Source organism: Asterias rubens, chromosome 2 (assembly GCF_902459465.1).
Source record: "Asterias rubens chromosome 2, eAstRub1.3, whole genome shotgun sequence".
Classification (NCBI taxonomy): Eukaryota; Metazoa; Echinodermata; class Asteroidea; order Forcipulatida; family Asteriidae; genus Asterias; species Asterias rubens.
The window spans coordinates 1,926,683-2,070,861 of record NC_047063.1 but is presented as its reverse complement, the minus strand read 5'-3'; the positions used below and the strand labels follow the sequence as shown (position 1 = coordinate 2,070,861).

At 38.3% G+C, this 144,179-nt stretch overlaps 6 protein-coding genes across 16 annotated transcripts in view; 4 read left to right on the top strand and 2 right to left on the bottom strand.

Annotated features, from left to right (window-relative positions):
- Positions 1-6,362, bottom strand: part of LOC117306720 (alpha-N-acetylgalactosaminide alpha-2,6-sialyltransferase 2-like) — a 21,297-nt gene extending 14,935 nt beyond the window's left edge. For 2 of the 3 annotated variants that reach the window (XM_033791198.1, XM_033791212.1), the window contains exons 1-2: positions 5,625-6,362; positions 3,760-4,021 (exon numbers count right to left, since the gene is read on the bottom strand). In XM_033791198.1, the coding sequence (XP_033647089.1) occupies positions 3,760-3,953 (194 nt within the window). In that variant the 5' untranslated portion in view covers positions 3,954-4,021; positions 5,625-6,362. The remainder of the gene's footprint in view (positions 1-3,759; positions 4,022-5,624) is intronic. The other variant, XM_033791205.1, reaches the window with a different exon arrangement.
- Positions 6,363-24,379: 18,017 nt separating this feature from the next.
- LOC117306844 (N-acetylglucosamine-6-sulfatase-like) lies at positions 24,380-37,940 on the top strand. Of its 7 annotated transcripts, none has more exons than XM_033791389.1 (14): positions 24,380-24,508; positions 25,510-25,685; positions 26,362-26,421; positions 29,363-29,566; positions 30,123-30,188; positions 30,498-30,596; positions 30,996-31,166; positions 31,910-31,992; positions 32,396-32,514; positions 32,666-32,868; positions 33,375-33,488; positions 34,049-34,162; positions 35,395-35,505; positions 35,988-37,940. In XM_033791389.1, exons 2-14 carry the CDS (start codon positions 25,560-25,562, stop codon positions 36,165-36,167), a joined length of 1,650 nt encoding a protein of 549 aa, XP_033647280.1. In that variant the 5' UTR covers positions 24,380-24,508; positions 25,510-25,559; the 3' UTR covers positions 36,168-37,940. The 7 variants fall into 7 exon arrangements, with proteins under 7 accessions (XP_033647280.1, XP_033647281.1, XP_033647283.1 ...); XM_033791390.1 differs by having other exon boundaries at positions 24,390-24,537; XM_033791392.1 differs by lacking the exon at positions 24,380-24,508 and adding an exon at positions 24,548-24,734.
- A 2,321-nt stretch (positions 37,941-40,261) lies between these two features.
- On the top strand, positions 40,262-46,283 carry LOC117303135 (kelch domain-containing protein 10-like). The gene is made up of 8 exons (XM_033787240.1): positions 40,262-40,332; positions 40,932-41,077; positions 41,878-41,962; positions 43,233-43,387; positions 43,814-44,077; positions 44,761-44,875; positions 45,351-45,490; positions 45,808-46,283. The coding sequence occupies exons 1-8, from the start codon at positions 40,275-40,277 to the stop codon at positions 46,024-46,026; spliced, it is 1,182 nt and encodes a 393-aa protein (XP_033643131.1). The 5' UTR covers positions 40,262-40,274; the 3' UTR covers positions 46,027-46,283.
- A 1,777-nt stretch (positions 46,284-48,060) lies between these two features.
- Positions 48,061-56,387, top strand: LOC117307437 (kelch domain-containing protein 10-like). Of its 2 annotated transcripts, none has more exons than XM_033792187.1 (7): positions 48,061-48,313; positions 51,509-51,672; positions 52,476-52,721; positions 53,059-53,331; positions 53,883-53,997; positions 54,915-55,054; positions 55,215-56,387. In XM_033792187.1, exons 1-7 carry the CDS (start codon positions 48,124-48,126, stop codon positions 55,422-55,424), a joined length of 1,338 nt encoding a protein of 445 aa, XP_033648078.1. In that variant the 5' UTR covers positions 48,061-48,123; the 3' UTR covers positions 55,425-56,387. The 2 variants fall into 2 exon arrangements, with proteins under 2 accessions (XP_033648078.1, XP_033648079.1); XM_033792188.1 differs by lacking the exon at positions 48,061-48,313 and adding an exon at positions 48,539-48,649.
- Positions 56,388-61,370: 4,983 nt separating this feature from the next.
- Positions 61,371-64,665, top strand: LOC117307322 (solute carrier family 10 member 6-like). Its single transcript, XM_033792044.1, has 3 exons — positions 61,371-61,938; positions 63,291-63,495; positions 63,981-64,665. Exons 1-3 carry the CDS (start codon positions 61,550-61,552, stop codon positions 64,512-64,514), a joined length of 1,128 nt encoding a protein of 375 aa, XP_033647935.1. The 5' UTR covers positions 61,371-61,549; the 3' UTR covers positions 64,515-64,665.
- A 4,863-nt stretch (positions 64,666-69,528) lies between these two features.
- LOC117306773 (serine/threonine-protein kinase WNK-like) lies at positions 69,529-140,956 on the bottom strand. 2 transcript variants are annotated; one of them, XM_033791273.1, is made up of 16 exons: positions 139,356-140,956; positions 127,349-127,524; positions 126,724-126,944; positions 125,664-125,821; positions 124,875-124,963; positions 113,979-114,189; positions 111,794-111,920; positions 107,846-108,183; positions 103,288-103,464; positions 89,991-90,182; positions 84,107-84,249; positions 82,994-83,231; positions 82,104-82,418; positions 78,883-81,363; positions 76,967-77,043; positions 69,529-75,440 (listed from the first exon to the last, which is right to left on the bottom strand). In XM_033791273.1, exons 1-16 carry the CDS (start codon positions 140,154-140,156, stop codon positions 74,402-74,404), a joined length of 6,783 nt encoding a protein of 2,260 aa, XP_033647164.1. In that variant the 5' UTR covers positions 140,157-140,956; the 3' UTR covers positions 69,529-74,401. The 2 variants fall into 2 exon arrangements, with proteins under 2 accessions (XP_033647164.1, XP_033647165.1); XM_033791274.1 differs by having other exon boundaries at positions 89,991-90,179.
- Positions 140,957-144,179: the final 3,223 nt, after the last annotated feature.

Sequence of the window (144,179 nt, the reverse complement as noted above, 5' to 3'; positions counted from 1 at the left end):
GATATTTACGACACTCAAAGAAATGTTTTGAACCAAATTTTTTGCTGATTGCAGTGAGGTCTTTTTTTAGTCTATTAAAGGAACATTACAGAATTAGTTTTGCAAGCAAAAGAATTGTTGGCAGTGTAAGCACTCTATGCAATCCACATAAACATAAACTGACAAACCTGTATTAGTTTGAGATCGATCGGCCATCTAGGTCATGAAAGAATAGTGAAAAACTGATTACAAATTTTGCATTGCATCGATGCTAAAACAATAATGAATAAAACGCTCAGTGAGCGATAAACTCAAAACAGGAAATTAGCTTATTTATTTCTCATCAAATATGAAATTTCAGACAGAAATATTTCAGGGGATGTTTTTCTACTATCATCATCATTAGACCGTGTAAGTTTTATGTAAATCTGTGATCTTCACAATTTTGCTTTCTTACCAATTCTGTATCGTTCCTTTAAAGAACACAAGATGACCAGACTTGTCCAGTCCTCAGTTTACTGGCCCGAGGCTAAAATCACTGGCCTAAGGGCTACTGTTCAGAGTAAATTTAAACAGAACTAAACATTTTTTTATGTGCTATGAAAATCTATCAATCAGGGAGCAATTTTATAGAACTGCTTTTCATTTAGTCAAAAAAAATTTCGCTTTACCTCCAACTTTCTGCTAAGCAAAAATAAGCATGATACCAGTCACCATTTGTTCAAGTGATGAACATTTTCGCTACTAGCCTTATTCTTAGCTACTTTTTGTGCTTAAAGGCAGTGGACACTTTTGGTAATCACTCAAAATAATTGTTAGCATAAAAACTTATTGGCAACAAGCAACAAGCTGATAGTACAAAACATTGTGAGAAACAGCTCCCTCTGACGTAACATAGTTTTCGACAATGAAGTTATTTTTTCACAAATTTGATTTTGAGACCTCAAAATTAGATTTTGAGTTTCCGAAATCAAGCATCTGAAAGCACACAACTTCGTGTGACAAGGGTGTTCACTCCCTGAAAACCTCAGGGAAATCCATGACATCTCCATCTTTCAGCATCAACTTGACACACCTGTTCACACTTGCTTTCCCCAACACTTGAGAATTTTCCCTCTTTCCATCGTGATCGACGCCTTTGAATGGTTTTTCACCAGATTTAGCGCGCCTATACAAATGCTGTGTTATTATAATTATTATTTCTTCCATTATCTCGCAGCTTCTTTGACCAAGTGAGTTCAAATTTTCACAGGTTTGTTATTTTGTGCATATGTTGAGATACACCAAGTGAGAAGACTGATCTTTGACAATTGCCAAAGGTATCCAGTGTCTTTCAAAGCAGCCAGTGATTTTAGCATCTGGCCAGTATTTAACTGAAGATCTGACAAGACTAGCAGTAATGTATGTTTTAAAATAATAATATCTCACTGTTCAACAAAATAATGTTGTTGAGAGAGGTTTGCAGTATCACCATGTGGAAATATTTTTTAAAGTAGTGTTGGTTCTGAAAAGAAACAGTGTTGAGTAGTGTTGGTTCTAAAAGTTTGTTCTCCTGCAGATGATCAGAGCATTAATTAATTACCAGTTCTTTTCAGAACCAACACTACTCAAAAAGAGATTTCAACATGGTGTTACCGCAAACCTCTCTCGCTTATACTTCCACCATGCAAAGTTTAAAATCCCACATAAATTAATCTGACTTTAAGTCTGATAAATTCTTTCAATTCTGTTAACCAGCAAAGTACTTATACTATGATGAGATAATATCTTCTCTCAGCTTTTGTTCAAACATAAAACAGTTTATCATAGTCAAACTTTGTAGCGTTTTTTTCTCTCATTTGAATGGTCTTGTAAAACAAGGAACCCTAAAATGGGCAATGCCTGCTGGTACCATTGTGTACTGTACTATATATAAACTGCACCAATAAAGTATCTAAACACTTACAAATGGTAAGATTTATCGGAACCTGAAATAGTATACAAAAAATTAATTGTTCGTTTCTATTCACCGTTAATTTCTGCACATTTTGACACATCTTGTGTTGCGCTACGATGTTGTTTGGTGGATTTATGGACACTTGAGTGGCTTAAGGTCGAATTTCAAAAGTTGCAAAAACCCCTATTCACCCCAATTCCAGAAGAGCATCACACTCGAACAAAATCAAGACAAAAGACACAAACTCGTTTCGTTTATATGACCATGAAATTAATTGCCGTATATTTAACTTTAAAACTGCTGATATCCTGTCCCCCGTTCTTGTTGTGTCCTCCATCACACTGTCCTTAACGCCAAGAAGTCGTCTTCTCATACTCTCAATGAGACCTCTGATCTGTCCCTGGTCAATCCCCTGCCATTTACCGATCAGGATGCGTCGCAATCCCTTAAGAGTGGTGTCAGGCTTAATGGACTTGTTCACTTTCTTCTGCTGCAGAAGTCACCCTCGGACGGCCACTCCTTGGCAGGTCGTCCACATTTCCCTGGTGACGTTGTTACCTGATGAGCTGCAGCTTGCATCGACGTACCGGCTTCTATCAAACCAACGATCCGTCCTCTTTCCTGTTTGGTCATTTGAGCCATCTTATCTTGAAACACCTTTCCTTGCTTACCATTGTTGTATGCCTCCCATCTTTGACCCCTTTGCTTGGTTACTGACAACTATTGCTGATGTTCATCGCAAATGATTTATCCAACACGCGACCAAAAAAATCATTTATAAAAGGCGGGCAAAAGAAACACTGATCTTACTCGTCACAATACAACGATTTAGCTTGAATAGGGGCTTTTGCAACTTTTGAAATTCGACCTTAAGCCACTCAAATGCCCGTAAATCCAACACAAGATGTGTCAAAATGTGCAGAAATTAACGGTGACTCGAAATGAATAATTATTTTTTGGCATACTATTTCAGGTTCCGCCGATATATCTGACCATTTGTAAGTGTTAAGATACTTTATTGGCGCAGTTTATTAAATCATTGTGCCTACTGTATTCATTGAAGAGAGCTCTTACCACTCCTCACAGCCAAACTTCACACATTGGTCTAAACAGTGAAATTACAATTCGATTTAAAAAAATCAAAGACAATTAATTTATTAAGCTTGTGGTAGTAACATTTTACTGCCATGCTCCGAGGCTCCATGGTAAAACAAAAATTGTGGGATTCACTCATTTTCAAATTTAGGTGGTCCTGACCACATTGCATATGGGCACACTATACGTATGCAATATTGTGAAATCATTCGCAAATATGTGCACAGGCATCTGGAATGTTATTCAGTTTAATTCAATTCATTAAAAAATGGTTATTAAAACATGATTGCAGTTAAAAAAACGATTTTGCATATCGAAATGTAAGCAATGATACTCTTTCCCATCGCCAGTCCTTAAAAAAAAAACGTCCATGTTTTGTTTGATTATGGACCGAGGACTATGGCCTAAACTGATAAAAATATGCTTTCCATGGGATCAGGAATACCATATCACAGTCATCGGAGTCCAACAGTGTGGGTGTTTGCTAGTGTGAGGAATGATCTTAGCATATCACTCATGGGATCAGGCGTACCACTATAATCAACATCCAACAACAGTTTGGGTGTTGGTTTACTGTGAAATTTTGTTAGAGAGAGAGTCTTAAACACATGGAGATAGGTTTAATTTACTCCCGAAATGAGACAACAGTAACACTGTACAAATACATGTAGACCTTAGCAAACATCACAAATTTAGGCAAAACTTAGAAGGGAAAAAAAAAATGGTGCCGCTGGGCTGATAGTGCTTACCATGCGGCTTTACTTGACCCTGGTTTCACTATGGCACCAGTGGTAGACATGCCTCTGAAATACATGAGACTGGTTCCGACTACCAGGCAAATCAGAAGTATCTTAAGCTTCCGGGAACGTAGTAGATGTTGCATTTGGGAACTTGCCAGAAGGGTCCTAGTCCTCCTAGGAGCCACATGGATGGTGTGTTTCATAGTAACATCATTCTGGAACAGGAACGCTTTGAGTTGATGTGTTTTTATAGAGTCAGTGGAGTAACCTGCTGGCAAAGGAAACATAAAGGGCAATTTGAATGTTCATAGCTCACCTACACCATGTAGTGTGTTTTTTACATAGACCAGCCATATATGAAGGACAACTTCAATGATCAAAGCTCCAATACGCCTTCTGGTGTTTAGTGGTTTCCCTAGAGACTGCAAACATTATTGAACAGCAGTCTAGGTACTCCACTACATAGTCCAGGAGAGCTGGACATGAACCTTAACATTGAGTACAACTAACATTTTTTTGCTTTTAAGAATCTAATGCATGCCCAGCTGGCAGGGTTGAGCTTTTTTTTGTCAAGAAAACATGTGAAGAGTTTTGTCGTTATCATATAAAACACATTGATGAGCGTTTGTACACAAACATATGGGAAAATTGATTTTTTGCAATAACAAAAAATGCTCAACCCTACCAGCTGGGCATGCATTGGATTTGCATACTAGACACCTCGAAGAACATACTTCTGCAAAAAAACTCTTAGTTGTACTCAATGTCACGCTTTACCTAAATAAACAAACAAACAAACTGAGGTCAATTGTAGTCCCCATTCAGTAAATTTTTCTTTATTCAAACCTAAACTAAGTTTGTGTTGTTGTTTACATTGTGTGGACCAGCAGTCCAAAGGGCAACTTGAATACGTTCAAATCTCACTTACAAATATGCCCTACTTATTTTCTTTTTTTTACACCCAGATCAGTGGTCTGAAAACTTTTAAACCGGATACATTGATAAGTTAATTGCATCATAATGAAAATAGGGGAAAATACCATAATTTTTAATGATAGACTATATATAGCCAATCTTTGTTCCTGAAAAGTTTGAGCAATTCTGACAAGATTTGACATTTCACAACTCGTTCCAATTTTTATGGATCATTGATGTAGACCACAATGTACAGAAAACAACCGAGAGAATGAACAAAACTCACTTTTAAATCTAAAAGTTTAAAGAAGGTCATCAGTAGGCCTCGGTGGACTAGTGTTGTAGTCGCGACTATTGATTCTTTAGTGGAGTCAAAACTACCATTTTTCAACTTACTTGATTCATCGTGCCTGTTTGGTGAACCAATTGTGTCGCTAGTACCACTATCCACTCTAACCCCTAAACACATTTAATCATACATCAGTGACACAATCCTTTCAGCTTGAATTTTTTACTGTTACATTGCGACTGCAGCAAACATTGCTTCAGTGCATCCTGATAATTAAAAATTAGTTGCGACTAGTGTCGTAGTCGGGACTATCTGAGGCGCGACTAGCAAATTTCACTATAAGTCGCCCAGGCCTTGTCATCAGTAGCGACTGAAAACCAGTTTATTGTGTTTTAGATCATAATTTTGAACAGGAGCGAGAGATGATAGCAGAATGAAACCGCATAGTTCTAGGAGTAAGTCAGACTCAGTCAGAGACTGACCTTTTTAGAGAAGATGAAGAAATCGGCAATTTAAATTATAATCTTTACCAGACTAATCCAAATGTGAGTTAAAAAAAAATACAGTTCAACTAAAATTGAAAGTGCTCGTAGCCTATTTGTAAACGTAACTTTATTTAATGTGGAATAAAATTGTGTAGGTCCATGCTTACTAGTGCTACTTTACTTACCACCAATTCACTTCCTTTTGTTGGTGAAGATCAGAAACGGCAATATTCCTTGCAACCATGGGATAGGCCATCCCCTTGATGAGGAGATTTTGAAGGGAAGTTTAAAAATATAAAGACCATTGATCATCATCAAATACAAGTTACCACCAACTAGACATTTTGACGAGCCTAGGCAGAACTTGTGTACCTGCTGTAGACTCGAGGAATGAGCAACGTTTGCTATTTTACTTCCTTCATCTTGTCCTTGCCATACGACGTTGTCTGATTCTGAAGAAATTCCTGAAGTCACACCATCATAACCATGGTCTTGGAAGTAGAATTCACACACAGCTGACTGTTAAATCATGGCCTCCCTTTTCTGCAAGTTTTGCTAACATGTACAAGCACTAGTTCTTCTTGTCAAAAGTCTTTATTTACATCCAAATTTATGGATCGTGGACGAAAGGTTTACGTTAGGGTTAAGGCGGCCGCCCGTTGGCGTTGACCCTTCTGCTGATTGCTAGCTCTATCTACGGATTAGATGCTTGATGGTCCAGGCAAATGAATCCATCGGTTGTTTTCAATAACATGAATATAAATAATTGATTACTAACTCAACTGTGTGTTGACATAGTGTATACTTTTATCAGCGATGAAGATAGATCACAATGTTGTTGTAACTGCTAATCTCTTTGGATGCGTTTTGTCGATGTTGTAACACCATACAGTATACACTGATATGATATACAGCCCAGACGAACTCACACAAACACACAGTAAAGTGTACACACGATCTAGTGGTTCAATAACGGTCATTATGAAGCCCGCCCTCTACTGGCAGTGTGATTTTGTCCTAATGAAAGAATGATAATAATCCACTCAGCTCCCACATCATCAAACACAAAAACTTGATAAGAATAGAAAAATATTGCTTAGCAGAACTAGATATCAGCGAAAACTAGATGAAGCCTACATTATTGTGACTGGTGGCACACTCAATTTTTTCTCAACATGGAAATTTGCTCATGACTGTTTTCTGGTGCTATAAAAAAAGTTAACAGCTTCGTGAAATTGGGCACTTAAAGCCTGTAAGCACAAAAACTTGATAGGCACAGAAAAGTGTTGCTTAAAAGAAACAATTTACCAGCCAAAATTACGTTAAGTTTACATTGTTATGACTGGTGCCCCTTCAAATTTTGCTTAGTAAAGAAATTTGTCCGGCAACTATTATGCCCTGGGCCCAATTTCATAAAGACTGTGAAGCACAAAAACTGAGTGAGCGACAAGTATTGCTTACCAGAACCAGGTGTGACTTTTTCCCCATCCCTGATTTTGCAAAGAAATTTTCTAAGCAGTATTTCTGCTTAAACAGCTACCTGAACGGAATGTTTTCAACGGAAACGGTATTTTAACTTGATTATAATGCACTTGTTCACCATTTTAATGTAATTTTGATATATGTGTACACTTCTGAATTTTTCGTAATTATCGATTAAAAATTCAGGCCCCAACCTAAAGGTTTTGAAAAACTAAAAACACTTTTGCCGTTGACGGCGCGCGTCAAAGGACAATGCCGCTGACTTCATTTGTGGGAGTTTTCTTTGTTATACCTCCACGCTGCAAAAAAGTGGTTTTACAATTGGAGCTCCAACTATGACGTTTTGAGAGTGATAGTAACGGAGCTTTTCGCAAATCTCTCAAAAAAGCTCTGGATATTTAAAAAGGGTATTCGAAATACTATTAAAAATCTATTTATAATCATATGACTCAATTTCCTAATTCATTGAAAACATTTTAAGTGACTTTTTCGTTCAAGCAGTTCTTTAACAGCTTTTTGAACTAAATTGGGCCCCTGTGGCTACTTTCTTCACAGTAAATGCTATTTTGGTAGTTTATTTATTTAAAAGTATACACAAAAATGTTTTTTTTTTAAATTCCAAGTGACTTCTTAACATGACCACTATTTAGAATTATTTGGTTCATTAGTGATAGTTATGCAGTTAATTATTAATTTCCTTATGTATGATTAGTTTACCATTTATGGACGTGGAACACTGGAAACCCCATCCTGACTTTGTCCCAAAAGTAGCAAAGGACCAATGATAGTACCACACTATCCAATTATAGTTTTGTAAATAAATATGATCAAAATTTCCCAATAGCTATTACATCTAAGATAATTCTTTACATGCCCATGCAGGTTTTGTCTAAGATTGTTTGAATCGGTTAATTACCCAGTAATTGACATATTTATCTAAGTTTATTATCTAAGTTTTTAGTTATTTACTACATCATCCAATATTTAACTCCTGTGAAAAGGAACATGGAGAAATTTGACCCCCGGAACATTGCACTTTGGAGAAATAAATTCATTTGTTATGGGACCATTAATTGGCCTTTTCTGGCGCTTACTTCACTTACTTTTATTTAATATTTCATTACAGTGTATATCACAATCTAGCTACATGTAAAGAACTATTCGGGATCTACCTGAATACGAAAACTAAACACCCTGTAGGAAAAATGAGAACTTGTGTTGGCCAAATGCTTTTCTATCTGCTGCAAACCTGATGATTGGTCTTGCAACCCCAATACATATATCTAATTTTGTTTTTGAAGTATCATGGCGAAAATTAATTAAAAATATGCTTATACCACAACCAAGAGCATTCAACTTAATCTCCCAAGGTGGACTGTAGGCGGAAGTGGGTTGATAAGTTTTGCAAAGATAAATTGTGGCGAAGTGATGATTGCTTCCGCCAAACTTTTAGCCACTCATTTGCGAGACCAATCCCTAATATTGGTCAATTGTCAACCTTCAGTTGAAAACAAACTTTTAATAAAATTTAACTTCCATCATAGTAAATATTAGTTGTGTATAACGGTGTTATCTATACCAGAACTGCATGCCAAAAAGGCAAGTAATTTTAGCATTGGACCTCTATAAACACATGTCCAGACAAGTTCAGCCGTCAATTTCACCAAACTCATCCTAACTTAGGATTAATCCTAGGACTTAAAACAAGTTAAAATTTGTATCCTTATACGTTAGGACACATTGAACCCATCCTAGTTAGGACGGGTCTCCCGTGACCCGTCCTAACTCGAGATGGGATTAATCCTAGCGTTGCACCATTGTGGTTTATTTCCCACCGTTTTCTTTAATAGTCTACAAGGCTGGAAAGATGTTTGTACGTGTATAAATAGCTATGAAAAAATGTTCACAAGCTTGCTGACAGTATTAAGACATACTTTTTCTTGCTTCAGCCACCATGAAAATCCTGTATCAACTTTCAAGGAAGATTCTTGTTCTTTTAGAACTTGTCCAGTTTTATATTCTACTACCGAGGAAAAGTAGATACACACATGGTGTTACCGCAAACCAAGTAAATATTGATACCTTACCATGCAATGCCTCAAATCCATTATGCCTGTTTATGTTGTTTTCTTGTAACATTTGCCAAAAAAGTATTAATAATTGTAACAGAAAAACAGCTTTTCTGACTTGTTTCAAATATGTTTAGTTCAGACATGCCCACAAAAATACTGCATGAAAGTCAAGAAATGGATACTTGCTTGTTTGTACATGGTATTCATAACTCTCGGCCAATGAAGTCTTACTTTTATCTCAGTGAGGCACTGTTTTTGCTGTTATTAAAGGGGTCTATAATAACGGAATCAAAGTGTGGTGAAGAGGTTTTCAACTAGTGGTTTAAACCCGCCGAGTCTGGTTCTTGATAATTTTGTTGAAGTAAATTATCAAGAACCAGGCCTCAGTGGGTTTAAACCACTAGTTGAAAACCGGTTCAACACACTTTGATTTCCATTCATAAATACCTTTTCGGTCAAAAAGCATCAACACTTTTTATCAAAAAGTAAAATAAATGCAAAAATTATAGTTATTCAATGATTTCTTTCAACACAACACCCATCCAGCTATGAAATGGTAAGGCCCTCGGGTAAACAACTCCTTATAAGGAGATTGCTGTGTGCGTCGCGCGTATCGCGTGATGTGGCACAATTGTCCCGGCCGCGTTGCTCTCGACCAATAAGAATGAAGAGACTGTCTTATAAGCACATGTGCAAGCTCGCGTGTCACGCCCATGTTTCAACACTTGTTACTGGTCATTATCAAAGGTTTAAAGAATACCGGACACTTCGACACCTCGCAAAGTCGGCACCTGCAAAGTCGGCACCTTGCAAACTCGGCACCTTGCACACTCGGCACCCACTCGGCACCAAGAATGCCGGCACCATACAAACTCAAGGTGCCGAGGTTGTGGGTGCCGAGTTTGCAAGGTGCCGTGTTTGCAGGTGCCGAGTTTGCAAGGTGCCGAGTTTGCAGGTGCCGAGTTTGCAAGGTGCCGAAGTGACCTGTACCCGGTTTAAACACCCCCACGTGGCGCGCTCTCCACCAATAGGAATAGTGAAACTGTCTTAGGTATTTATGAATGAATGTTTTAAACCTGAATGCCTCCAAGGATGTTGTATATTCTCCGAACCTGCAGACCAAGGTTCGCTCCCAAACCGTATAGTTTTATCCTGAAGAAAATACCATAAGGTCTGTTTTAACATCATAATAGAAAAAAGAATTGTCCATAAAAATCGGTCAGCTGTCTTTTCAAAGGTTTAGGGTAATAAGTACTCAAAAAATTAATAACCATAAAAACTTACTTAAAAACTATTTTGAGAAAGGATTTCTTTCCATGAAAATTGTTCACCCCAAAACATTTGAATGTGAGAGACAATTCATCATGAGTCGTTTCTCAGATTTCTGAATATTCGTTTTAGCTCCTGAATGCTGCAACTAAGAGAATGTGGTTGATACTTTCTCTCACACCAAGCTAAAGTGGAGCGATTTGATGTTAATGTGAAAATACCTTGGCATTTGTTTTGCTTTTGTCTCAGCAGGTAACTATGTATTCAGCTGAAACTTACATAATGTGACTTTAAATGTATCTTTCTTTGTAATTACGTGGCTATACAAATCAGCATTATGTTCACAACAAAACATTATGAACCTACCTTGAATTTCAACTTTCTATGAATCCATTCAATGGTTGAAATAAACAGATGTGTATTTTGGGGATCAAATTAATTTGGAATCGGCAATAATTGAAGCGAAAATACATAAATATTTTGTAGAAGAGTACATCCTGAAAAAGTGCATTACTGTACAAATCAGATATAGGTTTTCTCGGTCAATTTCGGAAAATGAGCAGCCAATTTAACCACCAGCTTATTCTATTTGGCACGAAATTGAATGCTACTGAAAAGGGTCATTCGATTTCGTTTTAAGACTAGTCAAATGTACTTTTACGTTATTCGATTTAACAAAATAATCATTCAATTTAACAATTGATCAAAGCAGCATTCAAATTCACAGACGCTTCTTGAGGCGTGTGTGTCACGAAAAAGAATGACGATATGCTAAATTGAACAGAGTGCTAAAGGAATTTGACTCGACTTAAAACGAAATTGAACGGCCGAATTCTGAATTTGAAATGCAGTAACAACTGGAGAGGCAAAACAGTTTTAATTCGAACGCATGAAAATGAAATTGACTGCTCATTTGCCGAATTTGATCGAGAAAACCTATATTAAAACTAATCTGTGGAAATAGTATAAATTAGTTTATATTTTCTCTGACATAGTTTTTTATTTGAAAGCTTAAACTGGTAAAGCCTCAAGTTTTCACTAGTGAGCCTTTGCCATGATGAGTAACAACAAAAGCATAACTAAGTCCCAACCCTAATTGATGTTTGCCCCCCCCCATCTCATTTTAAATCTTGGCTTTCAACATTTAAAATAATTTACATGCTACATTTGGTTAAGCTTTAATGTTTTATTCATAAATACCTCAGACAGTTTCGCTATTCCTATTGGTGGAGAACGTGTCACGCGGGGGTGTTTAAACGGTTGATAATAACTAGATGGAGTTTGACCGGTTGTTTTTTAATACTATACACACTAGTCTTGGTGCAAGACGTTTCTTACTACAGGCATTGTTGGTGAGTTGGACACGCTGTAAGTGAAAGGAAAACGAGAAATGTCTTGCACCAAGACTAACTGCACACACGAATGCATATCCGAAAACTGTTGAAAAGTGCACACATGACATAGCTCAAGGACATTTATGAATGGGAATAAAAGAGAAGTGACTTGTTCTTAAACTGATGTTTAAAACCTTGCAGTGTCGTGGCCATGTAATTGATCGCACGTCCACAACCCGGCCGGTTTTAATGGCTGTTTAAGAACTCATCGCTACCATTTTGTTCCCAAAGTTTCAATGTTCTTGAAAGTTTTTCTCCACTTAATACAGAGACGATGTACTTTTTCACATTTGTCACAAAACTGACATCAGTGCGATAAATTTGATGCCCATTTATATCATGCTTATTTTGATTGCAGCCATATAAATAATCAAAGGTGACATGAGGCACACTTGCCCCCCCCCCTAAACTTATAAACAGTTCCTAATACTTCATGCGAGTGCGAAGCGAATTTGACGTACAACCCTCCTTTCGCAGCGATATTCGCAAGTGAGTTGAGCAAAGTTGAACTGCTGCGAATTATTCGTTGCAAATTTGTGACATCTTACCTCTTCTTCAGTTGACTAAGCATCATAACAGCATCTAAAGTCACATCAGCCCTGAATATGCAAAACCTTGTCACATATCCTCCGATTTCCTAATTACAAACAACAACAGAGAAACTAATAAATTTTTCAACAAACTACACTTCAATTAAATGGATGATGGGCTGTAGTTGCCAGTGGCAGCAAAGCCTACCCCTCACTCACCACCAAAACACAAGAGGTTTTATTCTCCACACCCTTAAAGGCAGTGGACACTATTGGTAATTACTCAAAATAATTATTAGCATAAAACCTTTCTTGGTTACGAGTAATGGGGAGAGGTTGATGGTATAAAACATTGTGAGAAACGGCTCCCTCTGAAGTGCCATAGTTTTTGAGAAAGACGTAATTTTCCACGAATTTGATCTTGAGACCTTAGATTTAGAACTTGAGGTCTCGAAATCAACCATCTGAACGCACACAACTTCGTGTGACAAGGGTGGGTTTTTTCTTTCATTATTATCTCGCAAGTTCGATGACCGATTGAGCTCAAATTTTCATAGGTTTGTTATTTTATGCATATGTTGAGATACAACAACTGTGAAGGCTAGTCTTTGACAATTACCAATAGTGTCCACTGCCTTTAAAAACACACTCCTCTAATTATAAAGGTGACTTATAAAGCCAGTGTTACAGACAAGAAAACATTGATCAACACAAATTATCTTAGATATGTAAAGCAAAAAGACCTTTTTTATTATGTTTTCTTTCCCTAAGTTGCAATAAATTTGGCACCACTATTACACAACTTTATTTGAACAAATCCTTTTGCATGGATGAAGTAAACTCATCCTTACTTTCTGAGATTCAGATGTGAATATTCTTTGAGAAATGATGTTTGGAAGTCCTTCATTTCGGCTCTTCCTGCTGGGCTCTTTGCAATACGGGGGAAGTTCCTTTTGGGAGGTATTAGTAGTTTTTACATAATATTCTCACCTGGGGATACTTCCTGTGGACTCTTCCAGTGGACTCTTCCTGGGGATTCTTCCTGGGGATTCTTCCTGTGGGCTCTTCCAGTGGACTCTTCCTGGGGATTCTTCCTGGGGATACTTCCTGTGGACTCTTCCAGTGGACTCTTCCTGGGGATTCTTCCTGGGGATTCTTCCTGTGGGCTCTTCCAGTGGACTCTTCCTGGGGATTCTTCCTGGGGATACTTCCTGTGGACTCTTCCAGTGGACTCTTCCTGGGGATTCTTCCTGGGGATACTTCCTGTGGACTCTTCCAGTGGACTCTTCCTGGGGATTCTTCCTGGGGATTCTTCCTGTGGGCTCTTCCAGTGGACTCTTCCTGTGGGCTCTTCCAGTGGCTTTTCCTGGGGGCAGTTCCTCGGTGCGATTCCTGCTTGCTCTTTCTTGGGGCACTTCCTGTGGGAGTTCCTGTGGGTTATTGAAGAGAGAAAGGGCATCTGTCTACTACTGTTTAAAACGTCTTTGCAGATGTATTATTTTACATACTGGTACATCCTTTTTGCATCATTAGCATAACAATGTTTGCATAGGTCCTAAAACCTGTTGAAAATGTTAATAGCATTGATTACACCTGGAAATTGTCCCCCCAAAAAACGATTTTGTTAATTTTTGAGAATTTTGACACACCTGTCACTTTATCAAATTGGTAACAGTATGTGAATTATGCAAAACTGTTTTCCAAACATAATTATCTATCCTAATAACCTTTTTAGGAACATAAATCTTTTTCCCCTGTTTCATACAATTTGATTTATTTGTTTAAACAAACTGAAACAGAACCATCGAGGTTGGTTGTTTTAAGTGTGGTGTGCTAACTTTCAATTCTGTTGTGTATCGAAGTAATACTTGCCCAAGCGTTATGAGAAAATCTTTAAGCATAGAAAACAGTAGCATGTACATGTATAACAAGGAAGAAAGTTTATAACCAATTTGATAATTGTGCAAAAAATTCTGGTCTACAAGTCTTGCAGTCACCTGGACTTTCCACCCAAACTCAAGCTGTGTAGAACACAGTGCGATACCTCTTACCAGTTCAGGCCCCGAGTTCACTTCTTGAGGGAACTACTTGAGGTGGTTCCTGGGGGCACTTCTTTGGGGCACTTCCTGGGGACTCTTCTTGGGAGCACTACCAGAGAGCACTTTCCGGGAGCTCTTCCTAGGGGCACTTGGTGGCTCTCCCTTGGGGCTCGTCTTTGGGCTCTTCCTTGGGGCTCTTCCTGGGGGCACTCCCTGTGAGTTAAGATTGGCCTATACTGCTGTTTAAAGTCTGTGTGCAGATTTGACGAAACCATATGATTCTTTAGGCATCTTTGACATCAATACTTCCCCAGAGCATTTTCAAAGACTCTCATTTATGCCAGCACTATTTATTTCAAAGGATGTACTAAAGTGGGGAATCATAATTTGTCACCTGTTAAAGCAAAATGACAATCTATTGATTTTACAAAACTATTCAGAATTTGTATAAATTACGATTTGCAAAATGTTGAGGAATTTTGACGCACATGTCATCTCATGAAAGTGTAACAACAATATGTGAATTATGCGAAAATGTATTGGAAGCTTAATTCATCTTCAGGAAAAAACTATTCCACAAGTTTCCTACAATTTGTCAGTTTGATTTCAAAAACATTGATATAAAAAAAAGCTTTAAAAAAACTACTGTGGAAGTAGTAGTTTGTGCCAACATTTTGTTCAAGTTTGATAAACTGACCCTTAACTACCATCTTGCAGCAAAGAAGTTGCCATCTCCTGACTCCTCTGTTTTGGGGCCACTTCAGTTCAGCCTCCAAAGAGACTTGACCAAGCCAGGCCTTGCATCATCCTCTTCTGAGGGTGCTCTTCTCTTTGAAGTTGTGCTCATTGAACCTACTGTGGAAAAAAGAAAATACCTGAACCTTTCGAGGTCAGACTTTATACCATCTGCTACTTCAAATGACATCAAATGAAGTCAAAAAGATGAAGAAGTGTCTTGGTCACAAAGACATTGATCTACTGGAAAAGAAGAGGGTAGGGGAACCCTCGCAAGGCCATGTGTTAGTACCCTATCCTTCTTCTCACCTTCAGAAAAAACAAATAGGGGAGGACTGTCCGGCCCCCGAGATCCTAGAGATGAAGCTGCAGTGAGAGAAAAAGACTGAAAATATTAGCACTTCATCTTTTAATGATTTGGGGTTGAACAAAGACAAAACTTCCAAAGTGGGATTTGGACAATGGATTAACGTGCCGGCCCTCTACCAGCTGAGTTCTAGCCCAATGTTGGCATCAGTCTCCACTTTAGTTTTGCCTCAAAAAAGTCTAGAAGCATCTTGCATCAGCGAAAACAAATCTGTTGAGGAAGAAGAAAAGAGTTGACCAAGTCCCACCAGATCAGATGTTAGTATCTTTTAACTTACATCTTACCTCAAATTAAGACCAGGTGACAACAAGAATGTCTTGCATCCAAGAAAAGAATCTGTATTGAGAGAAAAAGAGTTGACCAAGTCCCACCAGGTCAGATGTTAGTACCTAAGCATTTCTTATAGCTTACCAGTTAAGTCCAGATGACTAACAAGAATGTCTTGCATCCGAGAAATGAATCTGTATTGAGAAAAGAAAAAAAAGAGTTGACCAAGTCCCGCCAAGTCAGGTGTAAGAACCCTCTCCTTATATCTTACCAGTTAAGTCCAGATGACAACAAGAATGTCTTCCACAACTAAGAATCTGTATTGAGAAAAAATGAAGAGTTGACCAAGTCCCACCAGGTCAGATGTTAGTACCCTCACCTTATATCTTACCAGTTAAGTCCAGATGACAACAAGAATGTCTTCTGCAACTAAGAAATGGATCTGTATTGAGAGAAAAGAGTTGACCAAGTCCCACCAGGTCAGATGTTAGTACCCTCACCTTATATCTTACCAGTTAACGGTCCAGATGACAACAAGAATGTCTTGCATCCGAGAAATGAATCTGTATTGAGAAAAGAAAAAAAAGAGTTGACCAAGTCCCGCCCAGTCAGGTGTAAGAACCCTCTCCTTATATCTTACCAGTTAAGTCCAGATGACAACAAGAATGTCTTCCACAACTAAGAAATGAATCTGTATTGAGAGAAAAGAGTTGACCAAGTCCCACCAGGTCAGATGTTAGTACCCTCACCTTATATCTTACCAGTTAAGTCCAGATGACAACAAGAACGTCTTGCATCCGAGAAATGAATCTGTATTGAGAAAAAAAGAAGAGTTGACCAAGTCCCACCAGGTCAGATGTTAGTACCCTCACCTTATATCTTACCAGTTATGTCCAGATGACAACAAGAACGTCTTGCATCCAATAAAAGAACCTGTTGAGAGAAAAGAGTTGACCCAGTCCGACCAGGTCAGTTGTTAGAACTTAACAATTAACTTACACTTAGGCCTATACTAGTCTTACCTGAAACTCAAGTCCAGATGATCATGAAGTTTCTTGCATTCAAGAGATAAATCTGTGTTGACCGGAAAATCCTGACCAAGTCTCATCAGCGTGCATATGGAGTTGAACGTTTCATTTACTTAACAACACTGGGCAACAGAGGGCGCCATCACTTTCCCGTCATTTGACTGCTGCGCAAATGTGTGCGTGTGTATTAAATCACGCACTAGAGATTGTGCGCCGGGGTGACGTGAGACCAGGCGTGTGCATGACAAACTTACCACAGAATTCTGTGGTAAGCAGAGCCATATAATTGGACCCAAGATAGAAGCATAAGGATTGGAACGAATTAACATTCTCAAAACATACATGTTAAGTTAGTCATCAGAATGCTTTACTTTCCCCATGGTCTAACTGTTTATTGTTGTCTGCATCAGCATAGCCCAACTTAGCACCAGATGTACAATACCCTTCATAATATGATTAGGTCTATTATATAAAGTATTTAAGTTTGTCCTTTTGTAATATTTTCAATTGCCAATATATTACTAATAATTTAACACCACTAATTATGTCTTTAAAATGCTGTTCCTATCACCTTTATAATGATTATGCAGTTCATCATCATTTTACTGTCAACACAGGTCAAACCTCACCTGATTTACAACATTTTTAACTTGTTTGGATTTCAGAAAACCATTGCATGGGAATTTGATATTTTACTTCTACAATAACCTGCCCACACAAGCTCTTGAAATCAACATTCCATTCCTGATAGGGGTGTGTCTTTACCTAATTTTACCATTTTCTGCTCCTTAAAATCACAAAAGTTTTTCAGCCAACATTTAGCTCTTTTTAGCACAGGTTGGAATTTACCTGATTTACAGTTTTTCGTTTTATTTTACTTCTCTCTGAGACTGGATACTACTTTCTCATTTGGTGCTTGATATGTGGCTTGCGTACCCTGCACCTCCCATTTAATCTTCATTACAGAACTTTCTTATTTTGGGTGGGGGTTCACTTCCACACAAGAGGAGAATACTCTTGTATGGGATTTTTGTTTATATATAATCTGTTCATTTGTTTAATTCTTACAATAACCTGCACACCTCAGCAGAGGCCCTTCAATTCAACCATTCATTGCTGACACAGGTGGGACTTTACCTGATTCACATTTTTTTTGTATGGATACTGAATATCATTTTATACTTTGCAATTACACATAAGACATTAGTCAACACTTGAATGTCAACCCCGTAATTTAAAAATGTAAAATGGTACCGGTATTCCAATTTCACCCTACTTTTCCCTGCACTGTTCCAATGTTTCATCGATCCATAAACAGGCATTACATGCTCCATAATTACAATCAACATGGACTCTCCTGGTTAATACATTCTTCGATTTAATTTCTATATCAATTCCTAAATCTTCTTGCAGAGAAGCCTTTTCATCATTCGACCTTTCATTGTCAGGCAAAATGTGACTTTATATACCTGGTTTACAAATGTTTTACTTTGCTCAAATTATTAGCCATTTGACTTATCCCTTGACATTGGATTTCATTTCCTTGTTAATAACAAGCAGACCTTAAGCCAACATTTAACTGTCAACACACAGGCAGAACTTTACCTGATTTACAAATGTTATTTTGTTCCGATTTAAGCACACTCTAACATACACCACAGAAGCCCTATCAACCTTTAAAGTCACCTGGAAATAGATTTTTTTTTCTTTCAAACATAAGAGTATATGCTTACGAACAATAAAATAATTTTTTTAGTAATTTTTTGTCACGATTTATATGTTTAAAAAATATATAAAGTTGTTTGGGGGCTGACTCCGCCTACCCCTTTTGTGACGTCAATCGAGGCAGACTTTGCCTGCAATGCGTATAGTAAACACACGTGCAAAGTACATGTACGTTCAAGTCGTGAGTTGGTACATTTCAAAAAGTGTTTTTCTGCATTTAGCAGCTATACACCTGGTCGGCATTGCCGGGAAAAAAAATAAAAAATTTGTTTAACGTACAAACTCACGACTTGGTCCAAACATGTACTTTGCAATTGTGTTTACTCTACGCATTACAGGCAAAGTCTGCCCTTAATTGATGCCACGAACAGCACCCTCTCGGGTCGGGGTCTACTCTTAAATTTGTAAATAATATAAGAACTGATTTTTTAAAACCTTAGTTAACTGTTTATTCACATTCCACTCATCAAAACACATATATCAGTGACAAAAGCTTTATTTTGAAAAAATACCACTTCCAGGTGACTTTAACTCTCAAAACATGTGGCAATTTATTTGATTTACAAATTTTATATTAATTTTTGTTAACTTTCTTTTAAGTGAGACACATCCCTTAAACCAGGATCAACTGTCAAACAGATTTACACCATTCATATTTTAATCAAAAACTATATTACCATTGTTCCTATTACGAAGGACTTATTACAGAAAAAAAGAATAACAATGTATGTTGACACTTAGTCCGAAAATTCAAACTAATTGTACTATATATTTGTATAAAATAAAATTCCCCTTGTTGTACACACAACTTTGATCACCGACATTTCACTGTCAGCACAGGCAAGACTTCACCTGGTTTACAATTTTTTTTAAACAATTTGTGTTTATTATTTTTTTTAATATTGAAAGTAATTACCAAATGACTGATTTAGACTGATAATTAAAAGGTGCCCAGAAAAGAAAATAAGTTCAAATTTGCAATTTTTTGTTAAAGTAATAAATAAGACAAACACGCACATCATTTAATAAACTTCATTTCATGGGTGTGGGTGAGGGGGGACCACAAAGAAATTGCCCAAAGTGCATAAAACAATTCTTCATCCACTGCACGAAGCTCAATTCCATTATCAATTAGAAATTTCAACTTTGAAGCTAACGCGTTCAGAGAGAGACAAAGCAAAAACTTTTGAACAATGTCTTTAAACATCTTTGAGAAGATCATTTCATGGCCAGCATCCAAAAACGAGTCATTATTTTACCTTTGTACCCAATATGAGCTTCCAAACTTACTTGCTCCAAAAATTTTGTTGCAAAAGGAAACAAAAATAAATTATTGTGTTTTAATAACATCCTTAAATGACATGCAGCTGTCCAACACAAACGTTAAATTAATGTGTCTTTTATTATCTGGCACTCATGCACTGCTTTGCTTCTCTTATTATTCAAGAATGTTAACAGATGATTTGTATAAATAGCTTGTGCCTTTAATTAGTATTGTTGAAAAAATGTGTTTTTGATAAATGTCATGAAATGTTTGTGTGACAAACATCATTAATTTGTATAACTTATTTGTTAATTTTTTAATTGCCAATGTTTGTTGTTCATACACAACATCCCTTTGTTCCCATGTGAAATTAAAGACCTCTTCAAGATTATATGCCTGGTCTCATAAAACACAATTTGAAGACATCCTGATTTGGCTCCTTTGGCGCAAAATGTCACATTAGAGATTTGAAGACAAGTCTATGCACCAACAAAGCAGAAGAATGTGAGCTGAGAATGAACCGAAGAAACTCGAGTTAAAGAAGATCAGCCTATAGATGAAACAAATCTCAGCTAATGATGAAGAAGTTGACACATGAAGGTTCAACTTGTCTGAAGGAGAGTCTGCCAAGTGATTAGCTTGTTAAAGTTTGAAGCAAGTAAACGGAGGAGATGGGAGCTACTGTTGAGCAGGAGGAATAGAAGAAGATGCTGGAGAAAGCCTCACAATGAAGAAAGTTTGTTGTGTATTCCATCCTTTTGAAGTTCCCATTTTTTAGAAACAGAGGGACTCTTTCTAATAAATCAGTGCTACTAATATGCACCCATCCCAGGAGTTTAATCTCAATGCAATGGACTGTTGAAGGAGAAGGATTGAAGGAGACATCATTTGCTGAAGAGAAGATTCTAAAATATATGCAGAGATTTTTCACGAGAATGCCACATAGAAAACATGTTGTCTGAAGTAGAATCTGCCATTCAATTGGTGTGTTTGAGTTATACGCTAAACAATGCTTGGAGAAACCAGGTACTGAAGATAGATTTTTGATGGAGATCTCATAAGAATATACTCATCAGTCTTGTTTTCTCAAGTAGAATCAATCCACCGAATACAAATGACATATACCTATTTTTGAAGATGAAGAGGAACAAGTGAGACATTGATTTGAAGAAGATCGCCTATAGATGAAATAGATCTCAGATGCTGACGAAGAAGTTGACACATAAAGCTAAACTTGTCTGAAGAAGAGTCCACGTTTGAAGCACATAAACAAAGGAGATGGGAGCTTCTGTTGAGCAGGATGAATAGAAGAAGATCTTGGAGCAAGCCTCACAATAAAAAGATTTGTTGTGTATATTCCATCCGTGTTAGTTTTCCACTTTTAAGCAACAGTGCTACTCAATGCACCAAAGAGTTTAAAATGTATGCAACAGACATCAACCCATATCTGTGCTTTGAATAATACACAACAAAGAAGTAATTTTCTCTAAAATGAATGCCTTAATCACAGTAGTGGACAAACACTTAAGATTTGAGCTGTGGACATCCAATGAGATCATTATTATGAAGAAAAAAAACCACAACTTTAAATAACTTATCAGACCGAAAGATAATATCTCCAAGTATTCAGTGAGATTGTTTCTATGTTGGCCTATGTAAGGTAACGATCCTGCTGAACTCCATTAAAGTTTTTATTGTTTGAATTTTCAATTGTGGTCTTTCTGGCAGTCAAATCATCACAATTTGCTCTAATTTTTATACATCATTTTGAAATGTCATTTGATGTTCAATCCTACTCAATAAACCCCTTGAATAAAACAGTAATATACTCATGAAGTAAACGTAATTGTAAAACATGGAAATACGCTGGTGCATTATAACAATAATTGTCATTAAGCTAGCTGTAAGCCTTGCTCCAATGTCTTGATCCTATAGTATGTTTAGTGTTCCAGTTATCTTAAAACATCCACCCCCCCCCCCCCTAATCTCAGGGGTATTGACAATGACAGGCCATGAAATGATACTTTTCTATTCAATAGGAAATTTTGCTCCACAGTGACACTTCACATTGCCAATTGACAGCCTTTCATACCAAGATTTTAATCCAATACCTATTGTCAGAAGATTATATCTGGGCCCAACGCAAAGCCAAGAAGATCACAATAGCAGGCAATAGGTCAACCTATTTACCACAAGTTGAGTTTTGCAAAGGCAAAGCACATTCCAAGCTCTTTGATATGTTTGGGAAATTCACTACATACATTACATAACTACCAAAGGTAAGAAAATGCGAACAGGTGGCCGGTAAGTGCATTTAAGCAGTCCGAAATACTGCTCAAGCAAGTTATTAGGACTTGTTGCATGACTTGTAGTTTTGTATTTGTAACTGACACATTTTGTGAACTAAACTTTCAGTCTTGAAAGGTATGTTTTCAGTGAAACACGCAAGGAAAAGCAAATTACATATTTTTCGAATTCATTGTTGAAGGAGGACAGTGACAATGTGTTGACTATTTATAACTCAATTACATTTATAGGCCTATTTAATTGACCAAAGAATGTTCACGATTTTATTTGTAATGTGTAGTGTATAATTTTAATATTATGTCAATGTTTTAAAATTGTTTTCTAGGACTGTTAGGAATGTTGTTGTTAGGTCGGGTGAGCTCAACAGTGCTCAAGGGCTAAATGAAACTGTGAAAGTAAAAGCAGCGCCCAGCAACAATGTTTGCACTGCGCGGTTTAGCAAAGACAAAACTTTTCAATTCTACATAAATATATTTTAGATATTTTACTCACGAATTAATTGGCATGATTGACGACCTCTTAAGGGCGGGCTCTTTGCGGCCTCCAACCGTCTCAGTCATAGGACAAAGATGCCATGTTCAGTTCACACAAAGTCAAGAGTTTTATCAGAACACAAGTTAAATGTCATGCGAGATACGGGGGATGGACCGTGGACGTCGGTGCGCTGCGGGTCTCCTCCACACACAGTCACGGCAGTCTTGTCCGTGGTGATGCCGGTGCCTTTCAGGGGTAAGCCCTTTCAGCATGTAAGAGATGCTCCATCGAAACTTTATCATTTTCGGCAGCAAAGTGTCTTGAGTCACAAAAATAAAAGTTTCCAGTTGTGCCGAGTTGAATAACAGAATTCCAGAAGACATTTCAAGGTACACAATGCGTTTCTAAACTGTTAATTTAGTTTTGGTTGGACCAGAACTCGTACAAGACTTTCCTCCTTGAAATCCGGCTAGTTTGTGACGTAAGCGCCAAGTTTGGTCAAATGTGGCATCCTCGATGTTGTCTGCGCTGGTGGCGTAGGTAAAAGTTTAAAAGAAAAGATAAAAAGTAATGTATTGATATTCATCCGCGTTCCACCCAAAAACATCTGCCTGAAACTAAGTAAAATTTGTGCACTTATTTATTAATAGTTACTTAAAATATTAATACAAAATACTTGATTAACCATTTTCAACGTATAATGTGACATTTAATGAGTCCCGTTGCCCTATTTTAATGCGGTTTTCTGAAAGAAGTTATGAGTATATCTGTAGAATTTGATTGGTCGAAACTTGTAACGGATTAATTAACCTAAATCAAAGGGGCTATTAGCAGACGATAATCTCATCACTGCAGCGAACAGGTTGACGACAGGAACAAAATGCTATGCTTTCAGTCAGATTTTTTCTTATGTAAGTTTTTTAGGGGGGATTTAACCGTAGATAAAGGATTTAACAAGATATTTTCCCATTCAATTTTTAAATTGCTTTTGTTATAGACTTGAAACTTTAACAGCTTTAAATCCACCATAATAAAATTGTACATTAAAAGCTAATGAAATATTACTTTCGGGCTCCGGACTCCATAATAATGTTCATCAGCAACCAAACAATGTATGTTACGTCGCTGCAAGTTTATTCACTGGTTCCATTCATGCCATTAGGGCCCACCAGTGTCACACAAGCGCCTGCTGTGTGTGGCGTGTATAATTATTTAACGGTGCCCTTGAACAGCGCCCGCTATGGTCTGACTGTGGGTTAGTTTACTTAACGGTGTGTTTAAATAGCGCCCTCTAACATTTGCTTGAAATTATTACTGTTTCATATAGGCCCTTTTAGAATTTACGGCTTCGGCTTTGGATTCGGCTTCAGGCTCCGTCCACTAGCCTGAAGCCCTGATAGCGTATGCACAGCAACAACCGTGGGGCCAAGCTAGCCTGAGCCGAATCCAAAGCCGAAGCCTAAAAGGACTCTGAAAAAAGAAAAAAAAAGTAAACATCTAGCTTTTCCTTCCGCCATGGTAAATCTCAAGAGTCAGTTTTCAAAAGGCTGATTATATTTTTTTTTCACGGCATGATGGCATAATTAAAGTATTTTATTTATCTGTTTGATTGGTGAACTTCATTCAAAATATGGTGGGAGCATGCAATCCGGAGCCGCATGCATGATAAGCAGAATATTGCGTTGGAAAACACATGAGAAACGTGTGAACAGAAACGATTCTCAGATTTAAACTTTTGGGGAAACTAAACGACCCATTCGCCATGATTCGTTGGTCATGTTCTTCATGCGGAAGCAAAATGAGAACATTCATAACATACAAGTAAGTTTAAATTTGACATCTGAATTCTTAAAAACTCGTCATGCCCTGCTAATAGCGCACGCGCTTTGTCACATGACAAAGTCACATGACAAAGTCACCTGACCAGTCTAGCACCGCAGACGTAGACTTGTGCAGTCCATCTAGCATAAGCAGGGGAGGCGTAGAGTCGCGCTCGAACGATTTTATAGTCTGATCTACACACAGCACTCTACGGCGGCACCATTGCAGTTGTTTTCACACAAGAGTAAAACTTGTACAGTAGGCTATAAAGATAGGAAGTGCAATCGCAGTGGAGGTAGGCTCAGCTCAAATCACAGTACACACGTATGTGGAATCAATTAGTCAATTAAATGACTTGAAATTCTTCAGAGATCTATCAAACATGCAAGCTTTTGCTCTTGCGATGGATTAGAAAATGGCGATTTTTTGCATCCCTTGTTGTCGGTTGTGGAAGTTCGAAAAAGGTTTTGTAACAAATCGACACGACGAACATTTAATTTAACTCTCAACCATCAACATAGGTAATAATTGTACATTTGTGTCATATAAGTGATCAGTTTTCCAAGGTACGTTTGTTCTTGTTGTTGTCCATCCCTGCTGTTTAATCATGAGGAAGAAATCCAACCAACTACCTCGTCGTCCATGTTTTATTAATCATGGTCATCTTGTTACGTAATAATTAACAGCTTTATCTAACTCGCCACACAGTCGAGTCAGTCAGTCACACCATGGTCACACTCTTCCTTGCTCTATGATGCACCACACACACACACGCAGACAAGCACAGAATGAATCACAGATGTGTGTAGCCATAAATATTGGATACCTCCATGTTTCGAATTACTCCTATATCTGAGTGGATTTGACCAATTTTATGGGGCTAAGATTGGGTAAGATTAAGAAAGAATAGATGTGTGCAGCTGGATTTGTTTGCTTCCTCCAATGCAATGGCACAAACTTCAATGATTTTACTTTACAAAACAATGGGAAAGAGTTTGGTTGGTCAAATTTTCTCTTTTTCACTATTATTGGAAAGTTTCCGTATGGCGCCACCACTTTTTCATTTGATATATATGAAATAATATAGTGTCTAATTTACCTTCAATGAGATCCCATTTTGTAAAAATAAATGTAATGTAAAGGTTATTCTTATTAACTTATAAATCATTGAGGCAAATAGATGAAAGACGCTGTGGCATGTGAGAAGGAAATGGGAATACTGGTTTTACCTCTTCCTTCCTTAATGAACTATTATTATTATTTATAAAGTAAAAACGTGTGATTAATCATCCTCAGGTATTGTTGGTTTTCAACTGAGAGCTTTCAACGACCCTTACTGCTACATCATGGGTTTCATTGAGCGTGCACTCATCTGGGTTTCTCTTCTGACGTTAGTTTGTGGATTGACTGGAAAGAAACCTAATATCGTATTTATCCTGACGGATGATCAAGACGTAACAATGGGTGGAATGGTATGTGAACCTTCAACTCCCTACCCCCCCCCCCCACCACAACTCTGAGAAGATGTTTGTGAAACATTTAATTCAGGTTGGCTTAGCAGAGCTGCCAATTCGTCCTGATTCTGCAGAGTTTCCTGAAAATAAACCAATAATATGTCCAATGTTTTGATAAATACATTTGAAAATCTCTCTGATTATAATGGAAACTGTTTCCCTTTAATGTTGAATGTAATTCTAAATATATCCCTGATTGTTGAACAAAATCTCCCTGATTCTGATTGATTGCAAGATGTAAATGTTGGCAGCTCTGACTCAGTAGTTTTATCCTGCCTTTATACCTCTATGGTATGATCCTGCAATAGAGCCATACATAAAGCTTTTCAGCCCCTACTCGACTGCAGTGGTAAATTCTTCTACCACATCTAAAAACTGAGGTTTCTTCATCATCTAATCTGCACAGGTATCTTCAGGCAGTAACGGGTCACCGTGATAGCCCCTTTTGTGGGTTCTTTCATTCAGAAAGATATAATAATAAAAGCTAACATCATTGAACAATCTTAGACAGTGACAGATCGAGATTTGTGATGACCTCGTTCACAAGTGACTTGCTTGGTTTCTAAGTGATTAACTTTAAGTATAGTGCAGTTTGAGACAGATGCAAAGTTTCATTCTTAATTTTGTTTTCCAGACCCCGTTGGTGAATACAGTCAGTCTCATTGGCAAGCAAGGAATGACATTTAACAACATGGTGAGTCTTTAGGCCTAACCAGCTCAGACCTGGGCCCAATTTCGTGCTGGTCGAAGTGACCGTGGTGGCTGAACACTTTCAAAACAGAAAAGATTTTTCAGCAAAATAGGTTCCGATTTTGGTACAAATGGAAATAGAAGCTTATAATAAAAACGATTATATTTTCTGAGTAGTTTTTACAAACTTTTCTTGAGGAAAATTAGGTTGAAAATCTTTTCGTTTTCTTGAGACAGAAATCCTGAATAAAAATAGAAGTAAGTCGTTTTAGCCAGAAATCTTGCAAACAAAATTAAGATAATAAATATACAAATTTGACATCGTAGGAAAGGTCATTTCATATGCTACAAATTGCATGCACAAAGTTTTTCCAAAAAATAATGTCTTCCCACAGAAATTCAAGATTGAAAACAGTACACACTGCAAATTGCGTTATATATTTTTTAGTGTGAAAAAATACGGTACACAGCATTGTAACCTTTGTCAACAATGCGGTATCCGGTTCGGCGCTTGCAATAAACAATGTGGTATTGAAAGGGTTAAGCGTAAACCTATTTCACCAGCGGTTGCTAGCTTAAGCACATAAACAAACTGCGCGCGCAACATTTTAGATCGTTTGCTCAAGCGAAAAAGAAGAAGGTGCTGACAAAATGGCGGGCGAAATAAATGCGGAGTGCACTCGAGTGGCGATAAAAAAAATTCATCACCTTCTGTGTCTGATATGTATTATTTGTAAAGGTTCAAAGTGCCCCTCGAAAGGTTTACACACTAACTTGAAAGTAAACAAGAAGATAATACATTGTACAGCATGATTCTGAAGCATTTTAGACACTCGTTTATTCGTTACACCTACCATACAAACGCACGTACAATCACCGCTGTGCCGGCACAATAACATCGTTTGCAATGAGTGTTGCACTATGCGCTGTGTGAATAGGGTGCTTAAGCAAAACAGAGGCTTTAAGGACCCTTTTTGTTTGCTTACCTATGTAAGCAAAAAACCTTTCTTAGCAAGGGTATGAAATGAAAAATTTGCTAGGTGCGCCCGTTAAGCACAAAATCGACCGTTACGGGATGCAGCTCTTTGAAACTGGGCCCGGCGCTTAAACAGGGTGCTTAAGCAATGGGGCTTTAACAGAGCTGCCAACTCTTCCGGATTTTGCGGAAGACTCCCGTATTTGACGGCAATCTTCCGTCATCCCGCAAGCAGTCAAAATCTCCCGGATCCCCAACCTGTTAATGAAAAAATAATAAAATTGACGAATTTCCTAGCCCTCCGCCGTGGCCCGTGTGTGTATGACGTTTGCGCGCGTGCATATTTAATTGTTAAAAGTTGTTGTAACCGTAGTTTCGTCTTCTGCGCATCCATACATGTGCACGCACTGATCAACCTCGCCACCATGGGTAGCGCGCTATATCGATACCTCTCGTCACTAACCCCTGGAATAGATGATTGCACTTACAGTAGCGTATACTCGTGTGGGATCGTTACGACGCACTGCCCACGATCGAGCAAATGACGCTGCTACATCGTACACCACTGGGAACGTGGTTGGGAATGTAAAGCAAAATGGCGCCGCCCAGCAGAGCAACTGGTAAGTCGGTGAAGAAAATTAAATACGCTCAAAAATACAAAGAAGACTACCACAAAGAATGGCCTTGTATAAAGAAATCATCAAAGGATGAAAACCATGCCTTTTGCACTACGTGCAATTCAGAGGTATCTGTGAAATACGGCGGACGAAACGACATATTGAGACACATAGATTCCGACAAACATTGCAGTAGTGCAACAGCACGATCCAACACGCTAGGCATTGCAGATTTTTTAGAAAATCGGGCTCTGATGACATCAATATAATAAAGGCGGAAACTTTATTCACAGGGTTTATAATTGAACATAACTTAAACGTTGCATCTTCTGACCATGCTGGTCCTCTTTTTAGACGAATGTTACCCGACAGTGCTTCAAAACTAGAAACATGTGCAAAACATTTAAAACATAAACAGCAATATTCTTTAGTAATATTTCAAATGTATATGTCTGTACATGAATATTGGTTTTTATGTCTGCAAAAATCGTCGTGACGCGTGCTGAGATTGAGTCTTTCTGACTTAAAAATAAAATCTTCCTGATTTTCAAAAACCAATGTTGGCAGCTCTGCTTTAAGGACCCTTTTTGCATGCTTGCCTCGCCGTTTTAAGCAAAAAACCTTGCTTAAGCAAGGCTATGAAATGAAAAACTTGCTAGGTGCACCCGTTAAGCACAAAATCGACCGTTAAGCAGCTCTATGAAATTGGGCCCTGGATTTTTATCTTTGAAAGGGCAAGGCCGTTTTCATTTTGTCAAAGACTGGGGCATCATAGGCCATGGCCTCTATGCCATATATGTTGTTCCGGTATTTTCAACTTTTGTATGTTTTTACGACATTTTTGTTCCCAACTCATCAGATAACTTATGACATAATACTAACAGGCATGCATTGACCAAAATATCTGTCTTATATCATTCTGGAGCCATCTTTGGTTGTTTTCTTGTGAACAATCTTAGTATAATTTTGCACTTCATCAAAAGGTGCCAGACCTAATGTCCTTCGAGCTGTGTTGGCCTTTTTATTGTTTATAAACATGTTCTATAGGCAGCCTTGAGTTGCACAAAAGTGTGATAACCGGATTGGCACAGATGTTGCTTTACAAAAAGACCTTCACACCTTTGTTTTTTCTTTGGAGTGGCAACTTATAATTTGTCAGTGATTTTTACTAATCTGATCAAATTTTATAAATCAATATACATTATTGTTGTTTTTTTGCTGTGGCAAAACTCGCACTTGTGACCTTTGCTAAAGAGATGTATCCTTTCATTACATTATATTCTGAACCGTTTAACGTTGTACAGAGCAAAGCTTTAAAAACACTAATTTCAATGCTAATCCTTTCTCTACAGTTTACAACCAGCCCTTTGTGTTGTCCAAGTCGATCCAGTATTCTAACAGGGAACTACGTTCACAACCACAACGCAGTGAATAACTCCATATCTGGCAACTGTAACAGCAAGGCGTGGCAGGATGGTCCAGAAAAGAAGACCATTGCAACGTACCTTAAAGCTATGGGATATTCAACATTCTTTGCAGGGAAATATCTCAATCAGGTAAGTTGATAAGGTAACATCATACCTCAAGAAACTTTAGAGTTAGAGTGTCGCGGTTGAGTGGTTAAGAATTCAAATTCCGAATTCAAGTTCTGATGCTAAGTCACCGGAGTGTGGGTTCAAATCCCGGTCGTGACACTTGTGTCGTTGAGCAAGATACTTTACTATAATTGCTTCTCTTCACCCAGGGGTATAAATGGGTACCTGCGAGGGTAGAGGTTGATATTGTGAATGAAAAAGCCATCGGCAGCTTGGGGCTGTATACTCCCTATTGGGAGCTGAGAAAGATTAAGAGAGATGTTATTGGCCAAATGACCAGGGGACTAATGTAAAGCGCATTGATACGGTTTATTGTGAAATGCCCTATATACAAAAAATAATAATAATCAACAAACTGTCACGGTATTTTTACAAGAATGTCAAGTCCATCACTTTTAGTGAGGTGACAGCAGGTACCAACTGGATCTTGCCAAAGCATTTGTGACTGGAGACCCTCACAAATCTAAGAAGCTGTTACTTTCTGATTCCTGTTTTTCATGTTTTTATTGATTTGTAGTACGGAGTCACTAAAGTTGGGGGAGTTGCACATGTACCGCCCGGCTGGGATGAGTGGAATGGCCTGGTGAGTAGGCATTCAATTTAATTTGTATTCTTATTTCCACATTTTTAGTCTTGTTATTAGTTGGCCTAATTTTTAGTCTTATTATTAGCTGATTGAGTTAGCTCAGTGCGCTACATATTTGGCAGCACAGGCTGTATACTCCCCAGGATGCCGGGATGGTTTAATGAATGAATTAAATGGCCCTGTGACCAGGGGTACTAATGTTGGAAGCGCTTAGAGACAACTCTCGGGTGTAAATAAGCGATTATTTTTTATTATTATTATTAAAGGTTAGGTGATTATAATTTGTTTCTCTTTTTTGTCGACTAGGTGAAGAACTCTGTGTATTACAACTACACTCTGTCAGTGAACGGTAAAGCTGAAGAACACGGTGACGATTACACCAAGGACTACTTGACAGATCTCATTGTAAGTTTCTATCTCATCGTAGTCTCAGATAAAAACATTTTTCACATTTTTCTTCAGATTCCCAGAGGAAATTATAATTTTCAAGTTGAACTGAAACATATCTTGACAAAATAGGGAGAACACCAACATGGGGCTAGATAGCTCAGTTGGTAGAGTGCCGGCACGGTAATCTGGAGGTTGTTAGTTCAAATCAAGGAGTCGATTTCACAAACATGGTACTCTGTAGGAGTTATTAAAAAACTTAAGGCTAGTCCTAAGTTAGGATGTGTAACTTGTCCTAAAGACAAGACTAGTCTCAACTCTTTGTGAAATCCACCCCTGCTCTAGTAACTTTGTCTTTGTTCAACTACAAATCATCAAAAACATTTTGTGTAAATGCTTCCTTGATTGTTTCAACAGAACAGGCGTTCAAATGAGTTTTTGAAGAAGCAGAGTGAGACGACCCCGCCCTTCTTTGCTATGGTGTCCACACCGGCCGCCCACGCCCCTTTCGACTCCGCTCCTCAATATGAACAGAACTTCACAAAAAATTCCGCCCCGAGAGGACCAACTTTTAATGTTGCTGGAAAGGTCAGAATAGACAAAGAAAATAGTTAAACTAAACTATGTAGTTATTAATGATATCAAGTAATAATCAAAATAAAACTGACAACTAATATGCAAACTATTACTTCACTGCCAAAGAAAAGGTGTAGAAAATTTGAATCGGAGAAGCGTTATGCAGTAGTGGTTCTCAGCTTGAAGTAGTCATAGAAGAGAAACAAATATGGAACTCAAGTACTGAGTACCAACAATACTACAATACTTTATGCTACTTTTAGCTGGTAACCCTATTCTGCTAAGCAAGATTGTTTCAGTTGTTTGTAAATGACCTTGCTATGGCTATCTGATTTCTGATTTGATTTGCATAGACCCAAACCAGAAGTTAGCCATCCATGGGACTACGTAAGATTTTCCTATTGTCAAATATCACACTCGGGCCCAATTTCATAAAACATATAAGCAGCCGTTTTGTGTTTACCGAGCGTCCCTTAGTAGGATTTTTATTTCACAAAGCTGTTTCGCATATAAGCAAGGGTAAAAGCTCGCTAACCCATGGTAAGCACACGAGTGACAGAACACTGCTATTCCATGGTGAACATGCATGCGCGTCAAGAATTTTTCTGCTTAAGAAATCGTGGTGAAATATGTTAATGGTTATGCAAATTTTTCTGCTACAGTAAGCACACAAATTTGCCGGTTAACAGCTTTATGAAATTAGGCCCTGATAGTCAAAACTGCATTAACTAATTTTAAGTTTGATTATCCCCCAGGACAAACATTGGCTGATTAGGCATGCACCCAACCCAATGTCTAAAATCTCTATCAGTACACTCGATGATGTCTTCAGAAAAAGGTTAGTTGAATATTTACCCTTGAAATTGACATGTAACAAAGATTACGTCTCGTGTCCCTAAAAAAAAATTACTTCGCTGTGCAAATCTTTGAAAAAGTGGCCATCTATGTTATCTAGTGAGTAACTATCGTCCTTTGAAGGTTTGTCTGTCTTGTCTTGTATGGCATTCCCAAATCAAGCAAACGTTTACCAAAATTGCCTCCAATGCACTCTTTCTGCCCTATTCCTACCATTATATAATAGTGTATTCTGTTTTGAAATGGAATTGTGAAATGGAAATAAATGTTGTTGAATTGAATTGAAATTGAGGGATCAACTTAAGGGGGACACAACTCTTTATTTCAGTTTTTATTCATAGATTCAAATGTGTTTTTTAAGAGTATATTCTTTTTGTAATTGTAAGATGGAGGACACTTCTCTCTGTGGATGACATGGTGAAGAGTATTGTAGCCACACTGACGACTCAGAAGATCATAGATTCAACCTACATCATCTTCTCATCGGATAATGGATATCATCTAGGTGAGAATTAATAGAAAGAGTCACCCAACTTGAAAGAGTTGCTGATGTGTGTGTTTTCACAACGGATTTGCAAGGTTGGATCACACTGCTCTTTATGGAGCCTGCAATTATTTTCCTGCTGTATTATAACCTTGTTTTCCATACGTTTCAGGTCAGTTCTCGCTTCCAATGGACAAACGCCAACTGTATGAGTTTGACATCAGAGTACCTCTTCTCATTCGTGGTCCTAATATCAAACCAGGCTCTGTTACCGACAGCCCTGCGCTTAACATTGATATCATGCCAACGATCATACAGTTAGCTGGTGACCCAGCCCCTGAAGATGTTGATGGGCTTTCACTGGTACCTATTTTGGTGAGTATTGATAAAGTCTTGTCTGTAGATAATAATTAGAGTAATAATAATAGCGGATTCTTATATAGTGCGCATATCTGTCACTTAGTGACGCTAACACTTTAACAAACAGTATTTCCTGCAAGGTATGTGGGCCTACTTTTGAGTTATAAGATCTATATACTCATTTTACATAGGGTGCTGTGCCGCATTAAGCTGCCAATCAAACAAGGAACATCGTGACGAACCCCTTCTCTTCGTCAATAAGTGCACTGGGTTACACATGCGTTACACAGCACACGTGACCTATGTGATGTCCGAAGGACGAAGCATCATGGTTAAGTGTCATGCTTAAGGACACAGGTTTCAGCACTGTGACTTGAACCCACACTCTGCTGATCAGAAACACCAGAGCTTGATTACTTTTAACCGCTAGACTGCGACACGCCATTATCTCAACCGTCATATCAGCCACTTAAAAAGAAGAAGAAATGATTAAAAGTTTGATAAACTGTTCTCCTTTACAGATCCCGAACACGACTAATGTAGTTGAGCTGACAAATCGTGATACTCTCATCGAACACAGCGGAGAATATTATCCAAATGGTTATCCTGGTTGTCCTAAAACGGAGTTCCTCACGGTATTTGATATTTGTTGTTGTTGTTGAGTGTTTGATTAGTAATAATAATTTGAGAGGCTACTCATCCTTTAAACTTGCAAGAGCTGAATTGTAAAGGGCGCCTTTGGCAGCCAGCCACATCAACCAACCAGCCACATCAACCAATTATGGCCACAGAGCACAGCCAGACATCAAAAGTTTTTTGATTTTTCCCAAGGGAGAAAAACCCAGTTGTCTAGTAAAAACTGATAGGGGCTAGTAAACACCACCTCTCAACTTGCTCTGTGGGCTTCTTAAATCTGTGCAACCTAGTTGTATAAAATGCTGTGTGAACAGTACATTTTTAAATGTGTTAATTTTTTTTTGAGTGTTTGAGTGTAATTTTAATTGCGTATTATACTGGTTGTGGTTGCTACCATTAATGCATCAGAGTGATACATGACAGTACATGTTTAAAATCAGGGCTGCTAAAACTTGCTGGGAGCAAGTTAAATCCAGTAGTTTAATTATAGCCTGGATGGCTACTTAGCAAAAAAAGAACTATGCAAGAAGAATTTAACGTTTCTCCAACACTCTGACAGGGGGAATGTCGGAGTAAAATACTGGTACTGCCCGCTAGGGATTTCTTGGTTGAACACGAAGGAGAGTGGTTACCAAAGGGTGATTTTGGTTGTAAAAATACCAACTTCTGTACAGTAAGTGTCTCTGTGCGCAAATCTCATAAACAGGCTAAGCTGCTTTGTCTGTTGCCATTAACATCGCTTTTTATACCTTAACATTCACTGTATACTAAAAAGCCATGATTTTAGTTGAACTTCACACCCATTATCCACGCTTCTACAAACAGTTTTCAAAACTTAACATGCTTTAAAAAAAAATATATTCACTTAACAACTTGGCGTGATGTTAGTTCACAACGTATAAGGAAAACCATGCCCTTTCGTGTGGATCATTATATTTTATTTTTAAAACGTCTTTCATAACAAAAGGGTTTCAAATGCTTTTCATAGATCAACTCGCCCGATCCAAGGCATTGTGTCCCTTTAACTTCCTTTACTGATTTGATTGTCTTGCTCTCATTTATTCATATTTCTGTTTTTAATTCATGTATCCATGGCTGTGCTGCTGCTCGTTACGCTTTGCTTCAATCCATCAGAACTGCGTACCAGACTGCGTCTGTGAGGACAGTAAAAATAACACATATTCATGTGTACGCTCCATTAGCCCAGGCATCAGCACAATGTACTGTGAAATTAGTGACAGCGAGGTATTTATATTGTTTGGCATTTTTGTTCTGCTTACATTTTTTCATGTGGTGGACATTGAACCATCTTGATTTGGGAACTAAATAACAGGCCCCCCCCCCCCCAAAAAAAAAAAAAAACACCCCAAAACATTACAATCTGGTGAAATAAGGAGCAATGTAAGAGGGGTAAAGACATGTTTTTTAGGGGGGTAATCAAATATCTTAAGTCCGATTTATCAAAACTGTTAATGGCAAAGGAAGGAAAATACAGATCAAAGGTAGTGTAGTTTGTTTTAAAACAAAAGAAGATATTGAAATAATGGGCAAACTGCATTCAAACCAAGTATTCTGTTAAGTACTCGTTTTCAGTGTGTTGAGAGAGGGGCGAAGAAAAAGGTGTGGGGCATTACCCCTGCCGCTACTTCTCAAAAGATTAAATCTAGCCTTTGCAAGTTTTGCCACCAATCTTACCAGAGACCAACAGATTGACACATATTGAAGGATTCCAGAAAGAGCTTCATTTGTTAAACAGAAACTTTCATTACAAACCTGTTCAAATTTCAACTCAAGGTGTAGAAAAAAATGTCTCCCATCATGAGAAAGTGCGAGCAGTCTTTCCTTATTTGTACTTTGTTGACTACTTTGTTTATTTCATTGTATATTTATGATGGAACAATACAGCAATGCTCACCAAACTGCGTTTGTGAAGATTGTCAGAACAACACATATGGCTGTTTACGAAGCATGAACATTAAGACCGACTATGTGTACTGTGAATTCAGCGACCATGAGGTATAACACTATCTTAGTAATATTGTTATTAAAATATTACGGTTTTCAGCACCAACCCAACTCATTAAGAGATTACCTCTTCTATAAGTTATCACACAAGCATGAGTGGAATACAGAAAAATATAGCGCTTCTGTGTCCCATATCCAACAAGGCCGAAGATTTTCAGAACCAACCCAACTCATTAAGAGTTGGATATGGGACGCAGACGCGCTATATTTTCTGTATTTCCACGAGCGCGTGTGTGATAACGTATTTATCTTCAAGCAAACTTGGCGCGTGACATAGAACACACAATACGCATGGTAGTGATATTAGCCGTGCAATATAGGTTTTTATCACCACTCCATTCTGCGAATCTGATTGGAGGATTAGCGCGCCCTTGAAGATAAATGGTGTTATCGCAAACCTTTCTATATCGTATTTCCACCATGCAAAGTTTCAAATCCTACGTAATAATAATAATGATATTCTTCCCCAACAGTCGTTCCAGGAGTACTACGATCTAGTCAAGGATCCACATCAGTTAACAAACACAATCAAATCTATACCACCAACTAAGCTAGCAGATATGCACAAACGCCTTATCCTCTTGCAACTGTGCAAGGGCAGCAACTGTCGTAAACTACTCCCCCCTGATGATGCCCCGCCCCAAAAGGGGTAGATTAGAGGTCAGCGAGCGTACAGCAGGGACCTTGGAAGGTCAGAGGTCAAGAAAAAAATGTACTTTATATAATTGGCTCATACTAACTTAATTACCAGCTGTTTATTTCACCAAACTTTTCCGAACTTAGGATTAATCTTAGAACGAGTTAAGTTCCATTCATAAATGCTACGGCCACATTGAACCTATCCTAAGTTAGGATGAGTTACTCACCAGTCCTAACGGGATATGTAGGATTAATCCTAGCGTTTCGTGGAATCGGCTGCTGTACTCCCCCGCCCACAAGTTGTGGGTTACATCACCAAAAAAGTATAGTCTGACATTTGATTAAGAAGTAAATCGGTACATTGTTAGTGTAATAGGTTTGTATGTTTTGGACGCCATCAGAAAGCTGTTTTGTTTACTCGAGAAATTAATAATCCTATGATTATAAAATATCACTGAGGCTAAACCTCACTAAACCTCAAGACTCATCTATGACTCAAAAGCTGTTTTACCCAAAAATGTATTCCCTAAGCAAAAATTTGTCAGGTACCAGAGTTATGACATGCTTGCTTTGCACAGATTGTTTCAATGCTTAGCTTTTTAAACCCAACGAGTTTAGATTTCAAAAAATGCTCTCTTGAAGCTGTTAAACAGAAAATTTATTTGCTACAGTAATAACAAAATATTTGAATACCAATCACAACAACCTAAACCTTGTGATATGTCAATGGTAACTTATTTGCTTCGTACTTTGTTTTACTGAGAATTGTTTCCACCGTGTCTAGATTTTGCAAAATGTCAAAATTTATCTTATCTTCTTAAAGCTGTTAAAATTTATTTCCTTCAGTAAAAAAAATGGTTTGAATACCAATCACAACAACCTAAACCTTGTGTTATTTTAACTGGTAACTTATATTTGCTTTGTATTTTTTGTTTGTTGAGCTTTTTTAACCCACCGAGTCTAGATTTTGCAAAATGACAAAATTAGTTTTATCCTCCTGAGGCTTTTAAACAGAAAGTTTATTTCCTACAGTAAAAAAATGATTTGAATACCAACCACAACAATCTAAATCTTGTGATATTTCAACTGCCAACCAATTTTTTCACAGGTTTTCGTGCTAATTTTGTTTTTATCCTACAGGCTTTATGAAATTAAGTTCTATAATTGAGCTAAGTCTGTTGGTCACTCTAAAATGAACAAAAAAGTATTTGTGTTATTGATAACCCTAACCAAGACGTAGGTCAGGTTATTTGTGAAAGTTGAAGCGGACCAAAAAGATAAGTCAAATTTCTTCCATGAAAATATCAAATAATTTCATACTTTTTGACAAAGACATGTCATAATTTTTTTTGGTTAAATTAAATTGTCTTCAAAGAAAAGGATGAGTCAAAACAAAATTCAACATTTTTTAGGTGTTCAGAGCTCGAAAAATTTCATGTTTCTGTTTGTATTTTTTTTTTTATTGGCAGGCACTTAAAACAAATTTTGAGTTTACTTTTTGGCTCTTTGTGTCAAATATTTGAAGATTGTTATCAAAACTTTTGTTTGCCTAATGTGTCCAAATGGTTTTTTTGATTCTTTGAACTGAATTTTTTGGGGGGGATTTGGCATTTTTTGGGGGGTCACCTGTTCTATTTTATTTCTTCTAATATATTCATCTAAGATATTTATATACAAAAATATAAAAAGCATTGTATTTTGGGTAAAAGTTTTAAATCAGAGCCATTACTATTGTCTATGCAAAGAGTTATACAAGGGTGTATTAAATATGCTGCTATTTTTCTTTACTGAAGTTTGTCTGACTTTGTTTAAACGAAGAGCATTCTAGTTTTACAAAACCTAAGTGAAAATGCTTACAAAAGTTCAGGCTGCAACTTCATGGCTCTGGTTAATAAATGAAAATAGGCAGTTATTATGTTGTGCTTAAAGGGAAGGTACATGTTTGGTAATTGTCAAAGACCAGTCTTCTCACTTGGTGTATTCCAACATAAGCATAAAATAACAAGCCTGTGAAAATTTGAGTTAAATTGGTCATCAAAGTTGCGAGAAAATGATGAGAGAAAAAAACACCCTTGTTGGGCAAGTTTGTGTGCTTTCAGATAGGAATAAAAGACTTCTGGCTAGAAGTCTTTTATTATTTTAGTGACAAATTGCCTCTTTCTCAAAATCTTTACTATTTCAGAGGGAGTCGTTTCCCACAATGTTGTATACTATCAACAGCTCTCCAATGCTTGTTACCAAGTCAGATTTTAAGTTCATATTTGTTTTGAGTAATCACAAACTTGTACCTTCCCTTTAATAAATTTTGAAGATATCTCAAAGCACCTATTTATTTTTTCTACAAGGTATGCCTGTTTTTTGTTTTGTTGATAAAAGAACATTCATTTAATGAATAAACTAAAAATAAAAACAAACTATGCTTTATGTGAGACTCAGCATGCATAATCAATCAAACCACAGTCTTCTTTGATTGTTGATCATTTTATATATTGTGGAAAGCTCTTGTAACTATTTTAAAACATCATTTTCCCCCTCTGTGTCTTTTTAATAGAATACAAGTATTTCTAATTTGATTTAGAGGACTTGATTTGGGGAATTTAAAAAAATGTACATTTATATTTTGCTTTATATTCAGTTACTAATATTGATTCTTAGCAAGTTGTATTAAGAAAACTATGATACTTTTAGATGTATTTCAGGCCTTATTCTGACTACATGTATTTAAACATTTCAGCTTTTGGAGCCTTCAATTATTAACTATTTCTAGTACACAAGCTTTTGTTTTTATTTTTATTTTTAAATTTAATTTAGCATTATTCAATGGCTTATCACCATTGTACCTAGGTCAGTAGAAGATATTTACTGTAGCATATTCAAACAAATATATCAGAACAAGTGGCTATGGCTGTATTAGCTTTGGGAAATTCTAACAAATCCGTATTTGCGTGACTCAACATGCTGCAGCTAGTTTCTTCTACTGACCAGGGGCCAATTTTCATAAAGCTATTAAGCAGAAATTCTGCTTAGCAAATTTATTAGCGAGGCAAGAAATGACTGGGGTACCAGTCGCAGCAATGGAAGCCGTATGGTTTTCAGGCTGGTAACCCTTTTTCCTAAGCAAACGTTTTTTGTGCTTTTAGGCTTTATGAAATCGTACCCAGGGCCCAGTTAAGCACAGAAATCTTGCTTAGCAGAAACTTAGGTACCATCAGCCAAAATTCCACCAAGTTTAAATTATTGCAACAAGTACCCCACTCAATTTTGGCTCAGCAAAGAAATGTTAACAGCATTATGAAATTGGTCCCAGGACCCATTTTCATAGAGTTGCTTAAACTGACAATGTTCTGCTTAGCAAAAGGAAGTAGGATGTCACAAATGATAGGCGCCTACATGTGAAATTACATTTTTGCTGGTAACCATAGCAACAGCCAATGTTTTATTTCAATTTTCAGTAGTTTGAGAGAAGTGCAATTCTGAGATGGACACAGTTATTGGTAGCAAATTATGAAAGCAACCGTTAACGCTGTTATTGATCATAACAAAAATTATAAAGATAATAATAAAAAAGTATTATTGTAATTATTTTGTTTGGGGCAGCTTTTGTGCCTGTGTTTTTTTTATATGTTGGTTATTTATTAAAGGTTTTTGATACACAGAAAATTGGGAAAAGGAATTATATATTTGTTTTTAAAATGATAAGTTTGTGAATTCAAGTCAGTAAAGCTTATGGATCTTTCAAAGAGTAATAATGGGCAGAACAAATAAAGGCAAGTGCCATTTGTTAAAATAGTAAATGGAAAAAAAAAAAAAATGTGTGTGCTTCTTCATTACCATACATACTTGTATTTTTGAAGAAAAAAAAGATGTTACTTTTATTTTCCAAACTCCTTTCTGGTACAACATGAGCTCGTTTGCTAATAGTTGTGAAGAAAGTTAGCAGACGACACTAAAATGTGGCGAACGTGCCGTAAATACTGCTTGCCTAACTACTTCAGTGAAACATACTGTGATTGGTTCGATTCTATCAAAGTTATTTTCATTGACCAATGACGAGCAGTGATGGGGAAGCTGCAAAATGTGTTAATGATAAATATTCCAAGATGGCAGCCCCCACAGATAGGATGGATGTCGGGCAGTTTGTTTGTATCAAGCCCAACAAATCAAGATCTGATTCCAATGGTAAGGAAATATATCTGATTTACAAACTGAACGGAATTGAACAACGAAAGTGTGAAAGTGTGAGCTCGATTTGTTCCTTAGTTTGGCCGTTTTGTTTTTCCCTGCTCACGATCAGATGATGATGATGTTGAAGTTGAACTTTGAAGATTGAATGGTTGTTTGTTGTTGTTGTTCTGATCTGAGATCTGAGTGAGCAGTGAGTGTACTGTGTAATCTGTTGATGTTGTGTTGTTAATGTTCGCTAGTTGTACAGTGTCAGTGTTGGTTCTTGTTTTGCTTCTCTCTGGTCTGGATTAGTTAGTCAGGGCGTATATTTTGTTTAAAATTCCAAAGGCGAATTATAAATACAACTCAACTTACAAGATTGCTATTATTTATTTAATATTTATTGGGACAAAATTAATTCATTAAAAATGATTAATTTGCAACTTGGAATTGGAGGAACATCAACAACACTTTAGAAAAATAAGCAAACAAATGATTAATAATTGATCAAGCCAATCAATGTTGCTGGTGTTGCTTGTAATGTGCAATTATTTTGTACAAATTCTCAACACCTTCATTTGCAATGTGACTCTTTCTTTCTTTGAATTGGATAGCTGAGCCTTTTGCCAGGAGTGGTCATTGTTGTGCAACAGATCGAATCAACATGTTTGTTTTCGGTGGCTACCATCCGGAGTTTGTAACTACTCTAACTCAACCAGTCTACAAGGAAATTACTCTTTGTAATGAAGTATTCAGGGAGGTATAAAAGTTTTTAAATTTTTGAACAACAACGCCAACGGTAGTTTTTTTTTTTTTCACAGAGCTCGGGGAAAGTAGGCCTCTACTGAGTATGCAGAGCTACTATTCTAACAGTAACACTCATTGGTCATGGGTAAAACCCAAACATCATATCCCAGATGCAAATTTCCATCTATGTTAGGCCTAATTATCTTTTGAAATTTAGCAAAGAAAAAGTTCATTTTTTAAGTTTATCAGAAATTTCTTTTCCTTTAAAAAAGAAGAAACGATACTATGGTTTCTTGATATTTCTAGTTATACTTTACTTGTGCTTGACTGCTCAGATGTTTTTAAGTGATTGAAAAACTGGCCCTTCAGATCTACTCTGGTTGAAGTTTAAAGTACACAGGCATAGAAAAAAATAAACATTACTTAATATTAAATGTACTTGATAGGGCTTTTAATTGTCCTAGTTGAAAGACATCTTGTTGTGTACATGTGTGACTTAAACAACTCTGCATTGAATTGAACTTGTTAAAGTTCACTAATAAATCATTAATAATAATAATCAATTTTTATGCAGCGCTTTATCACAGCCCAAAGGGTGTCTCATGCTTCCAAAAATATTGCCCCTGGTCACTGGGTCTTAAATCAAACCTTAAACCATCTTAGCTCCCTGTGGAGTATACAGCCTGTGCAACAAATATGCGCTAGTCAGCTAAATCAATCACAAGCACCATCTCTGCCCTCACAGGTCAAAATAGGCAATTGGTTAAGTCATTCATACACTTGAAAATGTTTTGCCCAATATTTTCTTTTCAGATGTTGTGTTTTAATCTTTACACGGAAACGTGGCATGAAGTGAGGACATTTGGAGAAGCACCCTGGGAAGCAGCTTCCATGTCAAGTAAGACGTCAAAGGGAATTAAGTATTACAATAGATGTTGATAGTATTTTGACAAACAATTTTTATCTCCTCATGATGACTAGAGCAAGCTAGTTGAAACATTGAGAATAACTCACTCTGAGGTAGTGAGTTTAATAATTATCCACTGTGAGGTAACTAATAGTAGATGTAGTAGTCCCTCCCGATTTTCTATCTTTTGCCCAGGTAGTTTTTAAAAAGCAGGACAGTTCTTTTCAGAATGGAGAAGGCTTACAAATTCCGAAAATCCACTCAGCAGTAATAGAGTATAAAGCAAGACAGTTCACTAAAGAACACAATCTACCTGGCAAGCAGATACACACATGATGTTACTGCAAACAAATATATAATCAATTTAGAAGTACATTGGGGGGCGGAGGCATAAATGCACGCATGCTGATCCTTATGGTGTTATTGCAGTTGTTCTCTCGACCCATTCCCCACCATCCCCTACCCTCACAGCCAATCCTATCATCGCACTTGACCCTACCCTTGCAACAGACCCCCATATTACCAAACAAAGTCCTTATTATACACCCATCCCGCTTTTCCGGACCAGTCTACCCTCAAAAAGCCAACAAATGAAGTGTAGCACAGCCTGTGCAGACTACATAAAGGAATATCGGGGGCGAATTTATATATCAACTGAAATAATAATAATAATAATAATAAGACATGTTATCACTCATATTCACCCTGCTGGGTGTTCAAGGTGCAGTAAAACCATTAAAAAAATATATATAAAAAAACAACACAAAGATAAACAGACACAACAAAATTAATCCTTGAAAACCTGTGACATGAGATAAGTTTTGAGAAGAGACTTGAATTTTGCGGTACAAACACAAGATCGAAGATTAAGTGGTAGAGAGTTCCAGATGCGTGGCGCTGCTGAAGAAATGAGCGCAGTTTCTACATCGTTTAAAAACCTAGACATCCACTGTTATTCAGTTTGGAAAAGTTTTACTTGCATCCAATGTGAAGTAATAATAATATTATTGAACATTTCTAGTGCGCCATGTCTGTCAAGGATGACGCTCCTGGCGCAAAAAAAGTACCCTTTTTAACACTCAAAGACAACCAAAAGCCCAAAGCTATGATTTCTGAAATAGATAGGTTTTGAGTTGTATTATAGATTGAGAACAGGCATCTGCTTGTTTAAGTTGAAGTGGGACACTGTTCCAAAGAGTTCAAATCAAATCTACTGGTAATAATGTTTGCAATGTCTCTTCTACCCATCTGTATACTGCAGTGCTACTGCATGGCCAAACGCTTTTTATGTTCGGTGGAACCAGCTACCCGTGGGGTGAGACGAGTAACTCCGATGTTATAGCCTTCAAGTTGAAAGACAAAACATGGTCCACCTTGGCGTGCAAGGGTCAACGCCCTCCAGGAAAATATGGGCAGGTCAGTTTGGGGTCACTTTTTGGTCTATTCACTGACTGTTCTTCAGATCCAGAGTGCAGTCTTTTTTCAAGGAAACTATTACTATAGGCGGTAATGTTTCTCATAGTTTCAAGATCCACAAGTTAAAGATTTACTGGTTGACTGTTCAGTATTATCTGCTATGATACGATAGATAAACTCTGCCAGCCTGCAATATGAAATTAGCACTGGACCAGAGGCCAGTGATTTAAGCATCGCGCCAAAAAACTGATGACCGTACACATCTTGTGTTTTTGAATATGACATGATGTGGGCAATTGCATAGATAAATTTGTTCTACTGTGCACATTTCATAATAGTCAGTAATCTTACTGACAAATGTTTATGGACAGTGGGTAAGGGTTTTTAAAATCCTGATGTTAAGAGTGACTTTCTTTCTCTCGGCAGGCAATGGTTTTAAGACATGGTTGTTTGTACCTCTATGGAGGTTGCCGGCAGATCTCCAGTGATGACTACTTGTTTGATTCTGATGTTCACTGTCTGGATGCCAGGAGCCAGACTTGGTCTCTCCTATCGGACCAGACCACACAGGATGACCCTGAAGCGCCCTCTAGGGGCATGTATAGACATGGCTTGGCATGGCACAACAACAAATTATACGTTATTGGAAGCAGCTGGACGGAATTGCATTCATTAAAATATCAAGACAAGGTAACGTTCATTTTGACATTTCTCTCTTTCTAAAATAAAATATTATTTTTACAGCAGTGTATCCACCTAACAAGTGGGGGCTTATTAGGTGTGATAAGGCACCCCAAGGCTCAGTTCTAGGCCTTCAACGGTTAGTCATTTATAAATCTTAAGTCTTGCACACTATTGAGAGTAGCTAGAGTGAGAGGCTAAAATCAAACTACTTCAGCTATGCCTATGGCCATTGGCGGCAACAACAGTGTCGACAAATTTGACTTGTCAACATGCCAGCCAACCAATACTATCAATTATGACACAGCCTTAGACTCTGCTCTTGATATGTATCTATTACTCCAACAAAAGTACGATGCATCTGAACTAGTGTCCACGAGCTCATGTTAATGAAATGTATTTGTTAATCAAATGTATTAGACAACAAGGTCAAGCCATGTCAAAACCACCAATTACATTGTAGCAGTGCAAAGCAATAAAGTAATTGCAAGTTTGGCCACTTAAAAAGAATTTATACAGCTCCAAATGTGTTGAACATAAGTTGCAGCATTGTAAAAAACAAATTACTTTGTAGCGGTGCAAAGCAATGACCTACTTGCAAGTTTGACCACATGGAAGGAATTTCTACAGCTCCTTTTTCAGCGAAAATGTCTTTTCTGAAATACCATGACCTTCTATTCACTTTATCCTAGATTCATGTTTACAGTTTGGAGACCAATTTGTGGAGTACAGAGATGACAAAACCGTGCTTGGTTGATCGCTTTCCACTGAGGAGAAAGTACCACAGTTGTGTACAGTGGAAGAACGGTGAGCGCCAAGAAAAACTCTTGTTTCCTTTATTTTATGGTGCAAAAGTTGTATTCAAATTACAAACATTTTCCATAGTACAAAAAGCTGGTAAATTACCATGCTGATAAAATGAAAATAAGATTATATAAATTACCTTTTTGAAAATTTGTTGGGCAACATTTATTAAAAAACAGCAATTTTGCAGAAAAAGCAGAAATTAAAAGTCTGTTAAGGACTGCTCTGTAAGCAGAAATAAAATCTCTGCTAATGGTTGATCTTTAAGCAGAAATAGAAACTGTGCTATGAGTTGCTCTACTGTAAGCAGAAATAGTGACAGTTAGCACACATAGAAACTGCTAAACAGTAAGCAGAAAACGTCTGTATTTAAGCTTGATGTTATAAGCTTGTCTGCTTATTGCTCATTTACACGTATCAAAGTTTACATGATCTTGTGAACTAATACTGACTAATTTTGACTTGTTAACATTTACAGAGGTTTACATTTGTGGAGGTCACAACCACAGAAAGGTGTTTGGAGATGTTTGGAAGTTAGAACTACCCTCTTTGCAATGGAGCAAGATACCAGCATTAATGCCGGTTCCTGCTTACTTTCATACAGCCGCAATAACCCCAGTAAGTATAATATCTAATAGTTGTTAATGTGAGGGCTACACTAAACTGATTTGGGCCACAACCCAAATCAACTATCACTAGGGGCACCTTGCCACCTTGAAAAGGGTTTATACCCCATGACAATTCATAAGGATGTAGGCATATGTATCATCCACAATAGGAGCCTGGTTGGTAGAGCAGAATATGCTACCTTCTCAACTTTTTACAACGTCATTATGGTCAAGTGTCTTGCTCAAGGGCACAAGTGTCATGACCAGGAATCAAACCCACAATGCTCGTTATTGCCATTTTTATTTTTCATTTTGATTTCAAACCAGTCGAAGTGCATGTACATCTTCGGTGGTGTAACCTGTTTGGAGGATAGAAACAGAACTAATGGACTCTACAGAATCTGGTTGACTATCCCGCCACTCCTCGACATGGCACTAAGGAAAGTCGTGTCATTGTTACCCAATCTGAACTCTGAGAATATCGCCAAATTGCAAGATCTTGGGATACCTCGGAGCGTCTTGGACAGATTGAAGCACATTGAGTGATGGAATCGAATGTGACTATCTTTAGCGGAGTGTTGTTGTTGTTGGTGTCCTGAGTCTAGGGTTCAAATGTTGTCATTAAACTAAAGAGGTGCCAGACTATTTACCCTTTTAGCCGCAGTGTGGTTCCACTCAATTCATCTGGAGAAAGATAGGATGGGCGCCCAGTGATATCTAAGCCATGGGTAAGATGATGCATTATCGTAAAAGAAATCAAGTGAAGCAACAGCTTTGCACCCCCCCCCCCCCAATCACACAAATACACACAGCACTGTTCTGTGTTGTTGCAATCACCCTGTGGACTGTCCGGTGTTCTTTGCACTTAATGAAAATCTTATTCTTCAATGTTGTAAGAAACACTTTAAAAAACACTGTGTGGGTGTGTGTTCATGTATGTCCACATAGTGTTTCATGTCTAGACTGTTTTGGACAATTGCCTTTTTTTTGGACTGAAATTGCAAGTAACAATATAATAATATATATCAAAGTCTTATAGCGCATGTATCTACCATCATGGTACTCATGGTGCTTAGTATATATATAAAGAAAGATAGGTTATTGAGGTTATGAATTTCTGGGACATCATTATGTAGCACCTTTACTTAACGGTTTACAAGGTGCTACTGCACATTCAGCAGCCACAGCCAGGAACACAGGGGCGAACCCCTTCTCTATTCGATAAGTGCACCGGGTTCTTTTACATGCGTTACACAACACATGGGACCAACGGCTTTACATCCTATCCGAAAGCTGAAGCAACAGTTAAGTGTCTTGCGTAAGGACACAAGTGCATCAGGAAAACACTACTTATGGTACTAATGGTAAACTCACAGGGTCAATTAAAAATCAGGTATAGGAATGTTGCTAGTATGTTGTCTGTGTACTGCCATACTTTTGTAATAATGTACATTCAAATGTATATAAATATGTATTGTTAAAGGGAAGAGATATGTTTGGTTTACTATAGTAACGCATAGCATAGCTGCTCATTTGGACACATGGCCTTAAAGGAACATGTTGCCTTGGATCGGACGAGTTGGTCTTTAAAACGCGTTTACAACCGTTTGTTACAAAATGCATATGGTTAGAAAGATGTTTTAAAAGTAGAATACAATGATCCACACACATTTGCCTCGAAATTGCATGGTTTTCCTTTTACTTTGCTAACTAACACAGTCGGCCAATGATGGGAGTCAAAAATTTGACTCCCATAAATGGCCGACCGTGTTTGTCGACGAGATAAAAGGAAAACCACGCAATTTCGAAAGATACTTGTGTGGATCATATATTCTACTTTTAATATATCTTTCAAACCATATGCATTTTATAACAAACGGTTACAAACGCTTTACAAAGACCAACTCGACCGATCCAAGGCAACGTGTTCCTTTAATGTTAACATAATACATTGGCTTAAAGAAAAGGTATACGTTTAGGTCATCATTCTTAAAATCCAATAAGAACTGTTACACTTAAGAAGAAAACACTAGCTTACGACAATACAATCTTTTTTGAGAAGTAATGTGGTTTAATACATAGTTAGCAGTTTTCTGCCCCAACATTTTAATCAGAGGTCAGTATCGTTTCTCAGATTGTGTATGATTCCTAATAGCGATTAATCTTCCTGCGTGGACATTATTTGCTCCAGATTTCCGGCAACATCCCAAATATGCATCCACCTTTGGAAATGAAGTGTTCACCTGATAATTTAAAACGTCAACATTATTAAGGATTAAAACAATGTGAACTTTGCCTTCAAGTGGAGAAAATAAACTTTTTGAAATGAATGAGAATAATTTTGTTGAAGTAAACTTATTTATATCTGAATGAAATCTTGGTTATTATTTAACTCTTTCCATCGAGACTAAGGAAACCCCTAATATTGAACCCATAATTGAACCAAAAAAAAATCAAAATTCTAGAGTGAATGGTTAATTTTCCTTTTAATAAAAAAAGCTGTGAGACTTTTAAGTATTACCACCTCCATGGTATTACTCAATATGCACTTTGCACTGTACCTATGCTATTCTATGAGAGAATAAAAGCAAGGTGTGTTTTCAAAAATTAGTGGACCATTTAAACAGCGCCCTCTATTGGCGGATGATTAACGAGACGACGACTAATCAAGTTTTGTGGTGGAAATTGAGAAGAATGGCTACTCCAACGACGTTTTTGTCGGGAAAGATGTACCCTTTTCAAGTTGATCGTGATGAAACTCCTCAACCAAAACGTGAAGATATTAATATAGGAAAATTTGTTGGTATCTCACCAAGAAAACGTCACAAAATAGGTAATGTTTTAAGTGAGTGTGTAATTGTATGATGAGCTTCAGTTGTGTTTGGTCTTTAGTTAGTTGTTAACGTACGTTACATACGGAGAAATGCCACGGGCATGATGACAGAGTGCGGGGTTCATTCGTAACCTTTGATTTGATGGAAACGTGAATACGTGTACACAACTGCCCCCGCGCACTAGCCACAAATAACAGAAACTCTCAACTCAAGGAAGCTAGCGCCATACGGAAAGTTATCCGCATGCACGGTTGAACGGGAATCCCCAATTTTCGGGGGACGGGAGTTGGGATTTCCCCCATCACCGTGCAACCGTAACCCCATGGATTGTGGAGGTAGAAATAGATAGATGCAACACCAACTGAAACACGTTATTGCTACACTACAGTACAGCGTTGATAACAATTCCAATTTTGTAGACCTATTTTATTACATTTAACATGGTTTATATTGATATGATGATAAATAAAGGTAACCTATCTAAATCAAATGATGTTATTTATATCATGGATGGAGGTAGATCATTAAAATTTTCAATCAAATTTTTACTTAGAAGTTAGGGCCAGGGGGAGGCATTAGTGTCTTTTTTGGGGTAGCAAGCAAAGCACTTTTCTAGAACTGTAAGATTCGTTCCGCTATCATCTCCTTTAGTATTATTACGAATACGATAGCGGAAGTTCTAGGAGTCGCAAAGCACTACTATCTATAGTGAAAACGAACCAAAGTAAATTTCTTGTCATTGTGCAATGTCCTATTCATCAACCAAGAATTGTGTTGTGCAATTTTATCCGTGATGTAATTGTAATTGTTGGCGCACTCAATCACTATGGCATGGGAATGTTCTGTAAGGTGTATGCTACTTTACTCATTCATTGTTCCAGTAGTTTCTTTTTTTACCGAAATCCGTCACATGGTGACTCATCACAAAAACTCTTGGTTGCTCATTTATGATGGTATGCCACATAGTTGTGGTAATCCTCGGATGGTCTGCAACCTTTCAGGAGAATAGGGTTATTGTTTTCTTATGGAGCTGGCCAACTAATGTAATTGCCTGTAAGAAGGATAAAGTTTTTGTAATTGAATTAAATTGAATTGGATGATTATTGTGTACTTAGTAGGATGCCTGATCCAATTTAAATAATAAAGCAGTCCTCAGTCTAAAAGCCATTGGACCCTTTCGGTACAGAAAAAAATATTAAAGTTCACAGATTTACAAAGAACTTACAGGGTTTACAGAAGGTAGTGGGGAAAGACTTCTCTTGAAATATTATTCCATGAAATGCTTTACTTTTTGAGAAAACAGTAAAACAATATCAATTCTCGATAGCGAGAATTACGGATTTATTTTAAACACATGTCATGACACAGTGAAACGCGCGGATACAAGGGTGGGTTTTCCCGTTATTTTCTCCCGACTCCGATGACCGATTGAGCCTTAATTTTCACAGGTTTGTTATTTGTTATAGACGTTGTGATACACGAAGTGTGGGCCTTGGACAAAAGGGTTTACCGAAAGGGTTCCAATGGCTTTTTTACGGAAATTAATGTGCAACTTATAAGAATAAAACTATGTAATATATTGATTCTGAAAGTACAAATGACTGCAGGACTTCGACTTGTAGCTCAAACGTTTTACTAGACCAGAACTTGTTTTACAAGACAACAAATCAAAACGGAGGGAAAACTGGAAATAACCTTGGGCGATATCACGATATTATCGAATATCGCAATATTAATTTGGAAACAATTTTGATATCGGATGGATGTGGTTTTAATCGAAACATCGATATATATCGCGATATATCGCGATATCGATTAAATATCGCGATGTATTTGCTAGCTGAGACATCTTGCACCCCATAGGTTTGGACTAAAACCAGAAGAATAGGTCATTAGAACACCTCTCTTATGCTATGACTGTCTCTTCTACAACTTTCACTTGGAGTTTGAAGACTGATGATGTCAAATTTAATTAATTGCGATTATAACGAATATCGCGATATAATGTCGGCAATATATCGTGAATAAAATAAATCGATATCGCCCAAGCTTAACTGGAAAGATGATTTTATTTTTATTTTTTATTATTAAAAGATATTTATCAGACGGAAAATCAACATTTGAACTTATTTTTTTGTTTTGTTCAAGATACTGAGTGAGGTATTATCAGTTGAAAACCCAAGACTGCCAGACTTGTCCAATCATCATGAGTTTACTGCCTAATACTGAAATAATCTAGTATAAATTCCAAGCCCTGACTGACAAATGTGAAAAGGGCCCAATTTCATGGCTCTGCTTATCATAAGCAGCTTCTGAAGTTCTGCTTCTGGGAAGCGTATTTCACAGGTTAGCGGCGAATTTTGGCTTCTGCGCATGGGTACTCCACGTTACTAGGCAGTTAAGCTTACAAGGCTAGCCAGAAATGTGGTGCTTGCAAGTAAGCGGGAAATGTGATCGTAAGCGCAGAATTTGGCGGTAAGCAGAGCCATTAAATTGGGCCCAGGTCAATTTCAATTTAAATCCTACCCAACCATTCCACTGTTTCTCAAAAAAAATACTGCAGTTATAAATGATTTAGTTTCTCCTTAAAGCCATTGGACCCTTTCAGTTCAGAACAAAAAATAAAAGTTCACAGATTTACAAAGAACTTACAGGGTTTACAGAAGGTAGTGGTGAAAGACTTCTCTTGAAATATTATTCCATGAAATGCTTTACTTTTTGAGAAAACAGCAAAACAATATAAATTCTCGTTAACGAGAATTACGGATTTATTTTAAACACATGTCATGACACGGCGAAACGCGCGGAAACAAGGGTGGGTTTTTTCGTTGTTTTCTCCCGACTCCGTTGACCGATTGAGCTTAAATTTTCACAGGTTTGTTATTTGATATAGAGGTTGTGGTACACAAAGTGTGGGCCTTGGACAACACTGTTTACCGAAAGGGTCCAATGGCTTTAAGAGCTAACTGTGTCATTATCATGTTTGATTAATGGCTCCTGGTGATCTAAAATGCTTTTTTTCCTCTCTTTCAGGAAGCAAGCAACTTTCATAAAGAACATGTTTGTTTCCTTTTCCCTGTAAACTAAACAATAAATCTTGTTGAGTAAGTTAAATCTGATTGTTCTGCCGAGTAAAAGATTGATGAAAATACGCATTTTGGTTTTGGTGTTGTACAATTTGTTTTGCCATTCAGTTTTAGATTGGAGAAAACCATATAAACCCTGCGCACGAAGTGGTCATGCGGCAGTAGCAGACGACAATAATCTCTATATCTTTGGAGGCTACAACCCTGATCTGGAAACGCTGCAGGACTACTTTGGTCGAAATGAAGAAATGCTTTTTCCTCTTTTTCAGGAAGTAAGAAACTTTTGTTTAGAACATTCTCTTTTTAATGGGGCATGAAAAAGGCATAATTATATAGAAGTTGACAAGTAAATGACACTTGTTGTCCATTCAAGAGTAATAATTGCTTCTCTTCACCCAGGGATATAAATGGATACCTGAGATGGTAACAATGCCAGTTCCAGTTCGATCTGCTAAATACATATACACTGAAGCTCTCAAGTTCTTTTAATTTAAAGGAGAGTCTCATCAGGACTTGGACTGGAAACAAATGACTTGGACCCATGTGACTCAAGACTCTGACTCAGATTCGACCTTAGTGATTCAAGACTCTGACTAGTGACTCAAGACTTGGACTCTGACTTGTTGACCCAAGTGACCCTAGGGCAGGGGGAGACTCAGTGACTTGGACTTGACTCAAGTGTCTCAAGACATGGACTCGACCCAAGTGTCTCAAGACATGGACTCAGGCTTGACCAAAGTAATTTGACTACAACACTGCTAATTTTTCCTCCATGCAAATACTAAACATTGCATAATAAATTAGTAAGAGCTGTACAAGTCTCATACTTTGATAGTTTGGGGAGACGTCTGGTTCCTTTGTATGCTGTTTAAACACATGAAACTTGTGAGCATGATCTGAGGAACTGCAGTGTTAAAAAACAAAAGTCTGTGCCCAACATAGATCCAGTATCAGTTCAGTGCTTACTTTTTAACTGATTCGAACAGTTAAATACTTGTATAAGTCTTACACAGTCTATTTTTACAAACAAAGTGTAGACAACATTTCCACCATTCCAATTTGTTTCTTCTTTCAGATATGGAGATACAACTTTGATACCAACATGTGGTCCAGGTTACAGACAAGGGGACGCATGCCGATGCAGCTGGCATCCATGTCAATGGTACTCTGCAGTAACCACATCATGATATTCGGCGGCACCGGTTTCCCATTTGGCCCGACCACCAGCAATGATGTCTGGTTCCTGAACTTAAAGACTAAAAAATGGCGGTCGATCATGTCACAAGAAAGCGTCATGGAACCAGTTCCAGGATACGGACAGGTGCCAGACTATTTTAAGCTTGTCACAAAATTATTGTCCTACTTGTTTTTAACATCCAAAGGAAAGGTAAACCTTGCTTAAAACCTTTCTACTGTATGACCATTCATTTCATATCATACGCTGTGGTTTTGAGTGGTGAATAAACTTTGCAAGCATGGCAAGCCTGTAAATTGTTTGTACACAGTACAATACAGCATTTGCTATGGTGCCCTGTGCTTTTGTTGAAGAGTAGGATATGGGCTTCTCAGTTGCAGGTAAAGACAATTTAGCCTTTTGAATGATATTTACACATTAATTTATACTCAATATGTATAAATATATTATTTATTTTCAATAGGCCATGGTTGTGATAGATGAACACTTATACGTCTACGGCGGCACGACGGGATGGGACTACAATTCCGATGTCCACCGCTGTCATCTAAAAACGGGCGACTGGGACAGACTCTTCAGCTGGGAGGAATGCCTGACGGAGAAGGTCACAAGTAACAACATGGGGTCAATAGGTCAAGTCCCGATGCCTAGATACCGACATGAAATCCTGACCAATGGGAAGAGGTTATATATCATAGGTGGGGGCACTTCAGTACAAGCGTACCCATTGGATAAAGTAAGTCAAGTGACCATAACCTAACTATAGTATTATTACAGTACTTTGAATGGGACATAAGCCACCGGTCCCGTGTGTTGTGTAACACACATTAAAGAACCCAGTGCACTTATCGAAAAGTGAAAGGGTTCACCCCTGTGTTCCTGGTTTGATTGGCAGCATATTGCACCACAGCACCTTTGCAAACCATTACATGGTGCTGAGTAACAAGGAGTAGGTCTCATTATTCAAGCGAAGCGCCTTGAGCGTCACTGAGTGACAGATATGCGTGATAGATTCAAAGCCACTATTATTATTGTTACTATAATATTATCAGTAGTTTTGGGGACAGCCGGCCGGAACTACTTTTATTGTGTGCTAACATCTGAAACTCTTCACGAATTAACGAAAAGGTCGTAACATAACTACTGTCATGTAAAGCTGAAACTTTAAATTAACTTGTCAGTCCCAGGTTAATAAAGTCGGCTGCAGAAAAGTGTACAGCAATATTTTTTGCTATTCAAATACACCCCCGAGTAGAAATATGTACTAACTCCTGACTCTCCAAACAGATTCATGTGTTTGACTTGGAGACAAGAGAATGGCAGCTGATGGTTTCGATTGAAGACCCCCAACATGGCTACCCAGAAAGCAGACGCTGTCACGGCTGTGCTCAGTTAAATAATGGTAAGACGATACAGTGGAAGGAGTCCATTTGAATACCCAGGGGTGGATGTCCAAAGAGTTCTGACTAGTCTTGAGTTAGGACGAGTTACTCGTCCTAGTATAGGACTACCCTTAAGTTTTTAATATCTCCAAGGACTAGTCCTAAGTTAAGATTAGTCCTAAGTTCTTTGTGAAACCAACCCCACGGCACAGTTTCATAAAGCCTGTTAAACATTTTTTTAAATGCTTAGCACAGTATGTATTTGCTAAGCAGAAATAGGTCACAACCAAACAACATCAAGTTTACATTGTTGAGACTGGTGCCCAGTCTCCTTCTCTAGTGCTGAGGACACTATTACAAAAAGCTTTGTGAAACCTAAACCCCAAGGGTTTACTAAAAGGTAGAAAGGCAATCCTTTCAACATTCCTCCTGAAATTTGGATTCTTGTCTCAAGACTTAGTTAGAGTGTTTACAGTCGTTGTGGTATTTCTGTATTCTGGCATGTCTAGGTCGAGCGTGTAAGAATACCTGACACAAGCTCTGGTGTTTCTGATCAGCATAGTGTGGGTTCGAGTTCCAGTCGTGACACTTGTGTCCAGACACATAACCATTGTTGCTGGGACCTTAGGATGGGACATAGAGCCATAGGTCCTGTGTCGTGTAATGCATGTAAAAGAACCTAGTGCACTTATCGTAAAGAGAAGGTGTTCTCCCGGTGTTCCCGATTTGATTGGCAGCATATTGTCTCACAGCACCTTGTAAACCATTCATTGTGCTTCAAAGGAATAGGTCTCATACATCAAAACAGGGCTCCATATACCTTGCAGGAAAAAATACTGAGTGCTTTGATACGCCTCTAGGGGTGTGATAAAAAGCTATATAAGAACCAAATAATATTAGTGTTATTATCATACGTTTATATCTTGACTTTCAACAGAGGGCTACATAACCGGTGGTTACGGAGGCAAGAAAATCTTTGATGACATCTGGAGAATTAATCTAGACACGTTACAGTGGACACAACTTGACATCAGATTACCAAAACCTGTGTACTTCCATTCGTCTGCCATCACACCGGTAAGCCAATAATGGAGGTTATGGCTTATGGCTGCACTACCTTACAGTAGATACAGTGAGGCGGCCATAGCCGTAACTTCAGCTGTTCGTGCTGTTTTTAATTTAATTTGTTGTAGAGTTCTGTGAATATTCATTTAATTTTTCCCTCCCTCCTATCCAGTCGGGATGCCTTTACTACCACGGTGGTGTCGTCAGCCCCACAGGGGACGAGAGATCCGACTCCCTGATCAGAATATGGCTCAAGATACCAAGTCTCCTCAAGATGTGTTGGGAGAAAACTCTGTCTCTCATCCCAGACCTTCATTCTTTGCCGCAACGAGAACTCCTTGAGTTGGGTATACCAGGACACCTTCTCGCAAGAGCGGCTTAGCAACAACAATCTTGGATTTAGAAATCACACAACCAAGCCAAAGCCACAGCAGGAAAACAGATTTTCAGCAGATTTTCAAAGTATAGATTTCGATCACTGGAAGGATTTATAGGCAAAATTAAGAAAATTGCAATTTGCACAGTAACTGAGTCATACATGTTTTACATGAAGCAAGACATGCGAGTCCAACAGTAGGCAATTGAGGGAAAAATTCGGGATGAAGAAATCATCACTAGGTTTCAAAGAAGGGAATATTAATAAAAAACACAGAAATAGTTTAAAACTGTTTCAGCACAGACGGCGACTTTAGTCAACTGTGCACTTTGCTCTGCGAGAGTTCCAATGGCAACTTCAGTCAACAGTGCACTACGCCTGGCCCTGCTTGAGCCCCAATGGCGACTTAACAATAGCTTTCTGTATTGTGAGAATGTGTGCTTCAGGCTTAAGTGATCAAATGACATGGTCAAAATACATCGGTAATGAGAGTAGAAGAAGGGACAGGGGTTATGAATTCAATTTGCAGATTAAAAAGAAGGGTGTAGTGAGTATAGAAATCACAACAGATCTGCAACTTTTCAGTACAGCGCCCTCTCTTGATTATGACCATAGAGCTATATAAGAACTACAGGGCGCACAGGCCTAGTTAGGCGCTCCAGCATTCGGCCATTTTGTAAGTTGAAAAAAACAAAACATTGCACAGTGTATCATACACACACACACACCGATGTGTAGGCCTACTTCATTTTCAACGCGCATACAACGTTCATCTTACAAAATGGGGCACATGTCTCCTTGCGGTCCTGTCATGTTGGTGCCATTTGTGCACGCGGCATCACCAGTGCGCCCTCTAGTTCTTATAAAACTCTATGATTATTATTCACTCATTAAGTGATACTTGGAGCAAGTTCGAGTGCACAATGGTTAACTTAAGGTTGACCATTTTGACTCGAACCCAGGCTGGTCGACCATTGGTTGACTACTGTGGTCGACCATTTGGAACCAGCCTCGAGCCCATGGTTTCTTCACTGGTCCCAACAGCATGTGTTAAGCGCAGAGGGGAACCAGTGAAACTTTAGCGAAAAGGTGGAAGGTTGACTAGACTACCAAACGAGTCGTTCGGGTGAGTACGTCACTGCGCATGTGCGTTGCTAGTCTGTGGTCGACCACTGGTGGACTAAATCCGCGCACTCGAACTTGCTCTATGCTACACTGAGACTGGTCCCCTATCTTTATCCGCAAGGTCACAAATCATCAGTAATTTCAATTACAGTAGGTTCAATATGGTTATAATTCATCTTTGCAGTGAGATAAGTAATTATTCAATGCACTAAGGAGAGTAAATAAATGAAAATTGACGCGCCAACATTTTGTTTTGTTATTATGAAACATTAATCTTATCATCTGTCTGCTCAGGCCTGAAACCATTTACTATGCATCTGAAGAAAGCACACAAATTTGTGCAACCAGTGTGGTTTGTTTTCTCATTATTCACTTTGTAACTTTGATGAACACTTTCACAAATTTAATAATAATAATAACCCGTTTTTATATAGCGCTTTTCACACCCAAAGGGATACACCAAGTGAGAATACTGCACTCTTCAACAACTACCAAAGGTGTCCAGTGCATATAAATAACTTTTTTGACTAGTCGATCAACTAGACGCATTTGAGTGGATGCGTTTGTGATTTTAATTGAAGAAAGAAGTTCAGAATCTGAACTTGATGGCATGTTGGTGACCTTTGAAACCATTGCATGGTCAAATTGTGTTATCGAGAAATGGTTTGGACATTTGTGAAACACAAAATTCCGGACCCATTAAAATCCAGCAGCATGTTTCTGTTGATCCTTGGCTTGGTTGGCAAAAATGGATTCTAAAAAACAGGCTTCTCTTCTTTTTCTTCAATATTAATTGGAACAATTAATTTGTATTATATAAACATTTAAATTGTATCTAAAACAAATTGCTATGGGTATTTTTGTCTTTAAGAGTTTTGTATATTAATAATTTAAAGGAGGATTTGATTTCATAGAAAAATTTAATCTTTTCACATTCAGTGGAACATGAAACTTGCAGTTTATTGTGAAAAACAAGAACAAATATATGATTTTATGCATTGCATGGTGAGGTATCAATATATATTTGGTTTGCGGTAACACCATATGTGTATCTACATGTACTTGAGTTTGTACTTTAGAGAACTGTCTTGCTATATATTCTACCGAGGAGTGGATTTTTCCGATTTATCAGGAGAATTCTCAGTTCTCGCTTTTAACTACTTCCTGGGCGGCTGGGACTACTACTTTATCTTATAGGATCATTTTTAACGCACATTTTTAGCTTGCTCTAGTCATCGTCAGGAGAACAAAGTCACTCAAATTTAAGTTTTAGCCTTATTTGAAGCTAGCATAGTGTTTCTTAGTACAATATCTCCTCAATAGTTGAGAGTCAGTGATATTTTGTTTATCTGTATCGAAAGTGCCAGACTAAAATGGCAAGCAAATTTTTTCGATCCTTCGTTTTACAATCTAAAATTTAATGTCCATATTAACATTGTCTCTCTGCAAGTTGCTCCATAAATCAAACAATATCAGGTTTTTATAGAAATGCTGTACAAATTATATACATTATCAATCGTAAATATGATTAATATGTACGAGGTGGTAAGATTCAAAATATTTAGTTGGATAGTTTGTTTTTACTTAATTTGTACCAACACAGTAATGCAGACCGGTATGCTTCGTTTTTAAGAGGGCACAGGCACCGAGTGCACCCTTTGAGGAAATTGTCACTTTCTACTGGAGCATTTCAAGGGCACCAAGGCAGCGTCAGACCAGGGGGCATTGAGGCAATCGCCCTGGGCCTTCATTGCCTCCGTGAAGTATCTGGCCTGGTATTCTCAAGCTACTGTGTATAGACACAGTGTGTCTATTGGCTTTACACAAAGTCATTTTAAATAGACAGTCTATAGTCTGATATCCAGTTATCACATTTTAGGCATAGCTAGATCAGTGGCTATGGCTACAGCTGTTGCTAAGGGTGGTGTTGCTATGGGCACCCTATGCTTCAACACTTGTTCATGTGATGCCTCAGCTGCAGCCACAGCCACTAACTCAGACACAGCTTTAGAAATAGATGGTTACTTTAGGTTTTTCAAAACACACAGTGCTGGCTTAGACTGTTGTTGGCCATCTTTAAAGCCCTGTATCTCAACAGCGCATTTGAGGGGGGGGGGGGGGGGGTATTGGTATTGTGACTTGTATCAGCCTACAATATTTTGTGGGTATACCATCCATCCATCTTAGTTTAAAGTTAATACAGAGCCCTTTTTCAAGGAACTGCTTACTGTAAGCCAAACATCAATGCATACTTATGGTATTGAATAATTCCGCGCTTCTATATAAGCCTATTTTACAGGCTAGCAAGAAAGCATGAGTGCAAACAAATGTGTTGTTTTATAAAAGCAAATTCACTTTACATGAAGCTACTATCTGCCTGGTAGATGTTCACAACTTACGCTGGATTAGCTTGATATGATATGAATCATAATGGGACTCATTCCTTCTGACCCCCCCCCCCCTCCCCCTCCCCCTCCCCTAAGAAAACTACAAAAAAAATTGCTTTTTGAAAATAATAACACTTGTATGTTAACACTTGTATGTAACAATGTATCAGTTTTTTTCTCAGATGCAACTATAAATAAAATAAGTTGTTTGCTGCTCAATACAGGAGTCAAACTAGCCTCTTGTCACCAGGCCACGCTGTGTGGTCTTGCGATAAATCATGACACTTTGATCAAGAATGCTCAAGTTGGTAGATCCAAGACCTTTGCATTATCTTTCTCAGCCTAGCTACCATGGGCAGCACGCCGTATCGCCCGCTAGCTTTGCGTGTGTCTATTCTTGGTTCGATTTCCAGCTTACTACAGACAGTCGACAACCAAAATGAAATCAAGAAGAAAAGCGTGCCCTGTGTCAAGTTATCTCATTACGATACTTTTTCAGTGAGTATAATGTTAGTGACGTCCTGGACCAAGTTGGTTAAATTTCCACCCATGCAGCGATTTTTATTTTCTGCAGGACTGACTCTTTTAGAACCGAGTTTGAATTTGTCCAGACATGTGTAAAAGTAGCAAATTGGTATGACACTGCTCAAGAATTGCAAAGGTCGTGGGTTCCAATCCCACCCGAGTAAAAATGTCTGTGATTTTTTTCACAGGACTCGGGGAAAGTACTGAGTATACAGTGCTACATACATCGGTGTATATGGGTAAAAAAACAAAAATTAATATTCTTTATCCCCGATGCAAATTTAACATCTATTAAAGTAGCAAATTAGTTAACGCATATTTTAGTCAATGTTTGTGTCTCTCGACTGTATACAGACTTGCTGAAAAGATTAGCACTGTAATTATTTCTTGCCATTTTGGCATGTTTGTTTTGTTTTTTGTTCTGGTAATTAAACACATTAGAATACTTTATTTGTGAAGTTGGTTTGAGTGTTCTGTTGTTAACCTCATGGGTGTCCTGAATACATTTGCAGCGGTGGCACTTTGGTGGCACTTTCTTAGCCTGATCCCCTCCAAATTTCATGGTTGGCCAAAATTGTATTTGTGCAACAAGGGTGTTTTTTTTTTCTTTCATCATTCTCTTGCAACTTCGATGACCAATTGAGTCCAAGTGAGAATTCTGGCCTTTGACAATTACCAAAGGTGTCCAGTACCTTTAATGGTATGAGGTTCGCTCTACACCAGCTCAGAAATTACACTGGTGCAAGTCTTTTAATGTGGTATTGGGTATTAGTTGAGGATTGGACGATAGCGATAGCTGTTCTACAATGTATGTGCGTTAAAAACGTGCGCGTGAGCTCAGCGTCAGTGTAGTGTTTTGCGTTATGCAAGGGTAGAATTTGGAAAGAAGTGATGCAAAAGAGGAAAGGTTCACTTCGGTAGGTTTCAAACAATGGCTGGATATTATTAGTACAGTAAAAATGCCATATAAAAAATTACATCAAACAATTTTTAAGAATGCACTAATGTGTGTGGAAGAACCTCCACACATATAGGGCAACTATACCCCAATTATGTTTCCATACTGTTCCCCATATCTGATATACCAAGGGCAGAGCAACTCAAACAGTACCTACATGATCGCGTCACACTATATCATTATTTGTCCACAGACAACCAACACACCAACAAAAACATTTCATGGTTGGCCAAAATTTAATTTCAGCAACAATGGTGTTTTTTCTTCTTTCATCATTCTCTTGCAACTTTGATGACCAATTGAGTCCAAGTGAGAATACTGGCCTTTGACAATTACCGAAGGTGTCCAGTACCTTTGCAATTATGTTCGCTCTACACCAGCTCAGGAATTACACCGGTGTAAGTCTGTTAATGTGGTATTGGGTATTAGTTGAGGATTGGACGATAGCGATAGCTGTTCTACAATGTATGAACGTTAAAAATGTGAGCTCAGCGTCCATGTAGTGTTTTGCATTATGCAAGGGTAGAATTTGGAAAGAAGTGATGCAAAAGAGGAAAGGTTCACTTCGGTAGGTTTCAAACAATGGCTGGATATTATTAGTACATCATAGAACTACTGAGACATCAACTTTTATTATTCATGCCACTCATTTTTGTTATTTTATTGTTCATGTTGCTGGTAGTTAGCTTAATTAGAAAGAAATCCAACATGAAATACAATTTAGGCTTCCACTGTGCGCTGCGGGGTAGAAATTTAACCGATAAATACTGGTACCTGGTAGTTGCCAATAACAATTATCTCTGGCACAGTTGTTTGATACATTCTGGGTACTCTATGGTGACTTTACCACTAGTCAGTGTTTTATGGCTACGTGTGAAGTTAACAGATGGGCAGGCCCATTTGTTTATTATTATTGTTATTATTTGTTAAGTAGCTTTTGCTAGTTTGACAGCTTATGACAATTTCGCTCTCATGCCCATCGCAGTAGACAGAAATATCCAAACAAAATCAATACTATGTGTGTAAACATGCAGGAATCATATTTAACTGTAGAATGAAATGTTTGCTTTACTATAACAGCTTGTACAAAGCAAATACTGCGCACTACTTTGGGTGAATTACAACTTGTACTACAAATGGACATGGTCACCCAATATCTTACAATGGATGATGTGACAACAACAGGTTTGCCAAATACGACAAACCAATATGAAAGCGGCAACATAGGTTTTAATGTGTACATCTCCGACACTATTCTTATGTTCCTGACAACTCTCGCCATCAACCTAGCTATGGGGTGCACTCTGGATCCCATTGATCTCAAACGACAATGGAACACCCTCGGCGGGACGCTAGCCGGGTGTTTATCCCAGTTCCTGATCTACCCGGCATTGACTTATCTAGTCAGCCATATAGTGGCCCTTCCAGCTTCATCCAGCATTGGACTGGCTCTACTTGCCTCGTGTCCAGGGAGTGCTTTGACTAGTATGGTGACGTACTACATAGACGGTGACGTCTGCTTAAGGTAGGTCAAAAATATAAAGAGGATCAATTTTTTTTCTTCTTGTTTTTTTAAATAGAGCATCAGGTTTAGTCAAAGGCTGATCTAGCTCAATACAGGGGCGGGGCCATTTGGGTGTGTCTGGCAGGCACGCCCCACCACTGAAAATGTCTGCCAGTGGCCATTTAATGGTACTTGGGACGGATATACCAAACATTTTCCAGTAGGTTTCATCAGGTCATTTTGGCGTTTATGGCCTGCCCTATTAAAACATCTGTTGGAACCCGAGCACTAGTACTTTCAATTATTCGCCTCTAACACGGTCAGCCATTTGTATGTAGAGCCTTGAACTGGGGGACAGCAGTGAATAGAAGCATAACGCTTTCATCCAATCAGATGCATAGACTAATAAATCAAATGAAGCATGAAGTTAAGGCTGTACATGCACGTGGCCAATAATAATAATTTGTTGAATTTATATTGCACTCTCTCCAACACTAGCCCGTCGTGGGCGCATTAACAGTAAAAATGGCATATAAAAAATTACATCAAACAATTTTTAAGAATGCACTAATGTGTGTGGAAGAACCTCCACACATATAGGGCAACTATACCCCAATTATGTTTCCATACTGTTCCCCATATCTGATATACCAAGGGCAGAGCAACTCAAACAGTACCTACATGATCGCGTCACACTATATCATTATTTGTTCACAGACAACCAACACACCAACAAAAAAACTCAATGCTTGCGGTATTAGCGCATATATCAAACAATTCCAGGTGAAGTTAACAAACTTTCTTGTCCTAGTTCAAACCTAACTTATTCAAATAATGGCAAAGTAGACCCGTCTATCAGGCCTGGGGTGGATTTCTTATCTTGAGTTAAGAGGAATTACTCATCCTAACTTAGTACTAGCCTTAAGTTAGGACCCCTGGAATTTTATCTCTGAACATGTTGAAAGGGCAAGGCCATTTTCATTTTGCAAAGAGCCCTTCCATTGCAAGATCTTACAGTCAAAGGGAAACTTTCTGAAGGGCCAAGACCAGGGGCAACGAAGGCCAGGGCCTCTGTGGCCTGTGTCTGATTCCAGGCTAGGATTCGTTAGGACGAGTGACTTTTGAGTCCTAACTTAGGATGGGTTCAATGTGTCCTTTTGTATATAGATACGGAACTTAACTCTTCCTATGTTGAATCTTTCAATTAAAGTTGGGGAAATTTTTGTCAAATCGATGGTCAGTCTATATTTGATGTGGGACCATGTGGGAGGTAAACAACTTCAATTGTACATTTTATGTGGAGGTAATATCCACACAGAAATGTAATTCTTTTTCAAAAATTTGAAATTTCCATTTCATGTTTATTTCTTTAGTCTCTGCTTGACAGTAGTCTGCAGTGCAGTGTCAATCGGATTCACACCAGCAATGGTTCATATCTACTCAAGGAGCTGGACTCATAAAACATTACACGTTGCTCTGTGGCCCATGGCGTCCTCATTATTCCTCCATGTGGTGCCACCTATCATCGGATACGTCATCAACCTCAAAATGAAGAAGATCGCAAAAGTTCTTAAAATGGTATGTACAAAAAGCAGCAATGCTGTAATGTTTTTTTATATTTTATTGTGACCAAGTTGAAAAGAAACATGTTTGAATTGTAAGTGACATTTATGTCATTTAGCAAAGCTCAGGCTTGTATGCTTTGTTTTTTGAAAAGACAAGGGCACCAAGGCATTTTCTCCTTGTGAAGGCACCCTATAAGGAAATTAGGGGGTGTAAGGGTATAAAAACAAAATGAATATTCTTTATCCCTGACGCAAATTTAACATCTATTACAAGTCCAAATACTTTGGTATTGAGTTACCATGGACTGGTGGGGGATATGGGAGAGTACTTACTCCTCTACCTTCAAATATGAAGTCATGCAGCAATATAAGAGGCCATACGGTGTGAGTTCTCTTAAACAAATTGGGGTTGGAACGGGTTTAGAAGATACAGTTTAGCCCAAATGGCCTAGAAGCATTTAATGAAACAATATTCAAATGAACTTCATGTCATTACAGATCTGTATTGTGATTGGTTTGCTGAGTTTCAACAGCAACTGCATTATGCAAATTATAGCCAACGCCAGCCACATGTCTGAGATAACCTTCAACATGGTCCTGTTAACACTCCTACTGCCCCTTATGGGGTGGGGCTTGGCCAACTTGCTCGCCTGGCTGTTCCGTCAGAGCATACGAAAACGCCGTACAATCGGTGTGGAGGTATTACTGCATAACGTCCCGCTTGCGCTGGTCATCATCGGAACGGCGTTTCATAATTTCGACAAAAAGGAGGAAGTCTCGGCCGGCCTCGCCTTAAATATTCCGGTCATCGAACTCTACGGAGTGCTGGTGGTGTTTTTTTATTACTTACTACATAAGACGAACTCCGAGGCAGTCGGGAGGATGCCCAGAGCCGAGCCCGACTTACCCGAGTTAAGTGGAAATGGTGCTGTGGGATCTGAGGGAGGGGCACCCGATTGGGCAGCTGTGGTGTTGGCTAATTTGAATATGCAGACAATGAGCGGTAGAGGGAAAGAAACATCTCACAAATAAAACAGAGTGGACATTGCTGGGGTAAAGGGGGTATCAGGCCTTGAGCTTAGCTCTCAAAGGGGCACAGCAATTTTACTCTGATAAGGGGCACTTATGCCTTGCGGAGGCCACCACAGCAAGTGCCTGCACAGGGCACCACGGCTTTTGAAAAGAGAAGGGGTTCACCCTGGTTCGATTGTCAGCATATTGCGCCACAGCACTGTGTAAACCATTACATAGTGCTATTGTAAAAATGTTAAGGTCTCATCATTCAAACATAGTCCCACATACCTTGCAGGAAAATACTGCATGTTAAAGCGCCTTGAGCGTCACTGAGTGATGGACATGCGCGCTATATATGACGCCACTTTTATTAATCGTATAATGAGGGCCAATTCTGTATTAACACCATACAAATCAGACAAACAGCACACACCACGTGTTGTATAGCTGAGACAGCTGTTTTATATTTGACTTGTGCACTGTTTTAACCTGTCGGTTTTGGCTTATTATAACATAGAACCCAACACATGCATTTTCTTTTTACCAGTATACAAATTGACCAAGATGTGTCGGGAAAGAACAGCGATTTACAATCAACTCTTCTCTCGGTCGCATTGTAGACAACTTATTTCAAGTAGATGGTTTGTTATGCACAGAGCATAACACACGAATGAGTTTTGTTTTTAATGATTTTAAAAAATTTATTAATTATTAATACGCAGTATCAGATTGACATGTTTTGTTTGCTCTTTCTGGGCACCAATACCAATTAATATTATTACTTTTTTTACAATTATCATATAACCATTAACAAATTTATCAATATATTGCAATATACAAGTACATAATAACTTATTAGTAACACAAAAAAAGGGTTAACGTGGAGTAAAGCTGCTATATGACACAGGATATTTAACCAAAAAGAAAAGAGAAAAGTGAATTTCGATGTATGTAACAACTATAAAATAATACAAGAAATGAGGTCGATTGTTACAGCTTTAAAATAAAAACCAAATGTTGTGCAACTTTCATAGTGTCAGATACAAAATGAGAAATACAACCAAATTCATTCCAGTGGGCGATTATGAGATTTGATACTTAGTATATTTCATAATGCTACTTAGCAAAATTCCCAGTTTAGGCTGACGGAACCTGTCAGCCACAATTCCACCAAACAATTTCTGTTGACTGTGACCAGGGTTGTGACCGTGTTCCCTGCATATTTCTACTTAAGTGACAAAAATTGTTCACATCAAATTTTCTTAGCAACTTTATGAAACTCTACTACTGGCTGAACCAACAGTCGTTCTGGGCTCAATTTCATAGAACTGCTTACACACAAAAAGTAGCCAATCAGATGGACCATTACTTATTACTATTTTATTTATTCATTTCGCACACAGCTCTAAATTTAGACCAGCCATCACCAAGATGTTTTCCTCTTGGTCAGGTTGCCCGATTACACATTGACAATGCTTGGTGTAAGGACCATTTTGTACAAAGGTACCAGACTATCTGTCTTTGAACCTCATGTTTGGATACTTCATAAAGCTGTTAAAGCAGAAAATACTGCTTGACAATTTTCTTTGCTCAGTAAAAATTGAGTGGGGCACCAGCAACTATAATGCAAACATAATGTAAATTATGGCTGGTAACTTGTTTCTGCTAAGCAATACAATCTGTGCTTAGCAGCAAGTTTTGGTCCAAATTGACGGCCATGGCTACGACTTAATTTCTGATCATCATGCACAGTATTTCCTTAGCAACACCCTAAGCAACAGCCATAGCAGTAGCTGTTACCGACAAATTGGATACGACCTAATATGAGGTTGATAGAGCTTGCCCCTCGCTCTGTGGAACAGTGCAGAAATGTAGGCAAACGTGTACCTTTGTCAAACAGTCAAAATAAAATTTTAAAACTGTAAAAACAGAATGGAAAAAACGAAAAATCATCTCAACTGTGTTCTCGTTCTGATGTGCAGCCAGTATGAAATTTGTTTTGTTGATACGTAAAACGTGCAAAAAACGCAAACTTAAACACTAACAAAATAATAAACTATTATCCTAGATTATGGAATGGAGTGACTTTGTGTACAGTGGAGTGTTTCTCACAAACAGAAGAATTTATGATTTTTTCTCTTCAAGAAGAATTAAACTTTTTTCTCTCATCCAAACATTTCATCATTCAAATCAAACATATCCATTAAGCAAAGTATTGAATTTTGAACCAAAACTAATTTGTTTTCTTATGAAGCAGATTGCCAGCAATTATTCACCAAATCAATGCTGAAAAGTTTTCTTTTTTCTCTTCTAAATAACAACTTCCAACCAATTTGAAACCTACATCAACCCTTCACTGTAACCCTCCTGCGTTATGAAACTTCTCATTTATAATCACACCAAGTATTAACGACCAAATAAAACCTTTAAAATCAATGAAATTAAAAGATCAAGCAGATCTCACGGTGAGAATTAATTATAAGGAACACCACTTACATATACAATTCAGCCTGTTGCATGTATTCACAACTTCACTCTAGGGTCAAGGCTGTGGCTACAACTAGATTGCCATTTAAAGGCACTGGACACCTTTGGTAATTGTCAAAGACCAGTATTCTCATTTGGTGTAATCCCAACATATTCATCAATCTGTGAACATTTGGACTCAATTGGTCATCGAAGTTGCAGAGAATAGTGAAGAAAGAAAAAAAACACCCTTGGTGCATAAATACCTAATAAACGACTTCAAGCCTGGAGTCTTTTAATATTTGATAGAGAAATTATGTTTTTCTCGAAGGTTTGTTTGGTAATCACTTTTAAAATTAATGTCAATAACAACATTTGGTTGGAAGCCTGCAGTGTATAGTGTAAAACATTTTGAAAAACTTCAAAGTAACGTGGTTATGTAAAATGATATCAGTTTTTATGCCCCAAAATTTGAACCTGAGAAGCATTACTGCAGTAACACTTCTCAGATCATGTATTCCTGTCAGCCTGTGTGGGGTAGTTTTTTTTTCAGGGTGGACAAATTCGCTCCGGATTTTCGGCAATATCTCAAAAAAGCAACCTTTTGAAATGCAATTTTCACATGCTAGATTTTATTATATAAAGTTACATTTATGTAGGATTTAAACAATTGAACGGTTCCAAAAACCAAAGGTATACTTTGCCCTTTTAAGCATTTACATGAGTCAACAGCCAAAAGACACTCTGTTGTGGATGTGGCTAGATGCCTGCCTGTATTTACATATTGACATTGAAGCCAATAGCCACAGCCAAACTGTATATGCTTATTGTAAATCCAACCATAACCTTGGAGGGTTAGTAATAATGGCATCCTCCAATCTCTACTGGTGAATAATGAACTCTTATCATACGGTGGCCATCTTGGTCAAGTTCCCTGTCAGTAACAATGCTACTTCATCATGAACACCAAGCACCAGACTATTTTCAAAACCATGGCTTTGGCTCCAGATTCAGCTCAGGCTAGCTTGACAATGCTGTTGTATTGACAGTTCACATGCTTTGTGTACACGCTCAGAGCTTCAGACGAGAGAACGGAGCCTGCAGCCAAATCCAAAGCCGTGGATTAAAAAAGGTTCTTAGTAAGGATAGACCATAGTGGCTATGGATGGATCATCACAAGTGCCCATAGTAACACCATTAGCAAAAGCCATAGCCAATAAGGACATGTCCATAATGTCCGTATTTACAATGGCTACAGCTAATGGCTAGACCACTGCATACACAACGATATTCCGATGAAGCCAATAGCTAAATATGGTACCGACTCTAGCTATATCGGAATTAGCAGCTTCGACTGCAGCTGAATGACCACACGAACATGCACTGAAGCATAGATTGCTATGAGCATAGTCATAGCCAGCTATTTCAATCTGGCTTCATACAGGTTTGTGCTGCAGGAGATAGCCCAAACTTGACCACACCATGGTAAAAGTTTCAACAACAAAAACGAGTAAAACTTACACAATAAACAGGAGTGTGCTTTACTAGTATCAGACTACCTTTAAACAAGGTTTTTAGTGCAAGAACAATGTATAAAATAGTCCAGTAAAGTGACAATATGCGGCCCATATAACAGAACCATTATTAATAATCCCATCTCATTAGATGTCTTTTAACATTAGTACTTATGCTATGTGTGATACAATGTATAAGGCCAAAAGGAGTAGAGCTGGATTAATATTGACACTTGCATTACACGAGTTCTTGAGAAATCTGAAGGTAGGTAAGAGACTACAAACATGTTATGTCATAGGGAGGGAGGGTGTTTTCATTGTGGTAATAAACATCAGCAGATGAATTCTCCCACCAAGGGGAAATTTAAGCAATATTAAACTGCTAAACAACTTTCTGAGTTCGAACCCAGGCGATGGTTGGGTTCTACAGCAGCTCAAAGGCAGAATCATACTTAGCATGGCTTTAAACACTTAGCAGGATTCGCTACTCAACTATATAAGCACACAGTATCTGGACAAACACAGAGGATTGTTCAACTATGCTAAGCTTTTTTATACTGAAGAGTTAAAACCAGCTGCCATAAACCACAATTATTTTATTACTAACTCAATTTTTCTTCTTCAACAATCAGAAATAAGGGTAGTTACGCAAAACGAAAATGGTGATATGGGTTTTATATGAACAAGTAATTACATAACATTGTGTAATAAAGTCATAAAAATATTGTTATGGAAGAATAGTAATACAGTTGTTAACAGAATAGCCATACGGCTGTTTGTGTTGAAACAAAACCCAGGGATTGCAAACGAAGCCTCTTTGATCAAGCACCCCCTTCGATCCAGTAATTCTGATCATCCAACAAACCCCTGCTCACCAAAGACACATAACTTTGGTTTTAACCCTCTTCGACAAAAATCGTTATCAATTTGTTTTCCCCTTTCAAGTTACAAGCTTTTTAATGTTGGGATAAAATAAAAAATAACTGTTCAGGTATAATTAAAATAAGTACCATTTTTTGACTTCCCTTATATAAGGAACTAAGTTTGGCTTAAACTTGATTCGTAAATTAGTACAATTCTTTTTGTTTCTTACAGTTTTAACTTTTCTGTTAACATTAAGTTGCTAAGCGGTTTATAATGATAAAATAAAACCTGTCCCTTGTTAGAATAATCACTAAGGCATACACGGATACACAGTAAGCGATTGTTCAATTTCTGGATGGATACACAAGTCAATATTCAAAAACAAATGTTGACAAACAATTTAACATCCCCCAAAAAACACTTTTCATTTTGCATGGAAAGCAGAAGGATCTGTGATTAGTTAAAAAAAAAAAAAATGACTGAACACAAACAGGATTAAGTGAAAGGAATAACGTGTTGCTATGTATTGTATTGAATAACCACTTTGTTACTATGAAAGTGGCCATGTTGTAGGGCAGGCCCTATGTACGTCTAAACACGTACATCAAAGAAGCATGCGGTGCTCCCGGTTTGATTTCTACTGCAGGCACACGCACACACGCTTACAGACGCAATGTTGTAGGGCAGGTATTTGAATGGTGACGTCATGTTCGATACGGTCTATTGTGATTCGTTTCGATTAAGTATGATGCATGTCGATTTTTTGTTTCTATGATACCTTCTGAGTGATATAGTTAACTGTCTCTGAGTAATCATTACAAATTATGCTGACCTTCAGACAGCAGATGTGGTAGCTTGGCTAGGTAATTATACATTCTTAATCACCTAACAGACTAGTGTGTGGACATCATACCACTGGTCTGCTGTGCTTTTATTTTAGGGGGCTCCAGTGCGATCTTAAGGCAAAGCACTCTGCTGAAACTGTGGTGTCTTTATAATTATAGGCATTTATCAGGTGCAGGTAAACATTGTGTCAAAGTGCCTTTACACTAACCTTACCCCGCTTAATATATTTCACTCCTGAAACCACCTACTTATCATTCACGATCAACCTTGCAGGTACCCATTTACTACTTGGTGATGAGAAGTAGTCTTATGTATCATGCCCTAAAAAAGTATCAGCCAAAATTGGGATTCAAACCCACGCTCTTATGACCTGACCATCAGAATTTGATATTGATGCGATAGATCGCTCGCCCACGACATGCTATGATATATTGTACGAAATATTAACCCTATCAAATGACAGAGAGGACTGTCCATGTTTCAGTGTTTGCTGTACCCCTATCGCAATCTGACACTTTGAGTTTATCACTGGGTTTCATGAAGATTATTAAACAAAATATAAATGAATGTTCAGTAGACATATTCGATCACAAACAAATAAACACTTAACTGGACTTATACAATTGTTACTGTGGTTATTATTATTCATTTCTTTTTGGAGTGCCAAGGAGAGGTTTTTCCTTTTAAATTTTCACTTTGACTCAAACGTAACCCTTACAATTAAAGCAGGCACATTTTTAATATTTCCATGTTAAATAATACAGTTAATATTTACAACAGCAAAAAGCTTCACCTCTTACTGGATGCATTCTTGCAAAAATGCTCAATAGCAGCACATGGAAAGGCAATGGCTAGACTGTATCGGGCAAAAGTGCTACAAAAATTTGCATATTAGGTAGCCATTCACACCATATTAGGCTGATCATATTTACATACAGGGGAGGGGCGAGATAAGTACAATAGTTAAAACCCATTTTACTTCGCACTACTTCAGTTTACAGACTTCAAAAAATGCTTCCATTACCTTTGTATACAAACGGTTTTACACAATACATGTACCTGACACAACAAGGAAGCAAATCTTCTAGCCAAGTTTTATGTAAGAACTACCCTATATTAATGCTAGCGTTAGGGGCTAACTGAAATGTAAAGTTTTTACTTCATGAAGCTTTCACCACTCCTTGATGTAATTAAAGTATAACAACTCTGGGTAAACTTGTGCTATTTTACACCAAAACCTTGATGATTTGAGCTAAACTCGAACCATGAGAAAGTGAATGTTGTTTGAATTTGTTTGTTTTAATCATCAGGGCTCAATTAAAAAAAGCTACTTAAGAAGAGAATTATGCTAAGCACCTTCCTGCTAAGCAGAAATAAGCAGGTTACCAGTCACAAACTTTACATGTGTCATGGTAGTTTGGTTGGTAACCTTATTCTGGTAAGCTACTGGTCTGGTCTGCTTCGCTAATTTTCGTGCTTAAGCAGCTCTATGAAATAGAGCCCTAGTGAGCCATGTCAGCTTCTGCAGAAATTTCAGATATTACTCTTCAAAGAAAACGAGATCCACTACAGAGCTAATACAAATTCACACTTCACGCGAAAGTGATGCAAAGTTTTGTTGTGCAAACAGTGGATAGTCTGTGGTCTGTTGCCTAATTGTGACGCACAAAAATATTGTTTTGCTTATACATTCTGCATCAACATTTGTTGCTTGATATAAGGTTATGGTGGACCCCCTTCCTTTGTGTATCCATTGTGTGTTTGGAATCTTAGGAATTCTACAGAGGATTTTAGGAGGGGGGATGATTACCTCTGTACAAAGGAGCAGGCCTGACACTACACCAAGGCACTGAAGGCGATTGCCTCCGTGCCCCCTGGTCATTGCCTTGGTGCCCTTGAAATGCTCCAGTAGAAATTTATAATTTCCTCACAGGGTGCCCTTTACCAAGGAGAAATTAAAGTATAGGAACATTATGGAGGATTCTCTCTGCGTCATATCGGGCATGGTGTATGCGCCAAGTGTGAACCGGTTTTGTTCCCTGACTCTCTCATACCAAATTCGCAATTCTCAGAAGATAGTTTACCAGATTACTAATTATCCAATGGAGTAAACACTCTTTGAAAGATGAAAATAAACAACTGACTCTGCTGCTGACGAAATATCCCTCATGGAGTGGCTAGAGTAGGCAGGGTACATTATGTAATCGCTCCCTTGAGTAACATACCCCTCCCCCCTCACAATTTCAGTTTAACAACAACCAGGGTGAGCAGCAAGCGAACTAAAAGTGACACATTTTTCTACAAAAGATATTTAGCTTTGAACTATTTCAGACTAAACCCACAAATCGAGCCAATGCCATATAGACACCAGAGTCGAAATGATTCTACTTTGAATTATGGTGAATGATCTTCACACAGAAAAAAAATCCCATTGACAGTCCGAACTGATTCTCAACTGTAATACAGCTGAAAGTGGAATAAGTGTATTACATTGTGTTGAACCAGACATTCCCATATATGTATCTTATTTAACTTTTTAGGTCAACATTGGCAGATAAATATGTTGGCAAGCAACTAACCTACATGTGTTAATGAAGTCAAGCCCAATCACACACATAATAGAACCAAACTGCAGCGACACTATTTTCAACAATGTCACTCCTCAGTATTAAAACGACTTCTTTTTTGTTTGTTTTTCTTAAAAATAGGCGAAAAATCGTTTACCAATATTTTATACACTCAGGTTTATTTATTAAGAGTCGCAACCACCTTTACACAAGATTATGTATAATACAGTTTACTCGGGTGGTGCCTATATTGTACAGTAATAGGGTCCCTTTACAAAGTGCACACAACTGGAATGGTGTTAAGTTACTTACATTAGTGGGCCCAATCTTACAGAGCCAAGAAACAATGATTAGTCGTCAAATTATCTCCTCTCAAATCATCAAGCAACTATTGGTGAGGAACCAGTCGGAAGCAATAAGCATCATTGTTCCATCATATATTCGCTTAGTAGGATTTGAAAGAGCTAAGCAAAAATTGAGTTTCACAGCTGAGCTCTATACAAACCAGGTCCTGGTGCTTTTTTTGTTTTTTAATTTACGCTAGTACACGGCCAGTGAGTGGTGGGGAGAAAGTGACTGTAAGTACTTGATACACGGTTGAAGTGATGGGGATAGTAGTTGAGGTTTAGTGTGTTTCACATGTGCAGAAATTGTATGAGTGTCACAGGATTGACAGCATCCAAATATTTGGAACTGTACCCTTGCCTTTTTTTTCTGGTAAATCAATTTCTTGTTTAGTACACATAGATAATGAGGTGCTATGACATTTTTATGTTTCCTCTGCCACTGAATGCACATTCAAATCTCTAATGATCATCCCTTCGTGGCTCAATTTCAGAGAGCTGCTTAAGCAGAAAAAAACCAGCTAAGCACAACAAACTTATGCCTACCAGAACATGCTCCCAGCATGTTGACTGGTAGTCTGCTTAATATTGCTCAGTAGAAAATTGCCAAGGGCTATTTTCTGGTTAAGCAGCTCCATGACATTGGGAACAAATGTGAATCTTCGGTTGAAATTCATTTCACAATCAGTTTTCTCAAAATGCCTCCGACTTTAAGACCAATTTGCAAAGATTTTCAGCAATCTTGCAAGAGTACGATCCCACCTAAAAATCTGTAGGAATTTTGGTATTTTACTTTGATTGGGAAATCACAAAGACATCTACTGTTTAATTAATATGCCAGATACACTGATACAGTGATCCATGCTTAGCAGTGATCCATTCTCTAATGAAGGCTTTGCGAATGGGTTGGAAACAGAACATTAGGTGTTCTTAAAATTTAGATGAGGAATAGGTAATTATTGGGTTTTACTTCAGCTTTTTTGTTTTCATAGTTGAACGATCAACGAATGTGAACACACCATGGCTCAATTCCAAAGAGCTGTTTAAAGCAGAACATATTGCTTGAATGTTTTCTACTTAGCACAAATAAGCAGGATACCAATCACAATTTGCCAATGTGAGATGGGACTGGCTGTTAACATTACTCCAGTAGGCATTATTTTGTGCTGTGTTACTTTTTGTGCTTAAACACCTCTATGTAATTGGGACCAGAGTACTACTATCCCACAAAACCAGAATGGTTAGACTACGGATATTATTTAATTTCTACAAATTACTGGTAATAGCAATAATAAACAGGTGACCTATTGACCTTTCGGCGTCTCTTGCTGACCGGCGACCTTCACTCCCGCCCCTGAAGCCGTGTTACTCTGAAGATCCTGCCGCACTTGATTCTTGCGCAACTCGTTAAGGCTGACCTTCTTCTCAGCCTCAGTGGTGGCGGTTCTGACTGGGGCTTTTCCTATCTCAGCCAGTTTGAATTGATCTTCTGTAAACACAACCTTCTTAGAGGATGATTCGCCTGTTGTCGGTGAAGCCTCTTTGGGGTCTTGGGGTCGCCTAGCTATAGGGCCGCTTTCCACCCATTTGGGTTCCTCTCCATCTGGGGTAAGCACCTGTTCGTTGTTATCAGACACACTACCCTCAGAGGGTGTTGGTGAAAAGACGCCTTTGTTCCCTGCCTCCTGCTCGATGTTTGCTTGAGTGGCGAGTGGAGTCACTTCAGCAGTGGACTCTACTTGCTGATCGGCTGCATGGTTGACCTCAAGGCTTGTTATGGGAAGAGTCGTTGCTCGCTGCCTGATAGAAGAAGCTGCAAGCGCAGTATCTGGAAGCCCGTTACTGTGAGACTCTGTGAAGCTCTCGCTCTTGTTCAGGCGAACTGGCGGTGGTGGCATGGGCGCTGCCGACGTAGTAGAGCTACTCTGAGGAGCAATGGCTGAACTTCCTCCTAGCCTTCCAAATCCTGCCGGTATGGCGAATGTGGGGATGGAACTTTTTCGTAAGTACATTTTGGGTGCATTCATGACGTGCCCGACTGTTGAGCCACTGGTGAAGACGGGCGTACTTGTGGTCGTCACGATGCTCGGTCCGCCTCCTGGTATTTGATGCAGGGGAACCATGCTTTGATTCCAGGGTCCTGGTGTGTTGTACAAACCTGGGTCCTGCTGCATTGCAAACGCTGCCTGCATGGGGTAGCCTTGGGGTAGGGCGAGCCCACCTTGGAATGGGTAGAACTGTGGGTACATAAACGGCTGTGGCAGGACAAACTGAGCTGGTCTCTGGAACTGCTTCAACTCCTCCTGTTGTTTCTGTAAAAGCTGGGACTGTTCATCCTTATGTCTTTTCAAGAAAATGGAAGGAAACAAAAAGAAAAGTTGGGCATTAGAGACAAACGGAATGGAGTCACATGGTGTTTAATCTAGTAGCACTTAGTAATATTCATGGAGAATTAAGCCTTTTTGTATTTTATTGGATAATTAACAGAACCCACAACCCAATTAATTAGTTAGGCCTATACTACATGATACTGCCAATTAATCCTGATATTCAATATTGATACATTCAAAGAGGTCTTGAAAACTATCTACATAACCATACATAAAACAAATACATTGGGTGCATGGGTCTCCCATAACAGGCCTAGAGGATGAATACCACATGAATGTTAAGTTTCCGTGGTCTAACAGACTCTATAAATTAACTGCACATTATGACAAATACACAATTTGACTAAATGGGTGTTCCCTTGGTCTAGAGGATAAAACCCCCGGATAAAACCCCCGGGAACCCAGTCCCTCCCTCTCTACACCACAATGACTAAAGGGCCGTTGTTGTGGAGAAAAGGACCAGGGTAGTGGAGTAAAGGATTAGGGTAGTAGAGTAAAGGACCAGTGGAGTGAAGTAAAGGACTTGGGTAGTGGAGTAAAGATTGGGTAGTGGAGTAAAGAACTAGGGAAGTGGAGTAAACGACTAGGGTAGTGGAGTAATGGACTGGGGTGGTGGGACTAAGTCTCCCCTTTGTCTAGAGGATAAAGCCCCTCGCACTTCAGGGCGTTACATTTCAGAGAATATACATACTCTCTAAATTAACACAAATATAACAAATCAACAACTGGGCTACTAGGCATCCCCTTGGTCTAGAGGATGAAGCCCAAACCCATAGAAGAGGATTTACAGACCCTCTACATCACCACAAAATAAGAACCAAGTGTAGAGGACCTTGGTCTCCCCCTTGGTTTGTCCTTTCAGGTGATACATTTCAAATGATCAATGCAATGATATAATGAAAATTTCAATATGTATACAAAGTGCCTCCTTTAAAAAAAAAAAAAAAATATGCAGGCATATATTATGATAAAACAACATCAAAATACAGCATCAATATAGCATCAAATTACAGCAATAAATACATCAACAAATACAATCAAAATGCAATAGATTCAAAATACAATAGATTGAAAATACAATACATTCAAAACACAATACATTCAAAATACAATGCAATGAAATTGTCATGTTTAAATCATCAGATAACAACACAGCTTGCAAAACGTTATCAATATGAAATACACAAATATAGAAATGGGTTACCACACAAAATTGAGAAAAATGCAACAATTTAGAGTACATATAAATGCATTTGTTAAAACCACCACAGAGGGGGCAGCATGTGTTTGACCCTCTCTTAGGGGAACATTGAAGACTAATTTTCTCCAACATTTTTACTTGTAGGCAACAGCCAAAACCAAAGGCACAAACACAAATCAGTAAAAAACACAAATTGTCATCACTGATATTTCTTGTCTTTCATGCAGTTGCTATTTCACTGGAAAAAAAAAGCAACGAAGAAATAGTTTGTCTTCTACCTTTGGAGCATTTCCTTCAGTTCTGGCCTATCGTCTGAATCCCCAAAGTTGAAGCTCATTGGTCCAAAGAGTTGGTTCTATGAAGTATGAAATAAGAGAAAAGGTTTGTTTTTTTAGTTATTTGTTTTTAAATATGATTATTACGGATAGCCAATTGGTACCAACAAGCATTTGGGGATGTCGTGCCGAGGCCTTCATCCTGCAGTGGATCGACAAATGCCTTGAAATAAAAAAACTGAAATAAAAAAAAAAAAAAAAAAAAACAAGCACAGTTGATAGACAATTGTACAGACCCTTTCCATGTCAAATGTGGCTACTGTTTACTCAGCCTGGGTGACTAGTGGAATACACAACTAGTTATGCCTCAAATAGTCGCGACTTTGACACTAGTCGCAACTATTTTGAATTCCCAAGATGCATTGTGGCATATTTGTTGCTGCAGGTGCAATAAAGTAAAATTGATGCTGAAAGGATTGAAGGACTGCGTCACTGATGTCTGATCAAGTTTCGTAAGAAAATTATGTTGTCGTGAATAGTTGTGAGCGACACAATTGGTTCACAAACAAGTCAGTCGAGACTATTTTTGTAGTAGTCGTGGCTGCACGACTAACCAAGTAGTTGAAAAAAGTAGTTGTGACATGACTAAGCAATCAACTGCCGCAGCTTTGACACTCGTTCCACTAGTCATCCAGGCTTACCCATGGTTCAGCCTTATTATGAGAGTCAAATAGTACGTCTACCCATTGCAAACTAGCTTAATTTAAAAGGGTCTACAAGTTGGTGTGTTTGACAGAGGGCGTCCTCGCTTTCATGTGCACAAAATGTGGCCAATCAAAATAAAAATTAAGTCCAAATAATGGGATTAAAAAGAGAAGTCCTTATTTTACAGACTTGTTAAATACATGCCAAGACGTAACCCTGCATGCTTAACCTGAAATGTGGACTACACAGTACAACACACAGGGGAACTGACTCCCAAACCAGCACAACCATGATTGATTGAGGTTATGAGGTCAAATGAACTGGGTCAACATGTGTGATTTTATCATCATACAGCAATAATACCCTTTTGAGATATGGTGGCCACTATAGGAGTGCACTGTGTGGTTTGGGTGTATACAGACAGATTTACTCAAACCTTACAGTGTTACATTTATAGTATTGTGCACTGTCGACCATCTCAAAATGGCTTATGTGCATAATCTGAATCAGAAAAAAATTTCTACACAGATTTCAATGCAAAGTTAACAAGCACAGTGAAGAATAAACTTGCCGGATGTCTTAGACCATTTCTTTTATCCCTTTGTTTTAGCCAGTCATAATGTATTTTTTATTATGTTTTTAACAATTGTAAATGATGTCGCATTTCAGCAGTATGCTGCTGTGACATTTTTAAGTAAACAAATCATGAACAGCCAAGAGATTTTCAATAGTACGTAGAGTTTAAAGAAACATTACAGAATTGGTAAGAAACAAATCTTGTCAAAGATCACAGATTCAAGACTGAAACGATCTATTAGTGATGATAGTAGAAAAATCACTTGAAGTATTTGCTGAGAAATAAATAATAACTAATTTCCCTCTTGGAGTTTATCACTCAGTGAGCAATTTGTTCAGTTAAAAACAGGAAAAAACTAATGTCATGCAAAATGTGTAATCTGTTTTTTTCTATATATTTGTTCATGACCGATCGATCTCAAACTTCTACAGATTTGTCTCTATACGTATAAGGTGGATGACATAAAGTGCTTACACAGCCAGCAACTGTTTTATAGCCAAAAAAAAGTATGTAATATTCCTTTAATTCACACTTTCAAATGGAACCTCTTTAGAAAAATTGGAATTGGAACAAGAAACAATTATTTCTGCCAGCATTGCATAATATAATTATTTATTTTTTTTTAAAAACCTCTTACCTGCATCCCGGGTGATAACCTCTCGGGCGGGTAGTGGGTGTAGAATTGCGTAGCAACTGGATTGTAATAACCTTCATTCTGCATGGCATTCGCTGGTGAAGGGTACATCGGATAGCCTGATGGGTTCTCTGGTGCCATCCGCTGTGAAGGGCCAATGTCAGACGCTATGCTATCTGGTGTACCTCTGTCGCCGGACGCCTTGCGCTCCAGAGTTGGGTGGGTTTGAGGGTAGGTTGCTGACGCACTTACTTCTGGCTGTCTAGACGTTTGGTCGGTTACTGTTTGGGGGCTGGATATAGCAGCTTGGACTGGTTTGGATTGTGACTCATTTGTGGTGGGTGCAACGCTTTCCTTCTCAGGTGGGCCCGCTTGCTCGGCCATAGCAGCGACATTGTCTTTAATAGTGGTCACTTGGAATCGACCTGTCACTGACTCTACTTTGCTTGCTCCATCGACTGGAGCATGTGTGTCCGTTTTAACTGGATCCTTGAGAGCTGGCGTTGCACTGGAGGTACTACTGTCAGCTTTAGGTTTGGCTTTATCACTGCCAACGTCAACACTCACTGACGGTGTCACAGTAAAGCGTCCTTTAATAACCACAGGCTCTCTCGTCATGGGAACAGTTGCATCAACATCTATGGAAGACTTTCGACTTGACGCACTCACATCATTGAGTGCACCTACACCTACACTAACATCTGGCACTGAGTGTGCCCTACTTTCTCTGCTTTCTCCATTTCTACTTGCATTGACATTTGCCGTTGACGCAGGTTGCGTGACTGTTTCATTGTCCGTCCTTGAAAGAATTTCCTTTAGCGGATCTTCGGCGACGTTCTGCACCTGGAATCTGGAAATGGTCTTAACTGGCTCGGTGTTGACTTTCTCAGCTGCTTTGACACTTTCTCCAGACTGATCAGCAGTTCCTGCAGGGTAAGGAGAAGATATCATGTCGGGATTTGAGGAGGCCGAAGACTTTCTAGATGCAGCTTGTGATGTTGTACCATGCCGAGAGCCCTCTGTAACCATGGATGCATCTGCGATACTGCTTGGGAGAAGCCCTTGAGAAACACTTGAATGAGCAGAATGAGGGACTTGATGTGGTATATTGGTGGAATTGTTCACACTAGGGGTAAGTATCGGGGCTGAGAAGGAGTGAGTGACTAGAGTGGGCTGCTCTTGCTGTGACACAAACTGTGTAGGCACATGAGATGCAGGCGCTTGTGGTGGTGGGGACTGCTGGTAGGTTGCCTGCAGCTGGGACTGTGAGACTCCTTGCTGTTGGTTTATCACCTGCTGCCCTGCAGGATAAGGCTGCATGGCTGGTGTTGACGGCTGTGAATGGACTGGTGTCACTGCCTGTGAAGCCTGTTGACTCGGGGTTGGTGTGAAAGCAGACTTTGGCTGTGGTTTATTGGTAAGTTGCTTCAACTTGGCTTGGAGATCTGCAAGTGAAGCTGAGCTCCCAAGGCCTTGCTGTTTAACAACCGGTGTGTTTGGAGCTGCAGTAGTTTGTGGCACAGTTCCAGACTGCTGCTGGGGTGGCTGCGGCTGTGGTTTTTGTTGAAACTGTTGTTGTTGAAACTGTTGAGGAAGAGGCTGCTGTTGTTGTTGTTGTTGAAACTGCTGTTGTTGATATTGTTGTTGACCTTGCTGTTGCAGATGTTGTTGAGTCTGCCGCATCATCTGAGGCACTGGTCCTCCCTGACCAACTAGCTGCCCAACACCGTTAGGGGCTGTACCATAGGCATTCTGATGGTGTAGTTGACCTTGAAGCTGCTGCATCTGTTGGTTCTGGTGCTGCTGCATGAGGCTTGCTTGGATCTGGGCCTGCACCGCTTGCCCTTGAGGCATTGCCATTGGCATCAACCCCTGAACCCAGACAGTTTGTCCTCCTTCCATCTGTACTTGATAGGGTTGGTTCATAACAGGCATCTGCTGTTGGCCTTCTGATGGCGCCTGAAGGGGATAAACTTGGATACCACCTCCAGGTCCCATCACCTGCTGGATGGGTGCTCCTTGTTGGTGCATCATGTGCATAGGGTAGATGGGCTGTGGGGCCAGGATGTTCCCCTGGGGCACTGCAGTAATGGGATTGCTCAGTGACACTGGATTCATCTCCCCTGCTGTTCCTGGGGAAACTTGGCTTCTATTTGCCTGTTGTAAGACCTTCTGCTGCTCTACCATCCTCACTGCTGCCGCCTCAGCATAGGTCCGGGGTGCATGTACGCTCCCATTGCTTGTTGCTTTAGTAGATACCTCACTTGTACCAGCTTCAAGTTTATCCACCCCAGGGACTTGCTGTTGTTCGGCAGGGATCTGATTGCTGTTTTCTGGAGGGCTTTGTTGTGCATGGACCAGGTTTGCGTTTGCGTCAGATACTTTGGGTGCTTCTGGTTGCTCCTTCTTTGGAGACACCGGACGTCCTTGACTGTCGACAAGGGTGCTGTTGCTGAAACTTTCCGGTACTTTACTCCCCGTGACCTGAACAAAGAAAAGAAGTAGATACCAAATTGATGAACATTCGATTAAAGCAGAGCAACTAGTGGGTTAAATTGGATTTGAAACTTTGCTTGGTGGAGGCATAACTAAGAGAGGTTTGGGGTAACACCATGTGAATATCTCTTTTGAGTAGGGTTGGTTCTAAAAAGAACCAGTGGTTAACGATTCAGTTGTCATTGAGTGAGCACACACTCACTGCCCACTCCATGTGGGTTTCAATGTAGGTCTTAGTCCAACTTAAGCCTGCATGCTTCACCGACTTAAGCCCAGCTTATCTAGCTTCCACCTTCGTGCACCACCAAGCCTAGTACTTAAGCATTGGGGTTTGGCCATAGCAGAATGCACTTTACAAGAATGTTTTATTATTTTTTATTAAGCAGCAACCAGCAGAGTCCAGCATTCTCCTGAAGACTATCAGAGCATACTGATTGAAACATTGAGTCATTAACCTCCAGTTCTTTTTAGAACCAACACTATTCAAAAGATATATTCACATAATGTTACTGCAAATCTCCCTTCGTGGTTCAATGGTGTTTTTTTAAAGAGAGACTTAAAGACACACCTTTATTTCTTTCCTTATACCTTATTTGTCCTCCAATGCTTTATATTGACGTAGATTAATTAGCGTACTCCTTTATTGTAAAGCGCTTAGAGAATTAAGTGTTAATTATTATATTATTAATATTTATTATAAATTAAAAACAATTGTCGCTTTGAAATACCTGAGGCGGGCTAATACTGTCGTCACTCATTACAGTGGACTCTGACACGGTCGATTCAGATGCCGGTGTAGCCACAAGACTAACCACCTCAGCTGCAGAAGGAGCCATCTCTGGTGCTGCACTGCTCACCGCAGTGATGGTATCAGCTACTTTGGGGCTAGAGGATGCTGGCGGTCTATCAACAGGTGCCATTTCTGAGGATGTTGTGACGGGTGTGGCTGTCATTGGACCGCTCTTCTTGGCCTCAGTGCATATCTTCTCAAGCTGCTCGATGAAGATCCCGGTGTATTGTGCTGGCATCAGGTCCTTCGTAAGCTGAAATCAAAACAGTATTCAAAATTGAATTATCTTCAATCGAAATAACCTTTTCATCTTTCACTAGAGCCTCCACTTAAAGAAGTCATTCACCAGTGTACTACTCAAGCATACTCGAGCACCATTTTCATGGTAATCATATTTTGGCTGGCGTAATACTTGTGATGTAAGTCCATACTCGACACTTGATTGAAAATAATCTGTACTATCTGTCTTTCAATACTCAACTGAAATTGTACTCTGATTTCGGTTTTTATAACTTATGGTCAAAACACACACTTTCCTTTCAGCTTTTTTATACGTGAGTTACCACAAGGAATAGAGGAATAAAGCTCTGAGAAAAGTCAAATTTAAGTTGTTTATGGTGTATTTGTGTTTAAAAGAAATTTATCATAACAAGCAAACACTCCAGTTTAGAAATGAGTAAAACAAAAACAGAAGTCCCACACACATTTATTGCAGGAAAATACTGTATATTGAATCGCCTTGAGAGTCACAGAGTGGCGGATATGCGCGCCATATAAGAAGCCACTATTATTATTTAGTAACGTTATTACTTAGTGTTATTCACATACCAGTCCTTCCACAATGTCATCAGGATTGTCGTTGTCCACACTGAACTGGAACTGTACCCTCTCGCCTTTATACGTCTCAAAGGAGCACTCCACGATGTAGTCCTCATCCACCGAGATGATGTTGAGCTTTGGAGGTCGTTCATGCTTCTTCTTGATACTTTTCAGCCTGGCCTTCCTCTCCTTCTCACTCTTCTCTTTCCGCTCCGCTTTCTCGTAGCCGCTGCCGCCCGTTTCGGTGCTGTTGATGAGAAAAACCAAAAACAGAATCATCAAAGATGTATTCTACAATATTTTGTTTGAAAAGGCCAAACCTAAGAGCAAGCTCGAGTATGAACATTTAGTCGACCTGTGATTGACCACCAAGCAGCATCATACATGCATAAAGACACACTTACTCAAACGACTTGTTTGAAAGTCTAGTCAGCCATTGGGAACAGCCCACGTTGCCTTCTGCATTTTCGCTGTAGTGTCACTGCTTCCCTTCTGCGCTTTATACTTGTTAGCATGGAACAGGTTATCGGGACCACATAAGAAACCTCCGTCCCGAGGCTGGTTCCAAATGGTCGACCACAGTAGTCAACCACTGGACGACCAGCCTGGGTACGAGTCAAAATGGTAACCCTAGTTAACCATGGTGCACACTCGAACTTGCTCCATTGGGGCGGAAAAAGATTACTTCAAGAAGTTGGAATTGTGTGATGGTCAGAAAAAAAATTCTAAGGGCCAGACACGTTGGTCCCTTCCCTGGTTGTCAGGAAAGGCCCTCCTTTTATCAAAAACTACATTGACGTTCATGTTGAAAATCAAATGAAAACAATTTCAACAAAAACCTTTAGTTCTTCTGATAAAACTGTATGGAATTTGGATTAATGTTATGCAACCCCCCCCCCCCCCCCCCCAAGATTCTGTCTGCCCATACGGTTAACAGTGTAAAACTTCTACTGATAGCACCCTCTTTTGAATCATCCTCCTTCAGCCCAAAGGAACTTCCCGCACGGGGGACAGAATCTCCGGGGGACAGATTGATTTCCCTAAGACACCTGTACATTAATCCAGAGGTCGTATGTTCAGGTCCTTGATTAACTTTTTCTTTGTTCAACCCCATGTACGTACTTGTCCTCTGTGTCTGTCAGAGCTAAGTTAGAGGTTGATCCACCGGGGACTGTGATAGTTGAAGCTGACATTGATGTCGTCGAGCTCCCTGTATCTCGTCTTTCGGTAGACGGGGAATCTTTGCCAATGTACTGGTTGTCAGTCTGTTAGAAACAAAGGCAAATGTTAACATTAAGTAAGATTTGATGAGGAATACAAAGGCCCTGTCACACAGGGAAATTTGTAAAGGCAACTTGGAGGCAACTAACTGCATTGCATGCAAAAAGGAACACTTCGGTTGTACAATTTTCTAGCACCATGTTTCTGTCCCAAGTAAATAAAATTCAAATAAACATGTGGATGTTTGTTCTTCTTGGAGATTGCCTGAAACTGGTTGGCAGTAAACTGCCTCAAGTGACATGGCCCTTAACCAAGTTCTGGCAAGGAGTTACACAGACGCCATAGCCTCTGTTACTCTCATGGAGCTTCTTAAGCACAAAAAGCAGCTAAGCACAATCCCAGCCAAACTACCAGGTCTTATGTACAATTTGTTACTGGTATGCTGCTCATTTTTGCTTGGCAGAAAATTGTTAAGCAATATTTCCTGCTAAAGCAGCTCTTGAGCCCTGGTCTTGACCTTGGGGACCCTTCAACAGTTTCCCATAGACTTAAAGATTTTTCCAATTGGAAGTACCCTTTGAAAAATGAAATTGGCCTTGCTCTTCTTTTTTGTCTTCTTTTTTTCTGGGGGGTATTGTATAGGGTTCTTTACTTTTCATGATTTAAACTAAAACGCAGAACAAGCAGAAGGCAGTAACAGGATATAGAGAGCAGTGACTCAAACGGAAAGACAAAATAACATGGAATGTGATATGAAAAAAACCTGCAGTCAGTGCCCCGGTCAATAACCTAAAATGTACTATAGTTGATTTAAGGTATGACATGTCCTGCCACAAAACATGCATTTTAGGAAAGGAAAAAGAAAAACACGGGCCATTGTTCACAAGGGCAATGGATACACAGCTCTCACTTGACATCGCACTGTTAAGTTGGTTATCTTTACAAGCAATGATATAATCATTTTTGTTTGAACAACTTTGGATTTATTGGTTAATACTGCATGCCTTAATAACTCCTTGCAAAATTGTTAAAAAATCGGTTTTTTTTAGCTGGTCATAAGATTTCAGCTGTGCCTTTTGTAAAGCCTTTTCCTTCTTTAGCATTCAATTTAATTGAAACAAAACCCCTTTAGTTTTGATGTTTTTTTTTTTCTCACTTCAAAACATTTTACAAACCATACGAAAACAGCAAAATATGAAAAAGAGAAGGCACTAATTTCATAATACACTTTAATGTGCTGTTTTCTTTTTTGCACATTATCAGATAACTTTTTTCTTCCGGCAGGCAGGCAGCCACATCTTGCCAGATCGGATTGACGGATATGAGCAATAGCACATTGATGTGAACGCTTGCAGGTGATAACAGAGTGCCACTACGGTGAATGTTTGTCATTCATAACACGATCGCTGCAACTGACGATTGTCACCGTCTTGACCTAATCTGTTGATTAGTTAATGAATGTAAAGGAGGAAGGCGCACCTGGCATGAACGCCTCATTTGGATTTAAATTAGATCTTTTTATCACATAATAAGGCAACTTTACACTTGACACCAAATCTATATAAACCCAATGACAAGAGAGGATCAACTGTCTTCCTAAGTCAGTCTTTGATTGGTTCCTGTCTTATGAGTTAAGCAAATCATAGCCAAACCAGGTGTGTTTTGTGTAGGGCCAGGGGTGGATTTCACAAAGAGTTAGGACTAGTCTTATCTTGAGTTAGGACAAGTTACTCGTCCTAACTTAGGACTATCCATGCAATTTGTATATCTCCTAGGACTAGTCCTAAGTTAGGGCTAGTCCTAACTCTTTGTGAAATCGACCCCTGGGCACAAAAGTTTGCTAAGCACAAACAAAACTTCCTTAGAAGAAACAGGTAACCAGCCAGCATTCCATAAACTTTACATTGTTGCGACTGCTGCCCCCTCATTTGTTTGCCTAGCAACAACCTTAGCAACAGCCATAGCCAGACACAGCTCTAGTTTATCTGACTTTCATGTTGAGTGGGTACTAAATGGATATTGATTGACATCAATGAAGTTGACCTTTGTTGCAAGGGAAGTCAGGGGTTGACTGTAATTTTTCCTGGAATTACCACATTTACAGGTCGCATATCAACAACAATGAACTTTGTATCAATTTCCCTTTAATGCACTTTCACTTTAAAAGGTTTTTATACCTTTTGTAGAATGAAGATGAATGTAATGTAATTTACCTAAGAATTTTCAGAGCAATGTTTTCGAAAGAGTCGCGTAAATACACGCTAGAATAATTTTTGTCTCCTGAGTACTTTGTGAAATTGTTTGACTCATTTCCCACAGCACCTCAGCAAGTAACACTTTAAGGAAAGCTTTCTACCCCCATTATCTTCAATCCGTGTAATTTTAATGTAAATCTGTGGATATGGTGTTTTGTGTCATACAAAATGTACCCAGAACCCTTTATAACTGTCAAAACATACATCATTGATTCAGAGTGAAGTTGGTTTAATTAAGTTGTTTGTGAGCCATTCGGTGAACACTGTTATTGTAAACAGATAAAAGATATGACTTTGTTTGACATGGAAGTTGAGGGGAAAAAACACCTTCCAGACAGGGGGGGAAAAAAACGGGTGCCCGGCGGACCCCACGAAGAGCCAGTGCATCCTATTTTTCAATTTGGTTCAAATTAGGTGTGGATCCCTGGCTTCAATTAAGTTCCTTCCCTCTTCAACAACTGGGGCACGAACGGCCCGGCGGCAGGTAACCTGGTTATTTTAACACAGTCAGACAAGAAAACACATTTTGATTTTTTCCCATCGCAAACTAATGGAATTAGTCATGGGCTTCCTTTTTTTTTTTCTTTTTTCACAGTCGCTGCAAACAAAAAAATAATATTATTGTTTGAGGGAGGGGGGAACGGTGTGCTGTGAACATCGTTGTAGTAGTAACACAGTTCTACTGCAGCGTATTTAAAGGGTCACAAAACACAATGTCCACAGTTTGGAAATAACGATGGTAGAAAGCTTCCCTTAAAATACTACTTGCTGAGGTGTTGTAGTTTTTGAGAAATGAGTAAACAAGTCACAAAAATAATTTTTTGTCTCTGAAGATGAAAATTATTTCAGCATGTAAAAGGTATTTTTGTGACATTGTGTACTAATTTCTCAAAAACTACAGCACCTCAGCTAGTAACATTTTAAGGTAAGCTTTCTACTATCATTTTCTTCAAATGGTGTAAAACTGTAAGTTTAATGTAATCTGTGGACATCGTGTTTTGTGCTAAAATAAGTACCCAAATCCTTTAAAGGCATAAGCATACTTTGGGTTTTTTGAGCTGCTCAATTGTTTTAATCCTATATAAATGTAGATATACAACAACATTAACATTTCATTTCAAAAAAGTGAATCTGGAGTGGTTATGTCCACGCAGGAATATTAATTCGAAATTGGAATAGGCAATTTGGGAAACGTTTCTCAGATTGAATTTTTTGTTTTAATCCTTTGAAGGGAGTTGTTTCCTAAAATGTTAATAGGTTTTAAGGGTCATTCATTTTTTTCGAGTAATTATCAAAAGTATTAACTCCCTTTAAACACCCAATCCAATAAACAATGTTTGATAACTTATTTTTATAGCCATAAAGTAACAACATTTCCTGGGAAGACCAACTTAGCTGTCAGAGGCCATAAATCGACCTGTTATCAGCAACCTCAGAGAACTGTATTTCTGGTTTGATTTATGATTTTAACCATGGCCTTATACAAAAATAACTGCTGAGAAGGACATGCAGGCGTGATTTGAAAGTTTTTTGGGGGAAATTGGTCTTGAGATGAAGCCTCCGGAAGACACATGATGTTATGTTCAGGCCTGTCTGTTTCGTTTCTTTGCAAATTTAACTTTTAATATATTGTATGTCTAGTCATACATAAATTCTTCTTCTTTTTCTTCACTTTTCCATCGCACATGCAAATGGGTGTACAACAATACAAAGGCGTGTATGCTTCGTTTTTCAAAGGGCAAGGGCACCAAGGCATTTTCTCCTTGGTAAAGGGCACCCTATGAGGAAATTGTAAGTTTCTACTGGAGCATTTCAGGAGCACAAAGGCAATGTCAATGACCAGGGGGCATGGAGGCAATTGCCCCTTTTTTACGGTCATCCAAAGTATGTAACATGGGGAGGGGGGCTGGATCACATACCATGTAAAACTTTACCCCTTCAAAACTACCGTATGACAGTTTGACCGGTATCCTGTTCCTTTCTGCTTAGCAGAAAAATGTTAGGCAATATTTTCTGAACTTTCTCATTCCTGTTTTTGCAGCTAAACAAACACTTTTGTTTGCTCCATGGATTTGTATGATAAGAATCTCACAAATTAAGTCTTGGTTGAGCATTCTACTTTATACGAATTTATATCTGAATACCAGGACTGACTGTGGCAATACTATGAATGCCCTTTTTGTTAATATCAAGCTAACATCCCTCCCTCAAGCATCTAACCTACTTTTGTGAACTACTTCTCAGTGTAAAAAAAAAATATTTCACTAAACTGGCGGCATGCCGATAACATAGTGAGACGGATTCTCACAGAGTCAATCTATTTCTTTGCCAGTACAGCATTGACAGCTGACGTTTTTTAATTCCTCAGGGACTTGCAATCTTCTGAACGAGGTTAATTTCACTGTTCCTTATCATATCAATGGATTTCATGATAATCATTCTGTTTCCGTGCAAATCAAGACTTGTCAAACCATTTTACGAACTTTGAAACGTTCTCTTTTGGGGAATTTATCACCGTACCACTCATTTATTGTTACAAAGAACAATTTTTTAACTCGCACGACGGACTATTAAAAAAAAGATATGACTCGCTCACCTCTTCAAAAGTTGATTTGCCAAAGGCGGAAATCTTAAAAAGTACGAACTGAAAACAAATGATTGATTTTCAAAGTCAGAAAGACGGAATTCTGCCAAAAGGCAAAAAAAATTTCACCCCTGGTTAGCACTGTATACTCAGTACTTTCCCAAGATCCGTGAACAAAATCACAGGCATATTACTCAGGTGGGATTTGATCCCATGACCCAGGCCTGGAACTTCGTCATTTTTAGGGCAAGGCCACTTTGGCCTTCGATAGGTGCAAATTTTTAAGGGCATCAAGGCCAAACAGAAAATTTGTCAAGGGCACGGAGGCCAAAGAACTTTCAAACTAGCTATATTTACAAAACAAGAAAACGGATCTTGGATTTAAAAGGTGAAAGGGGCACTACGGCCATGGGGACAAAGGGCATTGCAAACTAGGCCGTAATGTGTGGTTATTTTTAAGGGGCATCACGGCCACTTGAAGGACAACGACGGCAATGGCCGTCGTGGCTGCCGTGAAATTCCGGCCCTGATGACCTTTGCACATTTAGCAACTTGACCACCGAGATTGCCCGGTAGCTATAGAGGCACTTGGCATCCTATATTTTGGCAACGGGTACGGAAATATTCTGACGATGACTTGAGCAAGCTAGTCGAAACGTTGAGACCAATTAAGAACTCACTCTGCGGCAGTGCAGTTAATAACGATCCTATAGCTAAAGCAGTCCCCTCTGATTTTCTACCTTCCGCCCAGGTAGTAGTTTAAAAAGCAGGACAGTTCTTTTCAAAAGTCTCCCGAAAAATCCGGATTAATCTACTTTGCGGAAGTAGAAGGTATAGCCTGGCAAGTAGACATACACATGGTGTTACCGCAGACCAAATATTTACCTCCCCATGCAATGCCTCAAATCATACATTCTGCAATATTAGCAATCAACTCTCTTCTTACCTTGGGCACTTCAGCTGCGGACTGTGGCTGGCCATCTTGGACTTGAGATGTTTGCTGCTGCTGCTGCAGTTGAGCTGTCTGTTGTTGTTGTTGTTGTTGCTGTTGTTGTTGGGAAGGGGGTTGTTGTTGCTGCGGCTGTTGTTGATAACCTGCAGGGATCTGAAACTGTTGGTACTGTCCATTTGCCTGCTGCTGTAAACAATAACAAACAACTGTCAATATAAATTTGTTTAACTAAAAAAAATGAACATAATAAAACACAGGAGATTCCCAATAGAGTGGCATACCTCAGAAAGGCCATTTTCACTATATCGCTTGACGACAACTAATAAAACTCGCACCGCAGCACCACATGGGCAGTTTGGGGACTTTTAAATGGCTGAAATGAGTGTGAAAAACATTCACCAGTCTCAGAAAAAAACTTTTGCCATAAACATATAGACAAATGCGGGTTTGCTGCTTTGCAAACTACAAATGTACTTAAATTTTACACTAGACAGAAGGCCCAAGGGGTCTTCTGACTTTGAATATTAAAACATCGCTCTTTAATTAAAACTGCTAAATACATGAATCTTTCACTTCCGTCGAGTATTACCCACTTGACAAATCTTCTCTTAATGCTTGTTAAAAAAACAAACAAACTTAAAATGTTTGTGGGCACTGCAAACTTTCCCCCATGTTTCACTGTGAAAATGGCCTCTCCTGCACAAAACATAGAGGTCTCACTGTATTGCGAAGTGCTCGGTTCATAAAAGAAACGCTTGCAAACTTTCTAATGTGTATTTTACGATAAACATCTTTGACAAACTGTTTAATAACCATTAACCAAGTTTATTTTTTAGAAGAGATGTCATGCAAAGAGAATTTCAAAGGAACTTTGAGACACATGATTAAAAACCTGGATGATTGTGAATAGAAGTTAAATCAGTACAATTATTTGAAACGAGATGAAACACATGTAAGTTAAATGTGAAAAGTTACTGAGAAGGGATGTGAAACAGATCGTAATGTAAAATACACCTACAAATAATTTCTACTACAAACATGAAATGATTAAAGTACTATTCATAGAAATGATTTAAGAACTATTTCATAAAAACAAAACATCAGAGTAATGCTATTGTTAAGGTCCAATATGCAAGTCATATTTGACTGTCTGCAGATTAACATTTCTATAGACTCCATGTGTCGACACATGCTCAAAGAGCGCCCTCACTGGGGTCAAAAAGCGCCCTCACTAGGTCAAAAAAGGTAAATCATTGGTGGATAGCTGTTCTGTGTGAGTAGTGACCTCAGCGCCCCTGTAGCGTTTCGCGTTACACAACAGTAGTTGCCAAAACATAAGCACATTTTGTACATTTTGTAACCACACGAACAAAACAAACAATGGTATAATTAATGGATTAAAGTTTGGAGTTAATAAATAAAATCAGCGCATAAAAAGAAACCCTCTGTTTAAAGGCAATGGACACCTTTGGTAATTGTCAAAGACCAGTATTCCGACTTATGCATAAAATATTAAGTCTGGGACAATTTTGACTCAATTGGTCATTGAAGTTGCAGGAGTTGAAAGATTTGTGTGCTTTTAGATGCCTTATAAAAGTCTTTTATTATTTAGTAAAACAAATTACCTCTCTGCCAAAAACTTTGTTACTACAGTGGGAGCTATTTCTCACAACAACTCTCCATTGCTCATTTTCAAGTAAGTTTTTATGCTAACAATCACTTTCGACTGATCGACTGATTGCCAATAGTGTCAATTGTTTTTGCTGCCCCACCTTGGACACCTTTCACAGTTTGATGGTTTGACAGAACAAGACAAAGACGATCTATACCAACATTTACAGTACCCACCAGTGCACAAAGGCATTCCAGAGCAAGAGAGTAAAGACCTTCATGTGACCAAGCTCCAAACTACTCAAATAATTCAGAAGGAAAGCCTAAAGCACTACCAGACATGATCAATAAGGCACAGACATGCTCTCAGTCCACAAGAATGCAAAACCACAAAATTAAATTTTCCCCAGGTTGGTTTTGTTGTGCAGAGGTTATCAAGCTGTTCTCTTTAACTTAACCCCCCCCCCCACACTTGACCTTTAAATACCACATTAGTGCACCAGACAGTTTTAAAATTATACACAATGGATGAGTTCCAATAGACGCCATCTTGCATTTTGGCTCACAGGCCCATAAAACGCTTAGCTTGTTAACCAATCCTCGCTGTTTACTAGCCAATCAGGCAACGAGTTTTGTGAAATGTGCACGTGCTGCACGCCGTTCTCGCGCAAACGCATGGCTGTGTGTTCCAAATTGCATGTAAAGATGGCCAATTTAAATCATGTGGGAAATATGTATTTTGAAATAACACATGGCCAGGGCTAAGGCTACAAACTATTATTTAAGAAGTGTCTAAAGAATTATATAAGCTTGCAACAAAACCCTGAAAGTATGACATCAACTTTTAAGATCTCTCATTGATTTCCTACCACGCTTTACTAAGAAGGGTATAGTTCATAGTTCATGGATAAAAAGCCACTTGCACTACACTGTGTGCTTCTTCAACTTTACTTTTCAAATATTACCCCAACAAATTTTGAGTTGGCTTGTAAAGTTTTTTATTAAAATATATGTTAGGTGACAGTTGTTGCTACATTCCCATTGACTTACAGTGTATATTGTCTATTTGAACTAGATATTGGGGGTCAAACAAAGAACAATGGGAGACTTTCTGGGACGATAGAGGGCAGCAGACTTACCGGGTAAATCCATTGTTCTCAGAATTATGCGCATGTTCAGAACTACGTAAACAATGGAAATTTACCCGGTATGTCTGCTGCCGCCTAGCGTTGGAAAGTCTCCTATTGAGTGAAGCAGGACTTGAACATGTGACCTCCTTATTAACATGCCGTTGCTCTCATTTCACAAAGCTGATAAGCAGACAAATTTGCTTAGGAAAAAATTGAGTGGGGCACCAGTCACAACAATGTAATTTTGGCTGGTAACCAGTGTCTCTTGAGCAATGCTTTTCTGTGTTTAGCAAGTTTTTGTGCTAACAAGCTTACAGGAGCCTGGAAACTACTATGGCAGTGGGTCTGTGTTAATGGAGGACCTCCCTCAGCCATGACATGATTGATTGATTTACGACTGAGGATGTCCTACAATTATGCCCCCCCCCCCTTCTTGAACTCCTCCCCTGCCTTCATCCTCCCCACCTTTCCACCCATTCTTCCTGGAGTGATATTGCACAGAAAAACAGCACTAATGAAAAGAGTAGGACAAATAAACCCTTATTGGCAATGAAAATTAAGTTCAGGCCCCCGAAACTATACCTCATTCTTAATATTGGTCGTCCAAAGGTACATGGGTGGTGTTACTTTTTGTCCGCCAAGGGAATGTACCACGGCTCTGTGATTGTAGGAAGGGACCCCTAAATCAACTGAGGTGATGTTGCACAGAAAAACAATACTAATGCAAAGATAAGGACAAATAATCTCACATTGGATGTACATTGAGTGAAGGCCCCCTTCGAAACTATAACACATTTGAATGTAGGTCGTCAAATCAATCCCTCAGGAACACGTTTCACTCTTTCCAGCAAGGGAATGTACCATGGCCCTGTGATTGCAGTCAACTTAGGTTGATTCGTCAGCAGGAAACAGCAAGGTGAACAAACAAAAACTACATTCTCGGCCATGATTGGTCCTTGGCGAGTAGGACATAGGTCACTGTTTCAGTGACAAAGTCCGACTCTTACGACTGCCTTTTAAGGTGATCAGACCTTCGCAGCGTAGTGCGTTTTTTCTTTTTCTTTTTTTCACGATTCTTGCACGTTATGCAGTGACATGTATGTGTGGTGAATGTCTCAGAGGGGACGGCAGATGATTTTGGGAATGTGAGAATCCAGAAGATGAGTGGTACAGCAGATGCCACAGAGCGGAAGAGAAGGAGAAAAAAACTACGCACAACAGTCACAGAATGTGTGTCGGTAATCTATCTCTCAATGACTTGACAACTCCATGGTTAAAGAGTCGCTTTCGGTCTAGACAAGACTCGTTGATGAAAAAATTTCAAATCAAGACGACGATCACTGCTTCACCCAGCTAAACTAACTACTCTATGATCTACTGCCATATTTGTTATCATCTTACAATTGGATAAATCTTCAAACTAATTGAGCACTAGCACTAGTATGTTGTAAACACAGTGCTGGATTGGTGCTTGATCTTATAAATATTTTCTTTCTTTCCGCAAAATTTCTTTCCTCCACATAAAAAAACATTGAACTAAAAAAAACTGCTTGTTATATCTTAATTTGGAAAATTTTCTGAAATATGTTAATATTTTTTTAAGAATCCTCAAAGTATTTGTACTGAAGTATGTGGTGTACATTTGATAAACATGGCAATGCAATTCAGAAAATTTCTACATCAATTGTCACCATAAATTGTCAAAGTTATCCCTCCACCAAACCAAAATTGTAAAAATGCAATGCTGATAAACTTAACATTGCATAAAACTGTAATAGGTTTTTTCAAAAGAGAGAGAGAGGTATTTGGGATATTTCTGCTTTAAATCAAGAACAAACGTATTTAACAGTACTGGTATTAAATACCAATACTGGTAAATACGTTTGTAAATGCTAAAGGAATTTTTGTCTCACTGCTACGAAAAGTATTCTGTGACATTGTTTAACTATTTTCTCAAAAACTACGGCGCCTCAGCAAGTAATATTATAAGGGAAGCTTTGCACCATCTTTATCTCTAAGCAGTATAAGTTTTATGTAAGTCTGTGGACATTGTGTTTTGTGCTACAACAAATATCTAAACCCTTTAATCTCCCACATCCAGTCTTTTCATTATGCCACTGGCCAGCCAGGATGGAATGATGAAACATTCCTGTCTGACATCTTAATGAGCAACGGTCAATTTGCAACTCACACAAATCCGGACAGGAATGTTTGTGTGAACTTGCTGATTTTCCACCGCATTGAGGTTTGGGCTTTGGGCGCAGCGGAACCAGGGGGGAACGTTCAACTACTACACAATGAGTCAGAAATTTATTGTAATCCATGAGGGATTGGTGCATCGCAGTAGTGTTATGAGGTCGGTTTTTTGTCCTGCAACACTCAAAACACCAACTGAAAGGTGAGCTGTAAGCAATGCACTCTGACAATAGAGTCAATTGCCTCCATGCCCTCTGGCCATTGCCTTGGTGCCCTTGAAATGCTCCTGTAGAAATTTACAGTTGCTTTATAGGCTGACCTCGGCCATTGTTGCCTTGGTGCCCTTAAAATTCTCCAGTAGAAATTTACAATTTCCTCATGTCCTTGCCCTTTCAAAAATGAAGTATACAGGCCTGTATATGTGCAAGAGGTAACTGAAAAAATGTAGCTACATGTATGGGGAATGAGTGAACATTGATTTTACCATAGACAGGAAAGAATATAACTCAACATTAAAATCGACATCGAATAAGCCATCTGCAAGTTAGATTTTAACATTGTCTGGTACAATGACGTGCTTGATCACAAGTAACCCCTTAAATTTGAATTCATCAGACTATCTCAGACAGTTGCTTTGTCACTATGTCACATGATTAGGGGCAAGCTTTTGCGTAGTTACATGAGACAGACTATCTCAGACAGTTGCTATGTCACATGATTAGGGGCAAGCTTTTGCGTAGTTACATGAGAGATGGTGAATACCCATGCACATTCTGAATGAATGTGTTTGGCATGGAACCAAGTTTTGCTCATCTGGAGGTTGCTACACAAAAGCTTGCCCCAAACCCTGTTGACGTAGCAACTGTCTGTATAGTCTGAGGAATTCAAATGTAAGTGTTACATTGTGACTAAGCGAGTCATTGTACCAGACATTATCCAAGATCTCACATATGGTTTATTGGAGAGGGGGGAGGGGGGTAGGGGTGGTCACAACCAGGTAAAAGGACTGGAGAGAGATGTTAAGAGATTTGACAGTTGAGCCAACTGTGAATTATTGTCAATTTGATGCAATTAGCCTAGGGGGCTGAGTCACAGGAGAGGGTATCAACCTGCTCCAACTCCTTCCCCTTACACCTAGACCCCTTAAAACCAGGTCATCCTTCCATTCCCCAAAAAATATATATTTTAGAAGTGTAGTGGCCGAGCAGTTAAGAGCACCAAATTCAAACTCTGGTGTTTCTGATCAGCAGAGTGTGGGTTCAAGTCCAAGTCGTGACACTTGTTTCGTTAAGTAAGTAACTTAACTATTGCTTCGTCCTTCTGATGGGGACATAAAGCTGTTGGTCCCGTGTGTTTTGTAACAAACATAAAAGAACTTACACACTTATCGAAAAAGAAAAGGGGTTTGCCTAGGTGTTCCTAGCTGGATTGACAGCATATTGCGCCACAACACCTTGTAAACCATTACATGGTGCTTAGGATTAGGATTCATAATTCAAACATAGTCCCACATACCTTGCAGGAAATACTGAATGTTAAAGCGCCTTGAGCGTCACTGAATGACAGATATGCACATTATATAATAAGCCACTGTTATATAAAATAAAAAAATCTGCCCCCCCAAAACAGGGAGGTCATTACTGTTTAATCAATCAACGCAGCCCACCAATTAGATTCATACTTGTCTTCAGGCCTGGATTTCAAAAACAATAAACAAGGTGTGGGAATGGAATGCATCGTCAAAGGCTGTGCAGACATTGGGTTAATAATAATAATAATAATCAAAGTCTTGTATAGTGCCGGTATCCGCCAATGCAGGTACTTATGGCGCTTGATTTTCAATTCATATCTAAGCACAACAGAGTTGGAAAACCACTAAGACTTTTTAAAAGACATAATTCAAAGTAAAAAATATTGTATACAACGCCCCTTCTATATATAATACAGTCCCCAAGTACAAGTAACCACTTAAATTTTAATTCCTCAGACTATCCAGACAGTTGCTTTGTCAAATGATTAGGGGCAAGCTTTTACGTAAGTAAGAGACGGTGCTAAGGAGTGATTTTGAAACTCTGATGTAAACCTCTCAGGAGTGTTTCAAAACAGTTTACACTTATGAGACAGTCAAACAATTTCAAACAATCCTTGTGTTTTTTTCTTTCTGTGACTTGTTTTCTTTTTTCCGAACATTTTCAGTGTTCTATGAACCATGCAAGTCTTGCAAAAATGTGTAAGGCTTGCATGTATTAAACATTAAAGGACCCCTTAAGTCCCACATACATAGCTTTAAAGCGTGAAGGATATAAATTCACTACTCTAACGAGTCCAATGCTCGTCTTCGCACAAGACAGGCCAAGTCTATTAAGATCTCCAACCAGCCCACATGCATTTCAATTATCTCTTTCTTGATTTGTATTTTCATAATTGATGCACTAGATTCTGTCTTTCTTTGATACTAAAAGAACATCAACAACAAAATGTCTACTCCCTTGAGTTACCTGCGAAAGACATCAGACAAAAAAGGTGGAGTTGGGGAAGGTCCTAGCCTAATCTATGTGTCAACCCATGTAACGAGGAGCCCAAGGTAAGGCATTTCAAAAAAAATTATTACACATTGTCCTGCCCTGGCGAATAGCACCATGAATTGCAAATTTGAGTACCCCTACAATCAGCGATGGGGGCGTGAGAACCCCTAAAATATTCTTTATCATCATTGGGGGGGGGGGGGGAGACATTTCTCAATCACTTTGCAAAATTCTTTTGCTTTTTTTTCCTTTTTCTTTTCAATTTCATCTTATGACAGCCCAGACTTGGAGTGTCTGCAACACTCATTGCCGCTTGTGCCGTCAGCATAACTTAGAATAATAAGCCAGCATGACTGTGCAATATATTATTCATATAGGTCTCAATCCCAAATTATTTAGTTCACTTGCAGAATCACCTGTTGACAACATACCTATTGACCCAATAACATAGTTCCTGTTGATTTGGACTGAAAGCCACCCGTCAGACCCCACTTCTTGTTCTGACTTTGTGCATTTTTGAGACCTACTTTTCAAATGTCATTAGTCTCAATGTGTACAAACATTAAAAAGGCTGCTTTATTAAAGTGTACTTACATGTAGTCAGGCAGGATTTGGTCTTTGGACAATAAAATAAGAACACTTTATCGAGTACACACGATGTAGGTTCTGTTCAAATTTGTCTAAGCGATTTAAGCCTAAATTTTCCAAGGGCAAGACCATTTTATTATTTTTTAAGAATCAAATTTTTGCACACGAAGGAAGAATCACATGCCTGCCTGCCTATTTGATTAATAACTCGTATTAATAAATACAAACAAGTTTGAGTAATACATCAGCAAACCCCCTACACATGCCTCCCACTCCCCAGACGATCCCCTACTCCACTAATAATCATAATACTACTTGGTTCTTATACAGCGCTTTATCACACACCTAGGGGCATATCAAAGTGCTTAGTATTTTTTTTAAAGCAATGTATGTGGAGCTATGATTTTGAAGTATGAGACCTATTCCTTAAAGGTAGTAGACACTATTGATCATTAGGGTGACAAGGGTGTTTTTTCTGTTATTATATCTCGCAACTTCGACGACCAAATAAGCTCAAATTTTGTTGAGATACACCAAGTGAGAAGACTGGTCTTTGACAATTACCAAAGGTGTCCAGTGTCTTTAATAGCACCATGTAATGGATTACAAGGTGCTGTGACGCAATATGCTACCAATCAGGCCAGGCCAGGAACACTTGGGTTAACCCCTTCTCTTTAAGATAAGTGTATTGGGTTCTTTGAAATGCATTACACAACACATGAAGCAGAGCCCCAGTTACTACTAACTTGTGTAAAAATAATTTGTATTCTGAAAAGTGTAATAAAAAGTTTGAGTCCTGCATCAGTACAACACTTGCCTCCCATTCCTCAGACACCCCCCCCCCACACCTCCTCACTAAACAGAGCCCTAGTTACCACTAAACGACATCTCTCTAAAACAATGATTGAAGATGTCAATAATTGTGATCTAAGACAGGTGTCCTAGTGAGTCATCTGATGAAGGCCCTACATGTCATTGCTGCCTAAAAATGTGAGCAAACGAAACAATGGCTCTCAAAGTATACAATAATGACAAGGAATTATACTGACAAGACACTGGTGTACGGGTGAGGAAAGAATGAGAGAGAAGAAAACAGCAGACTCATTGTCCTGACAGAAGATGAGTCACGCTAATGTAGATGGTCGTCTGACATGAATGACATGGGTTTGGGGACATTAAAGTAACATTATTTGATGTCCGAGATCGATTGTGGCATGCAGAGGACTTATTGAATGACATGGGTTTTGGGACATTAAAGTGAAAGATGTCTGATGTCCGTGATCGATTTGAACATGAAAAGGACTATTGACACTGGTATGGATTGAACTCTGGTAAGTCTCTGTATAAAGAATCAGTTTCTACATGAATAATTAAAGACAAATTGACGACAGGAATGGGAGAGGTTTTTCCCCCAACGAATCATGAACAACATCTTGAGACACCTTTACGTAAAAATGAATTTAAAAATCTTGGAATCCACTGTTTGTACAATAATGGCTTGCTTTAAACGGATCTTATAAACCAAAAAATTGTATCACTGTCCACAATTACCCCAAATAAACTAGTCAGAACAACTGACTAAAAACAGCTCCGAACGATCAACTTTAAACCCCCTTAATAATTGAGTTGTAATAAAACAAATATAGTACACTCATTTGGTAAAGGTAAACACAAAGCTTACAAAAACAACATGGTACAATGTCAGGCCTGTATGCTTTGTGTTTGAAAGGGCGAGGGCACCAAGGCGTTTTCTCCTTGGTAAAGGGCACCAAACAAATGTGAGGAAATTGTAAATTTTTAGTGGAGCATTTCAAGGGCACCAAGGCAATGATCTTGGGGCATAGAGGCAATCGCCCTCGTCCCCTCCGTGTGAAGTACCAATGTGCACAACGTACCCAACATTATTAAACAATGCAGTAACATCGCTGCTGGGCGTTGCCATGGAGATTGAGAACGGAACATTTTGCCTTTTGTTTGAACATGACTCACTGTCTGTTTACGGCTCCCAAGGTTAGTCCTGGTAATGACTGTCTAGGTCTACCCAGATATTAAAACATCCTAGAGAGTGGGTTAATTCAGAGGTGAGTAATTTGGGTTAATTCTAAACACTACCACTGGACCAGCACCATTTCCTAGGCCGCACCGGAGCATGCTTTTAGAGTAATTATGTTTGTTTGCGATAATTGAGCGCAGATTCTTTTGTGCAGTACACACAATGGTTTTCATGAGCAACTTCGGTCTTCTTCCAGTTTTTTTTATGATTTTTTGTTTTTTTAAGGTTGATTAGCTGTGGTACAACTCAGCTGTGCGTAGAAATTTCCAAGCCAGAAAAATGCTTTTCTTTGTCCACATTTTAAGCCTTAATGGTATTTTGGACTTTATGAAAATAATCCTTTGTCTATTTCAGCAAAAAATAAAAATAAAAAAGGGAAATTTTATGTGGCCAAACAGGATTGTATGCTGACCATGGCGAATTGGGGTCAAAGTACTTGACTTGCGGCAGTTCAAGGTTATATGAAATAGGATATTTTCAATCAAATGCAAATTAACGTTCAGAATACTGTACAAGATCGGAAGCTAAAGCAGCTGTTTTTTGCAAGCACTTGAATGAGGAAATGTTCGTTGAAGGACCAGCTGCTTTTTTGTTCTTGTCCGAGTGTTTTTTATTTGTAACTCATAAATATTGAAGAATCTCAAGGAGAGGCATCCTCAAAACATCCTTCGATGAAAATTAGTTTGTATTTTTAATGTCACATCGTAACACTCACAAAATACAGTTTAAAGATTTAATTTATCGTATACTTTAACACAAAACAATGACTAAATCTGTTCAGATTGTTGGTTTCCGATAGTAAGCGTTTAATATTCAAAGATTTCAGAGACAGCATCCAACCGTGTATGCAATAAAGCCATAGAAAGAACGGAAAACGCGGAGTGCGACAATTTGCTTGCGATTTTGTTGTGAGACGATTTTAATAGACGTGTATACGCCATTTGTAAAATGCGCATTATACGTGACTTTTTTTCAAAACACATCTGTCAGTTATAATATTTTGCCATACAGTAGATGTCATTTACATTGACCAATAATAACACCTAGAAATGTTGCGTTGCCATTTTGGCATACACGCGTGTCACATGATGATAATTTCACCATACACGCATGTCACGATATGCTGCCTCCACAGACGACACACGGGGCGGTACCTAGTCAATGGTGCTGAGCCTAAACGGGGGGGTGTAAAACGGGGCAAGGCTGGCCCCCTAAAGAGAGTCATGGGTAAGGACAGAGACATGCCTGCCAAAGTTGTTGGTACGACTTCAGCGGCGGGCTGTACAGTCCACTGGAGGGCAGCGGCAGGCTCTGCGGAGGTGGATAGCTATTAATTCTACGGACAACCTGCGAAGGACACAAAGTCTGAGGATATATATTTTGGGGGGAAGTTACACACATGTGAAAAATGCAAAATCCAGGAAAGAGAATAGCAACAAATATTTAGATTAAAATATTTCGGTTTATATATATTAACTATTTTCCCTCAATCCTCTATGTTATATTTTAGTGACGTTATATCTTGAGAAGAGGAGTATGAAATAAATGTTTGATTTGAATTTGAATTCAATTGCTGGTGATAATAACAAATTTGAAGTCATCAATCCACAACATGTGAGCTGTTGGTACGTTATTTGACAGCCTACATTGTTTAGAGAGAACACAATCCAGACATGCAACTTTCTAATTGCATGCTGGAATATCAAAGCAGTGAATGTCATTTGTACAATGTAAACAGCATCACACTTTTTGTAAAGTGGATGTCAGGGCGGGCGGCTGAAAACTTCACGCCCTTCTTTGCTTTAAAAGGACAACATTGAGTGTGTTGACCGTAAAGAGTAAGGAATTTTATGTATATGGCCTCAAGAAAAGACAACAAACATGAGGCATTATGGTGACCTATTTCATGGCTGAGTATAACAGTGTATCCATACTATGGAAGTTTTTTTTTAAGAGCCCATCCTACATACCTTTGTATTCAAATAACCATTGTCACTTGCATACCATACTAATAGGCATTCATGCGTTAAATATTAAGCAGTGAAAATTTCCCTCGTATAGCAGAGCAAAATGTTACACAAAATGTTTAAATTGCTCCTCAGAAATTAGGATTTGCAACTCAATAGTGTGCTGAACAAAATCACTGCCTGTTAAGCTATTTAGACAACTCACAATATATAAATACAGTATTTGGGACATGCATGTAACCTAGACCACTGAAGCTCCAAAACCCTACGATGCACATGACCTCCAGGGTGACAGTGTACAACTCCTTCCCAGACAAGCAATCCTGTCACTTACATGTAGGTAAAAAAGTGAACCCTGAAATCTGCGAACACTGCATGAGTCACCTACCATGTCCCCGATGCGTAAATTTTTCCGCAAGAAAAACTTGTTCATGCCTTGGAGGCGTGCTGGAACACCCCCCCTTCTAATAACTTTGGACAGATAGGGGGGTACTGAGCAGATCGTCTTACATGTACGAATGCAGTGAAAACAGTTGATTCATATACTCACCTGAGCAGGGCACAAAGTCAAGCGTGATGGTTCCATGAGGAACATGGTGGAGGGGGAACCAGTACTGTTTCTTCCCACCGACCCCAGCTTCGCAGTGTGTAGTTATTTCAGCCAAAGGCCTTTTTGATTGCGAGTCCTAAGCTACACTTATTGGTCATACTATTGGGCGTTTACTGATCCTAATTAAAGCATTGCGTGATAATGGGTGATGGAAGGCTTAAAAGATATCCCTTCATTCATGCACACATGTTTATATGCATGTATCATCCAGTACACCGAGCCAAGAACTTCAAGAGAGATTCTCGTGAAAAAACAACATTATACTTTTGCTCTATATAACTCTATTTTTTTATTTTTTTTAAATTGCGTGAAGGTCTAAGTTAAAAAAATTCCTTACATTCAGCAAACTCTTTGATCCGACTGGTGTCAAAGCACCTACAAATTAAAATTCATCATTTATTCATTGTGCTCTTCATGTACCACAGAACTAAAAACAAAACACTGCGTATTTAGTGTACAAGAATCTAAAAGTAAAATCAACACAAGAGAGAAAAACATAGGAAAGAAAAGAAAGACTCACCACTACAGATCATCGTATCAGTCTATGAAATGAAGAATACTTCGTCTTATTACAAAACACAACACTAACAACAGAAAGAAAGCATGCTTACCTGGCCCTGGGGCTGTATCTGAAACTGCTGCTGTTGCTGTTGCTGCGGTGTTGGTGCTTGCTGTTGTTGCTGTGACGGCTGCTGCTGTTGATATTGAGGGGTCTGTCCGGAAGGGAACTGCTGGGGCTGCTGAAACTGCTGCTGATTGAAACTCTGTTGGGCAGGCACCTGTGCATACTGAGGAGAACAAAACGTTTTAAAAGGCATTGCAGCCGACTTTCACTTAATGCTAGGAGAAATCCTATCTCGAGTTAGGATGGGTTCAAGAGTCCTAATGTCTATGGTTATGGAACTTAATACACCTAAGTCCTAAGATTGATCCTAAGTAAGGTAGAGTTTTGTGTAATCTACATCTGGACACTTTTGGTAATTACTCAAACAATTTTTAGCATATAAAACTTATTTGGTATCGAGCAATGGGAGAGCTGTTGATAGTATAACACTGTGAGAAATAGCCCCTCTGAAGTAACAATATTTTGAGAAAGAGGCCTAAAGCTTTTCATTACGCATCTGAAAGAACACAAATTTGTGCAACAATGGTGTTTTTTCTTTCACTATTGTCTTGCAAGATTGACAATCTTTATGTGTCATGCTATGATTTCATCTATTATAAATAACACACAAACAGATCTAATTGGGTCACGTCCCTTATTTGTGACAGCAAGTTATGCCTGTCAAACATTCAACAGATGGACAAGCGCTTGCAAAAATATATGCGAAAGTCCATGGAACTTTTTACTAATCTGTTGGATCCACTGATTAGTTGGAACCAAAAATAGAACCAAATACTTAATCTCTTCAACGTTTTTCATATATGCATATCAACAAATGTATACCATGTTACGTCAAGTTAAAAGGCACAGCTGTATTAGGTATTTGTCGGGTAGCCTTCATTGTAAATTAGTACAACTATCCTGAATTTTCTCTTGGACTTTAAAAACATGCAACAGACATTGCTGAATCAAGGAGCAAAAGTCATTGCCGACAAAAAGTTCAGCTCGGTTCTTACGTGTACTTCCTGCGAATGCTTAGTGCAAACAAATTTTTCTGACGCCACAATTGGAAAACCAGCGCATACCAATTAATGCATCACCAAATTTTGCTTTGCATTCAAGTTAACTGGAAGCATGAACCAGGCTTTAGGATAAAAATTTTAGGGATAGGTGAAATGATGGTAACTGCACCTTTGGATGCCCCTGGTGCCAATTTCCACAAAGAGACAAGACTAATTGAAGTTATGACCAGTTACTAACCAGTTACCGGTCTTAGGTTACGACTAGTCCTATCTCTAAGCATTGCCTAGGAATAGTCCTAAGTTAGGAGTCAGAAGTTCCTGAGTTCTGCGAAATCGACCCCTGGAATGATAAATTACAAGGTGCTTCAAGGAACACATAGCCAGAGCAGTAGAGAAGGGGGGTCTTGATTTGTTTTTGATCTGAGTAAAACAAAATAGCTGGGTTTAGGTTTTGTTCACTGGGTAGACACGTATGGAAAAAGTCTGAATTCTGATAAATATCTGAAAGTTCTCCTCGCTGTATATCAGTTACACTTGCAGTACTGTCAGTGAATGCTGGCATTCAGGCCTGATACTTCACAGAGGCACTGAAGGCGGTTGCCGCCATGCCCTTTGCTCGTTGCCTTGGTGCCCTTGAATTGCTCTCAGTGTAAATTTACAATTTCCAAAATGCCTTGGTGCCCTTGCCTTCTCAAAAAGGACGCATACAGGCCTGAGCTTCTCACAAGGAGAATTCTCGGGTGGGTTTGTGTAGACTTGGAGGAGGCTTGGAAGGAATGACACAAATTGCAAAAATCTTTTTGTATAGTATGATTAACTTCCTGCATCATGCCATTCATTTGAGACTTGTTTGACCATATTTGGGGGCAAAATTGTAACTACCCAACTGACTATTTATTGAAGCAAACTATTATCAGCAGAAGACCAAAAAAAAGTTGTTAATCAGGTGTCAAACATTTCCACCAAATCATTGACAGTCAGGATTGATGAGTGGCGTGTGAAGCTTTGCATGGTGTGGATAATAACAAGCAATTATAAATAGTAAACTTGCGAGTACAACCACCACTCAGATTCTAATGAGCAGGGTCAGAATCTGCTGAGTAAAATCTGATCCTGCTTAGTATAAGTGATTGCGCTTAGCAACTTCATGAAATTTACCCCCTGACAAAAGAACAATTACATCTTTGTCCATGATTCATTGAGACAACAAAATCTGCCGCGAAATACTCAATGATGCAATTGCCGCACGTATGATTGGCTGCTGAATAATAAGTCACACACAGATGCACTCGGTCCTCACTCATCACACAATAATAAGCGCAGGACCTAGACAGATTATGCTTACTTCCTGCCACTAAATGACAAGTCTCAGCTCCCCCACCCCCTTCCCATGAACAATGGGCACTTGGCTAACCACCAGGGGACATTCAATGTAGACCAAGTAGAGAGCAGCACTCCCATTCAACTCCATATCCTGAGTAGCCTTACACACGACCAGCCTCCGAGTCCCCTAAACCCCTCTTGACAAGATTGGAAATTGAGACTAATCTCTGTGACATGCCCATCATTTAATTCAGACGTTTAAAAGGCAAATGTTGAAAGGGAACCATGTCAACACGGGTTCAAGGGTGAACGCAAACGAGTAAACACACTGCTAAATTGGCTAAATCCGTTCAGCGTTGCCATCAGGAAGTAAGGGAAATAAACCCATACTCAATATAGGACCAGAGTCTCAATCCTAGGCTTAAGAGATCCTTTTGTGGTCCAACAAAAAAAAGGAGGAAGATTTTCACCTCCGGTCCAACAAATCTTCAGAATGTAACATCAATTAATAAACCCAAACTTGAGTTTGTTTCAATATATCACTTGGCTCACTAGACAACTGCTAAATGTGTCCCAAGGTCTGGACCCATGCCCAAAGAAGGAAAGAACCCTGAAATACCCATACATCAATCAACAGCCATGCTAAAAGGATCTATTTAGGGATCTCATCTATGATGGATGATTTATCCATGAACTACCTCTTCATGAACTGTTAAAAACGATCAAGGACAGCAGGAAATCTTGTATCTATTCTTAATGAAACGGATGGCAAGAGATGACCAGTAAGCAGCCTAGCTTGGATCAAGTTCACTCCTGTCCCTTTAATAAAATAGTCAAACCAGGATTTGTGTCACAGCCAATTTGTAGGGTCCAAGTATACGGGATGGTCCAATTTGTAGGGTCCAAGTATACTGGATGGTCCTTTTAGGGGGAAATACGATTTCAGATATTTTTTTTCCTTGCTGAGGATTCAGAGTATCTCAATTGGGCGAAGGAACCGATGACTAAACACATGTCAATTGCGTAAGCAACAGTGGCGTGTGACATGGAGACACATTAGTGAAGACCATAGACACTATGGGGGCTTGTGGTCTGATGAGGTCAAGGTCTCAATAGAGGTTCCTGGCATCATAAAGTACAAAATCCATCCATTAAATCGTTGCAGTCCTCGATGCTAAAATATAGGATTTGAGCTGCCTCAATCTACTGGGCATCATTTTTCAACTGTTCTTCACTTGTGACACACACACATTCACTTTGCACAAAGCATTCGTAGCAATTATGAATTGGGCTTTATTACATCAAAAAGCTTTTTTTTTTAATCATTCCTGTACTAACAAGTAAAACTTTGGTACTGTCCATTTATGCATAATGTATTAGGAAGTAAAAAGCTTCCCTAGTTTATTTTGAGTTCTGCCTTGCAAGCCGGCTCTACCAACTGAGCTAGCTAGCCCTATGTTGGCAGTCTCCCAATTTTGTCAATATCTTTGTTCATGGGTGACAGCCAGAAACCATACAACCTGTAACTGCCGTATCACACACAGGTTTACAACACGACATGGGAAGTGGCAGCAGAGGGATCACCTTAAATTACTAGATAACAGATGTTTAGAATTATCCACCGACTTGCTATAAACTGTGGCATTTCCTCATGCCATGATTTGACCATAGCACTTGCCTAGAACAGGATGGCAGTCAAGTTGTAGAACAAGCTCAATTTACACAAGTCTGGCAACAATTTATAAAAATAGGCAAAAGTAATGTCCTTCTCTACATGACAAGACATCTCCCCAGAAGAATTGATTTTCGGCTGGGGATAAGTGTGAATTGTAGGGTGTCATGGCCCAGTGGTTAAGAGCATTAGCATTGAATTCAAGATCTGGTGGTTAAGTCATCAGTGTGGGTTCAAACCCTTGTCATGGCACGCAGGTCCTTGAGCAAAATGCTTTACTATAATTGCTTCTCTGCACCCGGTAGTATAAATGGGTACCTGTGTGAGTAGAGCTTGATATTGTGTATGAAAAGCCATTAGCGCCATACAGCAGCTCTGGGCTGTATACTCCACAGGGAGCTGAGACAGATTAAAGGAATGTTATTGGCCTACAGACCAGGCCTCATGACCAGGGTACTAATGTAAAGTGCACTGAGACGTTATTGTGGAATGCGCTATATAAGAACTAGTTATTATTATTAATTGATTTAGAGTTGTTGTTTTTTTACCTGGGGTGCAACGGGATACTGTCCCTGTTGCTGTAGGAGTTGTTGCTGTTGATTTGGAGTTATTTGCTGTTGCTGCTGCTGCTGTTGTGCAGGAGGCTGCTGTTGGAATTGACCCTGCTGCCCAGAAGTGGTTGACGCGACACCTGATGCTCCCTGCTGTTGCGAGGATGGCTGAGGTGCCTGAGCCTGCTGCTGCTGTGTGGACTGCTGCTGCTGTTGCTGCTGTGAGTTTGATGATACAGGGATAGAACGAACACTCTGTGGCTTGCTTGAAGTATCCGATGGTGCCGATGAACCAAGACCACTGTCTTGTGTGGTAATGTTGGAGGAACCTTCAGCTACAAAGCAAAACATTCAAACATCTCAATGAAAAACAATGACATCTCAATGAAAAACAATGACATCTCAATGAAAAACAATGACATTTCAATGAAAAACAACTCCTTTTAAAACAGCACTGCAATCAGTTGTTTTTAAACACTTTGGAGTATCCGATGGTGCCGAGGAATCAAGACCACTGTCTTGTGTGGTAATGTTGGAGGAACCTTCAGCTACAAAGAAAAACATTCAAACATCTCAATGAAAAACAATGACATCTCAATGAAAAACAATGACATCTCAATGAAAAACAATGACATCTCAATGAAAAACAATGACATGTCAATGAAAAACAATGACATCTCAATGAAAAACAATCAGATGTCAATGAAAAACAACTCCTTTTAAAACAGCACTGCAATCAGTTGTTTTTAAACACTTTCATCCAGGCCTTGAACTTCGCTCAAAAAACAATTTTCTTCTGGTAAGGAACACTTCCAAGAGGAATATTTGCAAAGAGCACCACAGCATAAACACAGGGCACCACAGCAATTGCTGTGGGCACCGTGGGTTAATTCAAAGCCTGCTTTATCAATGAAGATTTCACTCATTAACTTTTATTCAGCAACTACTTCCAGCTGGAGAAACAACAATTTCAGAATGAATGCCCCTTTACCAGACCTAATACACAGCTTTGGTCCCTACAAGATGCTTTTAATGGTTAATATGGCAATAATGCCCGTGTTGATTAACATGCATGTACATTGTGTAGATGGATACAGAGAGAATAGACGCCTCCAGAGTCATCTCATGTTTTTCTCTGTCTGCAGCCTGCTCTCCACCAAGGTCAATGCTTTAAAACACTCCTCATGAAATACACACACAATGGGTGCTCATCATGAAAAATGTGATAAACACACTAAATGATGCCTTAAACATTAATAATGAGTTTAAAAGGGTTTGGATACTTTGTTTATAATAATATTACGATACATTTATATGGCGCATAATGCAGGAGCCTCTATGCGCAACATTAACAGAAAACAGAAAACATTAACAATGAAAAAGAAAAGGTTTCAGGGTTATTTTAAATACACATTTTGCTGGATTTTCCATTCCACATGGCTTTGCCTTGTATAATGGAATAGTCAAGATTCTACCTTGTGATCATATTCGGTGACAATGCACTCGTACATGTAGGCTGGTATTGATGATTTATAATTGAGTCTGTCTGGTGGCATGGTTATCATGCCTCGTTTTTGCTTTGTTTTTGAAAGGGCAAGGGCACCAAGGTTTGTTTTCACCTTGGTAAAGGGCACCCTATGAGGATATTGTAAATTTCTACTGGAGCATTTCAAGGGCACCAAGGCAATAACCAGGGAGCATGTGCGCAATGGCCTCCGCTTCCTCAGTGTGAAGTATCAGGCCTGCCTTGACCCCAAGACTGGCCCCCCTTATCTCTCTTACGCTTCACCCACCAACATACACATCATCATGTATCATACGTGAAGGCAGTACAAGAACCAGGCAATCATTATTGGATCCTACAGATTGTAAACCATCATGCCTGAACTGATTCCATGGCCAGCTTTTTTTTCACTGAAGTCTACCGCATAATATAGGAAAGATAGCACAGTCGTAAGCAAACCTTGAGACATCACCTGTCAAATATTTAGACAAGATGAAACATTCAATCCCAAGCATAAACTGTGGAATTCCACGACATGACTTTTTAATTACAGATCTCTATTAGTATAAAGCTGCAAGAATGTGTTTTGTTTTATCAAGAAAACGAGACAGACAACAAGAAGGATATCTGGTAAAACACTGATTTTTCAGTACTGCACTCCCATTGGTAAACTACTGAGCAACGAAACCAAATAAATATATCTCTTTAAGGAAACAATCAAGTACCAACAGGCCTCAAATTTCACAGAGGCCACGGCCTCCGTTGCCCTGGTCTTGGCCTTGGTGCCCCTTTCAAATGTTTCAGATAGACTTTACGATTTTCAAAATGAAAATGGCCTTGCCGGCTCAAACATGAAACTCCCTGTCTGCTCCAACACTAAAAGAATAATTTATCTCATAATTTAGTAACAATAGAGAAATTTGTTTGAACGCTGATAAGTTTTGAGGAAGGGGGGGGGGGGGGGGGAAGGGTAAGGTTGAATCCCATGCATCTTTAATTCCCCTGCCTCCTGCTTTTCTCATTATAATGTGCTCCTTTGTGTCTAGATACATCTCAATATGTCTGCAAAGTAGATTTCTTAAGGGCTTTTACACGTTATATTCCTAGATCTTTAACATACACTTAAAAAAACTGTGTACTCTGCTAAGTGTTATCAAATCAATATTTGATCTGGGGGTCACCCATGCCAGATAAAATATGATTTACACTGTGTTTCTGCGCAAGTCATCAGAAAAAAAGTTACCTTGTGACGGGATTGTTCACAACCTTGTGCTCATTTCGTATTCAGGGACTTATGCATTCTTCAACTTGACCCCAAAGTTGAAAGGTCACAGGGGCCTCACAACTTTTATTTGTGTACAAAATCGCCTGGGTTCAATAAAACAAAGTTACATGGAAACCAAATTCCATACATTACAGTCTATATAGTTCAATGGTTATAAGCGTGGAATTTTTGTGCCAATATAAGCAAGCACCACACAAGTCGTGCATCACTCTCACTGAATGCCAGACGAAATCAAACATTTCTGAAATGGCGAGGTGCTATGTGCACACCTTTGAGTGCCTCATGAACATAATACATCTGCATTAAACCTACCAACAGTACATTCAAAGGGGGTGTTTAGAGACTTGTCACATTTTAAGCATATGTGTACAAGGTCATTCACAACCACAATGTTTAGACATGACCATACAGAGCTATGTGTATCCCAGTGTGAATCTTGTCCCTCTGTTATGTAAAGGGGGGGGGGGGGGAGGTGTACCTATTTCATCACCAATATTTCATTGTAACACCATTGGTGTTTCCGCTTACAATGTTTTGTAGCTAAATATGAGAAACGCAAACAAGGAGTGAGCACAAAGCCGCACACAAACGCATGAAAAGAGTCTACCGATACTGTATTATGCTTAATTAGTTTTGCTCACAGAGGCTTAGTGCTGACTGTGTGTTAACCCTGAAATACTGTCTACAGATCCAGTTCACACACACATTTATGCAATATGACCAGACGGTGGTCCTTCAAATTTCAAACAAACAGGTCACATGAGGGGAAAACAGACAAACTAACAAAAAACGCTGCTTAATTATTTTGGGTTTATATAAATGGAGGACCAAAACAGAAGAGAAATCAAAAGTGACAACACATTAATTCTGTTTTTTTTTTTAACGACCTCCTTAAAGAGCAAACAGAAATCGGCGGCTTAATTCGAATGGAATGAATTATGACCTCACATGATGGAAAACAAACAAACAAACAAACAAACAAACAAACAAACAAACAAACAAACTGTTTGACTATTTCATTTCATAAGATTGGAGGAACAAAACAGAAGAAAACATGAAAAAGACAACACACTGATTCTGATTTTTTAACGACCTCATTAAAAAAGCCAAACAGAAATTGGCGGCTAAATTGGGATGGAATGAATTATAAGCTGACCTTCACTCTCTTTCTCTTTCTCCTGTTTTTCGCGCCGATCTCTGTTCTTCTTCACGGCGGCAATGCGGTCTCTTATGATCTTGGTGACCACTCTAAGGTCCTCTTCATTCAGGAAGCCAGAGCGAACCTGTATTTAAACAAGAAAGGAAGGGCAGATGGGGCTGTTATTGTCAACATGCAACTGGTATGGTAAAACACTCATGATGGATCACTGTAATTTACATTTTGATGGCCATCATAAAGCCTATGACAACAGTATTTCCCTTCTCACCAACTGTAAAATAGACAGATATTCCTGCATTGTTACTTATGTTTAAGGGCAAATCCAATTACAAAGTACAGTAAACCATACTTTTATTTGGATCAGGCATGAAAAATGGTCCATGGAGAAAAGGTAGGACAATTATATTGATTATAAACATGGTTTAGGCTGTAATAGACTTCTTAATAAAAAATAATTCAGATTTTTCTGAAGTGCAAACAATTAGAAACAGACTTAAGTAAAGCTGGTAGGAAGAATATCATGCCTGTTGAATGTAGCTTTTTTTAACAGTAGAACTAAATCACTGGATGTGACAACAAAAGTGCTACATATAGGTAATTCCATTCACTATACAACAATGCTAATAACAGGGAAAACATGTTCGCAGGCCAACTTAGAATCACATACTAATAAAAACATGACCTGGGTCACTCCCAAACCAAAGACACACTTGATCACACAACAACAAAATCGTTCATGCCGGTGGGTTTATTTTCTTAATATTGTTGCACTGCTTACAAAATGCTGACCTTAGTCAAACACCTTTGTCAGATGGCCTACTAGCATAGCTTTTTTTTTTTTCAGAGTTGACCGAGTACAATTTTCTTGTACAAACAAAAAAATTTGAAGTTTTTTGGGATTATGTACAGAAGGAAACTCCAGAACCAAATCGGTATGGTAAAAATTTTTTTTTTTTAGCCCACTCTGTTCAAGTCACCATATATCTGAATGGTTGAATTTCTATGGCAGTAACTTCATCAAGAAATTCAATTTTCTGTTGTTAACAATTGATGGAATTTCTCCAATGATGTGCAAACTGACCCAAACAGAAGTATAAATACAATTGTTAAATTTTGTTCCACATGCTCGGGAAAATTAATTCAACAGTTATTATCAGTTTCACAAAAAAACTAAAGTCATGGCATCAGGCCTGATACTTCACCGAGGCAACGAACCTCCATGGCCCCTGGTCAATGCATTCGTGCCCTTGAATGCTTCAGAGGAAATTTCCAATTTCTTCATAGGGTGGCTTTACTTAGGAGAAAATGCCTTGGTGCCCTTGCTCTTTCAAAACCGAAGTATACAGGCCTGTGTAATGAGTCTTAACTTTCTATTGTAACGCAAATCACCAATATGTACTGTACTACTTCATCAATAAGTCTTAACTAAATAGGAAAGTGTTGTAACTTCTCGCTTGAACTATCACTGCCATCCATAGAAATGTGGCAAATGAAAGCAACAGAATGAAACCATGAGTGGCAAACCTTTTATTCCAATATTTGTCATAGACGATGTCTCGTATTATTCTGCGGGTAGAATGGAGTCCCTTGAGGGCATAGGATTGTTAAAAACATGGCAAGACAACTCGCTAGAAATTTAAGACTCTTTGTTCAAAAGTACCCTATAAAACCATTCAAACATAAAACTCTTGCAAATATTGATCCTTTCCTAATGGCAAATTTCCAAAAAGCAACAACATATCTTTGACTTTTCTCTTTCTCTTTTATAACTCAGTTGGCTTTGATAGCTGCAGTTAAGGAAATAAAACACAAGCCAAAAGTCCAAAGCCCAGCGTTTAGTAAACTTGCATACATGTAACAATATCAACCATGGGCTGATTTCAAAAAGTAATACAATTCATCGCAAAGCAAATTGTCAGCATTTATAGTGACTTGTATTGTGACATCACAATTTACTTTAGAAACTATGATTGATTTGCAGTTAAGATCAATCTTCGCTCTTTGCGAAATTGGCCCCAGAATTGAGTAATAATTGCACTTTAAAATGAAGTTGATAATTTGAAATTCCGCACCTTCCAGCGTATTTCCAGAGTATTTCCAGACCTAGTGTAAATGCGCGCACGCAACGTGCAATTCACATATTTTGTGTGAAGGGTCTATTTCAAACCAGTTTCTTTCTCACCATTTCTGCAGCCACTTTCTCGGGTTCATCTTTCTGCAGGTAGAAGGCAAACTGAAGTGCCTCGTTGTCTTTGTGCTTGTCTCGGCGCTTCTTGGGGTCTTCTACCCTCAGCTGCAGCTGGATGTTGTCCGTGTTCGTATCCTCTACCAGCTCCACTCGGAATCCTGTATCCTCAAAGAACTCGTGCTTCAGAAGGTTCTGGATGCTGTACCTATTGTCAACAAAAATAACAACAACATTAGGGAAGTCATATGAAGAAGAACAAGAAGTTAGAAATGCAATTGTGAAATTTTTTAAAGTTAAAAACTGAATCAGCCAATAACGGACTCAAGGTATTTGAGCGAAGAGAAACAGGAAAGGTATTTGAAGTTTTTGAATTATAAAACCAATGTATGTACCACCTTTGAAGGATTTACAAGGTGCTGAACACACTGACAAACACAGGAGGCAAGCCCATTCCCCTAGCAGCAATGCACTGGGCTTATGTGTAGAACAAATCAGTATAAATTATATGTCCTGCATAAGGACAGAAATGTCAAGACTGGGACTCGCACCAACACCCTGCTGATTCAGAAATACCACAACTTGAGCTAGTATGCTTGACCACTCGACGACGACACACTGACAGATTTTAAACAACAATCCAATTTTCCATAAACCCCACGACCCCCCGCCCCCCAACTCAGTCCCTAATAACTCACAATCGCCTAACCTTAGGGGTCAGTTTTACTGAATATCGTGCTAAACACATCCATTACCTGAAAATGCATAATTTAATGAAATGCGTGACATTTTGTTGATTGGTGTCCATTCCTAATGAATATTCTACCTGCCTATAAACTGAAATGCATCTATCTAGTGTGGTTCCCGTATAATTTCCTCAAATTAAAGACAACGTACTAGAAGAACAATCATTTGCTTCAATCTAAAAGAATTTTTTCTATAACAGATCCTACAGAAAACAGTCTTAAATACTGCCCAAGTATTTGGAAGACACCCAAATCAACATCTCTTATTTCAATTGCCCAAATTGAAACAAGGTCGATAAAAACACACCAAATCCATGACACAACAACAACTATTTTCGATAATTATAGCAATCAGTATGCAAATTACTGGATTTGATGAAATTTCCCCAGGGCGGTGGGATTGTGTGCTTTGTATTGAAAACTGAAGGATTGAAATGAATGTGATATCTACAACTAGAAGGTAATAGTACATGTACATGTACCTTGAATACCTTAATACCATATTTCATTTTACAGTATTTTCATTTTCAAGGATACTACTTCGTATTCACAAAGGGCACGCTGTACTTTTGTCAATTAACATAATTACGGTATACAGATAATTAATCGCTATAATATTTTATTCAACAATGAATATTGTATCTCAGTGAAATAATCTCATTTCAATGACTTCAATGAAAGACTTTAATAGTTGATTTATAAAAGAATTTAAAAAAATATTTGAACACATTTTGCAATGTCAATATTTGAATTGTTACCTATGTTGCATATTTTATTTAGAATGGCAAAGTTAGTGAAAAAGATTAGAAGGTAAAAGCTTGTCCAGTAAAACTAGAAGTTTAGAAGGATTGTATGTTTAAGCACATTTAGTCACCATTTAAGTTTTGGGTTTTTTGGTGGGGGAAGGTAACCTGTGAAACCAAAGACTTCTCAGAGTACTCTACTCAGATTGTCAAAGGAAAATATTATTAAACAATAAGTTTCAGTGTTACAATGTGATGCGTAGCAACAAAACTCTTCCTTGAAGTAATTTTGCTTTAAATCTGAGGAAAATGAATTTAAAAAGCAAACGGATTGTTTTTTACCAACACGCACATGATCAAAATATAATGAAATATATATTGCGAATTATGCTTGGCATGAACACGTTTGGGTTGTTTCAAAAACAGACATTGACATTTTCCATATTAGAAAAAAAGAGAGACTTCCAACACCAATGGTGTACATTTATATCCATTCAGATTCCTAAGACTAACACAAATAAAACCAAATAGTAGAGTACTATAAAGCTCAACATTCCAAGAGCACAGTAATCCCAACGAAGTCTATAAATATTTACAGCGAGTAGTTTTATTATGAGCTTAGCTTAAAGGGGCATTGTTGAATTTTAAACCTAATTCAAACATGACCAACAATCATATTTCATCTGAATTCCAACTTTCCGCCTAACCCTTTTTACAATGTTTTTGATTAAATCAGCATCGCAAATCCTTGGATCGTACAGTATTCACGATTAGGAGAAAAACTAACTATAAAGAAGATGAGCAGAGTACAACATGTATACTGTTGGAAACATCAAAACACCACCAGCTCTCTTCAGAGCCAACACTCGCACACAAGAGAAATACACATGGTTGTACCCAAAAGCTTACTATTTATTTATAATTTCCTCCCATGACGAGTGTTGGATTTTGATTTACTACGTACATGTATACAGCTTCTTGTGTGTGCACTGTGCCATTTATCACATTTTCCCGAATTTGGAAAATCTAAAAGCATGGCATACAGTCCTTAATGAATAGCAACTCCGGCATTGTCATTTCAAATTGAGAAATTACATAGTGATGAGGTTTAATCATTGGTTTTGTTCGTAGGCCATCAATACTGTTTATAAATAATGTTCAATTTCAAAAGCATCATCTACGCCTGCTTCACGTGCATAATAAAGCAGATTGAACTCATTAGGGTCTGTATTAAAAGCACCACGAGCAATAGAATTGGACGGAAAATATAACTTGACAGATCCAAGGCTGAACGTCTTGAGCAGAATTACTTCACAGGTGAATACAACAAATCCATAGCCTTGGACTCCAGACAGTGAGGATGTTTGTCACGTACCCTATCTAAACACAGTGATAGATCTAGTTTCTATGGTACCAGACTACTAGTACCTTTCAGACTCGGTTTGGTTACAATAGACTGAATGTGACCAAAAACAAAATGGGGCACACCATACAACAAGGTCTATTTTGAGAGAATAGGGAGTTATATTAACCATAGGAAACTGTCTATAGGAACAGCCCTTTTTTAAATATAACCTCACCTTATAGTTAGTGATAACCTTTAGGCTTCTGTTTCTTAACGACCTGTACCCTTATAAATTAAAGGCACTTGACAGGTTTGGTTATTATTAAAAACAACTGTTAGCTTCAAAACTGACTTGGTAAGGAGCAATGGGGAGCTGTTTATAGTATAATACATTGTGAGAAACGGCTCCCTCTTAACTAAGAGAGAGGAAAGAGGGAATTTCTAAATCAAATAATAAAAGACTTCAGCTGAAGCCTTTTATCTTGCATCTGAAAGCACACAAAGTTGTGGAACAAGGGTGTGTGTTTTTTTTTCTTCATTATTCTCTTTAAACTTCAGTGACAATCAAGTCAAAATTTTCACAGGTTTGTTATTCTATGCACATGTACGGATACACCAAGTGAGAGTACTGAAATTACCAAACATGTCTACTGCCTTTAAAGGCACTGAACACCATTGGTAATTACTCAAAATAATTGTTAGCAGAAAAACTTACTTGGTAACAAGCAATGGAGAGGCAGAGCTGTTGATAGTATAAAACATTGTGAGAAACGGCTCCCCCTGAAGTAACGTAGTTTTCAAGAAAAAAAAGTAGTTTTCCACTCAAATTTTGAATTTGATTTTGCATTTAAACAGAGAGTGAAACCAAAAATATTTGTCTGCGGTTGCCTTCCCGATCAATATTTGGGAACCCTCAGAGGAACTACATGGTTCTTTTTTGGGAATCCCAAATTGTTGATGAAAGAATAATAAGTTGAAACATTTCATGTGGGGTAACATTTAAACATCTTCCTCAAAAAGGTATGACAAATCTACTAGGGATGTTTTTAAAATATTTTTTAAACAAAACCCCATGTGTATATTATTTCAAATAACACCAATACAAAGTGGGATTTAATCTTAACACAATTTTACTCGGAACTCAAATGCAATCTGATCGTTATTCAATTTAAACAAAAAGATATGGCAAAAAGATATGGCAAACAGTAAAAGGATTTTTTATTTTATTTTTTAAAACAAGACCCTACTGCATATGATTTCAAATAATACAGGCACAAAGAGGGATCATTAATCAGAATACAATTTTTCTCAGAAAACTCGAACACATTCAGATTCATTATTCAATTTTGGGCCACAACATTTTTCAAATGGCCACTCACTGTGTGCAGTGGAAGACTTCTAGTTGGTAAGGTGATAATACTGCATTTCATGGTCAAGGTTAAACTGCCAGTCAGACAAGCCAATTGAAAATGATTACCTTGGCAACTCAAAAATAATATCATCAACGATGACGGGGGAAAGTAAAAGTAAAGTGTGTCCACGACTCCACGCATATAGGATCATCAATATGTTAATTTGATGGCATACTGCATCTTCGCTACATACGTATCTCAGTGCCCCCCCCCCCCACCCCCCTCCCTCCCCCCCCCCTGTGTTGTAATGGTATTTAGGGATCATCGCTGGGATTATTTATCACATTATCTGCGGAGCATTAACGCCGAGCCAAAAAGCCCCAAGCTGTGACAAATATGTAACTACCGTCAGCAACATTAATCCCTGGTACGATAAAGGAGGCTAACTCTGCACTTTCTCACAAGCGGACTTAGCGAGCATGTAACAACTTCTTATCATCTTTATGTATGTCTTAACCAAACACCACCCTCGTAGCAACGACCAAATCTCACCCCTATAGTCTCTCACGAATGTTGGTTGAAACAAAACTTGTTTCAGCCGATGTCCGAGTACAATGTGAAGCGTGCGTCATCAAGGAGCAGCCTCCCAGTGTAGGGTCTGGTTAAAGAGAAGAATACCTATGGATGCAGTGGCATTCAGTGGTGGTGAGAGTAAACAGTACAGACTCTGTGAGAACCACATTGTATTATTGCGGTTACTGAGCTTGGCATGTTGTGCATACTACAGATTTACAGAATTAGTTTATGCTATTAAAACAGTTGTTGGCAGTGTAAGCACTTTATGTTATCCACAAAACAGTATACATGTATACCTAATTTTCTAAACTAACAAATCTGTAGAAGTTTGAGATCGATCGCCCATCTGAGTCACAAGAAAATAGTGAAATACCGATTACACATTTTGCATGACATCGATGCAAGAACAAAAATGAATAAAACAATCAATGAGCGATAAACTCCAAACGCGATTATTTATTTCTCATCATGCTTTCAAATCATTATCATTACACCATGTAAGTTTTATGTAGATCTCTGATCTGCACGATTTTTGTTTCTAACCAATTCTGTAACATTCCTTTAACTTGAAACAATCCATTCATGCCTGGAAGGGAATACTCAAGTCCACATAAAATAAAAGGCATTATTTAAAAAGGTCATGCTCTTCGCTATCATGTTGACTGATTAAAAAAATTAAATCAACCTTCTTTATGTACTTAGCCACCCACCACAGTATTTGACAGCAATTTGACACCTTGTGGGTAGCTGCTTCAAGTTACATGAAAACAACAGCTAATTTTTTTTTCAAACATGACATTTGGATGTTTTGCTGCTTATTTTTACAAGTGCAACGTCGTCGTGGTTCGCTCCAAACAAACATGTAATATTATTATAAAGAAATGCAACTTCAGGATGACCTAACTCGATGCCCAGCGATCCTGATGTGATATGTATCTTTTTAAGTCGGTGGATCGTTAGCCAGCCCACGGCGTGAGAGCCAAATTGAATGGTCTGCAGACAGTCTGTGCCAAGCTATTCATGACGTGGGTCAATACTTGGGACGATGGGCCACAATCCATACAACTTGATGTGTGCGGAACGGCAACGGACCCACGTCCACGTCAGTTACAAATTCAGACAGATTTATGTCATGAATGTAACCTTTTTATAAGAATAATTTATACATACATGCGTATCGTATGTGAAGAAAGTTTGCCACTGTTCTAATTAACAGTAATAAGAATATATATTTGGTTTGCAATAACACCATGTGTGTTTCTACTTACTTGTCAGGTAGTTTTTGTTCTTAAGAAAACTGTCTTGCTATTATTATATTCTACTACCGTGGAGTAGATTTTTGGATTACTAGTAGAATGTAATAGCTAGACAGTGCTCTGAAGAACAAAATCTACCTAGACACACACATGGTGTAACCACAAACTAATATATTGATACCTCACCATGCAATGCCTCAAATCCCATACATGGGGTTATATTAAGGGAACTATTTTCTGAATATTAGCCGAGTATTTAAGAATGAAAAGCAATTATGCCTGCAGTTATGCTAAGTTTAAGCAGAGCTTTCCACAAATCTTCAAGTGGTTTGGTACATACGTTTACATTTCAATGTATTATACCCAGGAGAGGTCAGAATAATCTAAGTAAATATTGATGTAATACCAACATCACCGGGTTTTTTTTCAACAACCAGACAGGCTTTGTTTAAAGAATTTGTAACAAAATCATGCAAATTATTTTTTCACATAAGTGTTGTGTTCCAAGGGTTTGCGTTACACAAATATTTTTAAAAAAATTAGATGTGATTTTGTCTAATGAGTTTTTTTTTTACTTCTTCTCGTCTATCTAGATCCAATTTTAGCTTCAACTAAAACTACCCATGTTTGTCTCAGGGTTGCCGATCCTGAGATTTTAGAAACATTTCAGTAAATTTTGAAGCAAAACTAACATCACACTGGTTTTTCTTTTTTTGATTTCTTCTCAGTATGCACAATTTTTTTTCCTTCTTTTTTTCTCGTCTATTCTAGACCCAATTTTAGCGTTTAGGGCACTGGACACTATTTGTACAAATAATTTCACAAAATAATTGTTGGCTTAAAAACTTCCTTGATAACAACAATAGAGAGCTACTGATAGTATAAAATATTGTGAGAAACGACTCACTCTGAAGTAACATAATTTTTTTAGAAAGGGGTGATTTCTCACTAAAACAATAAAATCACTTCAGCTGAAGCCTTTTATTACGCATCTGAAAGCACACACATTGATGCAACAAGGGTGTTTAATTGTTCATTATTTTCTTGAAACTTTGACGACCAATTGAGTCCAAATTTCACAGGTTTGTTATTTAATGCATATGTTGGGATACACCATGTGAGAAAACTGGTCTTTGACAATTACTGAACATGTCCAGTGCCTTTAACGAAAAACTACCCATGTTTGTCTCAGAGCTGCTCATCCCGAGCAACAAGTACCCACTGTGTCATCTTGACATTTGCAGCATACCCCCACAGACCCTGGATAGACGTGCATCTTAATGCAACAGTCCCTCCTCCGGGCTTGCTGCGACTATGAGACTTTTCTTGTTTCTGTTACATTAGAGTCTATACACCACCACCGTTAAATCTATCCAATCATTGTACACACACAAAAATGGCTGTAATGTCATTATGAAGCTTACATTCTAACGGTGACATTTGGGGATAAATGGTCATGCACAAATTTGGCACAATAAACAAATCATTCACTTTAACTGCTGAATCAGTATTAATATAATAACAAAAAATATTTCCTTCTGGAAAATAAATAAACTTCACTTCTGATTAATGCAATAAGATACAAACGAAGCGTCTAGACACAACAACTGAAAATGTAAACATTTGACCGCCCCCCCCCACCCCCACTCAGAAAGGAATGGAGCAAGTCTCTACCCTTTGGATGATTTAATTATCGTCGAGTAAAAACAGGAAATATTGTGTTCCTCAGTAACACAGGGAATCAGTGAGTCGAAACAATTTTATAAAATTAACAAAAATGGTAAAAAATTCTCCAAAATTTTTTTAAGTTTTGTTATTCCGATCAGGGTCGTGTACCTGAAGTATCAAGCTATATTTTGTATGTAAACAATTAATTCTTATGATATTAAGAATGTACTGCATTGCTTGTAATTAGCTAGGGTTTTATGGTAAATTTTATTTAATGCACTGTGTGTGTACATAAATATTGAGTACATGTACGGTATGTTTGTGAATGCACGTTTAGTGTAATGTCAAAGAATAGCTTAAAGGCACTGAAACGTTTGGTAAAATTGTCAAAGAACAGGGTAAAATTTGGGCACAATTGGCTCATATTTTGTTTTCATGTTGATTTTATTCGCTGGGCAGTGATCAAATCATTGGATATTATGTACAGCTCAGTATCTGTCATCAGATAGATTAAACTTACAATTTTCCAAAGTTTTATCCTGTAAATGCCAGTGATATCCTACACCTTTATCTTCCACTGTTGAAAATTAAGTAAAACTTGTAAAATTTACTGGTGCATTAAGAAGTGGTTGTGCAATGCATTAATGCATTTTACACACGCCCTTGTACTTTCAGTAAAGGTCAAAATGAAATGTGTAATAATTCCCCATCAAAGTGAGATTGGAATAAATTATTGATGCAACTTCCAACCAGGGAGGGTATTTATATATTAAAAAAATAGCAATATGATTCCTAACTAAATTATTGAGAGGAAATCGGGTCTGATAATAATATGACGTATTGTGGGTGTGTGTGCGTTATGTGTGTGTGCTCCAAATACTCGTTAGAAAACCGTTAAGTAACTTAACTGCACGATATCGCTGTCTGTGAATATAAACATGTTAAGTGATACTAACACCCTTGCTCAGAATGCGGTGCCTGACTTGCACTTCAAACATCTGCGTCTGCAAGTCCCTGCATAATTTTAAATATAACGATCGCCACATTTTTAAAGGGTAAGTAAGGAATTGTTTATCTAATCTGGGTATGTTCTTTATCACAACCCTTCCCTGCCCTTATTAATTCTTTTGCTACACAATGGTTGATTGATGTTTAAGTTTTTGTTGACGAGCCATTTTAGGGAAAGTTCCTCATTACCAGGCCTTGAAGTTCTCTCTTGAAGGGGCACAGCTATTTTCCTCTGGTAGGGGGCAGTTCTATGGGGAAAATGTAATATGTACTGGAACCTTGCAGGGGGCACCACAGCTGAAGCACAGGGCACAACAGCAATTGATGTGGGTTATTTTGAGGCCTGCCTCACTACAACTACACTTACTTCAATGTACTTTCTACAAATCATAACTGTACATTTTATAGAGAAATAACAAAATGATATTCTAAATCATGGGGAAAACATCTCGCACTTCCTCAAGGCAAATAATTGTCACCAAGCTGCGACAGGAAGAGATTTTTTCTATGCAAATAGGTGAGAAGAGAAAGCAGTCCGATGCCATTATAGAATAGTGGTCATCATCGTTATCTAAGACGGGAATCAGACATGGACTGCCGGCCTGTATGCTTCATTTAGAAAGGGCAAGGGCACCAAGGCATTTTCTCCTTGGTACCCCTAAATGAGGAAGTTTTAAATTTCTACAGAAGAATTTCAAGGGCACCAAGGCAATGACCATCCACATAGAGCAGTACTGACAAGGAGGCAATCGCCTTCATTGCCTCCGCGAGTATCAGGTCTAATGTTGATACATTGAAAAAGCACCAAAGAAATAACACTTCATAATCAATGCTTATTAAGAAATCTCACAACAGTGTCGGTTAACTAGTCAGGGAAAACCACCTGAGTAGCCCATCACATGCTAATCACCTGTGAGTGTCTCATTAACAAATGCGCAGGCGAGAAAAAGTGAAGAACATACTGCCCCATGTCATCTCAAGATATGCGAAGAGTCTCATGAGACAACGGGAAAATGTCACTGAATATTATTAGTCATTCATGTGCAGGTTGGATTCCGGCATGGAGAGTTCACTTGGGGGAGAGCAAGGCTTTGAGACGTGGTAAAGGGTTACATACACTGATCAGCAAACAGATAAAAAATAGTCTAGTTATGACCGTCTTGCTTTGAATCACGAGAGAACGAAACATGAAACAGCTGATGTCACGTGCATAAGTCAGATGGAGTTTCCAAGAGGGGCTGGCGAGAAAGCTTTACATTAAATGACTTGATGATATTCTTATGTATGGCGTCACACAGAGAAAACATTCTTGAATCGTTCTCTAAGTTTCTTGTCGATGCGTTGCCCTGAATCTTAATGCAACCTCAAGTTACTTTTTGCATACAACTACTGGAAATAATATATAACGCCTCGAGAGCCAGATGGTTTATGCAAAGTAGTGGTGCAATGACTAGACTGGTAACATTAATCAATAGCATTGAACAGAATGGTTTTTTTTTTTTTTTTTTTTTTTTCAACCAGGGTATTTTAACACTGGATAATCAAGAGATATTTATTGTATTGATTACTGGGAACATTAAGACAACTCCATTGACACATTCCTTGTACATGAGTCATGAGTATGTGTCAACAGTGTTTAATCAGACAGCTTTTGAAGGCCTGATGTCCTAAGGGATATAAGCAGCAATAATCCGCCTATCATTCTGATTAAGTTGTTATAACAATAACAATACACAATCCGCTTACCAAGAGGAACAGATATTGAATATCTTAAACCTTTTAAAACAAAATTCAACAAAGCCGAAAAACTAACATGGAAGAAAAATAAACCAAAACTGAAATTCAGACAATCCCATCTTATACAAATTTGTTTTAAAACAAAAAAATATAAGTGAAAGCTTGGTTTTTTTTTATATAAAAATTGTGTTAAAATCATGACAGAAATATAAAGCTAATCATGAATTAGTAGAAAAAGTAATGGACAAATTTGGTAATAGAAAGAAAAATCAACCAAAATGAAATTCATACAATACCATACTATTCTGGGAAGAAAAATGTGATTCCATACAAACAATAGATAAACAAAACTTTTTTCAAAATTTAAATTGTAATAAAAATATAAATCATCATAGAAATATAAAGCTGACTATGAATTATTACAAAATGGAAACATTTTTAAAAACAGGAATCACATCCTACCTTTCCTCTTTGTTTCTCCTTGTACTCCGGTCAATTATCTCCTTAATTTTGGGGTCAGTCACTTTCTCAAAGCTCGCTGGTCGCACGCCCTGTTTCCAACATAACAAGCCAATTAAAATGTGTACTGAATGAAACATGAGATGCAATTGTTTGCTACTGTCTACAGACAGGATTCTCCGGGAGGAAAAAAAGAAGTGTAAGTCAATAAAATACTCAGCCTTCGAGTAAACACTTCTCAGAAGCAGGAATCAAGAAACATATTATGTTGATATTTTGTTCAGCGGGGAACATGTGGTTAGTGGTTAGTACACTGTATATGGTACAATGTTTACAACCAAAATTGGTAAACGGCATATTTAAAATCCTTCAACTAAAAATTTTGGAATATTTACAATGTATGTTTCACAGTTTCCTCACATTCAAAAATGTTCTCAAATATGCAAACATCTTTTTAAATATGTAGAACATTTTAATCCTTTCAAGGAAGATGTATTTAAAGGTGAGATTGCTTCTGGTCAATTCGTTGCAATGGAGCACTTTCCATTACGCACTTAAAGAAAGAAAATCTATACATTCATACAAGTGTCTCTTTATTTTAGACACTGCAATGCAAGAATGTTAACATTTCATGTAAAAATTTCCCCAAAAGAAATATTCAAAACACACAATATTAACTTTGCTTGAAACAAAATCAGAAAAGATAAATCTTTCACACAGAACAATCAACTCTTCCAATTAGTACAAGAAATAGTTAACAAGTTCTTCAGAATAAAAAGGCAGTAAACTTACTGTGGTCACTCTCCGATAGATCTGCGCAGCATTTGTACACTCCATGTAGGGATACTCCGAGGTCGCCATCTCCAGCATGCACATGCCAAACGCGTACACATCCACGGATTCGTCGTAGTGCTCCTCGTACATTTCGGGCGCCATGAACTCTGGGGTACCTTAAAATACAAACATGGTCGAATGCTTTGAGATGGGGAGTAGAACCTGCTGAAAGCCTGCAAGGAGAAAAAGAGCCATCGGCAGAGGGGAACTCAGATTTAGTTGGGTTGTCTCTTGGGTGATGGGGGAAGGAGCGCTGAAAGTCAAACATAATTTTGTTGTTTTTTGGTTAGTACCATCCAGTAAATATCGCCTGATTTGTTTTTAAAAACAGAATCACCAGCAGAAAGCCTACCTTGAGACTAGAGGAAAACCTTGCAAAAATACCTGGGGAAAAAGGCCACAAATAATAGCAAAAGAACAAATATACTGAAGTGATGATTGAAATGTAACAACAGAGTGGGATCCAACACATACTCACCACATAGGCGGGAAACTATCTGACAACCAAACAAAAAAAACACTACAGTATTATGAAAAAAGCACGTCTTTTAAAATATGTTTTTCGGTTTTTTTTTAAATCAAAATAAAATCTTGCTGTGGTGGGAAAAATATTCAAAAAGTCTGAAAAGGTAAACAAGGTGTTTTCGATTTTGATCTGAAAACAGATTTCTGGGTCAAAGAAAAGAAAAAATTGTTTTTCGTTACAAAAGAATTCATACATTTATGGATAAAGAAACTACTAAATTTAAGGGAGATACTCTTTAATAACAGAAATTGCATTATCATAAAACAAATGTATGGGTCATTTACACTATGGTATGTACTAGAGAAACTCTCTTGACGAATGTGGCGATGCTTTGGGAATCTATGAAGCTACATTTTCCTTCGTAAGCGAGAATAACAGCGAGGACAGATCAACAAATTTGGATAATTAAGTTCTTTTAGACAATTATTCCCCTAACAAGTCAAGATAAATGCAGCAATTTAACGTGAGAACTTTTACGAATTAGCCACGTACCTATCACACTCTTGGCAAATGAGCTCTTCTTTAGGGTCGCAAGGCCCAGGTCTCCAATCTTGACGGAGCCTGATGTTCCTGTGATAAAAATATTGTCGCACTTGAGATCTCTGTGGATGACGGGCGGGGAGCGGGTGTGTAAGAAATGGAGACCTTTCAGAATCTGCTTGCACCAACTGCGAAGGACTTTGATTCGGACGCCACTAAATCGCTTCAAATACCTGAGAAAGAAAAGAGAAACCCTGTTTAATTTGAAGAACTACTCACAGTGGGACAAGAACACCATACCCAAACTCTTGTGTGTCTGAGTGCGGGTTCGAGTTCCAGTCACTTGTGTCCTTAAGAAAGACACTTGTGTCCTTAACAAAGACAAAACCATAGTTGCTGCATCCTTTGGATGGGACATAGAGCCGCTGGTCCTGTGTGTTGTGTAGTACACGTAAAAGATTCCAGTGCACTTATCGAAAAGAGAAGGGGCTCGCCCCAGTGTTTCTGGTCTGATCGGCAGCATAAAGCCGGTGTTGAAGGTCTCATACTTTAAAAATGTAGCTCCACATACCCGATACTGAGCGTTTTGACACGTCCCTAGTAGGGGTGTGATAAGAACTATACTATTTATACTCACGTTTTGAGAGTTCCAGATGTCATGAGCTCAGTGACCAGAACGATGTGCTTCCGGCCGCGTGGTCCCAGTACCTCCCAGTAATCAAAGAAGCTGACAATGTTGGGATGGCTAAGACCTTTCAGCATCTCTGCTTCTTCCTTGAAACGCATCCTCTCCATTTTATTCAACTTGCGATCCTGAAAATACAATAAAAAAAATTAAAAATACAAGTTTAGCGAAAATACTCAGTTGTCGGGCCAGTCCAAGCCTGTTCGTTCATTTTTGAAAGGGCAAAAGCACCAAGGCAATTTATCCTTGGTAAAGGGCACCCTATGAGGAAACTGAAAATTTCTACTGGAGCATTTCAAGGGCACAGAGTTAATGACCAGGGTGCATGAAGGCAATTGCATTCATTGTCTGCCTTCTTTTTGAGAAACTTAAAACCTTAAGATTATTAAAGTAGTGAAATGCATTGCAACTTATTCTTTGGTTTTATTGACGTCTTCTGCCAACACCCACGCACAAAATGCAGCTGTGGAAAACCTAGAGGCACGATCAACTTTTTATTCACTTAAAAATATTTTAAATGTACACTTATGTTTGTAAGACATTTACTTGGTCTCTTAATGACGATAGAAATAAAAACGTAATAATTTCCTGGTCGCATATATTCACAATTTTAATAAATTCTACATTAGGGTTGAATAAACAAAATTTGCTCAGCAGCTTTTTATTAATATCAAAATTGTCTTCCTTTGGCCTACAAACATAATGCATTGCTTCCAGCAAACTATACACCGGCAAGTCAGGGGGATCACACATGACTGAAACCAAACACACTGCGTAAATGGATTCATACGCATAACCTCCACAGTCTACAGACATGAACATTATTAAATTCCATCTCCTACTTCCATTCCACTAATCTAATCAGTAAAATACTACTTAAGACCACAAATTATCAGTACTTTATTGTGCGCATGAAACTCAGTGATAACATTGGAGACTTTTTTATGGATGTTTATCATTCTTTCAACTCTTCTTTATCATACTGACTTTAATCGACATTATTGATCTTTCAAGGATCATTAGAGAATGCGTAAAGCCTTAAACAATCTTGCTCTAGATACAAACAATTTTGAAGATTTATTATTTTGAAGCAAATTGTTTTTCGATTGAACCATTTAACTCTAAAACAAAGGCAATGTTACCAGCTGCATCAGGAACAGCACACAGAAAAGAATGCAACATTTTTATATACATAACTTAATCCAAGCATGTAAATAGATGGCAGTAGGTAGGCCTATACATAAAGAAACATTGCCAAATGGCAAAATAACACAGAAGTCTCTTGTCAGATATTAAAATAACACATAAATGGTCGCCTCGCTTCCAATGCTATTAGTCAGCGGCATTGTCATTCGGCTAAATTCTACTGCATTTTCTAAAGATGAGCTGCATGGTGTTTCAATAATTCCGCCCCGCTGTGATTTATACCTAGGACGCTTACTCTAGCGTAACACACACACTGACTGGACAGCCAGGGGTTCTGACCAGATGAGTGACAATTTCAAATACCACCGCAATGAATCTCATGGCATACTTCATTCCTTCTTAATTGCTCGTGTGCGCATTTTGGGTGAGATGTTTAACACCATCATTACTCCAAAAGAGGAATTTGACGTAACATGGCACCATTTTGGTGATCCATGTCAAACATCTAACTGTGTACAACAGAATTGCAACGCAGTGCATGGTAATTGGAACATACCCCCCAAAAAATCTGCCATTTAAGGAAGACAGACTTAGGGCTTAATGCTTAAATATCAAAGTGGCTACAAAATGACACAAAATATGCCCCTCTTCTTACACTCTAGTAACATAAATTTTCATCACTGATACATGTTTTACCCACTCTCTTTTTAAAATACAAAAGAGGCGTACACAAAAAGATACTTCGCTAGATTCTCCTCCTTTTCCTGTTTATCTAAATGCTGATCTTCTGTCTGATTAATTGCCAGTGGTATTTGCTCTCCTACATGCACACAAACGTATGCATTGTACGTACTATTACTCGGACATGTCAGTCCCACTCAGGATGGCGACAGATCCTACATCTGCTTTCAAATGTAGTCAAGTAAATTGAGGAGATGATAGGCTTGTTAAGTGCACATAATAAATCCAGCAAACAAACCCAATGTTTTATATTAAAGGGCCACTCCAGGCCTGATACTTCACAGAGGCAACAACGGCGATTGCCTCCATTGGCTTGGTGCCCTTGAAATTTTACAGTAAAAATTTACAATTTCCTCATAAGGTGCCCTTTACCACCGGGGAGAAAATGCCTTGGTGCCCTTGCCATTTCAAAACAAAGCATACAGGCCTGCCACTCACATCACAGGCCCGATGCTCCTTTCTTGAAAGGGCACAAAGGCGTTTCCTCCGTTGTAAAAGGCACATTTATAAGGTAACTTTAAAAATCTATTTGAACCTTTCAAGGGGAACCAAGGAACTTGCCTCCATATTGCCCCTCTTAAGCATCTGGTCTTCACTTAAGTTTATTTCATCTTTACAAATTCTCACAAGCCAAAGGAAAACTGTGCTCATTTTAAAACGGAACATGTTTATTTTGTAGTGTATTTATTTATTATGTTTTATTACACGGATTAATCATCATCATGATACCTGCACGTAAACTTTATTACCTCAGTTATTTTAATAGCCTTCAACTATTTTTGGGAGTGCACCAGGCTGGAACTATATCCTAAGATAGCATCATGGGGACTCATTTTGGGATCATGTGGGAGTTCACATTTTCCGGCCCCAGACCACAGCTCAAAAAAGATATTCCTCTGTGAATATTATTGTATCAGTCATAGGAAGCTGTCAATAATTAGATAAATTTGGACTGTAGACCTAATGAAAAATGTTTCATTATTATGTGATGCATTATTTTGCACTTTATATTGAAAGTATAATTCACAGTGAATTATTCACTTAAAGGCACCTGGAAATAGGATTTTTTTTCTTTTAAACATAAGAGTATATGTTTATTAACAATGAAACAATTTTGAGTAATTGTTTGTCACGATTTATATGTTAAAAAAATTGATTAAGTGCTGGGGGGTTGACTCCGCCTACCCCTTTTTAGGGCCACTGATTTTCCGTTTCAGAAAAGTGCAAATTCCGTTTGGCAAAAACATGAATTCCGTTTCAGGCACAAAAAATTCCGTTCCATGTTTTTTTAATTAGATAAAAGGTTGTTTAATACCCAGGGACACACTTATAAAAATCAATTTGAGATAAGTTGCACTGTTGACTTCGTAAATGTTCATTTGAACTGACAAATTTCAAAAAAATACTTTTTTTTATAATTGTGGATTATTTTGTATACTGCTGTTCTAAAAAGGTTGCACTGTGACTGCAGTATCAATGCACATGATGTGATAGACTTGATTCCAAGTCTAAAACTGCAGTTGATTCTCTGCATCAGCCACATTGTAGGCTAATGACAGGAGTGTATCCACAAGAGGGCGCTGTTTCAGCATGATCAAAGACTTGGGAACAAGTCTATGGACGTGACCATTCTCCATCCACAAACAAAATGTCAGCCATTTTGTTTTCGCTTTGGCGACAGAATGTTGACAGTTTACGGTTTTATTTTAGACCTTTCCGAGATGAAAAAACATTGTATGTGTTCTTATAGATCATAGGTAAGCTAGTTTGTGTATTATTGTTGGTAAAAGAGAGGGAGAAAATGCAATTTGGGTGAACAAAAAATGTTTAAAACGTGCCGCGAATAATGCCCTTCGCTTAACCATGTTAACAACGTGTGTACATCATGTGTGTAAACATTGAGGATGGTGTGAAGTAGAACAGAATGATCCACGGTTACGATCTCGTACTTTTTAATGGTCTGATTTCTGATGCCTTTTTAGTTTAACAAAAAGAATCTTAATAAAAAATGCAATTTCAATAGTTTTTTTTTTTTTTTTTCTGAAATCCCGTTTTCCGTTTCAAAGGGCGGATTCCGCGAATTCCGTCCGTTTTCCGCGATCGCGGAAAATCAGTGGCCCTACCTTTTGTGACGTAGGAAAAGGAAGACTTTGCCTCGATCAAACATAGACCCCCCTCGATGCGTAGATAAACACACGTGCAAAAGTACATGTAATTCTAAGACGCGAGTTTGTACGCTGCGAAAAAGTTTTTTTCTGGTGTATTGCTGCTGGATGCAGCAAAACAACTAAAGATGGGGTCAGTCTTCATCTGTTTCCTGCAGATCCCAAGTATAGGCGGTTGTGGGCTGTGAAAGTCAGATTAACTAGAGCAAAGTGGTCCGGTCCGACGTCTTTTTTAGCGCTATGCAGCGAACACTTCGAGCCGTCGTGCTTCGAATCCGGGATACACCACTCATTTGACCTGACGAGAAGAGCCATTCTTCCAGGTGACTTTAAAGGAACATTACATAATTGGTTTTTGCTAACAAAACAGTTGCTGGCAGTGTAAGCACTTTCAGCCCTGATACTTCACGACGGCAACAACGGCAATTGCCGTCGTTGCCCCTACCGATTGCCGCAATGCCCTTCAAAAACCCAATTTTTTACGGCAATGATTGCCGTGCCTTTTTCTCATCATTGCCGCCGTGCCCTTCCTCCCAAAAACAAATTAAATTCAACGTTGTCAAAGTTTGAAAATAATCCAAAAAGTCCCGATGTCTGTGTAAATTTCACGCAACGAAATAGACCCCAATTTCACGCACGTAAGGCACAACAGCAGATTTCAGGCCCGTTAGTCGTTGTTCTTTGCGTGCGACAAAAAAATAATAGAAACATCGAACGCTAGAGGGCGTTTCGAAACAAAGCGATAGCGTGAGATTACACGCCCTCTAGTGGTAAAATTACGCGAACCAACGCTAAACGCCTTGAGACAAAGACTCGACGTGTCTTTGCATGCTGGGAAAGTGGTTTTCCCCATGCTTGGTACATGTGATGTACCATCATGTACAGCATAGGCGTCGCGCACCACATGAATTTATTCTGTCAACATCGTGTCAAAATGGAGCAGTTACGTGGGAATTTTAGCGTCTCTACGAAAAACTACACAACGTGCATGACCAATAGTAGGATTACGTGTATGAACAAAAATTATTTATTGTGTATTGTAAGTAGTTGTTCTTTATTTTGTTGAATTAGATGAATGCTTTCTTTTTTCATTGGGTAACAGTTAGAAAATGGAAAAATTGGAAGAACTATTTTTTACAGGCAACTCAGAGGTTTTTTTTCAAACTGCCGTCGTGCCCTTCGCAACTTTTTATGATTGCTGTGATGCCCTTCCAAATTTTTGAAAATTGCCTTGGTGCCCTAAATTTTTACAAAAAGTCAAGGCAAAACTGCCGTGCCCCTTAAAAGCCGAAGTATCAGGGCTGCACTTTATGTAATCCAACATATACATAAACATAAACTGACAAACCTGTAGAAGTTTGAGATCGATCGGCCATCTGGTTCACGAGAGAATAGTGAAAAACATAATTTTGCATTGCATCGGTGCCAAAAATAAAAATGAATAAAACGCTCACTGAGCGATTAACTCCAAACCAAAGTTAGATTATTTATTTCTCATCAAATGAGACATTTCAGACAGAAATATTTCAAGGGATGTTTTCTACTATCATCATCATTAGACCATGTAAGTTTTATGTAAATCTGTGATATTCACGATTTTTGTTTCTTACCAATTCTGTTATGTTCCTTTATTTAAAAACTAAAACAGCAATAATTAAAATCTGGAACAAGTTGTCAGATGTGTTGGATACTGTTATTCCTCCATGGTTAAAACCAAAACAAAAATCAAGGCCTGACTACACTATAATTTTGACTAACTTTTGTTTTATCACCCTATTCACATCAGAAAATTAGATCAATGCCAAATAATGTGACTGTATGGCCTGACAACTACGAAACGTTCAAATTTCTTTCAACAGTCAAAGGAAAGAAAAGTTCAAAGGAATGTTTTTTGTGGTTTTCTCCATATTTTTCACAGGAAGTGCACCACAGGGATAGATTAATGCATGAAGCCACTATAGTCACAGTGGTTTTTTGTGTTTACGCAAGAAACGATGGCTTCTGGTTCAGAATTGTGGTACATGTAAGTCAATGGAGGGTTGGCCCTTTCAGGTTGTATTGAATGGGAAATTATCGCATGAATGCATCACCAAATTAACAACCTATACAGTGTTCTCCACAGGAGGGCGGCAACGTAATCAAAATGGCGCCCGTCAGTATGACGTAATCAAAATATTGCCCATTTTGATATGACATCAGCGGACGTGAAATCAACAAATGCTTGAGAAAACCATTTTCTTAAAATAATGTATTACGACAACGCTACCTATCGTATTGATGGGCATCCATTTCGGTTGGAACAACCTTAATTTAAAAACTAAATCAAAACTACAATTTGTTATACATTTTGCTTTGTGCGCGCGCCAATATTCTCAAAGGGATGATCGGCATGCCGCATGTCGGAATTTAGAAAGCGGGTGATCGGACCATGATCGGACGGTCTTCGTGTGCAATTTTCAAAACTTGTTTTGACGATATTATCCCCAAATTATCGGTAACGCACCGAACAATTTATTTATCAATGAACTTTGCCCCGCATCGCGCACGCCCTCAATGGTCGAAAGTCGACATGTTTTAATATGCTTCAAGGCTGTACATTGTACCATTCTGTACATGCGTGCGGCACTGTGTGGCAATTCTTTCTCAGTTTGTGAATGTGCGTATTGTGTTGGAGACTATCAACGGCCAATCACAGGGTGCGGACTGTTCATGCACTATACATACAGTGGGTATTCCCATCGTCGACGGTGTGCGTGCATGGTGTGTGTGCATGGTTGGTTGATGCACTCTGCATATAAATACGACCAATGTGGCCGTGTGTACATGTACATCGTGTATTACATTTGTTTACGATCGCATTTCTGATGCTATAATTTTGAAGTCGGCTCTGGCTTGTCAGGTACTCGTTTGATCTTATTAAATGCACTCTAAAAATAGTCTCTTTGTCCTTTTTTGGGCAGGGCGGCCAATAATTTTAGCAGAGCCTCCCAATTTATGTGTGTGAAGAACACTGCTATAAAAGATATTTTAACCAACGGGTATAATTTCACAATGATCATTGGCTATCACAACAACCTACATGCAAGTCCCATGAATTGTAATTTTTCTTTATAACAAAACTCATACAAAATACATAGTTGTGAATACTCATTATCAATGACAAACTTTCAAAATGAAATGTCAAATTGAATACTCTTAGTTATTGAGTAGTTTGAGCGTCTAAGCATTTGTAGTAATTGTTTCTTGTACTTTACAAACAAATGGACTTAACTTGAAAAGGTAGAAGTGTATAATAACCGCTCTTTGACCCTTTTCAAATTGATAATTGTAATGAGCTATTTATGATTGATGTCAGCATCAGCTGTCAAATACTATGGCTGACTAGGTCGTCAGACGTCACAAGATAGCTAGCATCATGGGACAACTGGCCACTGTTTCTGAAGATATATGTACATCAGCATTGTAATTTTACAGTCCAATCGTAATTGTCAGCTGCCAGACAGGTCAATCTATGACCTTATGCAAATGATAAGGGGCTGCCTGCCTGTGAGTCATCTGGGAACCATGTGACATCAGTCAAGGTGTTCATTGGGACTAATGTAATATTGTAGACTTTCACAATTGCAGGTAACCACAACAAAATAAAAAACTACGCACAGGACATCTGTGGATTTCTAACGCTATCCAATCGATCCACATTCCGATTGTGACTACAGTGTGGCATTAAAATCGACAGACTACATCCGAGTTGTATCTCCTATCAATTATCTAATTTTAGAAAAATAATGTACATGTGTAACATCACAGGTAAACAATTAACATTCATTATGAATCATATGCCAGTTACTTTCTAAATATACCTGGTTCAGACATCATCAAAGACAGACCATAGGGCTACATGTGTGTACCTGATTTGAAGAGTGCACGGAAACCTTCATTTGTTATTGTCCTCTTCCATATTATTTGCATGGTACACGCTCCTCAATGTAAATGTAAATGAAAACTAATAAGGGTTTCACTTGCAAATGCTTTACATGTTTAGACTACTTCCTTGCAACAAACATCCAGTGTCCAGTGTCTTTAAATTGTACAGTTCCACTAACATGTAGTCATGCAGTATTTTGTGCTACAATGTGCACTCCAGTGTATTGGACATGTATTCACTATTCATGTGAATGTGCAACAAGTTAGTGGAAAGCGTGTACATCTTTGAAATTGTTGCACAAATAAATGTAAGGGGTATTGTGAAATTTTGTAAAAAACATACACAAAGTACAAGGATTAATCCCCAATCCAACTTCAGGGTCAGTAATAAACTAACCTTTCAAACTAAAAGCTTGACAATTGAAAACATGGAAATTTGTCTTAACTCATCCCCATAAAAGATTTTGGGTTGCGTGAAAATGTAATGTATGTTTACTATATAGTGGCAATTGTAAACTTAAACAAGCAGATTCTAAACTGAGATAAACAAGATGTTTTCTTGGAATACAATGAAAAAAATTCATTCAAAAATGCAAATCAGAAAATGAAAAGACAAGAGTATGCTATCGTTACACTGGAGCACAGACCAGTGTAGCATTGGGCCAATGAATTCGCAACTTTTTAAGTCAGGCTGAATTCTGTTTTTGAAATGATTGATTAATTCCTTGCTCTGTTTTGTTTTTTATCTAGAGAAAGAATTTATGTTTAAATGTTGACTTTAAGTCTGATTAATCTTCTCTCAGTGATTGTTCAAGTAAATACAGCTTTATTAAAATGTGTAGAACCATCCTTCTCATTGTGATTCTGGTCTTTTTCATAAAAAAAATTATTCTGGTGCAGTAAAAGATTTTGATACAGCCCTGCAGTTGAATCTTGTGGATTTTCCCACAAAAATTCTAGCCATGGTCCAATCTTTAGCATGAAAAATGCACAGAGTGGTGTTTTTACACCAAGCAGTTTTACAAAGAATGTGAAGGTCTCTTTTCTAGTGTATTAACCTTTGTAGATCCTGACCAAAGCCACTCCCCAAACAGTGGATATTATATAACACTGTGTAATCTCTCAACACAACAAGCTGTACTAGCATCATCCCTGGGTATTACTGAAAGAAAACAAGGTGGGAATTTTATTTTTGGGGGATTTAAACCATTTGAAATTTGCCTGAAATGGTGGTATATTTGGGGTGAATTTTGATTCACTTAGGCCTAATTTTGTTCAAATGATTTAACTTAGAGAAACTGTTGGTGGTGAATTTTGATTGCACAATACCAAATTGACAATTTAAAGTGAAATAGAATCTGTTCAAATCTGTTACAGTAACAATTTGTTTGAATCCATTTTACAAAATTAAGTTGTTTATGTCCATTCCCACCAACTACATAAACAATAAGTACTTTGTTTGACTTCATATAAATGTTACATCATAAATGCACCCTCATATTTATTGTTTGTTTTTAACAATTGACAACCTAGGACAAACAACATGTTATTAGGCATGGCGCTTCACTGTTATTTCATAGGTCAGTCATCCAGACCAGCTCCACAGGATAAAAAAAACCTTATGTCTGCTTCACCTGAACGGACACTGTCGGTTGATTGCATGACCAATCAGACAACTACAATGTACATGGCACATATGTTTAAAAACTAGGCTAGGAATGAGGTTTAGAAATTCACAGGTATGGGGATCTGCAGTAAGTCAGCATGAAAACAGATTACCAATTTTCTGAAACTGAAATTGTTTGAAAATCAGACTTTTTAATCAACATCACCTTGGATTGAATTTTTTTTTTCACAATAAGCTAGTGTGAAAGCCTCTTATTAATAGTCTTTGAAATAAAATTGTAGTTGAAAATGCTAAGTGATTTTTTTTATTAACATTGAAAGTATGGGGTTATCACTCATAATCATTCATGAATTATACTGAAATATATTGTTGAAGCCTCATCATAAAACTATATTATTATTTTCAGTGATTTTTTTATCAGAAAGCCTACTTCAGTACTTCTTTCAAAGATGGAAATGCATGTATATATGCAAAATTATTGTGCCTGAATAGCCCATTGATTAGAAACCAATAAAGTATGTAGACAAATTTGAATAGATCATGTGGAAGCGATTTTTAGAAATATTTTTGGTGTCCATTTTAATGCGGTCAGCGATGCGGTTGGTACCCGATGTGAATAAGAATAATATGGGTAGATTCATCACTCTTGATTAAAAAACTGTGACTATTTCAGCTGTCTTGACAAAATACCAAAGGATATCTGTTTGAAAACAATAGTGTTTCTCAAAATACATTTTTTGATTTGGAAAATCTTTGTTCGTGAATCATGTTTACTGTTGATAATTTGGGAGTTGGACACACACTTGATAACAACAAACAGACATGCAATCGTCTCATGCTTTGTCTTTTTGGTTGTCCAATGGTTGATGTTGCTATGGTATGTGGGTGACAGTCCCCCCAAAAAAATTAAATCAGTCAAAACTATTTTGGAATTCTTTGCTTGGCTAGAACCTTTCAATGCATATTAGTCTGCTTAATATGGGACACAATCCAATTGGAAAACTTGTGACCTGGCTTAAATTTTCTCTGCATGGGTTAAGACAACTAGCCTTGTACAAACCCTCCACCAAAGGGTGTGTTTTTCAAGATGATTTGCTCACTACCAATGTAGCGCACAGGAATGTCACCTTGATTGTTCCATTTAGTTTGGGCTGTTATTGCAAATGCAAAATGGGCTACACTGAAGGGAATTCCTTTGAAATAAGGTAAACATTTAGACTTTAAAAAGCTTTGCAGTCCAACTCTACATTTTATACAATTGAAGATTTGTACTGGTGGAAGGTATGTAGAGAGACTGGGACAGGCCTATGTGATGTAAAATTGCTCATTCGAATTACTTGCCTAATTCACACTTCACACAAAAGTAAATAAAAAGCTAATTATGTGACGCAAACAATCAAGTACCAGCTGTTTTCTAAATGTGATGTAAAAAACTCACACCGCTTTCATGAATTGCGTAAGGTATGAACCTGGCCCCAGTTTAAATCATTTGCAAAGAGAATGCCCAACAGTATTCAATAATACAAACAACTTTCCATATCAAAGTCAAAATCTGACTCAAATCATATTGCATGTAAAGTTTGTTTTTATTGAAAAAAATCATATTTCTAATGTAACTGTGCCCATGTGTGTGATATGCTGACCAGTGTTGATGTTGTTTTACATTTAATAAATAAACAATACAGTTGTTGACAATAACATTAAAAAAATAAGCCTTGACTCTGTAAATGTAGGCGTAGACATGTTTATGTGTCATGCAATATGTGCAGTGTCTGGTGAAACATTTAGATTTCATGTCTTACTCTTAAAAGCATTTGGTTAGTGTCAAAGACTAGTCTTCACAGTTGCGAGAACATAGTGAAAGAAAAAACACCCTTGCCGCACCATGGTCACACGAAGTTGTGTGCGTTCAGATGCTTGATTTCAAGACCTCAAATTCTAAATCTGAGGTCTCGAAATCAAGTTCATGGAAAATTACTTCTTTCTCAAAAACTACGTCACTTCAGAGTGAGCCGTTTCTCACACTGTTTTCTACTGTCAACCTCTACCCATTACTCGTAATCAAGAAAGGTTTTATGATAATCATGATTTTACTGCCTTTATACAATTTATGTAGAGTAGAAATTGCATCGATCGTTGAGGTAAAACCTTTGACCAATTGGAATGATTTTAGTAATTCAAACAAACAAAATATAAATAAAGTTGAGTAAGTGAAGACTGTTTTTAGTTTTTAAAATAGTTCTCCCTTTCCTTTATCATCAAGTATAAATACTAATCCTCAATTCTCTTTAGTAATAAGGGTTGTTCACTGGGTCTGAGGGACAAAACTACTGACAACACTAGTTAATATACTCACCTGTAATTCACACCATGCAACTGCTACACCGGTTTCTGTGTCAAGCCCCTTGTAGACTGTCTTGAATGAACCTCTACCAACTTCGATGTCATATTTCATGAAGCGTCCATCAGGTGATTTATCTATAGCCTTATCATCCTTCTCCACTTCTGTCACATCTAATGCCTCCTCCTCTCCCTGCTTAGCAATAGCAATGACGTCTGCAGTTTCACTTGTAATTCCAATGGGGACAGTTTGAAAATTTTCCTTATTCAAATCATTTTCGACTTTCTCAATCCGAAAAAGGGTCTCATTTTTTACAACTTCATCCGGTTCACAGATAGTAACTGATTTTTGTCGTTTCATGTGGCTTAAATCATGTGCATCCATTTCTTCAGTTGTGTCTTTGTCGTTTGTTCTTGGTGGGGCTTGCGAGTCTGTAGGTGGGGCATCTTTGGGGGTGGCATTTATCCTAAATTCTTCTTTCGGGAGGACTGAGCTACTGTGACTTGACTGAGGGCGCGGATTCTTGGATTCTTCGTTTTGGTCACCATCAACAACTTTACACTGGCCATTGATGGTGGACAGATTAACACTAGCGCGGGACTTGTGTACTGTAGCACTAGCAGGGTGAATCTCACCATTTATGTGTAGTACAGTGCGATGAACAAAACCTTCAGCTTCGACAGGTTCAACTGGTGATGGACCCCTTGAGCTATGTTTTGCTCGCTCACCGGGTGAGGCTATACCATTGGAAATAACCCGTCTCTTCACTACACCACCCTGTAAAGCGGTTTCTCCTCTTTTCTCTCTGTCACTCATAATGAAGGGCGACTTATCACACTTATTTCAGGACATACAAAATGTATTTAAAGTTAAGTTATGGATGCAGTTGCAGAGTAGAAAACCAGATTCAAGTCTAGTTTCTGAAAGAGCATAAAATCTCTGCTGGTAATGGACAGAACCCCTTGTCTGATGACCACACAAAGTCAAACAGACTACAGCAATAATTTGCTCCCTGGATGCAAGTTTACAACCTTGTTCAACAGAACTTGTCCATGTAGTTCATACATATAGCAACAGCACAAGCCGTTTGCGCAAGAGCAACTCGGCTTTTGAGGTCGACACGTCCAGCATGTCAGCACACCCGTGCATTCGTTAACGGTATCCATATTGAGAAACGAATGGAACAAATGTTCATTTCAAAAAACTCAAATGTTTACACCGGCACAGAGAACAATTCTGTGAACTATCGTTTCCAACGATAAGGATACTTATCAATTATTCTGTACTCCAAATCACCGTACTCCTTCCATTCCTGCCATGGCTAACTCCACGATTCTTGTGCACGTCACATAATGCACTCCATTATTTTTTGTACGCAACTCTAGTGTGGTAAGCAGATGACTGTTGTTGTAGTGGGCTACGTCTTTAGTCGACTAAAATTATTCCATTAAACTTCCGGGTTTTACAAAAACTTTGACTCACCAACCCACAGAAACGACTGCTGAAGTACTAACTACAATATATACAAGCCTTCTGTCCTCAAAACACGCCTAAAAGACGTAGTTTAAGCGCTGAGAACAAATTATTTTCCTCCTCAGCTGCCAGCACGTCGTCGTTACTCCATGTTTCCAACCGATATCGGTGTTGTAAAAAATACACACATACAATCTCGCTCGCGTTTTTTCTGACTGCTTTTGATATTAGCGGAGGGATATTGTTTTTTAGAACAGACACTTTGTGTGTGTAAATATCAGTTCAGAGAGTGAAATGTTTGCTAAGGTTTGCATATTCTTTTAGAAAATTAATATTTGTTCAACAAATGTATCTTGAAACGCAGAATAAATACCTTTTATTATTTACACAAAACGCTTTTGGATCTATTTTTCACTCAGGTCACCGCAAAATATAATTTACTGCGTTTTTATCGTCTGCGCGCGTCTGTGATGTGCTCACCCCCCATCTATCCAACTGGTACCCAGCAGGAGCATTATAAAAAATATACATTTGACTGGTCCCTGTGAGACTAATGTATTTTGTATGGCAATTTATACAAAATTTACTGCAATTCTCTGCACACGTCGTTCAGAGCTACGAAAAAGAAGGAATCACTGCGAATAATATTGGGTAATTATATGTGGTTTAAATGTGCTTCAATGTAAATTTTATGGATCACTTCGAATGGAAGTTTTATTTTTTCCCTTTGCATTTACAGATGTGTCGATGTCAGAACTGACATTTTTTACGATGTCGTGCATCTCGCGTCGCGCGTCCGAATCTGCTATGTAAATAAACTTGTCAAAGTCAATTGAGCCCTTTACAATGTTGTTCATCCGCCGAAACTTGAGGGCGCTTGTGTTAATTGATTGGTTAATTTTATTGACAAAAAGGTGAATTAGTAAACAGTTGTATTTAAATCAGAGTCCATGCTCCATGGTTGGACTTGGCTCTTTTGCATGTCGTTTCTAAATGTGTCATGCCACAATTTGACTACCAAAATTACTAATAAACTAGATATTGTCCCCATATTTATTTAATATTTAGCATTATTGATTGCTAAAAAGGCATTGGGCATTGAGAGTATAAAAACTGACCCCCCCCCCCGACAATGGAGGGTCGGACCATGGATGATGGAGGTAGAAATAGTCTGACTGGCACGACCATGCCTTTTGCCTTTGCCTGGTTGCTGAACTGCACAATAAAGTATAAATAAAATATTATAATAACTATTAGATTTCAAACAAAGCAACAGGAATTAATTTATAGAAGCATAAACAGCCTGGTTTATTAACATTATTTTTTTTTAGCATGTTTTGTTGAAACTCAAGAATGCAGTCTTATTTTGTCTAGACGGTAACCGTTAGTCATGTTAGTTGCGATGCTGGGAGGAGGGTTACGTTATCGCAACTAGGTAACCGTAACCCTCTACTCTATAATCGTATCTTGACGGATGCAGACTGAAGGGTTACAATTATCGCAACTTCAATAATCGGGCAGTTCTTGGTCATCATGTCTTTCAGTCAAGAGAATCAATGGAGTTTTATTCTATCCAAAGTTAAACCGTGGGTCATCTTTCAATGGGTTTTTTAAAAACGTTTACATTTTGTAAACATGGTGCCAGCACAGTTTGTAAGAACTGTGTGAATGTTTAAAATATTTCTGTCTGAAATATACATGAAAAGAGAAAACTGTCCACGAAACTTTGTTTATCTTTTTAATAAATGTCAATTGCAAACCAAAATGAGCTCAATCATTAAAAGATAACATGCACAATGATATTACTTAAGCGTGGGTTACATTCATTGTTGTAAAGGTCAACTAACTCTGCTCTACTCTTATTATTGAGCGAGAAATAAGACTTTGGCTGCAAACATTAGATACTAAATTTAATCACATCATTGGTCTTTAAAAGTTTTGAACATTTACTCTCCTGACTAGAACTTGGATACAGTAAGTTTGGATGGCCATTCATAAATACCTAAGACAGTTTATCCATTCTGATTGGTCGAGAGGGCATCACGTGGGGGTGTTTGAACTGATGATATAACACCCGTAAAAAGTCTTCAAACATAATAATAATAATAATGAACCATTTTTGAAGAGCGCATATATCACAATCACAGAGAAGTCCCTAGCGCTTAGAGATGAAAACACAAGAGAAGCAAAAGTTAATAGAGATGTGAAGTAAATACAAAAGCAAAATTTAGTTGATAGAGAAAGAAGTACTGAAGGCTATTGCAAAAATAAATGGGCGTGACACGCGTCGCGAGCTTCTTCATTCCTTTTGGTTGAGAGCACCGGCTGGAACACTTGTGCAACATAAAATACAAACCAGAATAGTTTAGGGATCCCATTCTATTTGCATGGTTATATTCTTTTCAGTACATTATCAATTGGTGAGAATGTTAATAAAAAATGGTTCATCTATTTGAAAGAACAATCTATGGATTTTTTTTCAAAATAGATGGAGTTTTTGGCTGTACCACACAGGGTTCTTGTCATTGCTCACCATGCCATGTAGTTAACTGCAGACTCAAAGATTGTTTTGGCGTTGTTGTTTACTTTTACTCAAGAGTCTTTAACCCTGAAGATGACAGTAGTCTAACAGCCATTGAGTTAGAGCAGTACCGCAACCCCCTCCCCCTTTCAATCTAAGGATGGAGGTAGAGAACAGACTAACCAGGCAGTGAACCAGGCAGTGGCTGGGTTTCCTGCCCTTGCCAATACAGTTTTGCTAGCATTGAGCATGGAGGTTTACCTGCTTTTAATTTAAATGATCGCCTCGTCCATTTTTGACCAATATCCCTTCCTTACTGTAAACATTTTGCCATAGCAGACTAATACTGAAAAAAAATGCTGTGTCAAGTCTGAGCTGTTTCCTTGACCTCTATGTAATATGTACATCAAAACTCCTCAATTTGGATTGGCAGCTGGAATCATCATTCATGCAGTTGTTTGAACAATGCATTCTTATCAGGTTGCAGTCTGCATACAGTTTGCTTCAATCATCAATTTGTATTTTGACCACCTTCAGTGACCTCGCTCAGTTCATCAGCGAGCCAGGGGACAAACATTGTATGGCCTGTGATAAAAATTAACATAAGCTTTCAAATAATGTAGGAATAGTCAGCCATACATTTGACTTCCCCACATATAAATTTTGACAAGCCTGTGTGACTTTAAGGCACTGGACACTATTGGTAATTACTCATAACAATTTTTAGCATAAAACTTACTTAGTAATGTGCAAAGGAGAGCTGTTGATAGTATAAAATATTGTGAGAAACGGCTCCCTCTGAGTGTGCAGCTTTGAGAAAGAGGTAGTTTCTCACTCAAATATTA

Coding starts and splice junctions, on each gene's coding strand:
- LOC117307322 (XM_033792044.1), top strand. CDS start 61,550: ATGGACATGGTCACCCAATATCTTACAATGGATGATGTGACAACAACA. Junction 61,939..63,290: donor GACGGTGACGTCTGCTTAAG/GTAGGTCAAAAA, acceptor TTATTTCTTTAG/TCTCTGCTTGACAGTAGTCT. Junction 63,496..63,980: donor TCGCAAAAGTTCTTAAAATG/GTATGTACAAAA, acceptor ATGTCATTACAG/ATCTGTATTGTGATTGGTTT.
- LOC117307437 (XM_033792187.1), top strand. CDS start 48,124: ATGATTAACGAGACGACGACTAATCAAGTTTTGTGGTGGAAATTGAGA. Junction 53,332..53,882: donor AAGCGTACCCATTGGATAAA/GTAAGTCAAGTG, acceptor CTCTCCAAACAG/ATTCATGTGTTTGACTTGGA. Junction 53,998..54,914: donor CTGTGCTCAGTTAAATAATG/GTAAGACGATAC, acceptor GACTTTCAACAG/AGGGCTACATAACCGGTGGT.
- LOC117306773 (XM_033791273.1), bottom strand. CDS start 140,156: ATGAGTGACAGAGAGAAAAGAGGAGAAACCGCTTTACAGGGTGGTGTA. Junction 84,250..89,990: donor CCGCAGCTGAAGTGCCCAAG/GTAAGAAGAGAG, acceptor TGTTTCTAACAG/ACTGACAACCAGTACATTGG. Junction 83,232..84,106: donor CTGACAGACACAGAGGACAA/GTACGTACATGG, acceptor TCTCATCAACAG/CACCGAAACGGGCGGCAGCG.
- LOC117306844 (XM_033791387.1), top strand. Junction 34,163..35,394: donor AAAATACCAACTTCTGTACA/GTAAGTGTCTCT, acceptor GGAACAATACAG/CAATGCTCACCAAACTGCGT. Junction 35,506..35,987: donor GTGAATTCAGCGACCATGAG/GTATAACACTAT, acceptor CTTCCCCAACAG/TCGTTCCAGGAGTACTACGA.
- LOC117303135 (XM_033787240.1), top strand. CDS start 40,275: ATGGATGTCGGGCAGTTTGTTTGTATCAAGCCCAACAAATCAAGATCT. Junction 41,078..41,877: donor GTAATGAAGTATTCAGGGAG/GTATAAAAGTTT, acceptor TTTTCTTTTCAG/ATGTTGTGTTTTAATCTTTA. Junction 43,388..43,813: donor CTCCAGGAAAATATGGGCAG/GTCAGTTTGGGG, acceptor TTCTCTCGGCAG/GCAATGGTTTTAAGACATGG.